Source organism: Triturus cristatus, chromosome 1_1 (assembly GCF_964204655.1).
Source record: "Triturus cristatus chromosome 1_1, aTriCri1.1, whole genome shotgun sequence".
Classification (NCBI taxonomy): domain Eukaryota; kingdom Metazoa; phylum Chordata; class Amphibia; order Caudata; family Salamandridae; genus Triturus; species Triturus cristatus.
In genome coordinates this window covers 850,088,325-850,232,503 of record NC_140579.1, presented here as the reverse complement: position 1 = coordinate 850,232,503, position 144,179 = coordinate 850,088,325, and the positions used below count along the sequence as shown (strand labels likewise).

The window sequence follows — 144,179 nt, the reverse complement described above, 5'->3', positions numbered from 1 at the left end:
GTACCCAACTATTAACCAGAAAATACATTTATTAGGTAGTGTAACACCCCAACCCCTACCCCTTCCCGAAGCTACGCCCCTGGTTATAATAGCCACTATAGGGTAGAGCAGGAGTGTTACTGTTTTTGGATTTTTATAAGCCAGCATTTTCCGACGTGCCCTGGGGGCGAGTGAGGCATCATCAACATTGTGCCAGTCACTGTCTGCCAAGACTAGAGCAGTCCTTAGCTAGAGACTGACTGCTGAGGCTGGGTTCTGCTGCCACAGTTGGACTCAGCATCGAAGTCCCAGAGACACGCGTGGCATAATGACCTGCCCACGCTGCTATAGTCGCCTTACCCGAAGAGCACTCGGAAACAAAGACTGAGTGTAAGAAGGGCTTTGGGCCCTATTTAGGTAGGGCAAACACATTGCACTGCCTAAAAGACCCCACAGGAGCTTGGGATTTACCCCGGCTGTCCGAGTACCACTGCCGCTTCTCCTTGTATTAAAATAATGTCCAAAGCATCTTCTCGCTCTCAGGATTCCATCACTACCTTCTCAGTAAGAGGTCTGTGCTCTCTGACTGCTAGGACACTGTACTAAAGTTGCATTTCAGTTTCAGTCAGTCCAATAAAAGATATCAAAGGCTGTTTTTGTCCCGCCTTCTGGCCTCATATCTCACTTCTTTCTGTCCCTGGTTAGCTGGGAGCCATTTCTCTGTATTCAACAACTGCTCTGAGAATAAATACTTCCTTGTCTGACGTCTGTGCCGCCCCTCCCAGCCTCGTATCCAGACCCTTAGGTCAAGCATCCTTTCCACTGCAAATACACTGTGGATTGTACTGATTCCCTTGAGGAATGTGACTGTCTGTATATCACCCTCCTATCTGAGTTTTTGTATATTTTTCAGCCATCCCGCCTCATAGGGATTCTGGGTACCCTTCTCTGCTCTAAACTGAATCTAAGCATCTTGGTAGTTATGGAGCTGTGCCATTATGTGCTCCCGCTGTCACTCACTGCGTGTAAGTTTCACTCTTTGAAGCACAGTCTTACTCATTGAGTTTAGTCTTGACCCTTTGAGCACAGTTTATTCACTCACTAGGTTTTGAGTTTTGTGGACCCTCAAGTCCGAAGCGCAGTCACACTGATTGGCTGTGAGTCTCATATCTCAAAGCTCAGTCACACTCATTAGGTTCAAATCCCATATATTTGAGCTCTGTCACTCGGTGTACATCTCATACCTAGAAGCACTTGACCACTGTAGCACAATTTTCACTAAGTGAGTGTATGCCTCATGCTTCAGAGCACAGTATTAACCACTGGATGTTTGTCTCAGACCTGAGGTTGCAACCACACTATAAGTGTTGAAGTGAGATAGATAGCTAACATTTAAACAACACTGACCAGTTATAGTTTACTGAGCTAACTATAAATTGTGCCCCTGCCATGCACACTCACATATAACACTTCACCATGCACAATGAGGGGTTGGCCACAGGGCTTGGCCTTTGGGCCAACCTCACACGGCCATCTAAGTACCCACTGCTCACGGCCTTCGTGCACAGCAGGGGTTTGCATGCAGGGCCTGGCATGCACCACACCTCCCCGCAAACAGCCAACAGGCCAGTCCTGCATCCAACCCCCGAACAGATGGCCAACATCCCACTGTACATAACTGCACTCAACCCCATGTCAAGGCATCCGCCCCACAGGCACCCAACTCCCATTTTGTTTTTATTTTCTTTGTTTAAAAAAAACTGTTTTTCTGTACTGTGGCACTCCCATTGTGCCGGGTCACAAGCTTCACTTCTATGGTGCCACAGTATTATGCAAACTTCCCTAGGTGAAGCTTGCACGGTACCATGAAGGTGCAGCTTGCGCGCAGCTCCCGTTGGAGCACAGTGGTACCTCACAGGAAGTCTCTGCTGGGTCCTGCAGGAGTGCTGAAGTACCGATGTCACCATTTTAGTTTTTAATTAATTCTGGTACCCAGGGGGCAGGTGGGGATCCCTATGGATCAGACCTCTGCCCACAAGGGCTAGGGTGTCAAGTTATTCCTGCCCTGCCCCCTTATACCGTATTAAAAAAAAACACACACACACACATTTCTAGGACATGGGGACCAAATACTGTGAAAAGATTTTTTTCTGGGTTCCAGCCGGCCATCCAATCAGATCACTCAGTACTGTGGGACCATACCCGTTGTGCAGTACCGAATTGGGCGGCGGGAGAAAAAAACTTTCAGTCAATCAGACGACCCTATTTTTGAGGACTGCTGCTGGACCAACTGTCCAGATATACCTATTTTAACTCCTTCATTATCACGCTGAGCAACTCTCTAAATGCAAACAGTTGGTCCTGCAGGAATCTCGAAGGACTGCAAATAAAAAACAAAGTTTTCTCATTTGCCAAGAGGTCTTTTTTTCCCCGTCGGCTGTCGTACTCACAGGAGCTAACGCTGTGATTGACTGGCTGGCTGCAACAAAAATGTTGCGGCCACTATTACAGGACTCAAGGACTTGGTTACATACAAAAAGGTATAAGGGGACAGAGTAGAGGTACCCTGGCCCCCTAGACCGTGTGGGGGGTGGGGTCCTAGAAGGATTCACACACCGGTCTTTTTTTTTTTTTTAGGGTGCTGCATTCTTGCTGGAGTCCTACAGGAGCCAGCACAGTCCCCGTGTACTACTGCGGGAGGGGAAACTACCTTTACATCGCAGTCATTAGACCGCGATGCCTTCACAACGCGGTTGTTACAACGACCACATTGTTACAACGCAATGCCATCACCACGGAAGTCATTACATCGACTTGCAGTAGATGGCGCTCTAACATAAGGAATAGTATAATTTACTATTCCAACACCTTCTCTACTGTTGCGTAGGCTGGAGTTGGAATAGTAAATTATACATTCCTAATGTTACGGCACCATCTACTGCAAGTTGATGTAATGACTTGCGTAGTAATGGCATCGCGCTGTAACAACGCGGTCGTTGTAACGACCGCGCTGTTACCTACCGCGTAGTAAAAGCACGTATTATAACGTGCTATATTCCTGCGGAAGTTCCCCAAGTGCACAAAAGATGTGGGGAGGGAGTCTGTGGGTGGTTTTCTTCTGCTGGAGGCTTGACCGCCGCAGGGCAATCCTCTGCTGCGCACAGTCAAAGGCCTTGCGTGGCAGTGGATTTGGTCACACACATTTTCTAATAAGATATTACTTTAAGTTAAAAAAAAAAACATAAATTCACTGGAAAAAACATAGGCTAAAGTAGAGTTAACATGAGGATGGTAGTAAGATTTTATCCTATATTAAAAAAACCTTTTGGCCTGTGGAGGCGAGGTGCTGGCTGCCCACAGGGTGTTGGCCACTTATGTATCATTCTAAGATATTATTTTGAGTTAAAAACCATAGAAATGCACTGAAAAGAACAAAGGATAAAGTGTAGTGGGACTTATATCAGTTACATATAACTGAAGATGTCAGTGTTTTTTTTTAAGCTGTAGTAATTTTTGGGTGAATTTTCAAGGTTGATATAACGTAATTTAAAATCTTACTACCTTCCTCACGTATAACTCCACTTTCTTGTTTAATGTTTTCAGTGAAAAAAAAAAAAATATATATATATATATATATACAGTTTATTTGTTAGCTTTCTTATATGCGTGTGTGTTTATACACAAACGCACACATAAATTAAATGGGTTAGCCTTCTTATTGAATGTTTTTCAGTGGTTTCAAAGGTCCTATTTCTCAGAAAGAGTTTTTACTGTCAATTATTTCTTGTAATTCACAGCTGAATTCATTTTCAGGATATTTATCTTCCCTAAACAAATGAAAAAAGGTGAATGTAGCATTCATTAAGTGCTGATAAACACTTTCACAATGACAGTAATGCTCCTAGATCATTTATCAGCATACCTGATAAGCTCACCTTGGAAGCCCTTTCTTGAAACAAGTATCTACCAATGAATCCTGCCCAGTAAATTCATAGAAACATTGCAAATTTAGAACCATTACCCACATTTCGCTTTATTTTCTTTTTTATGTCTTGTTAAACCTACTATATAGAATTAATGTACTACAAATGAAAAGCTTATTTCAGAATGCATGTTTTGACTTGCAGTGTGCTTTGCATATACAATTTGACAATAATATCCCACATTGTTGCATAAAATAAAAAAATTTGGGACAAATTTTTTTATTGAAAAGAAATCAACATAAAACAATACAAATAAAATAAATGCAGTGAAGAGCAGTCGTCAAGATGTTCAATAACAAGCAACATAAAATTACAGTTAAAGACATATCAGCACAATGGGTCAGTAACACAATCAGACGAATCATGGTCCCATTTATCTATTAAAACCTTACAGCGTCTCATTATCAACCACAAATGGGGGAGTGTCGCTAAAGGGGGTGCAAAGTAAACCTCTGCTCTCGTTCCAGGGGCCCCATATTTTCGTCCATTTGCCCGGGCATTCCCTGCTTTTATAAACCACCCTCTCCGCCTGCATACACCAATCCATGTCGTACTCCCAGTCAGTATATCTAGGCACAACTCTTCCCTTCCATGTTCTGGCGTTATTGCATTTTGCCACCATGCAGCTCGGTTCTGGACAAATCGGTAGCCTCCCAGATGTTCAATGGACAAAGCCGAGGGTAAACCTCAATAGGTTTATGACATATCTGGGACATGGTGGGCACAATTCTATCCTAGTACCACTGAAGGACAGGACATTCCCACCACTGGTGTAAAAAGGTACCAGTGGAACCACAGCCACGGGGGCAGACTGGGGAGCCAAGAAGCCCCATCTTCACAAGGGCTGAACTAGTGTAGTAGGCTCTGTGGAGTATTTTAAGCTGTATAAGATAGAAACTGGAACGGATAGCCCCTCCCGGGGTGAGGCTAGGGCCTCCTTCCAATCCTTTTCGGTCATGTCCCCTACATCATCAACCCATTTTGTACATATTTTATCATGAGTCTCAGGTGAATTAATGAGGATTTTACGATAGGTCAGTTAGATAGCTTTTTCTGAGACGTAATTGCTAAGGCCGGATTCTTGCCTACCTGGTTACCTTCAAGAATCCTCACAAGTCGCCAGGATCTTTTTATCTGCCAAATAGCGTAGAGGGGATAAACACAATTATCAAAATATATCCATCACAATTCGACTTCATTTGGAAAGGACCACTGACTCTGAATCTAAAATTTGTAAGATTTTATTACAATCAAAAACATCTGAACATACAAGCACCTCAATACAAGGTGCAAAAGGTAAATAGGCACTAATACAAAAGCGAGCCTACGCAAAATTCTCATTCGGCTTAACACAAAGAGAATTACCGACTTCAAAATCATCAAAAAGGCAATTGTTAGACCAATATCTAAATTGGGAATCATTAGTCAAGGAAGGAAAAACGTTATTCTGTCCCTACACTAACTCTAAGGTGACATCCCTACTTAGCATTCCCATCCCAGGCAAGAGAATCAAAAAAAAGGTGTCAGAAGTGAAGACTCCCTTAAGAAGTACATTCACTTAGTCAGAGCTCGTTCTAAGATGCTCCTTCTAGCTTCCCACCCAAGTCTCATCTGCTCAACCCACGGGGCACTGTCCCTAATACAAAACCCCTACATCGTAGAACACGCCCTCGGCACACATCTTCGGCCAGGTCTTCCTTCGGTAGTTTTCCATCAAAGTTGTCTGTCGTCCAACGTCCGTTAGCTTGACCTTGGGTCCCAGGCACCTTGCACAGCAAAAGTAACTATCTCACATTCCAATGCACTCCCCTGTTGGCTTCTCACAGCATCCTAACTCCTAAAACAAAGATCTATTCTCACTAACGAGCTAAATGTCCTTGCGCCTGCAACAGAAACATTGGAACAAAAAGAACACTTCACGTTCTAAGATTTTACATTTCCCTGTAACCCAAAGCCTTTACCAAGGGAATCATTTTTGGCCTACAACATTAGCTAACATAAGGAATGAACAGGCCTTCTCTTTTGACGTATATGTGATCAGGCCTTTACAAAAATTAAACACACTATTAAACCACACTCTAAGCATTAGTTCATTATTTTCATATGCGTGAATAAGCAACCTACACGTAGAACTTTAACATGGCACACGTTTAGCCTAATACATTGCATTGTACAAAAACAAATGATTATTCGTTTTATTGAATACATTCACGATAACTTGCAATGCTGATCCTCACAAAACATTATTACATTTCTAATCACCTCTAGGTTAAACGATTACATCAGTACATTTCTATGGCACTTCTAAACATACATTGATTAATATGTGGGTGCTGGCTAACGGTGAATATGATGCACCCCTACAAATTTCAGAATCTTATGGTGCTCTATCATAATCATCCAGAAGCCTGTCCTCCAAAGGCGAGGAGTCAGGTGGGTCAGAACCCTTGGGAATTGCTTTATATAATGCACTTCTTGCCTGAAGATATCTAAAGGTTTCCCCCTCGTGCAGTTGGTACTGTGTCTGCAGTTCACCGAACGGGACAACCCCGCCCTTCGCCCACAGGTCCCCAACCTTAGAGAGACCAATCAGGTCCCATTTATCAAACAAGACCTGCCCAACAAAGTAGATAGAGTGAACAAGCTTTCATCAATAACCCTTACACATTCAAGTTTACTTTGTTTTGAATTATCATGGTTGGCAAAACTTTTTGTGCCGTACACAGATAGGGTCTGATAAAATCCCGGGATCAGCAGGCCGACGAGAAATATAAACCCGTGGCAATCTGACGACCAAGAAAAGAGTGTACAAGCACACCCGGACGTAGCTTGCACCCATTTACAAGAGAGGTTTAGGTATGCTCAAGACGAGCAACCGCATGGTGCAGACAAAAAGTTCATTGGTCTGAACTAGAAGTGCAGTGTGGCCAGTCGACCCTAGCCCTGATGAAATTGCCGCAAAGTGTTCAAGGCAATGAAACATGTTGGTTTTAAGTGAGCAAACGCACAGCATAAAATAAACAATCATACAGCTAGTGTTGTTTTGCTCGGTTTTAACGTGGATAGACGAGGGTTCTGATCAGACCCCGTCTCGCCTATTTGGGTTGACATTATTATTAATTTCGAACACAGATACACAAATTAGAATTTAATTTTCACACGTAGCACTATATGATGGTATTGTTAAGAGGTTTCGGATTTGATTTTCTTTCTTTTTGGATGGCAGTCGCTAATGATGAGAACGTGAGGTAGCAGGCGAGTACCTGTCTGCGTATCCTCCATGGTGTTAATTCCGTGAGGCACCGCCATCCTTCCCTCACCTTTTTCTATCACTGCTGTTTCTGAGCGGACACCATACGCACATGGTCTCTCTCTTCCTCTTTCCTCTTTACACTTTTAGGAAGTGGGACAACAAGGAAGGCACTTTACACACACAGACACGATTAAGATTTTTTCAAAAAACTGAGTGACATCAGACCCTATCTGTGTACGGCACAAAAAGTTTTGCCGACCATGATAATTCAAAACAAAGTAAACTTGAATGTGTAAGGGTTATTGATGAAAGCTTGTTCACTCTATCTACTTTGTTGGGCAGGTCTTGTTTTGTGATTAGCTTTTGAGTGGGGGGCGACCTGCCTTTCTACCCCCTTAGCTCCGTATTGTTGATGCCCATTTATCAAACCCCAACTGCCTTGAGATCATACCTAATTGACAGGACTCTAGCAGTGGAGTAACCCGTGTGATCTTGCCCTTCCAGCCCAAAGCAGCAGTTGCTGCGTGCCAGATGGAAACCGTGGTAGAAGTCGGGGTATATTTAGGTGTGTATCCTGTCCCTCTGTAAAGTGCCCTCAAGTAGTTGCCTGCAACCATATTTTGCCTGTCCTTTTTATATGGTGGGTCTGTAATAGGTCGGTGCGTCCAATGATTAAGGACCACCAGCTGGGAGGCCCAGTAGTATGCTCCAATGGCTGGCAAAGCGATACCCCCGTAATACCAGCTTTTCATGAGCTTGGCGAGAGCGATTCGGGGCGTGCCGTTGTTCCAAAGCAGAGTGCGTACCTCGGAGTCAACTGACTGAAAGTATTGAGGTAGGACTAAATATGGCGTATTCTGAAAGGCGTAGAGGAAACGGGGAAGTGCCATCATTTTATAAAGAGCAGCTCTACCTAGTAGCGTAAGAGGCAATGTTTTCCAGTACTGCACGTCAGCTCGGAGACGATGTAAAGGAGGTAAGAAATTTCATTGGTAGAAGACCCCCGCATCTCTTGTGATATAAAAATGCCAAGATATTGGAAACCGTCTGTGACTATGTTGGCGTGGCAACCCGTGGGAAGAATCGGGGGTTCCCCACTTAAAATGTAGACCAATGATTTAACCCAGTTGATGGTGTAACCGGAGTATTTTTGGACGAGGGCAAAAATATGTAATATCCTGTGGATCGAAGATCGGGATCTGGCCAAATAGAGGAGGTTGTCGTCGGCAGAGAGGGAGATTCTATCTGACCACTCTGGCGACCAATTAAGTCCCAGAATAAGGGGATCACCCCTAATCCATAGAGCCAGAGTCTCCAGAGCCAAAGCAAACAGTGGTGACAGGGGACAACCCTGCCTCCTACCCTTTCCCAACTGGAAGAGTGCCGACCTGCCATCGTTAACCGTAATCCAGGTAAGGGGTTTTGAATAACGTAGATGCACCCAGGATAAAAACCAACCACCAAATCCGTATCTCTCGAGTGAGGCAAACAAGAAGGGCCATTCTATCATATCGAAAGCCATCTTGGCGCCTAAGGACATAATCACTGAATCCTCTTGTATGGTAGAGGCCCTGCCCAGTATTTATTTTATTTATTTATATATTTGTAGAGCGCATGGATACACCGCCGGTGTGTCCCCGTACTAGTAGCTGAAAGAAAATAGCGGACAGTAGGGCAGAGCGTCGATCCAAGATCGGTATACTAAACTAGGTCTTTCATAGGAGGTCTATGGAGACAATTAACTAATTGGTGGGAAAAAGCCATGTCTTCAGCTTTCTCCGGAAGGTCTTTTCACTGGGCTCTGTTCTTATTTCAACAGGAAGAGTATTCCAGTGTTTGGCTGCCAGGAATCTAAAGGAGCGACCGCCCATCCTCGTCTTTTTGATTCTGGGAATCCTTACTAACGCTTTGCCTTCAGATCTCAGGTTCCTGCTAGGTGTGTAGGTAGCTATTATAGTTTGAAGGTATCGTAGTCCTTTATTTGCCAGAATACGATGGCGTTGGCACATTGTCTTGAACAGTATTCTCTTTTCGACTGGTAGCCAGTGCAGTCTGGCTAAGGCTTTAGATATGGACGTTCTTTTTGGTAGATTTAGCACTAGGCGGGCTGCTGCATTTTGTATTGAAAAAAAAAAGAAAAGGAAAAAAAATCCAATTGGTCGCACACTGCTCGTCCTACCAGCGTGTTACCCCAAAGCATTGTGGTCCATGAAGTAAGCATCAGCGAGTGCGCCTCTGCCAGAGTCTTAAGCAAAAATCAATGTCGCGTTGGCCATCCCTGGACACGTGTTTCGAGGTTGTTACCTCTCATCAGCAGGGAATAGGCATGTGTGTCAGGTTGCTGCGTAGGCTTAAAATGTTCTCAGGTCCGGTACCACTCGTGGCACGCAGGTGCGTAACCATGAGCTCGTCAGCCCCACCGGCTCAAGGGAGCCTGAATATAAACAAAAATCCAATTGGTCACACACTGCTCGTCCTAGTTAGTTAAAAGTTAGTTAGTTAGTTAGTTAAAAAGTACTTGGTAGAGCGCACTGTGACCAAGCGGCTTCCTGGTGCTAGAGTAGAGGACGGAGGAGCATAGAAGTCTGCCGATAAGAAAATCAGTAGGAGTACGCTTGGGAAAACAGGAAGGTCTTAAGGGCCTTGCGGAAGTGTAAGTAATCTGGAGTAGATCTAATGGACAGTGGAAGACTGTTCCAAAAGCGGGGGCTAATACAGAGAATCTAGTCCCGCCGGTCTTAGATCTGCGGAAGCGAGGGACAGTGAGAAGAGCCTGATTGGAGGAGCGGAGGGCACGACTGGGAGTGTAGGAGTTAATGAGAGAGTTAATGAAAGCCGGAGCAGTGCGGGCACGGGCCATGAAAGCCAGACATCCCAGCTTGAAAAGGGATCTCTGGCAAATGGGGAGCCAGTGAAGGGACTTCAGGACAGGGGTGATGTGATGGGACTTGGGAAGGTGATAAATAAGTCGGGCGGCCTGATTCTGAATAGACTGAAGACGGCGTAGTTCGTAGGCCGGAATGCCCGCATAGAGGCTATTCCCGTAATCGAGACGGGAGAGAATCATTGCCATAATAATAAGTTTGAGAGTATCGGGGGGAAAAAAACGGGACACTTTCCGAAAAATCCGGAGGGAAAGAAAACAAGAGGAAACAACTGAGCTAATCTGGGCATGCATGGAGAGGTCCCGACTGACTTTAATGCCCAGGGTCTTTGCAGAGGCCGCTGATACTGGCGAGGGGCCGAAGGTGGGAGGCCAAAAGGCGGCAGACCAAGGGGAAATGGTGGGGCCAGTCAGGACTAACTCCGTCTTGTCCAGATTAAGTTTAAGTTGGTTGGTGTTCATCCACTCGGAGATGAAAACTAGGGTAGAGTGGAATTTAGGCAGGGAGTCCAAGGGAGAGGAAAGATCAAAGACCAACTGGAGATCATCCGCATAATTATATACGGGACCCCCATGTCAAGAAGAGAAAGAATAAGGGGATAAATGTAAAGATTAAAAAGAAGAGGGGATAGGGAGGAACCCTGGGGGACCCCGCATGAAACCAAGCGGGTGGGGGCAGAAAAGCCGGAAAGATGGACCGCCTGAGTCCGTTCTTTAAGAAAGGAGGCGAGCCAAGAGAGGGCAGTGCCCCGAACGCCCGCCGCGTTGACACGGCAAAGAAGGATGGAGTGATCGACCGTGTCAAACGCAGCGGACAAGTCAAGGAGCACCAAGGCTTGGGGAAGGTTGGAATCGGCTTTACTCTTTAGCTCATCTAGGACGGACAGGACCACTGACTCAGTAGAGTGGGCCGGGCGGAATCCCACTTGGTGGGAGGCCAAACGATGGTTCTCCTCAATGAAAGTGGAGAGACAAGAAGTGATGTGACTCTCCAAGATCTTCCCTAGGTATGGAAGAAGCGAAATGGGTTGTAAGTTAGACAGAAGGGAGGGGTCTAACCCGGGTTTCTTTAAAATGGGGAAAACTATGGCCGATTTGAAAAATTTCAGGACTAGGCCTGAAGAAATAGAGGCATTGAGGAGGGAGAGGGGAGGGTCAGGGCAGTGAATGAAGAGCTCTCTCAGAATGCGAGCTGGAACGCAGTCAGCTGGAGAGCCTGACTTCACTTTCTGGAGTAGAGCAAGAAAGGAATCCAAAGAGATAGGGGAGAACTGGTCAAGAGAGGAAGAGGGCGGAGAAAAGACAGGGGGAAGAGATGGCGAAGAAGCTGAAGGGATGTTGGATTTAATCTTCGCAATCTTCTCTATAAAGAAGTCATTCAGGGATGAACAGAGAGCTTGGGGCGGGATGAGATTAGGGTTGGCCCTGTCAGAAGCAACTAAATTGCGAACTATAGAGAAAATCTCTTTAGGCCTATTGGCGGATGATGTGATTTTATCCGAAAAGTAGATGGTTTTGGCTGAAAGAATAGCCTTCTTGTAGTTAGCTAAGAGAGACTTGTATTTAGCTCGCAAGAGGGGACAGTAGTTGCGCCTCCAGAGGCGTTCGGAACGCCTAAGGTCCAATTTAAGAGTTTTCAGCTTGTCCGTGAACCACTTTTGAGCATCACGGGGCGACAAGCCTTGACTTTTCTGAGAGGGGCAACCAGGTCACAAGAGGAGGACAGCCAATGATTCACGGCGTCAACTTGAAGATCAAGGGGGAGGTTAGAGAGATCAGGAGGAGAGGAGGTGAGGGAAGCACGGAGAGAATTAAAATCCACCCGGTTCCAATTACGAGCAGAAATATTCTTGGGTAGGAGGGGTTTCTCTGGTACGCCGAGCTCAATGGAGAAGGAGATCAGAGAATGATCGGACCATGTGCATGGGAGAATGGTAGGGGAAAGAATAGTGCGGCTGGCTGACCATATTTGATCTAAAATATGACCATGAACGTGGGTAGGGGAGTGAACATGAGGAAGGAAGTTAAGGCACTGAAGAGTGGCCGAGAAATTCTTAGAGAACTGGTCTTCTCTGGGATCGCCCGGCCAATAATTAAAGTCGCCCAAGAGGAGCACAGACGAATTATTGACCACAAGCGTGGCCAGGAGTTCCTGCAAAGCAGGGACAAAGGAGGGCATGTTCTGAGGGGGGCGATACACAAGAACTATTGTAAGGGGAACCAAAAGATTAACTGAACGGGCAACTAAGAAATCAACGCCAAGCATGGGAGGATGAGGAAGAGGCTGAAACTGAAAACTGGAGTGGGTGATCATAGCCACACCCCCACCGGTTTTACCATCAGGGCGGTCCGCCCGAAGGGCGTAGTAAGAGTCGGGGAGGGTGGATAAAAGATCGGGGAGGGAGTGGGCTGAGAACCAAGTCTCTGTAAGGAACAGAAAATCAGGGGCTTCAGTGTCCAGTAGATTGAAAAGCTCAAGCTGATGCCTGCCTGCTGATCGAGTGTTTAGAAGGTAGGCAGTAGCCACAGTGGGTGGAGGAGGGGGAGGTGGGGCAGGGGGAGAAGGAGCATATAGCAAGGGGGCAAGAGAAGCAGAACCAGACGAAGGGGGCGAAGGGGCAGAGATGCCCAGAGCGGCTATATGCTGAAGCAGGGGAGGGGCGATGGACTGGATCGAATTAAAGGACAGCAGTTGAGCTGGGGTGTAGACAGGAGCAGGGTGCGTGGCCCCTGGTCCCGGCCGGTCGCGGACGGGCGCAGACGGGCTTGCCCTAGGCGCGCCCGCTGCGCTCGTGAGAACATTTTAAGCCTACGCAGCAACCCCACACACATACCTACTCCCTGCTGACGAGAGGCAACTACCTCGATACACGTGTCCAGGGATGGCTAACGCGACACTCATTTTCACTTTAAACTTTGGCATAGGCGTACTCACTGACGCTACTTCATGGACCACAATGCTTTGGGGTAGCACGCTGGTAGGACGAGCAGAGTGCGGCCAATCGGACTTTTGTTTATATTCAGGCTCCCTTGAGCCGGTGGGGCTGACGAGCCCATGGCTACGCACCTGCGTGCCTTGAGTGGTACTTTACCTGAGAATACTTTTTATGGCAGCCTACGCAGCAACCCCACACACATAGCTACTCCCTGCTGGCGAGAGGCAACTACCTCGAAACACGTGTCCAGGGATGGCTAACGCGACACTCATTTTCACTTTAAACATTGGCATAGGCGTACTCGCCGACGCTACTTCATGGACCACAATGCTTTGGGGTAACACGCTGGTAGGGCGAGCAGAGTGCGGCCAATCGGACTTTTACATTTTGTATTGATTGCAGTTCCATGATTCTTTTTTTTAGATGGGCCTAAGTATAGGACATTGCCGTAGTCAATCTGAGAGGTGACCACGGCATGTATTATAGTTTTCCTGGCATTGGCAGGTAATAGGTCGAGGAATTTCTTCAGGATTTTTAGTGTCCCAACACATTTACCTGTGACTTTCCTAATCTGACTCTCAAATGTCAGATTGGAATCAAGCCAGACTCCTAGGTTTTTTACTTCTGTCTTGGGAGTTGGAAGTTGGCTGAGAGTCTCTGGCCACCATGCTGATGACCAGATGGATGGCGTTTTCCCCACTATCATTACCTCCGTTTTTCTGCTGTTCAATTGCAGGCAATGATTTGACATCCACGCTGTAACATCCTCTATGCATTGGGAGAAACGGTAGGCGGTAATTCCTGGGTTTTGGGACAATGTGATGATAAGCTGCTTGTCGTAAGCATAGGATGCAATAGATACCTTATGACCTTCCACGATGGTGGCCAGTGGACCCATGTATAAATTAAACAATGTGGGGCTTAAGATTGATCCCTGGGGCACTCCCTGGAGCAGGGGAAAGCTTTTGGAAGTATGCGCGTCTTGTGTGACCTTGAAACCTTGCGACAACAGGAAGGACATCATCCATCGCAGCGCCATGCCCCTAATTCCACTTGTTTCTAGTCTTTGGAGGAGGAGGCCATGGGATACGGTGTCAAACGCCGTGCTGAGGTCCAGCAAGATCAGAGCAGCTGTGTGGGCTTCATCCGCTTGCTGTCTTAGGGTTTTCGTAGCCTGGAGGAGGGCTGTCTCCGTAGAATGAGCAGCTCGAAAACCTGATTGTGAGGGGTGCAATAGATTATTTATGTCGAAATGATTGGTCAGCTGTATATTCACAGCTTTTTCTGCTATTTTTTGCGGAAAAAAGGGAGCCGTGAGATGGGGTGCAGGTTCTCAAGTACTGAGTGGTCAATATGCAGTTTTTTCCTTAAAGGGCAGACCATTGCTTGTTTCCATTCATAGGGAACTTCTCCCGATTGGAAGGAGTGGGTGATTAGTTCAGATATTATGGGTAAAATACATTCCACTCCCTGCATCAACAGTTCTGGGCGAGCTGGGTCCTTCGTGAATCCAGATCTTATTCCATTCGCTAGCATTCTCAACTCATCTAATTCAGGCATAGTAAATTCTTCCAATGTTTCTTCCTTAAATATCGTGGCCATAGCGCAGTCGCTACTTCTGCCCAGTTCTGCTTCCGTAGGGAAGGTGTCATAGATCTTAGGTACTTTTTCTGGAAAAAGTCTGTGATTTTATTGCATGACTCCTCCGAGGAGATATGCGGTTTGGTTAAATTATCAGCTGACTGTCGGAATTTTAGAATGGTAAACATTTCTTTGGAAGAGTTTCTAGCCTTTTCTATATTTTCGGTATAAAACGCGCTGCAAACTTCTTTAATTAATGTGTGATAGCACTTAAGTTCTGTTTTGTACTCCTCCTTGCTTTTGGTGCAGTAGTTTTTACGCCATCTGCGTTTTAACTGTTTGCATTCTTATTTTGCTTTCCTTAATGTCTCCCCGAAAAGGCGACGGAGATTAACGCAGTGTTCCTAGCAGGCATAAAGCCGTACTGGTCTGGGTGTATCAGCTTGTGGAGATATGGCGAGAGGCGGAGGGCCAAAATTTTGGCTATTATTTTAACATCCGGATCAAGAAGAAAAATAGTTCTGTAGGAACAGCATTGCTCCAGGGGTTTCCCCTTTTTGTGTATGAAGGCAATATTTGCTAATCTCTGCGTTTCAGGCAGAATTCCCCGAGCAGCACTCTCGTCATACATTAGTACGAGAAACAGAGCAAACACTGAGGAGACAGTTTTGTAAAGTTCAATTGGGAGTCCACTCGGGCCCATGGCTTTTTCAGATTGTAGTGCGCCGATCTAATTAGATACCTCATCAGGAGTCAAGGCGTGTAGGAAGGTGGATATCTGACTATGGTTACCCCCAAATTTTTGCCTAGTGTCTAGCTGGTTTTTCGACTTAGTTGGCCTGAGATCCTGCCATTCAGGCTCTCAGGCTATCTGCTCTCTCTGTAAAATGGACTCCATGTACCCTAGGTACATACCCAATTGGTTGGATCACCCTGTCAGCCCCTGTACCAGTGTACACTAGGTACCCAGGGCATTGGCGTATCCAAGGCCTGCCAGGGGCTGAAGCATGTATTATGCCACCCCAGGCTTGGCCTAACAATCTGACACAACTGGCTGATCACTCAGCTGGGGTAAGTTGGTGTAATCACCTCTTACTTAGGTGTAGTATACCTATACCTAAACTTAAATGGGACACCTGGTAACCTATAAGTCACTCCTATGGCAGGCCTTAACAATCCTGAAGGCAGAGTGCTTGGTTCCATGTGAGATGGTGCTCTGGCATGAGCTGAGCCTGTCTGCAGTGGTCGGAACAACTTCCTTCTACTGTTTCCAGATATCGTCATACCATATACTCTTAAGTGCATTATGAACCTCGCGGTTAAATGCTATCTTTGGTTTGGCTTTATCAAAACATGTCGAGTAAGGTGTCATACGAATTGGAATACTAACCCCTCGCCAATTCTGGCGACGGGGTTAGCATTCCACCCTTCTAGAGGGACACGACATGTACAGTACCTGAAACCCGGGTAAAATCAGACATAGCCTCAGCTCCACAAAATGGATGCTGCCACCACAGACACAAGTCTGCCCTCCTGCTGCTGGGAGTCCTTCCAGCTTGGGAGGTGTGGACAAAGGGTTTCCTGCCAGGGGAGGTGCATGCACCACCCCAGACAGGATTTTGTGTATTGGTCAGGTAGGGCTTGAAAGAAACCAGACATGCCTGTGGCTCACAAGGAGCCTCGGGGCATATGCCAGTTCAAACCGGTCCTGGGGCACACCAGTCCCGGGCCTGGGGCGAGCTGGACAAAGGATTGGGGGTGTAACCACCCCCCTTCCTGGTCCCACCCATAGGGAGGGACCTAGCAGGTAGTCCGGCCCCTAGAATCCGAATAAAGGTAGGAGCTGTGTCCTAAGACTTCAGACATCCTGGAATCAACTTGAAACTAAGAAGAAGACGGGAACTTCGACATTCTGCTGCACAGAAGACTGAAGACAATCTCCCCTGTGGTCAGGGAGTGACCACCTTGCTAACGCAAGCACCATCCAGCGAATCAACGTCTGCTTTGCCGCCGCCTCCCGCCGGAGCCCGAGCCCAGAGACTGACAAGACCTGGACCTCCAGACCTCTCACCGCCCGATCCACAGTCCCTGCAAAGAGGAGACCCGTGGAGGCACCGAGACACGTGGAGCCAGCCATCTTGAAACGACCACGACAAGCTGACCAGTGCAACAACCGAGGCTCCCTCCAAGTTGTGCTTTGGGTCCTGAGAAGCCCAACCCTCGAGCAGCATCTGCACCAAAGGTGAGCCCTCCAGCATCTCCACGATCTGCGTGGGGCCCTTCTGCATTTTGCCACTCGACGCGCCTAACCGGTTGCTGGCCCGCTGGCTAGTGGCCATCTTGGCGACGAAATCTACGACAAACACCGCTGGTCTGGTTGCTCCAGACTGGCCCTCGCTCCCCTCCAAAGGAGCAATCCCTCTGACCTTGCTGGGCAGAACCAACAGCTGATTTCCGAATCCTTCTACAATTGCTTTTGCCAAGGCTTGTTTGCTTCAATCAAGTCGCCGACACCGCCGACAGCGAGAGCCTGCGTGGGACAGCTCGTGAGCCGACTCCTGGACGTCGTCGACCTTCAGGGACCACGTGGCTGCGGAGACAAGCTACCCCTCATCACCTGTTTGCACCCGACATCGCCTGGTACCCACCTGGTGCCACGCTGGTCACTGGCTAGTGACTGTGAACACTGTCCCCTCTGCTTACAGGTCTTCAACATCTCCGATCCACTCTTGGATCCACTGCATCTCTTCCCGACCGACCGCCTGCAGCATCTTTGTCCCAGGCTCAACGGAACAGATAGAAGAAACCCGACGCACTTTGAGGCCTATGCACCCGCTTCCTGTGGGTGAGGTAAAGCTGGTACTCCGGTGCCCATGTGTAGTAATACATCTCTAGTGCCTGTGTTCCAAATCTTAAGTTCCTAGGTCATCCGGAAGATTCCTTTTGCAGTAACTTTGTACTTTTTACGCACCCATTGAAACCTATGGGAGCACGCGTGTGACTATTTGCTCTGCACACGCCACCCGTGGACCTCCTGGTCACTAACTGACGTTAGCTCCTTGTAGGCCCAGCGATTCTAGAGGCCCTAGGCCTTTTCCCTTTTCTGTTCGTGGTACTTATACCACTATTTTAGTATATGGTTTGAGTGGCCACCAGGGCCTATCCATATAACGTGCAACTTCTGTGTATTCTGTGATAATCTTGCTTGACGATTTGTGCTCCTGTGCTCATAAAGAGACTAGGGGTTACTTTGAGAAATAAATACATATATATTTTGAATATATATCTGTGTGGTGTCCTTTCATTGGTATAAAAGGGGATTACTATTGGTAAAACAGCTTGCTTAACACGCTTCACGAGTTTAGCCTCAAAGACTGCTTAGCCTACGCTACCACTAGGGCGGCTAGTCCGAAAAGGTTGACTTACAACCACACCATAAGGGTTGCTTGGCATGGTACAAGGTGGTCACTAGAACTAGTGAACAGCATATACCAGGCCAACTTCTCACATTGGTGAGCAGCGGTTGGATTTGAGCTTGCTGTGTTTTACCATTGTAATCTCTTGGTTACCAATTGAAAGATCACATAGGTACCTGTAGGTACATATAAAACAAGATTAGATATACATAAGTTCTACTGAACTTAGTTGTTGTAGAGCAAAGGGAGTAGCACACCCTGACTACAACTACTAGATAGGTTTAGTAGGTAAACCCAAGTGTAGGTAGATTGCAACACATCCACCCACACTTAAGAGCAATGGCCGGGGCAGAGGGGTCCACTGTACCCATCTCTGTTGAGAGTGACCCCCAGAGGGCACCATCCAGCTTTGCTACCCTTAATCAGAATGAGCTCAGGCATTTGGCAACTCTTAGAGGCCTTAAACAGCCCAAGAACCCAAACTCTGCTGAGCTCAGAGAGCTCTTACAGAATGATGAGAATCAGAGAGCACTCAAGAAAGCTTCCCAGTTAGCCCCCTTAGGGACAGGAACAGGAGGCCCCCCTTCTGAAGATGCCACAGAGGTACCCCCTTTCAATAGTCACCCCTTAGATGGGATGCCTACCACAGAGGAAGAAAGTGATGGGGATACAGATGTGAGTGGGGATGAAGGGAGAACTAGCCCAGTGCCAAGTGTTATACTTGGCCCAGCTAAACTAAGGCTATTGGGGACTGACAGTGGGTTCACCCCATTGGATCTCCCCAGTGGACTTAACACAGGGCTTGGAAGGCAAAGGAATCGCTCAGGTGACTCCAATGCTTCCCATGGCTCTAGAGGCTCTCAAGGTCACTCCAGAAGGAGACTGACCACCCCTCAGAGGAGGGAACATGAGGCCAGAATGCAGGAAGCCCAGCTGAGGATCAGGAAGCAGGAGCTAGAAGTAGCCCTGATGGAAGAAAAACTGAGCAAGGCTAGGCAGCATAGAGAGAGTGGGTCTATACCCACTGGTGGCAGCAATGTCCCTAGGGACAAAGATAGGGTCTTTGACAATAGGAACCTGTCCAAGATTGTGCCCCCCTACAAAAGTGGGGATGACATCCACAAATGGATGACTGCTCTTGAGAGAGCCTGCAAAGTGCAGCAGGTTCCTGAAGACCAGTGGGCAGCAACCTTATGGCTCTCCTTTGAGGGGAGAGGCAGAGATAGACTCCTCACTGTTAGAGAAGAGGATGTCAGAAATTACAGAGTCCTGAAGAGTGTCCTAGTTGATGGGTTAGGCTTAACCACTGAACAGTACAGGTTAATGTTCAGAGACACCCAGAAGACACAGACTCAGGACTGGTCTGAATATGTGGAATGTGCCACTAAGGCTTTGGAGGGTTGGTTGCTGGGAAGTAAGGTGTCTGATTATACAGGATTGTACAATTTGATGATGAGAGAGCAGATTTTAAGTAATTGTCAAAACCAGCTTCTCCATCAACACCTGGTAGACTCAGATTTGACCTCTCCCCAAGAATTGGGAAAGAGGGCAGATAAATGGGTCAGGACCAGGATCAGGCCTAAAAACCAGGGTGGTGACCAAAAGAAAGATACCACCAAGCCTCAAGAGAAGGGTGGGGATAAAGAAAAAGAGAAACCTTCCTCAGGGCCCCAAAACTCCACACAGGGTGGTGGGTCCCAAGCTCCCTCCTCTACCACAGCTAAAAAGCCCTACTGCCATGAGTGTAAAACTCCTGGGCATTGGAAAACTGACAGCGGTTGCCCAAGGGCTAAAAACAAAACTGTTCCTCCAATTACTCCTGTCACACCACCTATTACTGTCAGCAGTAATCCCCCAGGTGGTGGGAGTGCCCCCAGAAATCTGGGTGGGTTTACTTGGGGAACACAGGGGGACCCTGGCTTAGCCAATTCCCCTACAGCAACCACTCTTGTCTGTGATGGTGGCATGGGGTTTGCCAACTTCACTGCCTGTCCCAACACTTTGGGTAGGTACAGACAGGAGCCCTACATCAATGGTACAAAAGCTGAGGTCTACAGAGACACTGGGGCTAGCATCACAATGGTGGCCCATTGGCTAGTTCCCTCTGAGCAGCTTTTGCCCGGTTTCTCCTACCAGGTGACTAACATTGATGGCAAACAGAACAGTCATCCCATGGCAGAGGTATGTCTCAGCTGGGGAGGGGTCACTGGCCCTAAAAGGGTAGCAGTGTCCCCAACCTTGCCTGTAGACTGCTTACTGGGGAATGACTTAGAACTCTCAGCTTGGGCTGGAGTTGAACAAGACACCCATTCTAAAATGGTAGGCCTTTCACAAAAGGGTAGGGGGGTTGTGCCATTCACAACCCCTGTCCAAATAGATTTCCTCCCTGAAAAGGTTGGAAGGGCAGTGGTAGCCACAGCCCAGGCACAGACAGACTTCCCTGTAGGGACTGGCAGAGCTGTGACAGTCACAGCTCAAACACAAACTGAGTGCCCCCCTGAAAAGGTTGGCAAGGCTGTAATGGTCTCAGCCTATACTCAGACTGACATAGGTGTAGTGAAGCCTGAAACAATGGATCACTCCACACAAACTGAGAGTAGTGGGGAGGAAGAAAAGTCTCCCTCTCCCCAGACATTAGGAAAAGGTCAGCCTCCTCAGGGATCTGACCTCACCCCTTGTGAAGGAACTGCCCCAGAGGTAGCCAGGCCTGGCCTGGCAGAGCCTCTGATGTCAGGGGCCCCTTCCAAGGTGGGATCCAGTCTGGTGCAGGTAGCCTGCCTCTCTCTACCCTGCCTCAGTCAGCCCAGGGCTGCAGAGGTCAGGGAGGCCAGTGGACCCCCAGAGGGCCCCTGTCCACAAGAACCCCCCCATCAAAAGAATGAGGATTGCCTGGCTAGTAGCCCTAGTCAGGTGATGGGTAAAAACATTCCTGAGGGATCTCCTTTACAGGTAGTTAGGGACCTCCCCCAGGGGGATTCTGTTGGGCACAGGCAAACATGGGACCTTAGGGCCCCAAACCTGACCTGTCCCTCCAGTAAGCCCACAAAAGGGACCCAGCCTCCAGCTTTAGGTAGCCAGAGGCTGACCCTGAGAGCACAGTGCAACTCAGTTAAAGAAAGAAAGGCATCCATGGTGGAGGATGATTGGAGGAAGCTGAGGCCTCACTTTGAGGACACTCACTTCAGTACTCCATCTCAACACCAGCCTTTTACTTTGCCAAGACACACCACAGGTAGAGATTCCCTATGGTGGAGACCCTCTGATACCCTTAGGGTGAGGGATTGCTTAGTGGACCATGAGACAGGGGGTAACCATGCCAGTGCTGGTTCCTCCTTATATGGCCACTTGGGCAATATAGGCTTACCTGGTCAAGGTCAGCCTTATCTCCCTTCGTTTGGGGGGGGGTTGTGTAGGAAGGTGGATATCTGACTATGGTTACCCCCAAATTTTTGCCTAGTGTCTAGCTGGTTTTTCGACTTAGTTGGCCTGAGATCCTGCCATTCAGGCTCTCAGGCTATCTGCTCTCTCTGTAAAATGGACTCCATGTACCCTAGGTACATACCCAATTGGTTGGATCACCCTGTCAGCCCCTGTACCAGTGTACACTAGGTACCCAGGGCATTGGCGTATCCAAGGCCTGCCAGGGGCTGAAGCATGTATTATGCCACCCCAGGCTTGGCCTAACAATCTGACACAACTGGCTGATCACTCAGCTGGGGTAAGTTGGTGTAATCACCTCTTACTTAGGTGTAGTATACCTATACCTAAACTTAAATGGGACACCTGGTAACCTATAAGTCACTCCTATGGCAGGCCTTAACAATCCTGAAGGCAGAGTGCTTGGTTCCATGTGAGATGGTGCTCTGGCATGAGCTGAGCCTGTCTGCAGTGGTCGGAACAACTTCCTTCTACTGTTTCCAGATATCGTCATACCATATACTCTTAAGTGCATTATGAACCTCGCGGTTAAATGCTATCTTTGGTTTGGCTTTATCAAAACATGTCGAGTAAGGTGTCATACGAATTGGAATACTAACCCCTCGCCAATTCTGGCGACGGGGTTAGCATTCCACCCTTCTAGAGGGACACGACATGTACAGTACCTGAAACCCGGGTAAAATCAGACATAGCCTCAGCTCCACAAAATGGATGCTGCCACCACAGACACAAGTCTGCCCTCCTGCTGCTGGGAGTCCTTCCAGCTTGGGAGGTGTGGACAAAGGGTTTCCTGCCAGGGGAGGTGCATGCACCACCCCAGACAGGATTTTGTGTATTGGTCAGGTAGGGCTTGAAAGAAACCAGACATGCCTGTGGCTCACAAGGAGCCTCGGGGCATATGCCAGTTCAAACCGGTCCTGGGGCACACCAGTCCCGGGCCTGGGGCGAGCTGGACAAAGGATTGGGGGTGTAACCACCCCCCTTCCTGGTCCCACCCATAGGGAGGGACCTAGCAGGTAGTCCGGCCCCTAGAATCCGAATAAAGGTAGGAGCTGTGTCCTAAGACTTCAGACATCCTGGAATCAACTTGAAACTAAGAAGAAGACGGGAACTTCGACATTCTGCTGCACAGAAGACTGAAGACAATCTCCCCTGTGGTCAGGGAGTGACCACCTTGCTAACGCAAGCACCATCCAGCGAATCAACGTCTGCTTTGCCGCCGCCTCCCGCCGGAGCCCGAGCCCAGAGACTGACAAGACCTGGACCTCCAGACCTCTCACCGCCCGATCCACAGTCCCTGCAAAGAGGAGACCCGTGGAGGCACCGAGACACGTGGAGCCAGCCATCTTGAAACGACCACAACAAGCTGACCAGTGCAACAACCGAGGCTCCCTCCAAGTTGTGCTTTGGGTCCTGAGAAGCCCAACCCTCGAGCAGCATCTGCACCAAAGGTGAGCCCTCCAGCATCTCCACGATCTGCGTGGGGCCCTTCTGCATTTTGCCACTCGACGCGCCTAACCGGTTGCTGGCCCGCTGGCTAGTGGCCATCTTGGCGACGAAATCTACGACAAACACCGCTGGTCTGGTTGCTCCAGACTGGCCCTCGCTCCCCTCCAAAGGAGCAATCCCTCTGACCTTGCTGGGCAGAACCAACAGCTGATTTCCGAATCCTTCTACAATTGCTTTTGCCAAGGCTTGTTTGCTTCAATCAAGTCGCCGACACCGCCGACAGCGAGAGCCTGCGTGGGACAGCTCGTGAGCCGACTCCTGGACGTCGTCGACCTTCAGGGACCACGTGGCTGCGGAGACAAGCTACCCCTCATCACCTGTTTGCACCCGACATCGCCTGGTACCCACCTGGTGCCACGCTGGTCACTGGCTAGTGACTGTGAACACTGTCCCCTCTGCTTACAGGTCTTCAACATCTCCGATCCACTCTTGGATCCACTGCATCTCTTCCCGACCGACCGCCTGCAGCATCTTTGTCCCAGGCTCAACGGAACAGATAGAAGAAACCCGACGCACTTTGAGGCCTATGCACCCGCTTCCTGTGGGTGAGGTAAAGCTGGTACTCCGGTGCCCATGTGTAGTAATACATCTCTAGTGCCTGTGTTCCAAATCTTAAGTTCCTAGGTCATCCGGAAGATTCCTTTTGCAGTAACTTTGTACTTTTTACGCACCCATTGAAACCTATGGGAGCACGCGTGTGACTATTTGCTCTGCACACGCCACCCGTGGACCTCCTGGTCACTAACTGACGTTAGCTCCTTGTAGGCCCAGCGATTCTAGAGGCCCTAGGCCTTTTCCCTTTTCTGTTCGTGGTACTTATACCACTATTTTAGTATATGGTTTGAGTGGCCACCAGGGCCTATCCATATAACGTGCAACTTCTGTGTATTCTGTGATAATCTTGCTTGACGATTTGTGCTCCTGTGCTCATAAAGAGACTAGGGGTTACTTTGAGAAATAAATACATATATATTTTGAATATATATCTGTGTGGTGTCCTTTCATTGGTATAAAAGGGGATTACTATTGGTAAAACAGCTTGCTTAACACGCTTCACGAGTTTAGCCTCAAAGACTGCTTAGCCTACGCTACCACTAGGGCGGCTAGTCCGAAAAGGTTGACTTACAACCACACCATAAGGGTTGCTTGGCATGGTACAAGGTGGTCACTAGAACTAGTGAACAGCATATACCAGGCCAACTTCTCACAAGGCGACATTAAGCTCTGTTACTTCCTGGAGATCCAACACTGGCAGCGGCAGAGTGGAGAGTAATTCGGTTACCGCTTGCTGGGTGGATGCGGACGAGGGGACATAAACACCCTCAAAATGGTTAGCGAATGCCTCCGCTATCCTGACTCTATCATGTTGCCTCACTCTGTTCGGATCTACAATTTCAGCCACCCACCTATTGGCTAACTCTCGCCTATCAAGCCATGCCAACAGCTTACTGGCTTTGTCACCAATGTCATATACACGGTGTTGAGTGGCCTGGTATTGGCTGTATCTTCTGTGATGTCTCTATATTCTTTTTGTTTCACAGCTAGTTTATGTGAGGCGTCTGATGATGCAGATGCCACCAATTCATTTTCGAGAAGGGCCACCTCCCTCTCTATTTCTTCCAGCTGTTTGCGTTTTTCTTTCTTGTGGCCTGCTACTGCCGCCACCCCACAACCCCTGATCAGTCTTATATGCCTCCCATAGCGTTACATTTGATTCAACAGAGCCATCATTTTCCTCTAAATAGTTTTTGGTGGCCTCCATCAGCTTGCCCTGTATTGCTGGTATGTGAAGGTACCAAGGGTTGAGAACCATTTTGTGGCAAGTGTGGGGTAGCACGCCACCATAATGAGTCATAATGGGAGAGTGGTCGGAGATACCCCTGGGAAGGAAGGAGATCTTGCCGAACATGGGAAGTTGGATGGCTTTGCAGAAGAGATAATCTATAAGGTACATACTCCCATGAACCCCGGAGTGGAAGGTGTACTGTCTGGTGATAGGGTAGTGTAATCGCCAAACATCTATCAGTCCCGTGACCCCCAGAAAATGTGCCAATAGCTTCCCCGTAGGTTCCCCATCGTCTAGGTGGCAAGCGGTCAAGCTCGCCGTTCAAGACAGCATTACAGTCTCCCCCCATCAATATATCTCCCTCGGGCAGGCCCACCATATGTGCACCTAGGTCAAAGTAGCGGAATGTAGTTTGGGGGGTAAATATAAGGAGGTCACGTTGAGGGACCTACCCTCCCATTGTCCAGAGACCGTGACAAAGCGACCAAGAGGGTCGAGAGTGATTTTATGGACCTGAAAGTGGAGGGAGCTATGTGCCAGGATGCCCACCCCCCTGGATCCCCGAGCGTAACCCGCATGAGCTATCAGTTTATAACCATCTGTTAGGTGCACAATAGGAGGTACCTTGGATATGTGTTTCTTGAAGTAGTACTAGGTCAGGGGCGTGACGTTTTAGATATTGTAATACTATTCCCCTCTTAATTCGATCTCCCAGTCCATTCACATTCCACAAGAGTAAATTTGAGGCGACCCTATGATGGAGTTGTATTACGGTCGACACTCATCTATACATTTGACTAGGGGCCCTACTTCCCACAGGGGCAGTGGAGCAACAATGAATATCAATACGACCCTTTACTTCACGACACAAATGTGATTACATTACAATTTCGACCATGGAAAACTTTTTTAAATCCACTTTTAGCGACCCAGGTGACTTTAAAAGCGACATCAGCTATCGGACTGCACAAAAAAACACAATAAAAAACTACAGTTAACCCCAATAAAACTCCCTGGAGCCCTCCCCCACCCTGCCTCCCTGCTACGCGAACTTAGAACTGCCCACCCCCCAATTTTGCAGAGCGCCTGTGTATCAAAGACAAGTAAACTGTATAAAGGAAAACGCTACACAGCCAAAACTACCCCAGATTGTGTCCTATATCCCCCATAAAAGCAGTTATGCGTGCCCAAGATATCGCACATTAGTCCTCCTGTGCTATGATTGGGGTGATACATACCCATTCCTTAGTATTCGATCCTACCCCAAGTGATGACCAACCATGGCTGGACCAAAACCGCAATAACCGTTGGTTGCGACCTCCGAATATTAAATGCACAGAAAGAGTAGAAGTTAAAACAAACTTTTTCGCCGCTCATAGTTCATAAAACAAATTTTTGTTAGAAAACACACATTTCTCAAAACATTGACAGACATATCTCAGGAAAACCATGAATAAAAACAGATGAAGCTCAAGCAATCTAAATCTAAAGTGTACTAAAGGTAATAAGTCATTTAATCTAAAAATGCATCAAAAATAACGTTTAATATGTTCCTATATTGCCACCTCTGGTTTTAAGGGACATTTATAAACCACTCGACCTTCACCCGTTTGCTTTTTAAATGTCACTAGAACCCCCTGATGGCAATACAGGTGACAGCGGAGCACACTCTACACACAGCACTCAATCTCACCCATTGGGTTTGTGTGTGTCACACCATGTCAGCATAATCACTGGATTTAAGTCTCACACAACGCATCACAATCTCATTCTCTAGGCAGTTTTGATGATCCCATTGGTGTAAGTTGAGTCTCATTGCTAGGAATCGTAATTTTCAATTAGGAAATTAACTTTTGGTTTATAAAATGCAAATCTTGCTACTGTGGCCCGAGTAGTGTTGTCTCAGAATAGTTAATGCAGTCTGAGTGAGATAGCAGAGAGGTGTTCTTACAACCTGAATGAGATGCAGAGGGTGGCTTTTCCAGCCGTGATGAGACCGCCCTTGGCTGTTCTTCTAGCCTGACTGAGCTGACGCAGGGTGGCTTTTCAAGCCTCAGTGAGGTGACCCAGAGTAGCTCCTCCAGCTTATGTGAGACAGCCCCCGCTCGTTCTTCAAGCTTGAGTGGGATGGACCAGAGTTGTTCTTGTATCCTGAGGGAGATGGCCCTGAACTGTTCCTAAAACCTTTGTCAGATATCCAGCTGTGGCACTTTAAACCTTACTGAGATTGTACATAGTTGTTCACCAAGCTTAAGTGAAAAGGTCCACTGTTTTCACCCGCACAGAAAGTGATCGACCACAGTGGCTCTCATAACCTCACAGAGATGCATGTCCCGAGATTCCATACTCAGCCTCATTGAGGTGTACCAGAGTTGTTTACTCTGCCTGAGTGTGAGGACCCAGGGTTGTTCTTCCAACCTCATTTTGAAGGCAGAGAGTGGGTCTCCCAACCTTAATGTGATGGCCTAGGATTCTTCACCCAGTCTGATTGAGATTACTCTGGTTGTCTGTTTTAACCTGAGCGAATTTTCCCCAGGGTGTTCTTCAGCCTCAGCGAGATGGCTCATCCTTGTTATAGTATGACAGATGTTGTACAAGGGTGTCAGTTTCCATAACAGGAATGGGAAACAAAAAGGGCCCTTGCTAAAGTGCTCAAACCAGCCCCACTGTTTCTCTTTCTCTCCTTAACCCTTGCTGTGCCTACTGCAGTAAACCCCAGGAAGCTGGAGAGAGTGTTAGAGGCAGCCTTGGGCCTTCAATCACCAACCTCTAGCCCCTCTAACCTCCCCACTGTACAAATGCCCAATCAGATAAATGAAAGACACACAATTGATGGACGGAATGCAGAACAAATCAAAACATTCTCCCCCAGTCAAGAGATCTGGGTTAAATCAATCATTCTTTTGCTCACCATTCCACCCCAGTCTAGACCTGGCCATATGCAAATCAGATAAATGGTCAGTCCAGCCCTTTTGTTTTTTTAGCATGAGTGAAGATTCACTTGTTTCCACCTAGATGAATGAGTTGTTTTTCCAGCCCAAGTGAAATGGTTCAGCCTTGTTCTTCAAGTCTTCATAAACTAGACCCTATGGGATCCATGTCTAGCCTTAGGCATACTCTGGAAATCTTGTTCGACAATGAGTGAAGTGAGCTCCAAAGATGCCCATCTGACAGAGTGTGGTAGTCTGAAGAAATCGCTTTACACTTTGAGTGAAAGTGTTGGGTGTTTCTCCTTGGTGTCTAAGGTAGGAGAACTCCAGAGATCTCCGTCCTGCACTAGTTAGGTGAACTCCAGAGATCTCTTTCTAGCCTCAATAAGGTGGGCTCCAATGATCTAACTCCAGATTAAGGGGCTCATTACGATGGCGGTCAAATGAGCATTCAACCGCCATCGCTGCGGGCAGGGGACTGCCCGACAAGACTTCAGCAGTCACACCGCCCAATTAAAAAGTGCCCGCCTGGAAAGGTGCTCAATAACTCTGCGGCTTGTGCTGCAGCCCTGGAAAAGGGGCGCTGCACAATCTGCTGTGTTATTGAGTACTTTGTGCACATTCATGCACCGTGTGCAAGGCATTATGTGGTGCCTAGCACATGGTGAATGAATGTGCTTGGGGGCACTGCATGTGAGCCCCACGGCCACATTACAGTGGCCCACGGTGGACGGGGCCGTGCTCTGGGCCCCCAAAGTCCCTTTTCAGCTACCTTTTGATGGTGGTGGGACTGCCATGAAAAGGCAGTTGGAAAGGGACATCGTAATCCTGACAGCAGTCCATAAGCAGGCACCACCTCAATTTAGGATCACGATTCCGACCATCGCCCCGTTGGGATCAGTAGATCCTGTCGAAGGCGGCGGTCTGTCCCTCGACAGTCAAGGGTCCGACCGCCTGCATCGTAATGTGGCAGTCGGCCCGAAGGGCTGTCTGTTGGTGGGACCCCCCACCTGTTGCCTGTCAGTGGCGATCCACCGACATCGTAATGATGTCCTAAGTCAGTTGTGCGTCCAAGAGAGCCCAACCTAAGCGAGGTTGGCTGGATGGGATGCCCTTGAAACTTTAATGTGTTTTTTAAGAGAGTGGTGGATTAAGGGATGTCTTGCCCTGTGTGAAGTGGGTCCGAGAGACCTCCTTAATGGCACTGCCCTCACTCAAGCAGAAAGCAGATTCAATATGTTGAATACAGGGGCGTAACCCAGGCCCCCGCAGCCCCTGCATTGCGGGGGGCCCCCGCGCTCCAGGGGCCCCCTCACTTACTTCATCATGATGATGAATTGAATCGTGCGCGATGCGCACGGTGGTACTGTTATAAATTAAATGGTGCGGTGCACAAGGCATGCATGCCTGGGCCCCCGCTGGGCCTCAGAAGCTAATCGCTCATGGTGCGTGCGCAGAGGCTTGCCTCGGTCTGCATGAATTAAACAACTGCTGCTGCACACGCGCCCCCTGTAGCCTTGCTGCATAGCATTTACAATGTGCAGCACGGCATTAAAAAAATGTAAAAGAAAAGAAAATCTATCACTTGACCCACCATCATTTTGTAGGCGCACAGAGGCAAAAAGCATGAGCTGGCCTACAAAATGATGCCAACGCTTTAATATTTTCATTTTGTTTGCTGATACAGGATAAACAAAATGAAAAAGTAAACTGGCCTGACGCTGTTAACAAATGGTGCGTGCCGCGGCCCCGGTCGGGACCCCTGAGGCTCTTAATGGTGCGCAGCCCCACCCCGGCCGGGGCCTTCTGGAAGGCAGTAAATGCCCCTTTCTTGCAGTGTACCCAGCTCCCAAAGATTGATCTAGCCATACCTGCTGAAACCTGGGTCAGACACTTTGGCACATTATATGATATATTAGACCCTAAAGAACTAGCGGGTGTATTGGAAAGTCATCTCAATCCCCAGCCAGAGTCAAATACTTCTAGTCTTTTTCCTCTGGACATCTTTTTTGAATGCGAAGAGGTACTTGTGGCACTGAAGGAAAGCCCTTCTGGGAAGGCTCCCGGCCCGGACTGCGTACCAATAGATGTATTTAAATCACAGCCGTGTGAGAAGTTGGCCTGATGTATGATGTCACTAGTTCTAGTGTACACCTTATATCAGTCCAAACAACCCTTATGGTGATTGGTTGTAAAGTCAACCTTATAGACCAGCTATCCTAGTGGTAGCATGGACAAGAGCAGTCTTAGGCTAAACTCTGAATGGCATGTGAAGCCAGCTGTGATACCATATATAATCCCTTGAATACCAAATGAAAGGACACCACAACAGATATATATATAAAATAAAGTGTATTTAATCTAGTCAAACCCTCAGCACTCTTTATGAGATTAGAGGTAAGTACAACACAGTCCTATTTAAGCATACATTAAGTCACACAGGTAAGTAATACAGTTAGGCCCTAGGGGCCACGCAAACCATATACTAAAGAAGTGGTATAAGGACCACTGTCACGGAAATAGGATAGGCCTAGGCCTAGGGAATCGCTGGGGCTACACTACACTACCAACAGTTAGGAAGTGGGAGGCCCACGGGATTCAGGTGCAGAGTGGAAACACTCACGCGTAATGCGTAAAAGTCGATGGAATTACTAGCAGTTAGAAATTAACAGTTTAAGGACACTTCTGAAGCAGCTAGAGAGTCGAGACTCGGAAACTAGACCCTAGGATAGTCACTACCCTTGTGAGCACCGAAGTACCCAAGTTACCTAGCCCACGGGCTGCGGGTGCATAGGTGTGAACTTGCGTCGGGTTTCGTCGTGGACTTCCATGGATGCCTGAAGGAAAGTTGCTGACAGGCAGTCAGTGAGGAGTGTCCGGTGGATCCCAAGGCTGGGATCAAGAAGAGAGGATACCTGCAAGAGAAGGGACAGAGTCAAGGTCACTAGCCAGTGACCACGTGGAAGGCGATGTCGTGAAGATTGCAGGTGAAAGGTGAAGCTTGTCGCTGCAGCCACGGGTACCAGGAGGCGTCGAGGACGACCAGGACCAGGAGGCGAGCTGTCCCACGAAGGCTCTTGCTGTCGGCGGCGTCGAAGTCGAACTAGGACTCACCAAGCCTTGGCAAGCGGAACCCATGAAGAACGGAGGACTTGCTTCTGGTGCAGACCAGGAAGGTCTGGGGTGCTTCTCTTTTGCAAAGAAGCGGGAGCCAGTCTGGAGGAGCCAAACCAGCACTGAAGATTTCAAGGTGTGTCGTCGCAAAGGCCGCTAGCCAACGGGCAAGCAACCGGACAGACGCGGCAAGCAGGAAAATGCAGAAGGGCCCCACGCAGGACTCGTGGAGTGTGGGGGGGCTGATCTTCGGTGCAGATGGTGCTTGGGGTTGGGGCTTCTCAATCCCCGGTGCACAACTTCGAGGGTGCCTCAGAAGCTGCGCTGGAAGATACTCGCCACTTTTCCCAGGTAGCCGGTCCCACGTCTCTCGTCGCCTCCACGGATCTCAGCTCGGCTGTGGATGTGGATCAGGGTCGGAGAAGTCTGGAAGTCAAGGCTCTGGTCAGGCTCTGCAGTCGGTCCCTCGTAGAACTTCAGCAAAGCAAAGGGTAGTCTCTTGATGGTGCCTGTTTGCACAGGGTAGCCACTCCTTGGCCACAAGGGAGATTCTTCAGTCTTCTTCTTTCGTCGAATGTCGAAGGTCCAGAGTTTCTGTTCAAGTTGCAGGTTCAGGATAATCTAATCTCCTTGGGCCCAGCTACCACTCTTATACTAATCTGGGGGGCTGGGTTACCTGCTAGGTCACGCCTTATGGGTGTGACCTGGGAGGGGGGTGGTTACACCCCCTTCCCTTTGTCCAGTTTCGCGCCAGGACTGGGGCTGGAGTGCCCCAGCACCGGTTTGAACTGGACTATGCATGGGACACCTTGTGTGCCCCAGGCATGTCTCATTCCTTTCAGCCCTCCCTGCCCCAATACACTAAAGTCTGTCTGGGGAGGTGCTAGCACCTCCCCAAGCAGGAAACCTATTGTCCAAGCCTCCCTTGCCGGGATCACTCCCAGCAGCAGGAGGTCAGACTTGTGTCTGTGGCAGCAGCATCCATTTTGTGATGCTGAGGCTTTGGTTAGAGTTAAACAGCAAAGTAGGATTTTAACATGTCTCTCCCTCTAGAAGGGGGGAATAATATCCTCATCACCAGAAATGGAATGGGGCTATTATTCCAAAGTGTTAGACACCTTACACGACATGTTTTGATAAAGCCAAACCATAGTTACCATAACCGTTTAAGATTATAAGGCACTTTAAGAGTATATGGTAGGCTATATCATAGGTAAATGATTCATGAAAAGAACCTGAAGCACACCCTTATTGACTTTATCCATAATTTCATCACGATTTTCATCAAAGTTAGCGTGCAGCACTCCTGTTCGCCCCGTCCCAAAACGGCGCCAATATGTAATGAATCCATGTTGTGGCACGCTGTGTGCGTGTCATGAAGGAGTTGCACAGCCATATGCACACAAGTGAACAGTATTCACAAACACTCCATAATTTTGCCAAGTTCTTCTACTTTATTCAAAACGTCATCGCTTTTTAGCCATCACGTCAAAGGTGAAAAGTTTCTAAATTTTTATGCGTCTTTATGCTCTGGGATTGCCCATCCGGGCCTATTCGCAGGCAAGTGCAGAAACTTCATGATTCACCAGACTCGTAATCTACCCAATGCATTTCGGTCCTCACGACCTTCTTCGGGGGTATCTATGATGTTTAAAAATATATATTAATATATTTGTTACAACTAACAATACGTTACAAATTGGTTTTTCAATACTAACATTTAACCCTTGCTATCTTAAACCCACATCAAAAAATCCCACAAAACATTTCACCCTAGTTCCTCCATGAAATGCTAACAAAAAACATATTGTGCTAAAGGCTTTCACACACGATGTTCACTACCCCAACCTTCAAATAAAAGTTCACCATCAAAACTTCCCCAGTTCACATCGCGTATAACTCAATGCGTCCTCCTGGTAAATATCACGCTAGAAATCCTTTCAAATCTAAATGATAATAAACTACCTTTTCCCAAGCCATAATCGCAACACAAGCTAATCCCTTACGTACCTGCTATTAACACGTTGGTTTCAAAAACGCATAGCCTCCTTGTCTCTCTCCAGCAAGCCTTCTAAACGTATCCCTCCCGACCTAACTATTTGAACTAAACTTGCACTTGAAGGTTGGGGTAGTGAACATCGTGTGTGAAAGCCTTTAGCACAATATGTTTTTTGTTAGCATTTCATGGGGGAACTAGGGTGAAATGTTTTGTGGGATTTTTTGATGTGGGTTTAAGATAGCAGGGGTTAAATGTTAGTATTGAAAAACCAATTTGTAACGTATTGTTAGTTGTAACAAATATATTAATATATATTTTTAAACATCATAGATACCCCCGAAGAAGGTCGTGAGGACCGAAATGCATTGGGTAGATTACGAGTCTGGTGAATCATGAAGTTTCTGCACTTGCCTGCGAATAGGCCCGGATGGGCAATCCCAGAGCATAAAGACGCATGAAATTTAGAAACTTTTCACCTTTGACGTGATGGCTAAAAAGCGATGACATTTTGAATAAAGTAGAAGAACTTGGCAAAATTATGGAGTGTTTGTGAATACTGTTCACTTGTGTGCATATGGCTGTGCAACTCCTTCATGACACGCACACAGCGTGCCGCAACATAGATTCAGGCTATATCATAGAACAGCTATAAGGACATGGTTCCGAAAGCTGCAGACAGGCTCAGCTCATGCTAGAACACCATCTCACATGTTACCAAGCACTCTGCCTCCAGGATTGTTAAGGCCTGCCATAGGAGTGGCTGATAGGTACACATGTGTCTAGATTAAGGGTAGATATAGGTATACTATATCTAAGCAGGGGGTGATTACACGACCTGGCCCCACCTGAGTGATCAGCCAGTTGTGTCTGATTGGAAGGCCAGACCAGGGGTGGCATAATACATGCTGCAGCCCCTGGGAGGCCTAGGGTACACCTATGCCCTGGGTACCTAGGGTACACTGTACAGGGTCCAATAAGGTGATCCTTACCAATTGGGAATGTACCTAGGGTACATGGAGTCCATTTTAAAGAGAGAGCAGGCAGCCTGAGATCCTGAATGGCAGGATCTCAGGCCAACTAAGTCGAAAAACCAGCTAGACACTAGGCAAAAAGTTGGGGGTAACCATAATCAGATATCCACCTTCCAACAAGCCGGACCTGTGGGCCCCTTTGCTCACCAACGCCCTAAATTCCCTGAATGTCACGGGCATCATTCCTACCTGGCCTGAGGCGGTCGTAGTGCCGATTTTTAAAAAAGGCGACAGGAATAATCCCTCCAACAACCGCCCAATTTCGCTGCTCGACTGCCTGATGAAAGTCGCAGGGAGAATCATCTTAAATAGAATCCAGGACTGGATAAATGAGCGAAATATAATTTCCAACCTACAATATGGCTTTAGATGGGTAAAGGCACTATTGAACAAGGCTTGAACTTGGCCCTTATAATTGCCAAATACACCCAGGCAAAAAAGGGAAATCTCTTTGTGACTTTCGTAGATCTCAGCTCTGCATTCGACTGCGTTGATCATGAGCTGCTCTGGGAATCTCTTGCAGAGATTGGCCTAGAGCCCCCTATCCTCTCATTTATCAAAGAACTTTACAGGGGAGCTTCAGCCCGCGTTAGTTATGGCAGATGTGGAGAATGTTCTGACAAGTTTTATATTAGGAGAGGTGTAAGACAGGGATGTATATTAGCCCCCTTACTTTTTACACTCTATATAAACTCTGTTGGTCACCATCTCAATAGAACTTACCACGACTACCCCACTATAAACGGGAAACCAATACCGATACTTCTTTACGCGGACGACGCAGCAATAATGTCACAGACTCGTATGGGGCTACAAAGGGCAGTAGGAGAATTCACCGACTTTATGTCACAAAGAGGATTAACTGTCAACGCCTCCAAAACCTTCACCATGTCCTGTGGCTTGGGGATCGGAAAGAAACAATGCTCCATTCTTTTAAACGGTAGAAAGTTGGAAAGCACTGATAGGTTCCCATATCTGGGCATTATCTTCGATAAGAGGGGCTCCTGGCGGGCTGCTGCCCAAGCTAGGGGAATCGCGTTCTCTAAAGCTATAGGTGCGTTGACTAACTTCTCAAAAAAGTTAGGGGGACGTCCGATTAACCCCTTATTACAGATCTGTAAGGCCAAATGCACTTCGACTGGCACTTATGGATCTGGGATTTGGGGAATTGAGCCCGTTGACCATATACAACGCTCTGAGAACTCTTTTTTACGCTACCTCTTGGCTGTCCCACGTGGTACATCTACATTCGTGGTACATAATGAACTCGGTCTTACACATATCACGGACACCATAAATTCTTCCCCCATTATCCTTTGGCATAAAGTCTGGACCAACCAAGAGACCAACCTAAACAGGGAAATCATTACAGACTGCCTTAGGCTGAATAAGGCTGACAACATCAAGTGGCTGAAATACGTAAGAAACCTGTCATCTGACCTAGGGCATCCTGAATTTTTTTCAGATCCTTCAACTCTGAATAAAATCCCTAGAGTTACACTAAAACGACTAGTCTTAAGCCATCTGACTAGCCGACGCTGGTTATCTGAAAAACATAAGAGCACGGTAGTTGACCACCAACATTCTACCATAACACAAGGGACCCAGCAGTATCTCCTGTTAATACCATCTCCTTTTACCCGTGTGCTCGTAACTCGTTTTCGTACTGATACTTTCTTCAGACTACTAACATTCCCCAATCAAAATTGTTGGTCCAGAGATCTGGAGAAATGCCATTGCGATGGTCTGTCAACACAATCTAACATCCACTGCATTTTGTTTTGTAGGTTTTACCAAATGCCGAGGGTAACCTATTAGAAACCCTTACTTAAATCATGGGGACTACAATCGTGTAGGGCGGCCTATTACAAATTAAAAACATTGGACAATCCCCCAGCCATCGCTGTTGTTTCCTCTTATTTAAAAGTGCTCGTGAGAGTGAGGGCTTCAATGCAACCTTAGATGATTTAAGATCCAACGTTTGTTGTGTACTTCTTACTTAAATGACAGCATGATGGCTGTTAAATCACTGTAATTATGTCTACTGTACTCTTTCGAATATGTTTTTAATGTTTTTACGTGCCACAGCAGCATTTTATAATTCTATTTTATTTCTTTTTAATATATGTGTACTTTTGTGATATTGTTTTTACATATCGAATAAAGTTTATAATTGAAATTAATTGAAATTGAGATCACTGGGGCGCTGACGGCGGTCGGAAGAAGGCCCACTTGTGCTTGATGGAGAGGGTGGCATAGCGCTAAGAGGCGGACCTCTCGGCTGGGCAAGGAGAGCGAGGGCGGAGGACCTACTGCCTGGTACCCAGCTGGTGAAGATTATCGGGACTGAGACTGTCCCGGGGGCACGGGCTGAAGGCGCAGGACTGACTTAGGGCTGAAAGTGTCTGCACTCCAATACTTGGATATCCCTTTGAGCATCTAGTGAAGAGGTGAACCAGGAACTAACTGTTTTGGATATCTGTGGCTGGAATCCTCCCGCTGCAGGTAGAAAAGCTATCCCAGAGAACTGAGGTGCGGAAGTGGTGAGAACCCGCGCACTGGCTGCCTGAAGGCTTAGGTTTGCGACGCCCGCCCTTATTGGCGTGTGCGGTCCTACTCCAGGTACATAAAGGGCGGCTAGCATACTAGGCGCCCAGATGGTGAAGACGGACGCCCGCCAGTCGCGGCTCACTTTCGATGCCAGGAAATCCACGAAGCCACCTCAAGTGGAACTAGATGGAGGGACGGAGTCGGCGACGTTGTCCACGTCATCGGAGCACTTGCCCGGAGAGGGTCTGAATGCGCTTTTGCTGGAAATGCGGCGGGGGGTTCACGGACATAGGGGGCAAAATGGACTCCATGGCGGTACGTATGGATGCCATAGCCCACACCCTGGAAGGTCATGATGCGCGCCTGAAAGAGGCTGAGCAACGTATTTCCACCATTGAAGACACAGCGGAACGTGTGCAGCAGACAACGGCACAGTTAGACAAATTGCTTAAGGTCATTGCGGCCAAGAATGAGGACATAAAAGCGCGCAGTCGCAGGAATAATATACGCGTCCTAAGCATTCCGGAGAGTACCAACATGGGAAGAATGGAGGAGTATATCGAGGCTCTTCTGAAGGCTGTGGTAGGCGCGGAGTTACTCTCTTCCCCACTTCATAGTTGAGCGAGCCCACCGCTCTTTAGGGCAGAGACCCCCTCCTGGAGGAACGCCTAGACCCATAATCGCGCGCCTATTGAATTACAGAGATAGAGCTGTTGCGCTGCGGATTGCCAGGGAACAAAAGAACTTAACATATGAGGGAGTGCCCTTCACGATGTTCCCGGACTTCACCCTCCACATGTAGGAAGAACGTCGCAAATTCCTGCCGGTGAAACAAAAACTGCGGCAAGCTGGGATAGACTATGCCCTCTTATACCCGGTCCGTCTTCGTGTTACGCATCAGGGGAGACAAACGTTCTACACCAGGCCGCAACAGGTAGAGGAGTTCCTGAAGAAGTTGCGACGGCAGCCAAAATCAGCGGAGCAGCATGAAGAGAGGGGACGGTCCCCTTCCCAGGCGGCGGAATGAAGGAGACGGTTGGATTAGAGGCTGGAAGGGCAATAGCCCTGGGAGATGTTGTGGGCTCGAGCCCAGGCTCATCGAAGGATCCAGAAATGGACACCACGACAATTGCACGAGGGACATGATTTAAATGCAGACAATGGTCTATTGAACGACATTAATAACACACGTACACAGACAGCCACCTCGGGTGCTGCCCAGGAACTTGAGAGACAGGAGGGCGGTGCTGGACAGCCTCGAGGAAGTCGTGAGTCACCTAAGGTGTTACCCCATCGGGGAACACCCTTCTTTGTTACATTTTGGTTGCTGCCTGTTGTCCCTATCTGTACTTGTTCCACACGGTGAATCACCGGTGGGGACTGATCTTTGGATGGTACGGGCGGGACAAATGGGCACTGGGGGGGGGGGGGGGGGGAATGTATACTTCTGGCACGGTTGGGGTGCTTCAGTGGGAGGGGGAAGGGAAGGGGTGGGTTCTTCATGTTGTTACCACAGTATGGCAGTGGGCAGGCATGTGCAGCAAAAGAGATTACCGAAGACATAATTGTTCTGGAGCAGAATATTACCAAAACATGATTCGGCTGAGATTGTTGAGTGCTGATGATACAGGGGGCTAAGGGCGCATTGAGCGTGGTGACTTGGAATATTGGAGGGCTAGGAGATACTCGAAAACAAAGGAAAGTGATAGCGTACCTGGATAGGCACCAAATAAACATGGTGATGTTGCAAGAAACGCACGTGGACCCTAGGCTTGGAAGCAGATTTGCGAGTAAATGGGCAGGAATTAGACTGTTCTCGTCCTACTGATCGTATGCTCGAGGAGTAGCGATACTGTTCAAAAAACAGGTTCGCTTTGAACAGATAGGAATAGCAACAGACTCGCAAGGTCGCTACATCATTGTATGGGGAAGGCTGGGAAAAGACACTATTACATTCGCAAACTGTTATGGCCCCAACTCGGATAGCCCATCATTCTTCCTTGACCTATGGAGTAGGATATTGACCATAGGTTCCACACACATTATATGGGGGGGGATTTTAATGCAGTCCTTCAACCTTCTCTGGACAGATCGCACCCAGCACAGCATCATTATACTAAGGCGCAGGAGGCATTACAAGGTATTGTAGAGGAAAGCGGACTAATAGATAGTTGGCGACATCTACAGCCACAAGGAAGGGAAGGAACCCGTTACACCTCATACAAAGGGACATGGGCAAGGATAGATTACTGTCTGATATCAAGAGGACTAGGGACGGCTGTGCGCAGTGCGGCACACCTGGCTTAGAACCTTCTCTGACCATTGTCCGGTGAAGGTGGAGCTGGCCATGCCAGGCCATGACATGCCAAGGCTGAGCTGGCGTCTGCAGCCCACGGCCTTACTAGATGCGGTCTTTCAGGCTGAACTGGGGGATGAAATTAACGATTTCTTTCGGAGGAACAAAGGGTCGGTCGATAATGTGGAAATGATATGGGAAGCCTTCAAGGTGACCATCAGAGGGTTTTGTCTCTCCAAAAGTTTTGGCGTACTGCGAGACTTGCAGCGAAGACTGCAAAGGCTTGAGCACGAGCTAAGGGACCTAGAAAGACAGATGGAGGGCGAGGAGGCGGGACACTTGCAAAACACCTTCCGTACGAAGCTCACGGAATATGAGGAGGCGGCACAACGAGAAGCAAAACACAAGGGGCGTTACTGGGTAGCTCGTAAATATGGAGAGGGAGAAAGGCCAGGGAGGGCACTGGCGGAGATAACACGACGTCCAAGATTTAACTCGCACATACTGGAGATACAGGTTCCAGGAGAACAGCCCAAACGTGACTCCTCAGATATTCTAAACACTTTCTGTAATCATTACAAGGAACTTTATACATCCCGGAGACAGGGGCCGCTGGACTTAGACGAGTTCTTGGGAGAGGTAGCGCTAGGATGGCTCAGTGACACGCAGCGGGAGTTTCTGTGTCTCCCGTTCGAATTTGACGAGATAAAGGAAGCAATAATGCAGCTACAAAATGGTAAGGCACCAGGTTCGGATGGGCTGCCGGCCGAATTTTATAAAAACTACATAGAGATTATGGCACCAGTGTTAAAAGAGGTCTATGAAGAATCTCTGGAGGTGGGGGTGTTGCCTCGGTCAATGAGAGAGGCTATAGTTACTTCCTTGTTAAAACCAGGGAAACCTCCAGAGCAGTGCGACTCATATGGATCACTGTCGCTGATGAATTGCGACACTAAGATATTGGCCAAAGTCTTGGCGAATCGGTTGTCCCTGCTTATGGATAAATTGATACTACCGGACCAGTCCGGATTTGTGCCGGGTAGAGCGACATCTCATAATTTGCGGACCCTGTTCTCACTGATACAGACAGTGGCCCCGGAGTTCCCACTAGCCGCAGTGTTCCTGGACGCCACAAAGGCGTTTGACTCCGTGGAATGGGATTACCTATTTGGAGTATTGCGGAGGATGGGCTTTCCCAATCTGTATTTATCCTGGCTTCAGTTACTATACTGCCAGCCCTCGGCCAGAATATTGATTAATGGACACTTGTCTCAACAGCTCTCAATATCTAGGGGGACCCGTTAGGGATGCCCGCTGTCCCTGCTACTATTTGCCATTGCGGTGGAGTCGTTGGCCTCTAGGTTGTGGCAGGTGCACCGAGATAAAGCGTTTCGTTGTTGTCTTCGGCAGATATTGATCTCCTTATATGCGGATGACATCACATTATATATACGGGATCCCCAGGATAACATAAATCCTTTACAACGAGAATTCATACGATTCGGTCTGCTGTCTGGAGTAGGTATTAATTGGGGGAAATCTCAGGTGCTTCCACTTATGGAGGCGGTCACTCAGTTTCCCCTTGAATTCCCGTTGGAGTGGTGTCATGCTGAACTAAAGTACCTGGGGGTCTGGATAACCAGGGATAGGGAGGAGACCATAAGGGCGAACTATGGTACTGCGATGGACCGCTTAAGCACTAGTGTGACGCGATGGATCTCCTTGCCCCTCTCGTTGATAATACTCCCACAGTTCCTTTATTTATTTCTTAACATACCCTACTACCCAGGGAAACCCTTTTTTCAACGACTGTGCTCCGAACTCACTAGGCTACTTTGGGGGGGGGGGGGGGGAAAGGTGCGGTTGCGATGGACTGTACTGACTAGGCCATATGACCAAGGAGGGCTCAATATCCCAGACGTTGAGGTGTGTTTTCTAAGTGCTCAGGCACACTACGCTTATTATTGGGTGTATCCCAGTGCTTAATTTGTAAACGAAAAGGTGCCGGTGCTCAAAACTTTGCTCAGATGCCCGAGGCAAGTGCAGTTAAATGTCGGCGCGCGGCATTCCCCATGGGAGGTTGCTGATACCTAATATGAAATTACTGTTTGGAACGGTCCAGACACAGACTAAGTGACTATGCTCTATGTAGGCACAAAGGTGCCTACTTCTTCAAAAAGATGTTGAGTGCATGTGCAAGAGATGATGTGCAATCCCAACTTCTGTGCTGCCTGCCCCTATGTAAAATGTTTACGGCCGCCACTGTGGTGTCACATAAACAAAGCTCATGTTTACTCTGACCGCTTATCTGTGAGAGGAGTCTGGGAGAACCTATTCCTGGCCCTACACACTGACTCTACAGTACTATGACGTAGGAGCCTCTTCTCATCTGGACCAAAAGTCCCCTTCCTCGATGCACAGAACTTCAGATATCCATTTAATGAGACTGGCTTTCATCCAGTGTTGCTTTTACAGCCAACTACACTGAGCATGCAGAGATTTGCAGGCCTATTTCAATAAAAGGAATATATGAACTACAACTCCCTGCATGCTTAGTGCTGTTGGCTGACAAATAAGGACCGACTTGCTGGCACCCTCACAACATGCGGCTAGGTGTCAGTTAGGTGCGAACACTTTTACAGCCCTCTGGTCTATTTAATTGAAAAATGTATATTCATTTCATGTGATCACTCCACTTCATACCTGCCCGCCTTTTAAATAGAGGCGAAATGAGGACTGGGTAAAAAACATAAACGCACAAATACACCCAACTTTTGTCTCTAGGTTTATAAATTTACACTGTGACTGAAGTTGCTAGTCAAACATGGATCTGGGAAATTTAACAGAATGGCTCAGAACCGAAACACCTTACTTGCTCGTTAGCCCCCAAAACAGGACTCAATGTACGTTCTGTATATGGTTACGATATACCTCTAGGTCGCTGTATTGTAACTCACCAGTCTTGCGCTTTATGAAAAACAGCTCGTTTTAGGGTTAGTCTACCCAGTTGATTTAATCCATCTGAACCTGGAGTACAACATATCTAATCCAGGTTCAGTAGCCCTGTTGGTGCTATTATAAAATCAGGACTACGAGTTCCAGAATGCAGTGGGAAAATAAATAGCATTGACTGGATGAGTTACTCACACCAGGGCTTGTGACACGTGCGAGCTCTGCATATGCCAGCTGAAAAACCCACCCATATCCCGTGAAGTTAATCCTACCCTGGGTTATCGAAGACCAAGTTTGGTTCGACCACATTTTGCATTGACCCAAGCTGAATCTGCCGGTGCAAGAGTTGAACGCTGTTTAGTGCAGACATCTTCCTTAACATTTCCAACTCTGGTCTCTTTACAGAGGTCACAAGTGATGGGCGGGGAGGGGTTTGCAAAATGTCCCTGTAGTGTAGGGTCTGCTATAACCTCCTTCGATGAATTAGTTTGTGTTTGTTTGTTGAGTGTTCCCGTTACATGATGCGGTTGTATAAACTAGCATTCATTCCTTTGATCTTGCAAAAGCCCTCTGCCTTCGAATCTTTGCTATCTTTATGGCGATGTGTTTTCACAGTAAATCAATTAACAATACATCATTGATTAAACGTTCCTGATTTTCCTCCCTCCTTTCCTTGCTAACCAGGGCATGACAGGCATTCCCTTCAGGTGGAAACTGCATGCTGCCTTTGCGGCCACCGGTGTCAACCTTAATGCAAACTTCACTTAAAATATGCAGGGAGGCCAGGAGCATTGTTAGACCATTTTCGGATGGCATCTCCTTACTAAACTTAAAAATGGCAATACGCTGTCTACACTTTACAGAATTAATGCTGTAATGTATTTGCTGCTATTTTCACATACCTAATAATGCAGATGTCCCGCTCTCCCATTAGACAGTCAATCCATTCAATCACGACCTGCAGGCTGGGGCTGCACCCTGGCTCCAATCCACAAAGACACACTGTCTGCATGCAGCTCTAAAGTAGTAGGTATTTGGCTGCACATAGAGGAGTACAATCCTGCTGCTCGAGGCAACAGTGTTGACAGAGCAATGCAGACCATGCCGAGTTGCAAAAAAAAACGATCTGCACCCGTTACTTCTCCCACGTGCGCCAACTGCCAAATACACTGTGGGCCCCTCCTCCAGCCTCTGCTCTTTCAAGCAAAAGCGTTCCAGGCCAGCATGGGGTGGGGGAGGGATTCACATGTTTATTTCAAATCAACCCAGCCTCTCTTGTGCTGTGTGCCCCGCCCCAGGCCAGAGGACTTAACAGACCTCAGGAAACAAAATACCGCGCCCACCATCCTGATGATAAAACGTGACTGCCTTGTGCCTCCGGGGGAGTAAGTCTCACCGAGTTCACACATGGGCAGCTGCATTGGACACTTGCTTTCACGGTGCTTAAAAAACACAAGTTTCAGGCTACATACAGCCTGAACTAGCACGTGGATTTTTCTTTTGTTCACTGTTATTAGGCGAATCTCTTAACAGCAGTCGCCCCATGTAGACCCGGCCCTGAGAAATAAGTGCCGGTGCTTAGCACCGGAAAGCACCGGCACAAATTAAGCACTGGTGTATCCCCCCCGATATATGGCGCAGGTTGCGGTGGAAGATTGGCTCGCAGAACCAATACCGCTCAATGGTCTCATACATGGGGCAGTACGTTCCCGAGGGGAGCAGGCCACAACAATAACGGGCACGGTAGACGTGTGGCGTCAGATAGTGAAGCACTTGAATGCTCCCTTTCTTTATTCCTCTAGGCTACCCCTCACCTATCATCCTAGCCTCTCTCTCTTACAGGAAAAGGGATTCCGCAATCTCTGTAGAAGAGCCCAGATCAACACATGGGGGGATCTTTTTCATGCAGGGCAACTGCGTACACTAGATCACTTCATGCAGGGAGTGCGGCCACGCCACTGGATGTATTCCTTTATGTGCGATTGCGACAGGGAATGTGGGCGCTTCTCCCGGATTTTCCACGAGAGCCAGAATGCCTAGGGCCTCTACACCGGATGTTGGGGTCCAAGGATGGCAAACACTTAGTATGTAGATTATACCACGCAATACACGAACATGGGGAGCAAATTGTTGGCTCGGCTAGGCAGCATTGGGGGGAGGATGTGGGTCAGGACATCACAGATGAGCAGTGGAGCTACTGCTGTCTCCAAACGGCGCGGATTTTATCCAGTTGCCGGTTGAGAGTGATACATTACAAATACCTGCATAGACTGTATTACACACCAGTGAAAAAGTTCAGATTTCAGTTGACGGACAACGATTGTTGTACCAGGTGTGGACAGCCGGGGCGGGATTCTTACACCTAGCCTGGGACTGTGCGGCGGTGCAGGAATTCTGGGAGAAGGTGTTTACAGCACTGGAGACAATGGTGGATATTCGCATACCCAGAGACCCACTGCTTGCACTATTAAGCTATACAAAACAGCTGCCTGCCAAATGCAGGAAATTTGTGGCATTGTCCCTCCTACTGGCAAAACGCAGGGTGGCATGTCGATGGGGACGGGCACCAAAATTTAATGAATGGGTGGCATACTAGCTGTACTGTCAAGAGCAAACCACCACGTACGCTGAACTATTGCCATCTGCCTCTAAGCCCAAAGACATCTGGGGACCATTGCATGGATATCTACTGGCTCAGGATCCTACGAACACACCTACCCCATAAGTGGCATTACCTTCGTGAGGGTCGAGTGGGGTATTATTTTGGTCTCTGGTTGGTGGGTGATAACAAGAACGCTATGTCTATATATTCGAGACTCTGATGTATCCAATGATGTTAATGCTGCCGGTACACTTTAAGATGACTGACCATGATAATAGCTGATGTATGTAGAAAAGGGAAATGGTACATACAAGCATGATTCTGATTGCCATGCCGCTATAACACTGCTATGTTATACTTTGCCTAAAATTTATAAATAAAGTTTTTAAAAAAAACAAACATATACACATTTATAAGCACGGACTGTAAAACTTTGAGAAATTAGTACACTGAGTACTCGAAAAACCATGTTTTTTAAACATGAATTAATTATTTCAACTTAAAATACATTGGCAAAGCCAATAGGTCGGGTTATAATTGAAAGTGAATGGATACTTCAGTCAATGGAGTCCCTAATCCACCCGTCCACAGTGGCGTAGGAAGGGGGGTGCGGTGGGTGAGGGCCGCCTCGGGTGTTTAAACAGATATTTTTGCCATTTTGTCAAGCTGGGGGTGACAAGAAATTTCTCACACCGGGTACCACCTGACCTTGCTACGCCACTGTCCGTCCATACACTCATTCACTCGTCTCCATGCTCATGCATCAATTTGTCCACTAATTGACTCTTTCTTGTGATCTTGGTTCATATGCATAACAACATTTTTTGACTCTCACCTGATCACCTTCATTGAAGATCTTGGGAGGGATTTAGCGAGCCTTTCTGACAGTTGTAATAAGGAGACATTGATAGTTTGGCCGGGGGATTTCAACACGAGGTTGTGTGGGAACAGGGGTCCCTCTGCCTGCGGTATGGAGACACCAGATGGGGAGGACTTCCAGCACACCCCCTTTGGAGAGGCGCTGAATAGAGCGATGACCACCAGCTCTTTACTATTACTAAAGACTATAAGGCACTGGGAGACCCTTTACCCGCTACGTATAAGGGGGTAAAGGTGCTCGAAAGGTGAGATGGATTTTATTATGGTACCCCGTGATCTAACTAATTTGACTACAATGTACCTGCCTTCTGTGTCAGAGATCACAACCCCCTATTTGTATTACTGGACCTTCATTTGTTGGGGGCATTAGGGAAGCAGGAGAGTTTGGCCCCCTTTCACTCACGCAATAAGGGTGTGAGGGTAAAATGGGAAAGGGTGGATAGGGATGCTTTCTTTGCGAAAACTAGTGATGGAGAATAGGGAAGCTATATCAGCACTCACCCTGGAGGAGGAGGCCCTCAGAGATTATCTCTAATGCTTTTAGGACCTTATGTATCTCCATAGATAAGGGGTTAAGGCAGAATAAAGCTCCTAAAAGATGGTCACCTATTGGCTGATTTAATCATGTCTGCACTTCGGACCATAGGAGACTGAAACTAGCCCTCTCCTCCAAGCCACAAACTAAAAGGTGATGTGCTGTGCACGAGGAGAAGCTATACATCTACCCTGGAGGCTAGGATGTCAGAGTAGTTAGGAGCAGATGCATGGGGGTCTTGGAAAAAGCTTCTCACACAAAGGATTCTTCATTAATCTGTAAGGTCGTTAATGGGCATTTTTCTCAGGGTTTGAAATGTCCTCATTGGACATGCTCAGTGGCGTAACATAAGCCCCCGCACGCCGGGCGGTGTGGGGGGGAGGGTGCCCTGAGCTCCAGGGGGCCCCCCTCAGCAAAAGTGCTAGATGGTGGGCCAGGGTCGGGGGGCCTCCTCCATGTACTTTGCAGGGGGGCCCCCTCAAGTTTCGTTACACCACTGGTTGAACAGGGTGGTGTAGGTATGGGCAGCACGTTGCTGTGGGAACACCTGTAAGGTTGTGGATGGCCTAACCACGCTGGATGCTGCTGCTCCAGTATCCTGTTCACTGCTTCACGGCACCATCCCCGGGGCCTCCAACACACACACACACTAGAAAATCACCTATAGGTGTGTGAGTGAATGAATGACTAAAGGAAATAATTAATTTGACACCGCGGTTAAAGCTTTGCACCTGTCAGCTCCTGGAAACGAAGGGCTTGTGAGTGTCACTTGGACCCGTGTGCGCTTTGAACGGCTCGGTGTAGCCGTGCCCTCACGTACAGCTCGCGTTTTATGACTGGAGGGAGGAATAAAAGGCCTGTCCGGTCCTGATTCCTGTCAAGTCCTCTTTCCAGAATTAACGATTCGCCATGGCTCTTTCCAGACTCCTTCGGAGCACCAGGCGCCCCCGTAGCATCAGGTCATGCGCAGCGGAGACACAACAGGGCCTTCCTTGGTGCCCACGGCCCCACCCATGCTGGCCACCGCATGAATCTCCCCTTCCCTTAACTATATTTATGGGAAATAGAACATGCACAAAGAGCTTATCCGCGCCTCCCCATGCGGCCGGTGAGCCTAGGACAGAGGCGAGAGCTCAAAGCAAGTGGGTTTTAGGCCTGGTGGCAAGTAATGGGCCCTTTCTCTTGCTATGGTATGGCTTAGGGTGACCAGATTTTTAGAATACAAAACCTGGACACGGGCACTGAAATAGAAATAGTACTAAATGTCCTATTACGTCTTAGGGCTTCATATATATATATATATCAGTGATCGAAGTGGGGGAAAAAAGTAGGGGAACTGTGGGCAGAGACTCAGGGGGCAGGAATAAGCAGAGGATTGGATTAGTGGGCGGAGTCGGAGGTGTGGCTAGAAATAGCAAAACATACCAATTTTTGAACGTTTGGCATTTCACTAACCATTTACAGCTTATAACGTTATTTAATTCAAAGAATCAAACATGTTTATTTGAGGTTTAAAATATAAGTTGTTTATATTTAATTAATTTACAATGTGGGACATGTTTCCAATCACAGAATTTTCCAAATACGCTTATAAGTGGAATCATAAGCCATTTGTCTCCGAGCCATGCAGTTTCTTTCATCGGCACTTCTCCTCCCTTTTTCTAACCATTTCTGAACATAAAATTCAGGTTTAAATTCTATGACAGGTGGCCCCACGATATTTATGAACATTATAGAAGAGAGACGATTGATTGATATTCTGTTCCACAGTGGTGTGAGCACATCATTCATTACACTAAAGCCCCGTTCACATTCAGCAGTTGAGGTACAAAAGGTGTTTATAATGTGCACTTATGGTTTCAGGCTTTCAGGGATGCAATTTTTATTTTGTTTGTACTCTCTGAAACCAAGGATGTACTGCCTAGTACCAAATACATGCAACCTGCTACAAAGGTTTTGTAATTCTCCCTCACCGTATAAGATGTCTACTGGATCTGGCCAATAAACTGGTTGTAGGAGTTTCATTCTATGTACTAACTCTTTGTATTCTATTTCATCATTGTTTGTGGTTGTGCATCTAGAAACATTTGAAGCATTAGACATTGTCATCCTTTTTCGCAGGTTATTTGCTAAGCTCCCAAGGAACTGTGCCTTATTGATGCTAACACAACCTTTGTTCTGTTACAGTCCTACACCAGCAAACTGCATCCGTTCAGCAGCATCTAATGCAGTTGTAGCAAACAAAGGGCCCGGGTGAATCAGCCATTGATTCAAACACTAAAATCTGCCTCTGTATTGAACGATCGGCCTCGGGTATGGTCATATCACGCCGCTGCAGCCTTCTGGATAGGTCACCCAATTCTGTGAGAGCATCATATAAAATGCCCATATTTTCAACATACACCAGGGAGGTTAATAAACCGTTAAAACCAGCATATTTCCTCTGCTTAATGTCACTCCTCGTTGAGTGTTCGGAAGATTCCATGAAATGTTTACTAAGTGCTTTGTAGTTATTCCAAACAGCTCTCACAGATCTTTCACTTGAGGACACCCAACGTACATCTAGCACCTTTCCAATTGCCAGAAGTCTTACTTCTACCTCCAGAGCACATTCCTCAAGCTCTCTCTGATTTTTCGGAGAGGCATGGTAGGTGGTATATAGTTTATCAAAAAAAACTTTGAGTTGATTAATGCCTGCGACTTCTTTACAAACATCACCCACAGCAAGCTCCAGCTTGTGGTTAGCACAGTGCCATACACTCAATTGTGGATATTTCAATTTCAGAAGAGTTGCCACACCGGATTTCCTACCTATCATATTGGAAGCACCATCTGTTACAAGCTGAACCAAATGACTTTTTAAATACTCATCAGTATGCATGCAAGTAAGGTATCTAAGATTATATCTGCTGCTGTGCTTGGCAACTCAACAAGGTCTAAGAAAAAGGTCAGTGGCTCATTGTGTTTATCAACACATGCTCTTACACAGATAATTAGTGTGGTCAATTTACTAACTGTGGTAGATTCATCTATCATGAGGCTTATTTTTGATTCATTCTGCAAGATACAATCAATCAGCCTTGACCTCATTGTAGCAGCAATATGGCCTATTATGTCAGCGCAGCTGTGATCCGAATGCAAGACTCTGCCCAAGTCTGCACCATTCATCTTTTGAAAATCAATATCTAACGGCATATCAGAAAAAGGGCGCTCATGTTTGCCTATTTTGTATTGCAGTTCTGAATACACGGCATGTCTCTTCATGTACTATCATTTGCATTTTCAAATTGTACTGTGGAATACTTTCACGGGCCCTCTGTTCTAAAATAGCTAGTGCCTTAAGATGACAGGAGCTATTCTTATGACGAAATATTTTTTTCCGCAGATAAATGAACTGCTTGTCTTTAGAAGGGCCATATGGGATGACCAAGCAATCTACCCATTCCATGGAAAAATGCACACCTTGACTTGTTTTTGTTTTAAGATTTACCTTCCTGCACACTTTACATCCAAGCTTGCCTTTGGAAAATAAGAGCCATGGATACTCTGTACGGTTGATTTCAAGTTGTTCCGAAGTCCAGCAGGCTGGGTGATCAATTTGATCCACACTCTCCACCACATTTCCTTGGAGGAGTATGTCACTGTCGTTAGTGCCACAGCCATCTAACAATACTTCGTCTTCAGAATCGACTCTTCTCCTCTTCTTGGGCATCCTGCCACTTTCACTTGTTTGCCTTTCAAAACCCTGATTTGCATTTGCCATTGGTCCTTCCGAACTGGAGCCTGGGGACTTGTGTGTTTCGCGAGATGTGGCTGGAGCATTTTTCTTCTGCAGCCACTGAAGCATCTGCATAAATAATTATGTTAATACATACATTTTAAAATAAGCACTGTACCATAACTCATGATTTATTTTAAATGCTGGCTGTCGGTACGAATTGGGATTTTCCACAAGACAATTTAAGAAAGAGTCCATGTCATTTTTTAATCCCACGGTAAACACTATATTGAATATTAGCCGTTTGACAATGAAAACTAAGGTGTAAATTAAAATGTGTCAGCCCACACTTAAGGCATTTACTTGAAAAATATTTGTACATGCATTTATGCAATGAAATAATGGGGGAATGAAATGCTACATTGTTTGTATCAATGAGCAGGTCCCAATAAATGTGAGGGAATAGATTGGATAGTCTCAGAACCTGGCTGAGGCTCTTTACCTCTTTAAAACTTGACATTGAATTGAAGAAAGTCGAATACTGCGAAGCTTCTGGGTAAGTAGCAATTTATGTGGCAGGCGGAAGAGATTTAGGAAGCACCCCTACTTCCGAGATTCTGTGACAACTGTGCTTTGCGGCCTATGCAGTGACACTGATTTGCCTCCGATCTAGCAGTAAACCTGATCCCTCTATAGCCTTGCAGTGCCGTGGTTTGATGATGACCTATCTTTCTGGTTTGAGAACAGAAACACCCTCCTTCGGTTTCTGGTGAGTGTCTGCAACAGCACGATCTGAGAAATCTTTCAAATAAAGAAGGGAATGTTAAAAGTTAGCATGAATTTGCTAGAAAATAATGATCATTTTGCAGTGGTATCTACAGAATGGGAACTGCTCAATTTTAAATTGTTCCATAACTAAGTTCAGGGAAAAAAAAACTGCTAGACACCAGTAAATCCTGGTTTAAAGACCACTGTTCTAACTATTGAGCTCTGCTGCCCATTCCTGCACCTTCTCATAAAGTTGGGCCTTCTTGAATGGACCAAGTCAACCCCCTAGATGTCTTACTGCAGTACACATCTTATAGTAGCTGGTAAACAAGACATGGAACATAATTAGTTGATAAGTTCTGGCATAATGCTTTTTAGTTATCTGAGGCAGTGTGTGCATAATAGTTAAATTTTATTAACAATTGTACCTCACTGTCAATGTTTTCTGTACTGGGAGCACTGTTGACTACGTCATTCAGTGACACTCGAGCACTGCAAAGTTGTAGTCCTATGTTTTTTTTATGTGCTTCACGCAGCATGCACGAGGCCAGCATTAGATGTTCAAACATGAATGGTAAAATATCCTAGTTTGCAGATGTTTTCCACATAATTATAGCTCTGCCGTATTTTTCCACATGATACATCTCCCGCATAATCTGATGGTTTTAACAAAATTAATTGTAGCTCAAACGGATCAAAAATTACTAAACAACGTGAATTGTGTTGCTGTGAAGTGGAAGGCCATGTGCAAAGGTTGACCGGTCACATTTCCCACCGCTGCATTTGCATGTTACACTGGAATTAAAGAGGCGAAAGCTTTCCAGAGACTGTTAGTATGTGTAAAAATGTCAAAATAATAATGTATCAGAACATTTACTACATAACACTGCAGTCTTTTTTGCTGCATCATTTAGTCAACACTGCAACATAATGTTGTCCTCCATTGCTGCATAATTGCAGTGCCCCCAAAGCAGGCAACACATGCTAAAAGGGCTTGTGTATGAAGCAGAGAGACAATGAAGTTTGTGAGCTTAGGGACATATTTATGAGAATGGTGGCGCAGGGCAGCACAGCAAGTTACTTTGCTGCGCTACCCTGTAACACAGGGAAAGGGCAAGAATGCACGGTATTTATCCAATATGGTGCATTCCTGTCTTTTCCCCCTGCACTGGCGCCATTTCGACAGCCTAGCTTCAACGCAGGCACACTTGCCCCATGGTGCAAGGGGGCCTCCTTTGCATGCAGGATTGTTTTTGTGCAGGAAGGGGCACCTACCTGTACAAAAAACATCTTGAGAGGCTTTTTCATCTTTTTATGTGGGCTGCAGAATAAAGCACAGTTTGAAAGAGGAAAAAACAAGGAGAAATAAATATATTTCTCCTAGTTATGCCTCCTCTGGAGCAGCGCAAGATTTTGCCGCATTCCCAGAAGTCCTTGTAAATCTATTAATGTGTTAAAAACCGTGGGAGTTGTGTGGGAGACTTTTATTATTGCAGGAAAACTACTGCGGTTACAAGGAACTCTGCAGTGATTTCTGCGTTTTTACGAGTGAGTCATTATGCTGCACAGTTCTGCTGGTTTTGTTACAGGGGGCCGATTTCGCAGCATTGTTGCAAAACCAGTCCCCAGTTACAAAACCAGTCTCCCATGCAACACCTACCGCAACACCTTCCGTGCACACAGTAAGGCAATGCAGCAGTTTGTGCTGCGTTGCAGTACTCCATTTCTATGAGGCCGTTCAAAGACATGCAAAGTGGTTTTACGTGGCTTTTAAAATATGACTTCGGGCTTTGCATTGTGCATGTACCACATTGCAAGGTGCAAGCATGACGCAAGGCCCTTGAAAACATGCTCCTTAGTCTGGTGTGCATGCAAATCCTGCATTGCAAATCCCTGGTGAGTTGCATTAGTACTACTGGAACAAGGCCTATGAAGGCACCAATGCGTGAGGTGGACTGGCCTCAATGGTCCTGTGACCTCCGTGACAAAGCCACTGCTGCTCTAGGGTGTGCTGCTTTGTAGACCTGCCCGCAAGACTGGTGGTGAACTTCGGTATGGATTGTGGTGGACAGGGCTTCAAGTTTACCCAACACAGGCCACCGGTAGGGTTCACCTGCTGGTGCTAAGAGACCAGGGCTTCTAAGGTCTAGTGGGGCCTTCTAAGTTCTATCATGGGTGCTCCCTCAGGAGTGGTCTGATGGACAAGGCATGAAGGCTGAACCAGGTTCCCCAGATCCAAATTCGGTAGCTCTGGCCATAATGCCACATCCTATCCCCACCGAACACCCTTCTGCCCCGCTGAGTGAAACTCGCACTGTCTTCGGCTACAACCCAATTCTGCCCCATTATAAGCACCTGGATGTGACTCATTTCAAATTATGCAGTGCCTGAAAAAAAGTAACAACATTCTGGAAAGAACAAACACTCATAGGGAATGCAGGATTATGTAAAGCATGCAAAATATAAGCAGGAACGACATGTTACTTCGTTCAGAAATCAATGAGTATTTTTTGTCTCAAACATTGAGGACATGAATATAGGGCTCCTCCTGTACACATGTGTTAAGCAGGGCTCAGAGACAAAGGAACTCTTCAAGAGAATCTGATCTGACTCACGGAAACCCACAAGGGCTCCTTCTTATCCACAAATTGTGCACTCTTGATTGTCAGCGCCAGGATGCCTGTTAGGTGATAGTGCGCTTTACAAGTGAGATAAATAAATAAATAATTCTTATTCATGTCAGCCAGCTATCTGCTCAAACATAGTATAGCACATATGTATTCAAGTGTCCTGCAAAGAAGAATGAGTGCGAGTAAGTAAATGTGTGTGTGAATGAGTGAGTGCCTGAATGTAACTGAGCATGAGTGAAAGAGTGTATGTCGATGAAAGTGAGAGAAAGTGAGTGAGAATGAGTCACGTAGAGTAAGTGAAACTGTAAGTTACAATGAGGTAATCAGAGTAGGAAAAAGTGGTGAGACTGAGTGAGAGTGAGAATGTGATACCGAATGTTGAAGAGTGAGTGCAAGTGAGCAATTTTGAGTAAAAGGGAAAGTGAATGAGAATGAATAATGGGGGTAGTGAGCCTGAGTGAGATAACATGTGAGCAAGCAGGACAAAACACAGGCCTTGGCAAAGTGGAGGTAAATATTTACTTATGGGAGGAACATATTGTGCATCTTGAAAAGAAATGTGGTCAACTCCTGGGGAGCATCAGGCTATGTTGTCTTGGCACAGTAATGGCTTTTGAGAGAATTTGTGTAAAAATGGGGTTTTGAAAATAAAATGCAGAATTTGACCCTATAGTTTTTTTTTCAAAATTATCTTGGGTGTAGCAACACCCAGACTGGAAATCCTCCTAAAAAAAAAGGCACCCTTACTCGCTTTGTACGCTCTTGTTCAGCTCTAGCATTACGCTACACTACTCTCACGCATCACCAGCCATGGTGAGAAAGGGTATTGTGCAAAACCGACACAGTTAAATAGTTTATACATTTTACTGTTCCATTGGCATAAGACTCAGGAAAAGAAAACCTGTCACAGTTCTTTATTGATCCTTCACTTTAAAGTAGATCCGAGAAACTACTAATCTCTCATTACCGGACTACTGATAATATATCTTTTGAGCTCTCGCTACCGGCTTTCTGACTTTAGCTGCTTTTGGGACAGTGAGCCCGGTACCCATGTCTGAGCATACCCGGCGCACTTGGGGAGCAACATTTACGAAGGGCTGTCCATTTTGCAGCAACACAAGTCACATTTTTTGTAACTTTTGATCCGTTTGAGCTACAAACAATTTGTAAGTTAAAATTGTCAGATTATGTAGCAGATGTGTTATGTGTCAAATATGCCAGGATCATAATTATTCAGAAAACATTTGCAAACTAGGATATTTTGCTCTTCATGTTTGAACTGGCCCTGTGGAAAATAGGAGAAGTGCTGATGACAGAAACTCCATGGCTCGGAGACAAATGGCTTGTGTTTCCACTTTTAAGCATATTGGGGACATTCTGTGATTGGAAACATATCGGACTTTGGAAATGTATTTTAATGTGAATAATTCATATTAAACCTTAAATAATCACATGTTGCCTTCCCATTTTAGACATGATGAATAGAAAGGGTGTGTGCTGATCTCTTCTGTGCTTTAAGTGCAGACCACCCTCATTACAGAGCAGAACCTTTGCACCAGGAGTCCCCTTTGTATTCTGGGAACAAATACAAATGTATGTTTCCAGTTGATTGCTCCACATTGAAAGGACGAAAGACTGCACTGCCACCCATGGCTCAGCCCGGGTGTCGGTTACGCACAAAAACAAACTGTAAGGTGAGATGAAAGGTCCATGGTAAGGGATGGGGCAAGGTAGGGCAGAAACACTGAGAGACATTAAAGCTTACATCTATATTTGTCAAAGGATCAATTTGTCTAATTTAATTTAATCATCGTGTATTGGTTATGAACGTTTTGTCACCTATGCATCTTCTACTACAGCACAGATGTTCAAAAGAGCCAGAAGGTCTGTGTTCGCTCAACAATCTTACAATAATATTTTGTGGATCTATGTGTTGGACGCTATAACAGAAAATATAATGATGAAAACAGGTAGGACAACGGACATCAAATAAGTAGCGAATAACATGATACCAGGTTCAACGTTGGTTTAATAAGTCCCTTTCTTGACCATAGTAGCTCAAATGTTTATTTAACAAAATGCTGGCACGTAGCGTAGTTTCTAGCAATTTTAGCCTCATAGGTATTGTTTCACAATAGTGTATTTAATGTTAGATCACGGCTTCACCAGAGGGACGACTAGGTTTATCACATTTATGGTTTAAAAAGCAGACTTTGTGAACATGTCATGTTAAATATCGGAAGTTAAAAATATATCAGATTTCACACGTTAATTCAGACTAGTTAATGATGTATTTAGCTGTACAGTTAAAGATATATTTTTCTTTACCAAGTGTATGTTAGGAAACGTTACACAGCCAATTAACCACGTTTCTAGACAGAGATTTCCTTAAAGAACTGAAGCTTTGGCCACTTCAAACCACTGTAACGTCGTAAGCCATCATACTTGTTCAGGGTGTAGTCTTCAGGAGTTACAGCTTCTTAGCACAGGGACCCATGCTTGCCTTTAATATGAGACTATTAATGCAACCTGTTAACCTAAAATCCCCCAACTCGAAAATGCGCTTATTCTTGTCATGACATGAAAAGAAATTCTAGTCCATCTTTGAAACATCCCATTAAAATGTGTTTTCGATATTTTGCAGCCTAGAGCTGAAGGTAACGTAATTAGTGCTGGCATCGGGTTTCTAGATGCTTCAATCGGGAGGCGGGAGACTAGCCTTCAAATCGGTAGTCTCCCGCCTGAATCGGGAGGGTTGTCATGTCTGCTACACATAAAAAAAAATAACATAAAAAACAGCAGATAAGACATTCGACATTTTCGGGTTAAAAAATGCACCAGGTATTTTACTTTCCCAACTTACTTTGTTTGTGGAGTTCAACTTCAGAGACAGTCCAGGCTCCTCTTGCAGGCCCTGGTACAGAGAAAAGAGCAGAGCTGTAAAGGAGGGGCCGGGGACCTCTGGGCAGGTACGGAGAACAATTTCCAGGAGAGGCTAGTGGGGCTGGGACAGCTTTTCAGTTCTGGCTGGCTGGAGAGCAGATTCACAGTCACAAAGTCCTCAGTGAAGCCCTTTTCTTCTTTCCCAGGTGGCATCCGTCAGTCTGCGTGAGCGGGGAAGGGGGGGTGGGGGACACCAAAGTATCCTGATGTGACCATTGTATTGGTCACAGTGGGGGCAGGCAGGTAGCGTCCTCACTGAATGAGGTGTGAATCACGGGCTCAGGGCAGCCGTTTTCACGCTATGCTAGACTGATGGCCGCTTTCAGTGTCACTTTGCAGGCCTCTAGACACAGAGGGGAAAGGGAGGAGGTCGGGCGCGCTGCAGAGGCCTTCGTCGATGTGCACGGTTGACCACACAGGCTGGATAATAAAGGTGTCATTTTAAAATAGGGCAGTCCCGGTACGCTTTTTTAAAATCAAGAAGTAGGGGAACGGACTAACATAATTTTTAAAAGTAGGGGCACGCCGTGCCCTTACGTTCCCCCCCCACTTCTAACACTGATATATATCTATATCTATATATATATATATATATTATACTTCAAAATGCCCTTGAGCTTCGAGAGCGCACTCGACAACCGCCTCCCATCGGGTTTAGACATGCACTTGTGCCAGCAATCCTGGGATGATTTCTTTGCCCGACGCGTTTCAAGGTACATTACCCCTTAATCATGGGCTTGGAACAAACCGTGCACAAATGTTCTCCCTTTCAAGCGTGATTTTATTGGCTCATTACCCTCAGTGGGCTGTGCTTAGTGCTTTGAGCATGCTGGGACTCGTAGTTCTCGGGAGAAATTCGTACCTTCCCCGCAGTGGGTTCGTGCACTCTTTGTGAATTAAAATCCATTCTTTAGCCTCCTGTAGGCTCCGGACATTGGCACAAGATCTTTTGATGCTGGCAGATTGCGCTGAAAGACGGGTTGAATATAGTTTCAATCCTCAGCCTCTGAACATTAGTAGATGGTGCTGCTCTCCACGGCGCGGGCCGCCGTGATATTCATTATACTTCAAAATGCCCTTGAGCTTCGAGAGCGCACTCGACAACCGCCTCCCATCGGGTTTAGACATGCACTTGTGCCAGCAATCCTGGGATGATTTCTTCGCCCGACGCGTTTCAAGGTACATTACCCCTTAATCATGGGCTTGGAACAAACAGTGCACAAATGTTCTCCCTTTCAAGCGTGATTTTATTGGCTCATTACCCTCAGTGGGCTGTGCTTAGTGCTTTGAGCATGCTGGGACTCGTAGTTCTCGGGAGAAATTCGTACCTTCCCTGCAGTGGGTTCGTGCACTCTTTGTGAATTAAAATCCATTCTTTAGCCTCCTGTAGGCTCCGGACATTGGCACAAGATCTTTTGATGCTGGCAGATTGCGCTGAAAGACGGGTTGAATATAGTTTCAATCCTCAGCCTCTGAACATTAGTAGATGGTGCTGCTCTCCACGGCACGGGCCGCCGTGATATTCATTATACTTCAAAATGCCCTTGAGCTTCGAGAGCGCACTCGACAACCGCCTCCCATCGGGTTTAGACATGCACTTGTGCCAGCAATCCTGGGATGATTTCTTCGCCCGACGCGTTTCAAGGTACATTACCCCTTAATCATGGGCTTGGAACAAACAGTGCACAAATGTTCTCCCTTTCAAGCGTGATTTTATTGGCTCATTACCCTCAGTGGGCTGTGCTTAGTGCTTTGAGCATGCTGGGATTCGTAGTTCTCGGGAGAAATTCGTACCTTCCCCGCAGTGGGTTCGTGCACTCTTTGTGAATTAAAATCCATTCTTTAGCCTCCTGTAGGCTCCGGACATTGGCACAAGATCTTTTGATGCTGGCAGATTGCGCTGAAAGACGGGTTGAATATAGTTTCAATCCTCAGCCTCTGAACATTAGTAGATGGTGCTGCTCTCCACGGCGCGGGCCGCCGTGATATTCATTATGCTTCAAAATGCCCTTGAGCTTCGAGAGCGCGGGTTTAGACATGCACTTGTGCCAGCAATCCTGGGATGATTTCTTCGCCCGACGCGTTTCAAGGTACATTACCCCTTAATCATGGGCTTGGAACAAACAGTGCACAAATGTTCTCCCTTTCAAGCGTGATTGTTCCAAGCCCATGATTAAGGGGTAATGTACCTTGAAACGCGTCGGGCGAAGAAATCATCCCAGGATTGCTGGCACAAGTGCATGTCTAAACCCGATGGGAGGCGGTTGTCGAGTGCGCTCTCGAAGCTCAAGGGCATTTTGAAGTATAATGAATATCACGGCGGCCCGCGCCGTGGAGAGCAGCACCATCTACTAATGTTCAGAGGCTGAGGATTGAAACTATATTCAACCCGTCTTTCAGCGCAATCTGCCAGCATCAAAAGATCTTGTGCCAATGTCCGGAGCCTACAGGAGGCTAAAGAATGGATTTTAATTCACAAAGAGTGCACGAACCCACTGCGGGGAAGGTACGAATTTCTCCCGAGAACTACGAGTCCCAGCATGCTCAAAGCACTAAGCACAGCCCACTGAGGGTAATGAGCCAATAAAATCACGCTTGAAAGGGAGAACATTTGTGCACTGTTTGTTCCAAGCCCATGATTAAGGGGTAATGTACCTTGAAACGCGTCGGGCGAAGAAATCATCCCAGGATTGCTGGCACAAGTGCATGTCTAAACCCGATGGGAGGCGGTTGTCGAGTGCGCTCTCGAAGCTCAAGGGCATTTTGAAGTATAATGAATATCACGGCGGCCCGCGCCGTGGAGAGCAGCACCATCTACTAATGTTCAGAGGCTGAGGATTGAAACTATATTCAACCCGTCTTTCAGCGCAATCTGCCAGCATCAAAAGATCTTGTGCCAATGTCCGGAGCCTACAGGAGGCTAAAGAATGGATTTTAATTCACAAAGAGTGCACAAACCCACTGCGGGGAAGGTACGAATTTCTCCCGAGAACTACGAGTCCCAGCATGCTCAAAGCACTAAGCACAGCCCACTGAGGGTAATGAGCCAATAAAATCACGCTTGAAAGGGAGAACATTTGTGCACTGTTTGTTCCAAGCCCATGATTAAGGGGTAATGTACCTTGAAACGCGTCGGGCGAAGAAATCATCCCAGGATTGCTGGCACAAGTGCATGTCTAAACCCGATGGGAGGCGGTTGTCGAGTGCGCACTCGAAGCTCAAGGGCATTTTGAAGTATAATTTATATATATATATATATATATATATTTGTGTTCTACCGCCCGGTCTGGGAAGAGCACCAGGGTCCCGCTGCTGCTGGGCCTGGCCTTGCCCTAAGGCCTCTGCAGCCCCCATTCACACCTCATTAAATCCTGCTGTGCTGCTTGAATGAGGCGAAGCAGCACAGCAGGAGAGTTTAAAGAATTTAACTTCTGTCCCCGTTTCTAAGAGCCTGTGGAAATGTGAGCCTGCACAACACTGTGATTAACATGCAGGTTCACCCGACCCTACCTTAAAAACCAGGACATAACCCTGGCACTACCAAACACGCATTTGCAATGTAATAGGTCTTGCATTATTAAAGTTTGAGCTATTGGCATTGCTAAAAAAATGCAACACCAATAGCTCAAACTTCAGTAAAGAGAGACCTATTGCATTGCAAATGCTTTTGAGACTGTTGCCTTGTCTTGCGGAGAGGGTGAGGGAGAGAGAGGAAGCATGAGAGGGAGGGGGAAAGAGAGAGAGAGAGAGGAAGCATGAGAGGGAGGGGGAGAGAGAAAGGAAGAGGGATAGAGGGCAAGAAGTAGGGAGAGGAAGAGGGGAGTGAGAGGGAGAGAGAACGAGGGAGGCGGACAAAGAGAAGTTGGGAGGAGGGAGAGTGAGAGCGGAAGAGGGGAGAGACAGGGAGGGAGGGGGAAGGAAGAGCATGAAAAAAGAGAAACAGCGAGAGACTTTCACTTAAAAAGAAAATCACAAACAGTTCACTGGCCGCAAGCTCAGAAAAGAAGCAAAGGACTATTTGGACAGCTTCAGAATGCACATGATGAGGGCAGTGAGTGGAACATCCATTTGTGTGCACTGTAAGAAGCTGGCAATGATGGCATGGTGAGCTGGCACTGGTGGTCAGGATCGCACGAATCTGGGGCACACCCGAACCCCAAGAGCTCAAGCCTGCAGGCGATCTGAAGCTTTACTGAAACTTTCAGCTATTGGAATTGCTAATAATAATGCAACGCCAAGAGCTAAAACTTTAAGTAATGCGAGACACTTTTCTGGCTGGGACGTGTTACTAGAAAACATCAGCGCAAATGTATCAGCTCCAGGTTAATGTTAATTAACAGAATGTCCTTTGGCACCAAAACACTTGTCTTCCTTACAGCACTTGACATTTCACTCAGCATGTATGAGATTAATTAAGGTGACTACCATGAACACATTACTTGCTACCATCTTTGTAATAGATGTACTGCAGAACTTGAGCTTTCAATTGCAAAAAAGCGTGCCGCTAAGTTATGATCTTTGTTTTTAGACTCTAAAACATCCACTGTTTTCAATGTTTCAATGCACACAAACATCACGCAGCTGCCATAGCCTCACAGTTCTAGTCGACAAGGATGAAGGGCCCAGTGCACGAGACACGTACGTCAGTACTTGTTAATAGATCACAGCAGCCCGCTGCTGCTCCTCTCAGTAGGGCCCACAGCGCGTGAGAGGCCGTCCTTCGGAAAATGCTATCCGAGCTATGCTTGCGTCGCAGCAGGAGTTTCGCGAGACAGTCCTTCAAGTGCTCATCGCAGGCGTGAGCGGCTCACAGGCCCACTACCTCCCGCTTCTGACGCTACTTGAGCGGCACTGATTGCGACACCGCAATCTAAAAATAACTCCAGAGCTCCCAGAGAGAAGCCCGCAGTCGAGCGTGTGTGTAAATACAGCGGCTCGGGAGGGGGCCAGGGCAGGCGGAAGCCAATCATGGCTGCTGCTCCCATCTCTCGCTGCAGCAGCGAGGAAGTGGGTGCACTGAAGAAATACAGACAATAAAACACAAGGGGTTGTAAAAGAAACATTAGAAACCCAGCGCAGACAGTGGACTGAGGAGTGTGGATGTAGTTAAGAACATCTGAACGGATAAAATGGAGACTAGGGACAGAGATAAAAAAAAAATGACAGATTAAAAAAAAAGCGATTGCGAAAGTGAAAACATGGAAGCCTGCGAGTGGTGCGCGCGCGCCACAAAAGCCATGTGGTTTCAATTATCCCGCCCGTGTCTGGGCACGATAATTGGAAACACATGTCAGCAATGCGCGTAATAAACACGAATAGGCCATGGGCGGAGCAATGCGCCCGCCTTTGGCCTATTGCGTGCTGTCTTAGTAACAAACACGCACGCCAAGGCCAATAGCAGGACAGAAAAGTAAAAACACACACACGAGCGTGTAAGAGTCCAGGCTCCGTTTCGGAACCCCAGACAAAAGGACTCTCGCTGCGCGAGCAGTGCAGCTCACTGCAACGCTAGGCGCGAGACCTAAAAACCGAGACATTTGTACAATTTGAAGAAAAGTGTCCGGACACCGGGACACTTCTCCAAAAACGGGGACCGTCCGGGGAAATCCGGGACGTCTGGTCACCCTACCCTGGCTCTGTTGTCGTGCAGGTGGTGCATGGGCACCACCAGTAGCCCCTGGCTGCCGGTAGCCCAAGGACACCACTGGTGTCTTATTTCTCTTGCTGGTGGAACGAAGCAGCCCCAGTGCTTCTTGACTTTGCGGATGGAAAAAGAAAAACAAGATGGCTTCTCTGTCCTGCAGTTGGCACAAGGGCAGCAACGGAGGCTCATTATTTCTGCAGGTGGCACAAATGCACCAGCAACGCCTCCTTTGTCTTGCAAGTCGAGAAAGGGTACCCCGGATAATGTCTTTGACACACGCACTGAACGTGACCCCTTGACGAATTATTTCTCCTTTCTCCTGCAAATGGCACAAGTGAATCATCAATGGCTTTATTATCCTCTAGGTGGTGCAAGAGTACCGCCAAAGCACTTTGACTTTATAGGTGGCACAATGGCATCACCAATGGTTCATTGGTTTTGTAGGTGACACACATGCATCCCCAATTAGTCCTAGACTTTGCAGGTGGCACATCGACACCATCAGTGCCTCCTTGCAGGTGGCACAGGGGCATGCATAACGGATGTCTTCTCCAATCTGCAGGGGGCGAGAGGGCATCTTCACTAACTCCTCTACCTGGCACGGGGTACAAAGGTACTGTCCAAATTCCTTTGCCCTGCAGGTGAAAAAAGGTCACTGTTGATGGCTCAGTAGGTATGATTGTGGCACAAGGGCATTGCCACTGTTTTCTACTCTCAGCAGGGGCTACGAAGGGCCTCGGCAATAACCCGTTCATGACCTCGTAGCCTCTCCTGCTTGTCAGTAAAGCCAAGTCTCCATAGATGGTCGATCACAAGTGCAGCACCGAGGACTTCATATGCGACACAAAGGCATGCATCGGAGATGCGCTGCCCTCACCAAAAGTGCTGTGATCACCTCACGGAGGTTCTTCGGTGCCACAGGTGGCATATTATAGCCCCGGTGACTCTCCCGTCCTAAACAGTGCTTTAAATGGGCTGGTACTCACCGTTACTGAGTACCGGCACTTTTTCATTTTCTCCCCTTGAGTACCGACACTTTTCCTAGAACAAAGAGAGTACAGGTACTCATTGGACCTGAATTCAACCCAGGCAGCGCTTCCTTTATCCCTCCACTGATACCTCTGCAGCACCTTTAACAAGCACTGTACGGAATTAATCACGGGAGCTCTTGTCGCCAGGAACCAGCGTGAGCTGCTTTGGAAGTTTGGAAGTCATCAGAGCGGGGGTGGGGTGGGGGGGGGGCTGAAGAGTGGTTATCTTATCCATTGTTCTTTTCACAGTGGGGCTCAGAGGGGGCTGTAAAATCAAATGGGTGGCGGTGGGACGCACTGTTCAGGATTGAATATTCCAGCAGCGTTTCATTTAAAAGTGGGTTTATGGTTGTGGGAGTGATGTTCAGTGAGTGTTATCTAAAAGCGGGCCATTAAGCGCACCTGAGGACAGGCGCCAGCAGGCCTGCCCGTCTCGGCCTCAGACTCCTCCCGGGTGCCGGCCTCGCTGGCCTGCCCTGGGTGCATGATCCACCGTTCTTCAGCTCCTATTAAGCAAGTGTTTCACTGGCTACCATTACAACTTGATCTTTATTTCCAGAGTCCCTCTTCATTCTAAAACTCTATCTTGTTGTGAAATGTGTTCTTTCTGTGAAGTATAATAATGCCTCATATGAGTAACAGTAACTCCTTCCAGAATGAGTACACTCACGTAGAGGGACGACGAGGCACGGCTTTCAAAATTACGAAACGTGTTTCTTTATATCGGCTAAGTGCCAAGTGTTTGTGTAGGTAAGGTTGAGAAAACAAGTAGGTGCTGGAGGAAGGCACTGAACTCTGGCTGCTGTTCTGTTTCAGAATGAGTCACAGGAATGAACACAGCTCACTCGGAAGAACACACTCTTCGGATACCCTTCAATTTTACTAACATTTTTTTTAAAACAAATGTTCATGAAATGCTCGATTTCACTGTTGCACAAATAAAACACACACTCCACAAATAGACACGCACCGTAGGCAAACACAGTAGTGATGCACACAACACAGTAACGGATATATGCACACAAACCATAATGCACAGACACTAATGAGTACATACTGCACAGATGTACATGCACCAAAGATTCATGCCCAAGCACGCACACGCAAACATTTACGAAAACCACAAGCACGGACACCCAGCACACAGATTCCATCGGTAGACACACACACACAACATGCACACATACAATTAAACACATACCAAACACATACGAACTCACAAAAGAAACGATGGAGCTTCTACTGGTCACCTTACAGTATCTTGCTGCGCCTTTCTTCACAGCATAACATTTAATGACGTCACATTTCCTTTATGGTTATCTTGATAAATTACTACCACGTATAGTGTGTGCTGTACAAACTGAGCAAAAGACACACCATTGATGGGCGGAATGCAGAATAAATCAAAACATTACTGTTTTTGTTGCATAGAGCCTTGTGTTACCTGCAGGTCAAAAGTTAAGATCCTTGTAATATAGCTTAGTGAGTTATGACCCTGCAGCAAGGACCTGCCTGCAAACAAGAAGGCATATATTTAGAACCTCGCTGTTATTTCCTCAATCTTTTCTTATTTTAAGGATACTACAAAAGGATACTTTGGGTAGTAATAAACACTTATCAGTAAGTGCCATATATATAGTTATTAGTGAGATAACGAATGGACAGATACATCTGACATTCTAACAATGCATGCATTTTGTGCATACAACCTTGGCAAAGTCAAAAAGCTAACCCCGCCCCTTTTCCCACCTTAGCACCTCCCTAAACTCCGACCTCTGCTCCTTTTGGTGAGTACCTGCACTTATTTTTTTCCATTTAAAGCACTGGTCCTAAATACAGAGTTACTGCATAGGCTGCTCTCCCCTGCTGCAAGACTGACACCATGATGCCTCCTTGATTCTGTTGGTGACACCAGGTCAGCAGCAATGCTGCCTTAGTGCTGCAAGTGGCAGGTGCGCGCCATAGATGCCCACTGCATCGTGGCATTGGATGAGTGCACCAATGGCGGCTTCTTGTTCCCTCGGGTCACATGTATATATTTTTTTTTATTTAGTGCATTTTTATAAAGCGCGGACATTACCCAAAGGTGTCAGAGCGCTGTACAATAGAGCTAGTTACCTTACAAGAGAAAAGTGGTACAGAATATAACATTACACCGACTAAAAATGAGGGGTACACAAACACAAAATCCAACACAGCACACAGGGGTGAGGAATGTACAGGAAAAAATACAAATTTACAACGAAGAGTGAACTTCCAAGAGGGGCCTGAGAATAAAGGGTACACAAACACAAAATCCAACACAGCACGCAGGGGTGAGGGATGCACAGGAAAAAATACACATTTACAATGAAGAGCGAATTTCCAAGGGGGGCCGGACTATGAAAGTATTAGTTCTGAAAGTGTCTTTGGAAGAGAAGAGTTTTGAGTTCAGCTTTGAATATCCGGGTAGAGGAGGTGGGACGGAGCAATGGGGGAAGTGAGTTCCATATTCTCACCGCATTGCGTGAGAAGGATTGCGCCATCGATCTTTCCCTTTTGAAGACGGGGGGCTCAAGGAGAAGCTTTTCTGCATTACGAGAGGATCGAGAGCCTCCGGACAATTTTAATGTATTTGCCAGGTAACGAGGGGAGGACATGTGCAAGGCTTTGTGTGTGATGCAGGCAGTTTTGTAAATAGATCTTGCCTCAATCGGAAGCCATCGAAGAGAGGACAGGATAGGAGTGATGTGGTTGCTTCGTTTAGACCCTGAAATGAAGCGAGCTGCTGAATGGAGGATGGATTTGAGAAGGGAGAGGTGGGATTTGGGTAGGTCCGTCAGAAGAGAATTGCAATAATCCAGTCTTGAGAGAACCAGCGATTGTACCAAGGTTTTTAAGTCATTCTCCGGGAAGAACCGACGGATCCCCCATAGAAGGCGCAACTGGTACAGTGCGTACTTGGCAATAGAGTTGATGTGGGAGATTAAGTTGAGTCTTTTGTCAAGAATGACACCTAGAAATTTAGCGCTGTCGACAATGATGGGTTTGTTGTTGAGCAGGTTCAGCTGATCCATCCACGATTTAACAGGAGGAGGTGAGAGAGAGGTCGAAAGGAGGAGGAATTCACTTTTGGCGGGATTTAGAATGAGTTGGTGAGCTAACATCCAGTTGTGGATGGAGTTGAGAGTAGAGTCGAGTAAAGAGAGATCGTGTGCGGAAGACACCTTGAGGTAGATTTGAGTGTCATTCGTAGAGATTAAACAGGGACACCTTGACCTACAGCCAATGGAGATGAAAGACTGTTCGCTATCTTAATCATTTGGGATCTGTCAGAGAGGAAAGAGGCAAACCATTTAAGCACTGTGCCATCCAATCCCATTCTCTGTTGTAGAGTGTTGAGGAGGGTGCTGTGATTAACAGTGTCAAAGGCTGCAGAGAGGTCAAGAAGAATCAGAAGACAGGATTCCCCGGAGTCGAGTATATGCAACGCATCATCAATCACTTGCAGCAGGGCTGTTTCAGTGCTGCAATTTTGGATGAAGCCAGATTGGAAAACATCGAGGAGATTATTGTCCATAATATGTAGGGAAATTTGTTTCGCAACACATTTTTCAGTGATTTTCGAAAGAAAAGGGAGGTTGGTGGTAGGGCGGAAGTTGTTGAGGTCGGTTGCATCAGCGGAGGTTTTTTTTAGAAGAGGGGTAACCTCTCCTGATTTAAGGGCAACAGGGAGGGAGCCTTGACTGAGGAAGAGATTAACTAGCCCGGTCCAGTAAGAGAGAGTATGGGTGTAGAAATCGATGGCGATGATGCAAGGGATGGGGTCAGAGGAGTGGTTGGATGGTTTGGTTTCAAGGATGCATTTGAGGATGTCATCTTCTGAGATGATGTCAAAGTATTGCCAGGTGACTAAGGATTTCCGCTCCTCAAAGGGGGTGGGGTGGGTGACTTGATCCACCAGTGCTTTGACCTTTTCATCAAAGAAAATGGTGAAGTCGGCTGCTTTCTTTATGGAGTCCTCGGGCTTAGTAGTTAGGGGAGAACAGTTTGAGTTTTTGATGAGGTCAAAGAGTTTTTTGGGTCTGTTTTTGGCTGAGTCAAGGAGGGATTTGAAATGGGATGCTTTTTCATGGAAGATGTGGTTGTTGTATTTGGATCTTTCTGAACGTAGCAGAGAGAGATTGAAGGTAGAAGGAGATTTTCTCCAATGTTTCTCCAGGATTCTAAGGTTTTTCCTTTCATTGTAGAGAGCTTTATTGAACCAAGGTGCTGAGGGGGTGTGTCTTTTCCTTTTGCTTTGGAGTGGAGCGACATTGTCGATTTCAACTGCTAGGACTGAGTGGCACTGAGTGATGAGAGCGTTGACATCCACGTTAGGGTCAAGTCTAGGAAGTGACCGCATAGCAGAGTCACAAAGTGTCAAAATCAATGTTTTTAGTGTTGCGGAACCAGGTAGTAGCTCTTTTAGGTTGGCCGAGAGTTATAACATGCGAAAGATGAAAACGGAAGGGAACGAGGAAGTGGCCAGACCAGTCTACATGGATTGGGGAGCAGTAGTCAGCAGGTCTGCTTTGGATATAACAAGATCCAGAATTGAGTACTTGGAATGAGTGGTTTCAGAGCAATGTTGGAAGAGATCGTTGGCTGAGAGAAAGGTGGCAAGCTTGTTGGCAGCCGAGTCTTCCAAAGAGCCCCAATGGAGATTAAAGTCACCCAGGAAGATCTGTCTGTCACTTTGAGAAAATTGGTCACTGATGAAGTCAGTGAGTTCCTCCACAAAGGAAGAGCAGTTACCGGGTGGGTGTTAGATGGCATGGAATCTAAAAGGTGAGCCATGATGTATTTGAAGTTCTAGGGATAGGCATTCGAATGTACGGAAAAGGGTGGTAGGGAAGGCTTTCATTTGAAGAGAATTCCTGAAGATGATGGCGACACCGCCCCCAATTTTGTCTGATCTGTCATTTCTGAGGATAGAGTAGTCAGTGGGTACCAGAAGATCAAACAAAGTATGAGAGGAGTCATTAAACCAGGTCTCAGTGAGGAAGAACATGTCAAGATTCTGGAGGGTGATAATGTCAGAAATTTCCAATTTGTGTTTGATTGCAGATCTGCAGTTGTGTAGCAAGCAGTGCAGCTCTGACACAACTGTTTTAGTGATGGGGGTGTTAGGGCTGTTAAGGGAGATAGGGATAAGATTCTTGAATGAGGGTGCCCGGTAAGAGGGAGGCTGGTAGGTTCTGGGAGATGAAGGTAGAGGGGGAGTGACACTGGTGGTCTTGTAGCTGGCTAGTAAGTTGGAGATGTCTGTAGAGGACAGACTGTGGTTTGCTTTATTGGGGCGCGGGAGCACGGAACTCCTCGGGGGGTATTAGGGAAGGGGAACATCTTAGCGCTTAAAAATGAGATGGCCGCTACAAGCTGGGAAATGGAAGAGATGAGAGAATCAAGTTTATTTTCTAGAGAGAGGAGAGCTGAGCACGGAGTGTTGGGTGGTTTGATGGAAAAGGGTGGGAGTGTGGAGGGTGAGGGGGGACGGGTGGGGGAACGGTATAAGGGAGGTGGAGCAGAGGGTGATTGAGGAATGGGAGATATGGATGAGCGGGAAATGGGAGGGAGTGAGGAAGGACGGGGCAAGGTGGGGGAGGGGGAAAAGGGAGGAAGTACAGTGGGAAAAGGAGAGAGGGGAGGGGAGGGGAGGGGTGGTGGAATGGGTGGGGAGTTGGGGAGCAAGAGTAGAAGGTGGGGAAGAATGGTGGGCGATAGGAGAGGATGATAAAACAGAGGTGGGAAGAGAAATATTTTTACGGGTGTTAAACAGAGGGGAAGAGTAGAGATCATAAATAGGAGGAGAAGGATGAGGAGTCGGAAGGGGGTCAAATGAAGGCCAAAGGTAAGGGGAGAAGAGAGGAGAAGAGAGGAGAAGAGGGAGGGGAGGACAGGGGGTTAGATGAATGCCAAAGGTACGTGGAGAAGAGAGGAGAGGGTGCTGTACAAGGGGGGGAGGGAGGGGATCCAAGGAAGGCCAGAAGTATGGGGAGAAAAGAGAGGAAGGAGCTGGACAAGTACTGTAAGTTATGAATGGTGATTGAAGGGGGACAGGCAACAGGTGGAGTGAGGGGGAGACGAGGAAGGAATTGTCGAGGAAGGAGACATGGTTAGGAAGCACGGGAAGAGGGAGGAGAGGTTGAAGAGCGAAGGGAGGTGGAAGTGAAGAATTAAGGGGACGAGGGGCGGGGAAGAGCGGAAAGGGATGAGATGACGGGGGGAGGGAAGGGGGAAGGTAAGGAAAGTTGATCGGTAGACCAGGTCGTAAGACAGGTGGAATAATAAGGGGGGAGGTTGGTTGGATTAGCGGGGAGGAGAAAGCGTAGGAGAATCGGGCAGGTGCAGTAGGGAGGAGGAGTGGATGCTGGAGGCAAGGTAGAAGAGCTAGGGGGAGGAACCAATTGGGAAGGGAAGGTAGAAGAGCTAGGGGGAGGAACCAATTGGGAAGGGGGAGGAGTGGGAGGGGAGGGAGCAAACGGAGCGCGGCCTGATCGAGTATCGGGGAGTCAGGGGGGGAGAAAGGGAGATCAGCTCAAAGGAGAATCCGGGGAAATCATAGTTGTAAGGGTTGGATGAAGGGAGTGGAAGAGATGATCAAAGAGGGAAAGACAGGAGTCTGTAGCTTGTATCAAGACAGTACCATTATTGTAAAGTATAATGGTGAGAGAGCCATTAAAGCTAGTGGAGGGGGAAATATTTAGCCGCTGTCCATGCGGGATGGATGAGGAAGAAGAGACGTTGAAGGAATTGAAGAAGCTGGTGGACCAGGAAGGGATATCATAAGTGAAAAAAATTAAGTCATTTTTGAGTTTCCCTAGGCACCCATTACGGAATTGATCAACAAAGAGGGAATCAGGGAACTGTTGAATGGTGTTGTGCTTGAACCGTTTTGCTGCTGCTTTGGTCAGATTGGGTAGGTAAATGACTTTGAAGCAGTTAACTCCCGACTTAATTCGAATGGAAGCCATGATAGGGAGAGGAAGGGCCACCAGGGTAGCGATAGCGCAAAGAATAAGAATAAGAAGAGGAGGGTGCATATTCCTGAAGTCAAGTGAGGATTATCCAATGAGATTGTGGACAGGAGGTGACTAGAAATGCACGGTCAGGGACTCTGGTCTAACTCCCCTCTAAACCATCATACCGGTGGGATAGAAGGTTAGGTAGTGTCCAGTGGCGGAGAGGGATTGGGATCGTAACGGGGCCAAAACCTACCACCCAGGGAATAGGACCTCCAAGTATGCAGGTCAGCATGGGAGTGGGAGTCCCCTAGAGGATCACAGTGCTAGGTAGAGACATTGATCCTGACCTGGATTGAAACTCCGGGCGAAGGCAGCTCTCCGGGCAGGTATATGGCTGCCGTAGTAGCAGGACCAGAGGGGAGGTCATCATGGTTAAGCAGAGACAAAGGCGGTTGTAGGGCAAGTAGAATAGGACCGATAATGAGGAACTCTTGGCCACCCAAGGTGGGCCAGCTGGCCAGAATGAAAGATGTCCAGGACCATCTATCAGCTCCTCCCAAAGTGTGGCATAGAAGAGTATTCTCAGGCCCCACAACGATCGCGTAGCTCGTCCACACCAGGGTCCCCTCCAGGCAGTCAAGCGATCGCACCCAGGCCGCCTCCGATTACTGCAGCAGTCCCCGCTCTCCCAGGGGGCCTGCCAGTGCACAGCCGCCTCGTTACTGTGGTCTCCCAGGAGGAACTTGTGGTCGATACCCCTGGCAGCCCGTACCCGCGGAGCCACAGAGCCCCTCTGCAGATTAGACTCACAACATTGCTAGCGGCTGCGCATGCGTGCATGCATGATCCCAGATCTGGCCCAGACATAGCTGCCACAACCGAGTTCCAGCGCTTTCTCCATACTTTCCAGTACTGTTTGCACCTGTTCGAAATGTTGAGGTCCACCAGTGCTGGCCACTTCTGTGTTTACAGTCCTGGTCACAGTCGGTTTCCAATCACTGTCGAGTCGGAGACCCAGCGTATAACATCCACCATCATTTCAGTCTTCTTGCAATTTTGGATGTCGACTATCAATCAATTACAGCCAACCCCACACAGCTCCTCCGCCAGCACTGTGTCTTCGTTAACGGTCTGCCCTCTCCACACTTGCCGCTCACTCCTGGGTGTCTATTTTCTGGAGTCTCGTGGAGACGCTGACTGAACTCCGGCAATCACTCGGCAGGCGCCATTTTAGAGTCAGGCGCCCGGCCTTGCCGTAGCCTCAGTGTGCCTGCTTCCGACTCTCGTCTCCGCCCCGCAATTATTCCTTCGAAGCCGCTGGTATTCAGGGACTCGCCATGAGCCCTTTAGTCGCCTCTCTGGTCCCCGCCGCTGCGGATGGTTGGCGGTTGTCGGGGCCTGCGCTCGGAGCCTCAATGTTCCGTAGACACGAGAGACGCCATCAGTGGTTCCTTCGCGTACCTGGTGGGAGAGCTGTGGACCAGATGCTTTGCTGATGCTTCTTTGTCTCTGATAGGGGCATAAGGGCATCACTGAGCTCTACACCCCGCAGCTTATGTGTGTCTTAAGTGGCATAAGTGCACGCAGACCCTTTAGCACGAAAAACCTTCTCAACATCCCCAAGAAACTATGCTTGTGTGTCCAAATAAACTGGGGGTATAGCCGGCGTTTTTATGGGTTTGTTCGTGTTTAGGTAATTATTTTAATACAATGGCCTGCCTCTTCTGTCTGACAGGAGCATATGAGCACAACATGCATTTTTCCGGCCACAGGTGACAGGGCCCAGCTAATCCCTCACAGGTGACCCCAGGCAACGAGCCTCCCCACCGGCCCTGCATTCCGCAGGCCCCGGCGTTAACCCTTTACTGTCTGGACTAGTTGGGAAGGGGGCCTAGGGTCCAGGAGTGATTGGCACGGTAGTGACGGAGAAGCTTGCCGTGGGGATGTGTGGATGTGTGGACGGGTGTCCGCTCCACCTTCAGCAGGTGTGGGCAGGCCTGGACAATGCAATACCCTAAAGCTTTATTGGCAGTGGTCAGCCATCAAGTAATTGTTGTTTACAGTGTTTCTTTCGTTTATTGGTGAGTAAAAGCAGGATGGTTCTAGGTCTCCATAATATAGGTTTTATTTATTGTTTAAAGGCATCGTGATCTGAGTGGTGACAGTCCATCTTGAAAATCTCTAGTGAATAATAGCTTGGTTTTAGGACTTCACAGAGGTCTAATTCCATTTCTAAGCACTACAAATAAGTTACTGTTGCCCAATTTAATGATGCTCAGTTTATCGACCTCAGATGGATGGGAGGCTGAACTTGCCTTGCACAGATTTTAACATGTGAAGTGACCTCCGGCGAAAGCTTTTACTGACTGAACTGGCTGAAGCGCCTATTCCCTCTGTCGTGGTTTCTGGTAGTATCGGATGACTGCCCCCAAGACGTGTAGTACAAACCCAGGGAGGGGCGTGGAGATGGGGATGTATACCGCTTTACTACACTTCTCCTCAACTGTGATGGACAGGTCTCTCTTCATGGCCCAGCCCAGAGGTCAAGAGGTACGCTGCTTCCCAGTTTGAGATAAATATAAGATCATGTCTTTTGTTCTTTTTTATGGTGTTCTGTAAAAAGTGAATAAACTAACATAAGTTTGGCTGAGCCTGGGCTCTTTCAAGCAGCACTGCGGCCATCAACACCTGCTTTTATACAAAAGTAGCCACTGCTATAAAGATTATAAGGCTCCTTATTTGAGTTACCTTTCCCATCTAGCAATAAGGCCCTAGTGTGAGAATTTTCATATTAAAATTATTTTTCGGTACAATTCTCCACTTAAAAGTTGGTTTCTTGATTTTTTTTTTCATTTTTTTTTTTTTTTAAATCATAAAGCCATTTTAAGGTGTTTTAACCTGGAAGCTGTTTAAAAAAAAAACGTTTGCCATCTTCATGTGTTCAAAAAATTGTCAATTTTTCACAGCTACCTCACAAAATAAGGGAAGCTGATTGTAGTAGATCAACTTCGCCCATTCCTCTTCTGAAGGGCTCTTCTGAATTGCTGAGTCCAGTTTTGAAAGTTGTCTATGGTAGTGTGTTTGATTATGGTGGTCGCAGCTGTAATAATTTGTCCAATTACTTATCACGTATGGAGTAATAATGCCACTTTATTGACATTGCATCTGGGGGATAGCGTATAGTTTGAAGTATTTTACCCAGTTATGGAGCTCACATCTGATTTCTTATGTCAGTTATGGAGGTGACATCTGGAGTTTTGCATTCAGCCATAGAGATCACATGTAGAATATTGTGCCCTGGTTGTGGAGGTTGCACCTGCATGTTGAATCCATAAGTAGACAACATTGTCTGCTAATAGAGAGAACATCTGGAGTATTGTGTCCACTTATACAGAGCACATCTGGATTATGTGTCCGGGGCCACTGCTCCTAAAAGATAAATAATGCAGATTGAAGACAGATGTGAGGCAAGCCATTAAGGCTGTACAATGCCCCCTCTGATATTTTATGAAGAAAGATGAAAGGACAGGATGGTCAGAGGGTGGACAGGGGGCATGGGGTGGGTACTGGTGGTCATTATTCCCCAGGCCTCATGGTTTTCCAGGGCTTATCACTAATACTGCAAAATATATTTATAGATTTTGGAGCAAGTCTGGTCTGTTTATTAATGATGACACACCCAACACAATTATGCTATTAGATGGTGCCAGACGATTCAGCTGCTGTGTTTTCTCTTTCACTTGATGATTTTTTTCAAATTTAGAAACAGGTGCTTGTGTTTTGGTGGGGCCCCACATGACATTTTTGACCGGACTTTGCAAAAACCTTTGACATGTCTGTGCAAATGCTCCATTTTCTTTGGTCTGGATAAGAGATGTGCTTACCAAAAATCAATGCGTCCTAGCGTAATGTAACTGGTGCTCATGTAAAGTGCTCCAGTACCATTGGGTCGAGTTCGCTCTATATAAAACTGCAAAGAAAAGACAATGGTTTCACATGGGATGGGACATGAGGTATCACACAGTGCAGGAATCCCATCTTGGGGACTGGATATGAGATGGCACAGGGTTGGAGTCACATTATGAGAAGTGGACATGGGGTGGTCCAGGGCAGGAGTAACATCCTACGGAGAGGTCACAGAGACAGTGTAGGAGTCTCACCCTTTGGAGTGGACATGGGGTGACAGTGTATGAACCATGCTTTATAAATCCTTGATTGATTGACATCCTAAGGAGCGGGCATGAGGGGACACCTTGCATGAGTCTCATTCTGTGGCGTGGATATGAGGTAACACTGTGGAAGAGTCACAAACCTATGAGGGATTTGGTCTTTGCTACTGACTGTAATCAAAGTGATCTCATGTAGATTGCCCCAAGTAGAGTGAGCATCAGAAGATTGATGCATGCTTTGTCAAGCAGGCTGTGAACCAAGTGACATGGGGTGGGTAGATTGGACTGCATTTGAACGAGGGTACACTGGACTTCACATGACACTCTGCAGGCCACATCCATGGGTAGCGAATAACTTGATGTGGGCCATGCTGCGCCTGGTAGACTTCATGTGATGTTAGCTTGTCCAACACTCTTGCCTGCATTCCAAGCATTTCTAGGTGGGCCATGTCAAGCAGGCTGCGCACCAAGTGACGTGGTGGGCTATACTATGTTGGCTTGACTTTAGGTGAAATAAGGTAGGTTGGTCTCTGGGTCAGACTCGAGTTGAACTAGGGTGAGCTAAGCTATGTAGGCAGGATGTCAGGTGCTGTGGCACAGGCCACAACCTCTATTCGAACGTTGTGTTCGGAGTATGGTGGAGGAGAAGTGCTAATGAAGAGGTTCGCACTCCGCAGAGCCTCTGGCTCCTGAACTAACATGCCTATTATTGACGGGAGAGAGAAGTTAATCCGAACATAAAAACCCACTTTTGTTAAAGGGACTTTTAGAAGAGTGTAATCTAGGCTTATTGCCCATCAGACACCTCCACTAATTAAACCTGTCAGAGAAAATGGAGGCTAAGAGAAGCCGCTCTCCCTGCGCTGGCAGCGACAGCTCCCACTCTCTGCGTGGCTGCCAGCAGAAACGTCATGTGAAACAGCAAGCACCAAGTTGCATCAAGCGCAAACTCCCTGTGCATACTCTCAACATTTTACAAGCACTATCTGCAAAACGTAATTCTATTCAGGCAGCAATCTATCAGTGGGCACCTATTGTGTGCAAGGAGCAAATTACTTGCATGCAGAAACTTCATGCAAGCAGCACACAATGATAATTAGCATCAATCGACGAGGGATGTCCACTATGGTGGGGGCAACGGGGAACAGGTGGGGGTGGTTATGCGTCCCCAGGCCGGCCTGAGGTGGTGGGCTGGGCCGCTTCTGGATCACCCCTGAAAAGCATAGTCCTTCTGGGGTGAAAAGGAGTTTCTGACCAGCGGTGCGATGGCCCCACCTTTAAAAGGGGCAGCATGGCATCAAGCGGGGCTCATTGTTACTGCTTCACATCGTAGCCACATCACACCCCCGCTGGACCCCCAAGACCCTGAAGCTGCTCCAGGCCTTTCATTTCTGCCCTCTTGGAGCCACATGGGCAGAGTGCTTGTTTCTTTCCCAACCCAGGAGCGTTTTAGGTCGAGCCTGGGCAGCATATGCGCTGCTCTGCGAGGCATGCTGTATTGGAGTATGAACTTGAAGCCCTGCCCACATTTTTAATTGGCTTGCGTCATTGTCCTTAGTAAATGTTGGCTTCTGATTTGTTAATAGGCTTGTTAGTCCCTCCTTAGTACTGCCTTGTTTTCATTTGTAAGCTCCCATGAGGTCTGGCCCTTTTTCTTCTGTTGTTACATGTATGTCTTATTTAGTCTGTAAGCATTATTTTCATTAATGAGTTTCTCCTACTGCAGGCTCAACATGCTTTCCTGCAACATTCCGTGCGCCATGCATGCTTTCACTTTCCATGCAGCCTGGGACAATGGCAGCCGCTTTTTTAAATGAAATAGGTCTCGCTTTACAAGAGTTTGAGCTATTGGCATTGTAAATGACAATGCCTTTTATTTATGTGGCTATTATCAAAACAGATAAATAAAAGGCATTGTCACTTACAATGCAAATGGCTTAAACTCTCGAAATGCGAGACCTATTGCATTGCAAATGCTTGTTAGCTTTTGGTGGTGGCTCTGGAGGGTGCCAGAGAAACCAGCAGCAGTAGGTTGTTTTATGAGTGAAAGAAGGGATGCAGGGGCAGTTGAGGCCCGTTTTCGTAGGTGTTTTTTTGTGAATTTTAGTACACTTGGTGCTTTTAGTGGGCATTTGAGCCTTGTAGTATTCGGGCACTTGTTTTTGTTGTTGGCTACAGGTTGTGGGTTAGTGGGCATTTTAGCCCCACAGTATTTCGCACATTTGTTTAGGTGGACAAAAGCAGCTTTGTTAAAGAAGGCTAAGCAAGGTTTTCTTTACCTGGCATTGTTATTGTGAAGGGGGAGCTCGGTTTTCTGATGAATTTGAGTACATGACCCCTTATAAGGAAAGGGTGTTCTCAGGTACCAACAAGGTTGGGCAAGGCAATTTTTTCAATCAAAATGTTTACTTGTTGGCTGAAAGGTAGCCTGTCTGGTAGAGTGGGTAGTGAGAGAAGTTATTGAGCATAGTAGCGTTATTGCTGATAAGTACCTTTGTCGCAATTTTGGTTATCCACTGATATTGTCTATACTGGCTAATATGCCTGGTGGGGCTAAGAAGAGCAGGTATTGCTGCGCATGATGGATGCAATGGCCGAATTGTTGGTGCTTTTTCGCCCACCAGTCCCCCAAGGGGAGACAAGCACCCGAGCTAGCAGCACCGGCAGAGAGGCCTAGGAGGCTGGGGGTACCTCCAAGAGCGGCATTCCCGCCAATGAAAAAAGCTGGGTAGGACGCAGGCTGTAAGTAGTGAAGGTGGTCATGGTTCAAAGGCTACAATGGTCATTTTCCCAGTGGGCGGGGTAGGTAGGGGAGAAGTGCAGCATGGTTCACCCGCAGTGATAGTACCTACTGTGATTGTACTGAAAATAACAGCATTGTGCAGTGTGTCAATACCTGCATGGCAATTGGGGTGACGCCAGTGACTAGCGCGGGCCGCCTGATCTAGTGACTAACTTAGCTAGTGTGTTGCCATGGTTATCAAAAGTTTAGATGTTATCTTCACCCCTTATGGAGGGGCCGTTAGCAGGGATTGCTGAGAGCGATAATGTTGAAAGGGGCAGGAGGCTGGTGCCCATTTGGACAGTTCTGGTGGGCAGTGTGGACAAGGTCAGCAAAGTGTGGTAGTTGACGCACCCATAGTAGTTACTCAGGTAGCACTAATGCCAGCGGTTGCCGGTACTCATATCACAGACAGTGTGGCTCAGGCTGCATGGGCGGCAGTTGTGGCTCCACCTCCTACTAAGGATTCAATGCCAGCAGGTACGGTAGCACCACTACCGAGCATGTGTTTGGAGGATGTGCTCTCTAAGCATGATCAATTGGGCAGGCGCGTGTCGATGGAAGGGAAGGAGAAGATTTTGATAGGAAGTTATGTCAAGAATATGTGTGCTAATTTCCAATATGCCCGAAAGGGAGGATAGTAAGCAGTGTAAAGAATGCTCTCATTCTAGGGACTGCACATTTGCAATATGAGAAAAAGGTGGAGGAGACATTGATGAACTGAGTCAAAGGTTTCGCAATTTTTCAGGTAAATTATGGGTGAGAGATTCCCTATAATGGAAACTCAACTAGCATGCAACCAGAAAAGAATAGTGTGCACATGACGAGTTTGAGGGGACAGTATGGAGGGAGTATGATAAGGAAGTATGATAAGGAATTTAGAAGGATAAAGGCTATGAGACCCTCTTTGGCATGGGATCAAATAGAAGTGAATACGTGGTTGCACTTCATGAGGGTTGAGGCTGCTCCAGGTCAGCCCTTTCGGGTGGCCTCAGAGGAAAACACCTACAGGGGGAGGAAGGAGAAAGGGTTCATGTTGGGACTTTAACAAAGGGTCATGTTCCAGACCGCCGGGGATGTGCAAGTTTAAGCACTGCTGCTCCTACTGTGGCCTCCCATCGCGCCCAGAGTCCAAGTGTCTTAAAAAGTCAAAAGTCAGGGGCCATAAGAAGCATGAATGAGCTGCCCCTGTTGCTCAAGGCCTCCTCCCCATTTATTTGACAGGCAATAGTGATATGCACAACAACACAGTAGCGGTACAGTCATTGTATGGTTTTAAGAATGGTTTTACAATCCCTGTGGAGGGCTGTGTGGGGGCCCCATTTTCCAAAAATCAGAAGCTACTGCAGCCTAATTATAATGTTACCAGGAGGAAGACCCAGAACGAAAGGAGCCTGGGGAGGGTAGCAGGTCCAGTTGTCTCCAAACCCCCGGAGGATTTTGTGTGTTCCCCTTTGGGGGTGGTTCCGAAAAAAGATCCAGAGGAGTATTGCTTGATCATAATCTGTTGGCACCTAGTGGTCAGATGGTCAATGAGGCGATTGGTTTGGCATTGTGCTCGTCAAATATGCCTGGGACATTCCTGGCAAAGGAAGATATAGAATCTGCATTTAGACTGCTGACAGTACATCTTGACAACTTCCATTTGTTAGCTTTTCAATTTGAGAGTACCCTTTACTGTGACAAATGCATGCCCCTGGGCTGTTTGGTCTCCTGGGCTTACTTTGAAGAGGGTTTAGCTACTTCTTGGAGTGGGTTTTCTCTTCAGGTAGCATAGATTTGGCACCATTTTGTGTACTTCTTTGTTCACCCAATGTTGGCCAGCAGACTGGGTGGAATCAGGGTTGGTGGCAAACATAGGTTTCTTGGAGCTTTATTCCATCCTGGTGGGCCTCACAATCTGGCAAGACCAGTTTTGCAACCAGTCCATGATATTCTAGTCAGGCAACATGACTGTAGTAGAGTGCATTAACCAGCAAGCAGCAAAATGTAAGATGATCTTGAGATTGTTGAAAGAAATCATGCTGCTATGTTTAAGGCTCAATATCAATGTTAAGTCCAAACATGTACCTGGTATTGAACAATGCAGCAGATGATCTGTCTTATTTTAAGATGCAGGCTTTCAAGTACCACCACCTAGGAGCAGTGGAGATCTCTTCACCGTTCCCAGACCAACTCTGGTGTCTTGGTGCCCCAGCCTACCAGACCTCTTGGCTTCCAGTTTAGCGCCCAAGACAAGGCATACCTATGAGGGGGCATTTTGCACGTACAGCAGGTTTAATGGAAAAGATGGTGTCGGGGAATTGTTTTCACCCGAGTCTAATTGCATTTTCTGGATCTTTGAGGAAGGAGGACAGGCCAGTGTCATACTCTAGATGGCACACCTCAGCCATTTCTTTCTTAGCAAAAATGCAGCAGCACCCTCGATGGGACCAAGGTTTTCCTTGTGCAAAGAGCACTGAGCGGCTGGCAGAGACTCCAGGGGATTAAGCAAGAAGCTAGGGGTTCCATAGGCCCACTAAAACTGGGGAGGATCATCTCCAGCATATAGAAATTGTGCAGATCATCTGCCAAAGTCTGCCTTTTCAAAGAAGCTTTCTGCTTGGCATTCTATGGGGCATTGAGGGTAAGGGGACTTGTGGCAAATAGTAAGAAAGACAACCAGGATGGTCTGCAGGTGGGGGATATTGGGTGGCCAAGCAGCTCCCTGGCAGTAACCATCACTCGCTTGACGACTGATCAGATGGGTAGAGGGGAGCAAATTCTGCTGCACTGGGCACAGGCAAATGTGTGCTGGCCCTGGGGGAACTTGGCGGCCTATATGGATCATTGCCCACAAGGGGCTGTTAGCATTCTGTTCATACACGAGGCTGGAATACCCCTCACTAAGATTCAGTTGCCACAGTCCTCAATCTGGCTCTGGCTTCAGCTGTGTTACACCTGCAGAGTACAGCCCTCATTCCTTTAGGATTGGGGCAGATAATAGAGTGGCGGGCATAGGGCTGGGAGGACAATTGGCTCAAAGGATGGGGAGATAGAAATCCAATGGCCATAAGCAGTATGTGAGATTAAACATGTTATGATGATCTAAAACGTAATCCTTTGCTGTTCCTTTTTAGTACTCTTCTGTCAACACAGGTGGAAGACATGTTAAAGATGTGCAGTTGTCCCATAGTTTGTGCTCTCCTGTCAAAGCAAGAGCAAGATGTGTTTAGGAGGTGCTGGTGCTGGGTCACTCTTATGTGAAGCATGCAATGGTATGATATACAGCTGGTGACCACGCAACGTAGCCAGAATGGACGGATTTCGTTTAACCTTCTGTGGACAAGGAGGTCTGAGTTTAGTGGACCTGAGATCTCTGCTGGACGGATTATTGCCATGGAGGCCTCCGCTCCTGGAGGTGGTAATTGTGCATTTAGGAGGCAATAACTTGACTAACCTAGGGCGCAAGGACTTTTTTGAATTAATAGTCTGGGAAGGGTTGGCTCTCAAGGAGGTTCCCTAGGACCAAAACTGCATAGTCTCATATTTTTTTGAGAATTAACTCGAGAGGTGGTAAGTCCGTCAGGGCCTTCAATGAGTCAGCAAAACGTCTAAACAAGAAAGTGGCAAAACTATTGAAAATAGCCAGTTTGTCTTCAGTACCTCATGGTTTCATCAAAGTTGAGCGTTTTTTCTTGCAGGATGGTGTATACTTGTCCAAGGAAGGTTACGCAGTGTTTCTGGAAAATTGGCTGGCGTGGCTTGGCCAACACACTCAACATGAGGGGGCGGCCAGATAGTAGGTGAACTATGCTGGCATGTTGCAGGTGTGGTCATAATTAGCGGGGACTCTTCGGGTCTCCTGCAGCATCCTTTTCCAGCAAAACAATTGGTAAAACATTAGCCTCCCAGGAGCCTCAAAGGGGTGCTGGCAGCAAGTCATAAGGAAGTTGTAGTGGCACGGGGGCTGGAGGCAGTCGCTGACACGCCGTCTTCACCTGTCGCCACCTGTGCAGGCACAATGGGCACAACCTAGCACAGGACCTTTGGGGGACGAAGAAGTTGGGTGCAGAGGGTGCCCAATGTTGGTATCCTAGGGGCAGCCAGGGCCCACTGCCCAAGAGCTCCCTCCCATAAGAAGGCTCCCACTCCGTAGACTGGGGGGTGGAAAAGGAAAAGTCACGGAACCAGTCATGATCTCACTCACAAACTGTTTTTTCTGTTTTGGTTGCACAGGAATTAAGTAGTAAGGATTAGGTGACTCCAATGTATTAGAGGATCTGATATGGATAGGCTTCACTTGCAACAAACATGTAAATAGGAAATGTGGTTTCTGTGCAAAATTAAACAATGACCTGAAAGACCGGGCTTTGATCAGGGTGATTAAACAATGACCTGAAAGACCGGGCTTTGATCAAGCTGAGTGAACAATGACCTGCAAGACCAGCTTTGATCACACTGAGTGAACAATGATTTGTGTACCAAGCCTTGACCAGGTGACCACCTACAAACATCGTCTGGATCTGGTTATCAACTGCAAACACTGGCCTGATTGAACATTGGACTAACAGCAAAAAGAATGCAATGAAAAAGTATAAAAGGCTTGTAAGCTGCGGAGTAAATCAGCAGCCTCCTGGGTTTCGTCTCTGACTAGCTTGGGACTCTGTTCCATAGCCCGGGCTATTTGAATAAATCTGGGTTCCTCCTGCAGACGAAGGCTCCTGTGTCTCCTTTTACTACATATGGAGGGTATGGAAGACTTGGGCGGTTCCCCCGCAGCCGAGACCCAGTAAGTGGGTTATTCCGGTTCTTCAGGGGAGAGCTAGTAGAGCGTTTATCTCTAGAGCGAAGTGATCTTCCAGGCAGATAGTATTTAAGTTTTTCGGCAAGATAACTAGGACCTCTGCCATGTAATGACTTGTGGACTAGATTGCAAATTTTAAACTACTTAATTCTCTGGCGGATGGTAAGCCAGTAAAGCTGCCGTAAGAATGGCCGGGAAGGGGTTCTGGGGGGCAAGTTGAGAGCCAAGGGGGCTGCTATATTTTGAACCACCTGCACTCTGTTCAGCATAGCTTAGTTGGCAGACATGAGCAGGGCATTGCAGTAATCGAGGCTTGTATTAAGGTCCTACAGTTAAGGGAAGATGGTGGGACACTCTGCGGAGGAGGCTCAGTGGGGGAAAGCAGGTACCAGTGGTGGCCAAAACTTGGTCTCTCATAGTTAGGAAGTGGTCCAGTCGGACACCCAGGTTTTTAGCCACAGATTATGGGGTGGGAGCTGAACCCAGCTCTGTGGGCCACCAGTAGGGAGACCACAGGGTTTAGGCTTTACCAAACAGCAGGATTTCAGTTTTGGCTACATTAAGCTGAAGGAAGTTTTGCGTCATCCACCCGGAGATAGCTAACATACCTTCCACAAAGAGAGATTTAGTAGAGATCGTGTCACTGTCAAAAGATAGAGAGAGTTGGGTATCGTCTGCGTAGGAATATGGGGTGAATCCGTGGTCTCTGATGATGTTGGCAAGGGGGGGCGACATATACATTAAATAGAGTAGGGCTGAGACAAGAGCCCTGATGTACCCCCTTTGTGAGCTCCAGAGTGCGAGACTGAAATTGGCCCAAATTGACAGTTTAGGTTCGCTGGTTCAGGAAACTGGTGAGCCATTTGATCACCAGTCCCTGGACACCTATCTCACTCAGTCTATGGAGTGGCACCTGGTGGGCCACGGTATCTTAATACACGGACAAATCCAGAAGTACCAGCAGCACCGCCTTATTGATGTCCAGGGCATGTTCAATGTGATCCGTGACGCCTATGAGGGTGGTTTCAGTAGAGTAGTTGTCTGAAACCGGATTGGGATGGGTCAAGCTTGCTGTGGGATTCTAAATAACCCATGAGCAGAGTATTAATATGTCTTTCCAAGAGTTTACTCATGAGTGGGAGGAGTGAAATGGGACGATAGTTAGTTAGCTCAGTTGAGGGTACATGTGTCTTTTTCCGGATCTGGAGTACTTGTGCCGCCTTCCATCCGCGTGGGAGTTTCCCTTCACTAAGGGAGGCATTTAGTATAGTACAGATAGTAGGGGCTAGTTGCGGGGCTAAAGAAGCAAACAGGTTGGCTGGCAGGATGTCGAGGGGGGAACCCGATTCAACATGAGGTATCTGAAAGACGTGAAGGCTCTCGAGGCAGCCCTCATTCTTTCTCTGAAATGTGGACAGTGGGACGGAGATATCAGGGGGTACATAGTCTTTGTGGAATTGGTCGTAGATTATATTAATTTTTTCCTCGAAATAGTTGGCAATATTATCACATAATGTCTGAGAGGGGGGGATCTGATTAGTGCAGGCTATAGGGTTGGTAAAGGAATTAAGGACTTTGTAGAGTTCTTTAGTGAAATTGCCGGCTTGGTGTAGCTGAGAGGCAATATGATCTTTTCGTGCCTTTTTGATATTCCTTTGGTAAAGTGCAAGAGCTGTTTTATAGATTATTTTCTCTTTCTCTATTTGTGTTTTTCGCCAGGTTTTTTCCAATTTTTTGCAGTCAAATTTTTCTTTCTGTAGTTTGAAGGTTTACCAGACTGCATGTGTCCTACGGGAATTGGTATACTGTTGTTTTAAAGGCGCCAGTGAATCTGTAACTAATTCTACGGCCACATAGAATGTCCTGAGCCTGGTCTCTATATCAACAGGATCAAAATATGTCGGGGTATAAAACCTTTCCCAAAGTATTCCTGTGTAATCTTGCCCCATTGTCATTTAAAATTACGAATGGGAATAGGAGTGTCAGTAGGTATGATGCCATTTATCTGGAAATTGATCAGGGAGTGATCCGACCAGGTCACTTGGCAGGGTGGTTCTGCAAATATACGAGGAAAGTTGGAGAAGATAATGTCCAGTGTGTGACCGGCGGAATCTGTTGGACCAGCATTGATCATTACTAATCCTAAGGAGGCCATGTTGGCGAGAAAGGTAGCGGACTCAGTGTTTTCACTATTTTCAGCATGAATGTTAAAATCCCCTAACACCAAATATTGCTTATAACAAAGGATGTGGGGGCAATACTTTCCATCATTTTAGTAGTAAAATCCTTAAGAGGACTGGGAGGTCGGTATATAAGGGCGCCCTTTCAGCAATTCTGGGGGGTGACTTCAATTTTAAAAATACAGATTTCTATGTCAGGTAGAGTCAATGATAGACACTTTCCCTGTTTCTTTATATATAATGACAATACCGCCACCCACTTTAGTCTCCCTATCTAGTCTGAGTACACAGTAATTTTTGGGAAGGGCTAAAGGAATGGCTGGAGTGGAAGAGGGCTTAAGCCAAGTCTTCGTAAAAAACCCTAACTCAGGGGAATCAGAATTAATTAATTAAAAGGGGCAGCACAGCGTGAAGTGGGCCTCTTTGTTCCCACTTCATATTGGAGCCACATTGCGCCACCGCCGGACTCCCAAGATGTCCGCACTGGATGCTAGCTGAAGCTGCTGATGACGTTTCATTTCTGCCCTCCGGGAGCCACACGTGCAGAGTGCTTGTTTCCCCACCCTCCATCCCCAGGGCAAGGGATGTAGGGAGGTGGTAAACCACTAGGAAGATTTTTAGCAAAAAAGGGGGGTATTATTTTACACTGCCAGGTTATTGATGAGCGCTCTCTTATGAACGTTCTTATCTCAAGCTGAAAATGAATCAGAAACGGTGCAACAGAAGAGGGAAAAAACAACCCCTAAACCCTCTACAAGTGGGCCTGAGCCCGCTATACAAACGTGAAACAAGACTGTGCACACGTTAATTTCACAGTATTTAGGTGAGTTACCAATATGTATCAAACAAGATTCATGCAATATAATTATCGGATAATGAGGGATCGCAGGACGAACAAGTAGATTCAGTTTCCGTTTTTATGGTAAAATTCAGAACAATCCAGCCAGCCAACACGTGTTTCGTCATGGGGTACACACACCCCCCGACTTCTTCAGGGCTGGTAAGAAAACATATACAAGGTATATATCACAGACAAGTATCTGAATATAATGACATACAATGATCTAGTTACAATTCTAACTAGGATGGTGGGAAAACCGACATAAATGAAAGTAACATGGATTTGAGAAAGGTGTCCAGGTGTTCAGGGTGAGAACCCAAAAACCGTATGGAAATATACTATAATTTGATAATTCTTGACCGAAACAGAGAGATAAGAAAATCAATAAGTACGCAACGTCCTTAGTGCGTGAAAATACTATGAAGACCCCTTCACAGTAGGTGCCGCGTGAACGGATGTGTCATCTATCTTTTCACGGTGTTACGAGTGCGAGTCTAGTGTATTCAAACTTCATGATTGAGACTATATTAAACCGGGTGAGCCAAGTGTATGTGGCGTAACTTATTCATAGCCCCACTCAGGGAGAAAATTGTAATAAGCATGCGAGAGGATATCGAAATACCCCTACCTTATCGTAGTATGGCCAATGAATCTGACCTATAAGCAAGCAAAAAATCCGTATACTATCACGATCCATTTCTTAGTTACTGATTAACCATGAACACACACTGAAAAATCCTTAGATACACTTATTCAACCATAAGCGGTGCAGTGAGAACTTCGAGTCCAGGCTTACCTTACACCTGGTGATAATTCCGACCCAGGGGGTCATATATTTCCAAACACAACCTGTGCGATTAAGCGTTGTCCGCATTTGTTACCATCCAAACAAATCTGTGACTAATGGCAGTGTTCCAATTCCGACATTCAGGCTCTGTAAAGAGTGATATAAATCAGTCACTCGCACGCTCCAAAAGAAAGAGGGGGGCTAACATTAAAGAGGAATCTCAGCTCTGTAGTGATTCTTACCCGTAGACGAGTGCGTCTATCCGTAGGTGCTTGGTGTTCTCCGCGTGTATTTGCGTTTCTGTTAGTGCGCATACCCGGAAGTGTTTATATCGGGAAGCCGAGTCAAACACTAGAACGTGTGTGTGTGGATACGTTTAGTGGTGCGCATGCGTTAGATTGAGTTTGTGTATATCTCTAAGTTTATCAAGAAGCGCGAAATCGAAGGAATAGTAAGAGACAATTCTTAAATGGAAACATGACAGAAAATCAATATCTAAAATAAACGGTAAAAAGAATATTATTGTCTTCACTAAATGGATTACATTGGAGAAGCGGTACAAATTACAGCAAAATATCAATAGGTATTGAAGAAATACTTCGTACAAAAGGGCAAACACATCATGGTGCATCTCGGAGAAGAAAGTGAAACACAATATTTATCGATGTATGAAATTAACTGGCAAAAGGTCTGCATTACACATTACTAGCCGTCTAGTATCGTTCTCGGTGTACCCTTGTTCAAATATCAGAATTCAACGTGACATTTGTTCCTAAGCAAAGGTAGTGTGGTGTTGATGTTAGTACATGATGTTACTTTCCTCATTTACTACGGTTTGTGATTCAATGGTGGTCACTACCGTGTATATACTTTGTCGAGACGATCACATGTTCAGGAGCATGCCCCAGAGTCAATAACCCCTCGGATTTCAAAATAGAACCGAACCTATCAGTCTCCTAGGAAATAGTGCATCTCATTGTCACTATTGAGACCTAGGTCGTACGTTCTCAAGCGCATGATCCAAAAGGCTTCTAGTCTCCTTAAATTGAGCTCCCTGTTACCTCCTCTAGGGTTCTGTTTGCAATGATCTATGCCATAGAATTTGAACTTCTTTGTCTGGCCTTGTGTTGGACACTCCCAAATGTGTAATGCCATGGGGTATCTTGAATCTTTCTGTTTTAAGGCTCTTACGTGTTCTGCAATCCTTTCTTTCAGGCATCTTATAGTGCTGCCTACATATTTACCTCCACATGTGCATTCTAGTACATACACTACAAATTTGGTGTTGCAATTAATGTTTATCCTGATCTCATATTCTTTATTTGGGCCTTGAAACGTCCTTTTCTTGTCATCCGCCCATCTACAATTGCCACAACATCCACATTTGAAAAAACCTTTGGATCTTGCGCTAAGCCATGTGTCTGGGAAAGCGTTGTGTGTGTAGCTCGGACTCAGGCGTGCGCGTAGGGTTTTACCCCTTCGATAAGTGATCTGTGGTTTCTTGTTAATGATCTTAGTTAAAGAGGGGTCGTTTGTAAGGATGTGCCAGTGTTTCTGTAGGCTTTTAGATAGGGCCCTACTGTGATCATCATAATTGGTGATCAACCTGACTGATGTATCTGCGGGTTTCTTCTCCTTATCTGTGATCGTTTTTATTCTCTCTGTGTTCCTGATTTTGTTCCCTGCTTTCTGGATCACAGATGTGTTGTATCCCCTTTTGATAAATCTTTTTTCCATGTCCCGTAGGCAATATCGAAAATCTGTATCAATACTACAGTTCCGTCTGGCTCTCGTGTATTCGCCTAGTGGGATGGCATTTATTTGGTGCGGTGGATGTGCACTTTTTGCGTGTAAGATCGCATTACATGCAGTGTCTTTCCTATGTAGTCTGGTGTGCAGTTGATTGTTTTTAATGAATATTTCAATGTCCAAAAATTTGATACCCATGCTGCTTGATTCCTGTGTAAATTTCATATGTGAAGTGTTTAAATTCAGGTATATGCAGAATTCCGTGAGTTTTTCAGGGCTACCTGTCCAAATCATTAGACAATCGTCAATGTAGCGCCCCCAGTATAGAATAGAGTCATGGAATCTGCCTCCTCCTGGTCCCCATATCCAGTCCTCTTCCAATTTACACATGAACAGATTTGCGAAACTGGGGGAAAATTTAGATCCCATCGCCACTCCCTTCTTCTGTTTGTACCATTGGGAATTGAATAAAAATACATTGTTATAGAGAATAATGCGCATCATGTCGATCAGCATCTCTGTGTGTTTCCATTTTGAAGCAGCTCTTTTAAACAGAATATTCTCTATGGATTTTATTCCCAGTTCTAGTTCAATGCTGGTGTACAGAGACACCACGTCCATCGTCACCAGGATCATGCCCTCCTCCCATCTTAAATCTGACAGAATGTTCAATATATGCTTCGTGTCCCTTATATATGAAGGAAGGTTTTTTACCAGTGGTGACAGAAACACGTCTACATATTCAGCCAATCTCTCAGTGGGACCCCCAATTCCTGCTACTATTGGTCTACCCGGAGGGAAAGTGCAATGTTTGTGTACTTTCGGAAGTGTGTAAATGCAAGGGTAGTTGGGTTTAAACACTTTGAGATAATGCATTTCTTCCAGGGTCAGCAGACTGTCATTATACCACTCAGTAAGTTTGTGATTAATCGTTTGTGAGAGTGGACCTATTGGATTGTGGTGTATTGGTTCATAGCATGATGTATCATTGAGTTGTGAAAGTATTTCTGCATTGTAATCCTGCTTGTTCATTATCACTACGTTGCCTCCTTTGTCCGCTTCTCTAATTACAACATCTTTGTTGTTTGCAAGTTCTTTAAGGGCCACTCGTTCCCCTTTGGACAGGTTGTCCGTGTATCTCGATTTCCCTTTGTCCCTTTTGTCTTCAAATTTGTTAAGGTCAGCCAGAACTAATTTATGAAAAGTGTCTATTGAGTTCCCGCTAGTTAGTATGGGTGTCCACTTGGATTTCGATCGAAGCCCACTGGTCAATGTGTAGTCTGTCTGAATGTCAAGCTCTTGTAATAGTGCATCTATTCTTTGGGGTGTTTCCTCTGTGTCTGCTAAAGACAAGAGTAATTGTGTATTTAGCGCGTCTTGGATACTGTAACTGATATTCGAAGAATCAGTAGGAATATGCATAGAGATTTTATTGGGTACAGGGTTCATGTCAAAAAAACTCTTCAATTTCAAATTTCTCGTGAATTTGTATAGATCAACTTTAGTATTACACACATCACCCTCATTAGTAGGGTTGAAACTAAAACCTTTTTTCAACAAGTTAACCATTTCATCATTCAAAGACATAGAAGACAGGTTCATGATCTCAATATCATCTGTCGACCCTACCTTTATTTCTTGTTCTGACCTGACCTCAGTTTGGTGCGGTAATCCTCTTTTTCTCCCTGCCCTCTGACCTCTGCGGGTTTTGCGTTTATGGAATCGCGGATAGGTGGAAGTCTGTTCCCTCTCCTGATTCTCAGTACCTCTCGTAAAAAAGAGGAAGAGGAAGGTGCCCCTGTGTTCTCCAAATCGCTGTCGCTAGTGACTGGTGCATTTAAAGAAGAGGTACTGGAAGAGATTGAACTCATATCCTGTCTTTGATTAGTTTTTTCTGATTCTTTCCCTGTCTGAAAAAGATAATCATATTTTCTAGCGTAGGTATACACTCGTCCTTCCCTGTAATCTATTTCATCCCGTTTCAGTTTTCTCGCTTTCCTTTCTTTAATCTCATTCTGATGTTTCATTAAAATCTCATTAAGTATTACATAATTTTTCTCGGTGGCTTCTTTGAGGTCTAGGGCTAATATCTCTTGTTCTAATGTTTCAATATCTTTTTGGAGTTTTATCAATTTCCTGTCTGTATTTTCAATCAGAATTGTCATGAGTGTTTGGGATTTATCATTTAATGTGTCTTCCCATTTCTTTAGTAGGTCCTCCTCCAGGTCATCGTATGTTGGGAAGATTTGTGATCTTAGACCCCTGGGGACCCTATTGAGACGCATATACTGCTTCAATGTAGCTCCGTCCCACCATTTTGAGTTTTCAGTTTTTTTCAATTTTTCTAATCTCATAAATTTGTCCCGCAGGCCCTCTTTGCGTGTGGGTATATTAAGCCCAGCACTCGCTGCTACTGATTGCCCTTTGGCAAGGTTGTCAAAAAGTTCCTCTGCAATTTTATCTCTATCGCTGTTCATGATGAGTCCTCACGCGGATGCTGCTCCAACCTGCGTATCAATTTGATAATTAGCAAAAAAGGGGGGTATTATTTTACACTGCCAGGTTATTGATGAGCGCTCTCTTATGAACGTTCTTATCTCAAGCTGAAAATGAATCAGAAACGGTGCAACAGAAGAGGGAAAAAACAACCCCTAAACCCTCTACAAGTGGGCCTGAGCCCGCTATACAAACGTGAAACAAGACTGTGCACACGTTAATTTCACAGTATTTAGGTGAGTTACCAATATGTATCAAACAAGATTCATGCAATATAATTATCGGATAATGAGGGATCGCAGGACGAACAAGTAGATTCAGTTTCCGTTTTTATGGTAAAATTCAGAACAATCCAGCCAGCCAACACGTGTTTCGTCATGGGGTACACACACCCCCCGACTTCTTCAGGGCTGGTAAGAAAACATATACAAGGTATATATCACAGACAAGTATCTGAATATAATGACATACAATGATCTAGTTACAATTCTAACTAGGATGGTGGGAAAACCGACATAAATGAAAGTAACATGGATTTGAGAAAGGTGTCCAGGTGTTCAGGGTGAGAACCCAAAAACCGTATGGAAATATACTATAATTTGATAATTCTTGACCGAAACAGAGAGATAAGAAAATCAATAAGTACGCAACGTCCTTAGTGCGTGAAAATACTATGAAGACCCCTTCACAGTAGGTGCCGCGTGAACGGATGTGTCATCTATCTTTTCACGGTGTTACGAGTGCGAGTCTAGTGTATTCAAACTTCATGATTGAGACTATATTAAACCGGGTGAGCCAAGTGTATGTGGCGAAACTTATTCATAGCCCCACTCAGGGAGAAAATTGTAATAAGCATGCGAGAGGATATCGAAATACCCCTACCTTATCGTAGTATGGCCAATGAATCTGACCTATAAGCAAGCAAAAAATCCGTATACTATCACGATCCATTTCTTAGTTACTGATTAACCATGAACACACACTGAAAAATCCTTAGATACACTTATTCAACCATAAGCGGTGCAGTGAGAACTTCGAGTCCAGGCTTACCTTACACCTGGTGATAATTCCGACCCAGGGGGTCATATATTTCCAAACACAACCTGTGCGATTAAGCGTTGTCCGCATTTGTTACCATCCAAACAAATCTGTGACTAATGGCAGTGTTCCAATTCCGACATTCAGGCTCTGTAAAGAGTGATATAAATCAGTCACTCGCACGCTCCAAAAGAAAGAGGGGGGCTAACATTAAAAAGGAATCTCAGCTCTGTAGTGATTCTTACCCGTAGACGAGTGCGTCTATCCGTAGGTGCTTGGTGTTCTCCGCGTGTATTTGCGTTTCTGTTAGTGCGCATACCCGGAAGTGTTTATATCGGGAAGCCGAGTCAAACACTAGAACGTGTGTGTGTGGATACGTTTAGTGGTGCGCATGCGTTAGATTGAGTTTGTGTATATCTCTAAGTTTATCAAGAAGCGCGAAATCGAAGGAATAGTAAGAGACAATTCTTAAATGGAAACATGACAGAAAATCAATATCTAAAATAAACGGTAAAAAGAATATTATTGTCTTCACTAAATGGATTACATTGGAGAAGCGGTACAAATTACAGCAAAATATCAATAGGTATTGAAGAAATACTTCGTACAAAAGGGCAAACACATCATGGTGCATCTCGGAGAAGAAAGTGAAACACAATATTTATCGATGTATGAAATTAACTGGCAAAAGGTCTGCATTACACATTACTAGCCGTCTAGTATCGTTCTCGGTGTACCCTTGTTCAAATATCAGAATTCAACGTGACATTTGTTCCTAAGCAAAGGTAGTGTGGTGTTGATGTTAGTACATGATGTTACTTTCCTCATTTACTACGGTTTGTGATTCAATGGTGGTCACTACCGTGTATATACTTTGTCGAGACGATCACATGTTCAGGAGCATGCCCCAGAGTCAATAACCCCTCGGATTTCAAAATAGAACCGAACCTATCAGTCTCCTAGGAAATAGTGCATCTCATTGTCACTATTGAGACCTAGGTCGTACGTTCTCAAGCGCATGATCCAAAAGGCTTCTAGTCTCCTTAAATTGAGCTCCCTGTTACCTCCTCTAGGGTTCTGTTTGCAATGATCTATACCATAGAATTTGAACTTCTTTGTCTGGCCTTGTGTTGGACACTCCCAAATGTGTAATGCCATTGGGTATCTTGAATCTTTCTGTTTTAAGGCTCTTACGTGTTCTGCAATCCTTTCTTTCAGGCATCTTATAGTGCTGCCTACATATTTACCTCCACATGTGCATTCTAGTACATACACTACAAATTTGGTGTTGCAATTAATGTTTATCCTGATCTCATATTCTTTATTTGGGCCTTGAAACGTCCTTTTCTTGTCATCCGCCCATCTACAATTGCCACAACATCCACATTTGAAAAAACCTTTGGATCTTGCGCTAAGCCATGTGTCTGGGAAAGCGTTGTGTGTGTAGCTCGGACTCAGGCGTGCGCGTAGGGTTTTACCCCTTCGATAAGTGATCTGTGGTTTCTTGTTAATGATCTTAGTTAAAGAGGGGTCGTTTGTAAGGATGTGCCAGTGTTTCTGTAGGCTTTTAGATAGGGCCCTACTGTGATCATCATAATTGGTGATCAACCTGACTGATGTATCTGCGGGTTTCTTCTCCTTATCTGTGATCGTTTTTATTCTCTCTGTGTTCCTGATTTTGTTCCCTGATTTCTGGATCACAGATGTGTTGTATCCCCTTTTGATAAATCTTTTTTCCATGTCCCGTAGGCAATATCGAAAATCTGTATCAATACTACAGTTCCGTCTGGCTCTCGTGTATTCGCCTAGTGGGATGGCATTTATTTGGTGCGGTGGATGTGCACTTTTTGCGTGTAAGATCGCATTACATGCAGTGTCTTTCCTATGTAGTCTGGTGTGCAGTTGATTGTTTTTAATGAATATTTCAATGTCCAAAAATTTGATACCCATGCTGCTTGATTCCTGTGTAAATTTCATATGTGAAGTGTTTAAATTCAGGTATATGCAGAATTCCGTGAGTTTTTCAGGGCTACCTGTCCAAATCATTAGACAATCGTCAATGTAGCGCCCCCAGTATAGAATAGAGTCATGGAATCTGCCTCCTCCTGGTCCCCATATCCAGTCCTCTTCCAATTTACCCATGAACAGATTTGCGAAACTGGGGGAAAATTTAGATCCCATCGCCACTCCCTTCTTCTGTTTGTACCATTGGGAATTGAATAAAAATACATTGTTATAGAGAATAATGCGCATCATGTCGATCAGCATCTCTGTGTGTTTCCATTGTGAAGCAGCTCTTTTAAACAGAATATTCTCTATGGATTTTATTCCCAGTTCTAGTTCAATGCTGGTGTACAGAGACACCACGTCCATCGTCACCAGGATCATGCCCTCCTCCCATCTTAAATCTGACAGAATGTTCAATATATGCTTCGTGTCCCTTATATATGAAGGAAGGTTTTTTACCAGTGGTGACAGAAACACGTCTACATATTCAGCCAATCTCTCAGTGGGACCCCCAATTCCTGCTACTATTGGTCTACCCGGAGGGAAAGTGCAATGTTTGTGTACTTTCGGAAGTGTGTAAATGCAAGGGTAGTTGGGTTTAAACACTTTGAGATAATGCATTTCTTCCAGGGTCAGCAGACTGTCATTATACCACTCAGTAAGTTTGTGATTAATCGTTTGTGAGAGTGGACCTATTGGATTGTGGTGTATTGGTTCATAGCATGATGTATCATTGAGTTGTGGAATTGGGGGTCCCACTGAGAGATTGGCTGAATATGTAGACGTGTTTCTGTCACCACTGGTAAAAAACCTTCCTTCATATATAAGGGACACGAAGCATATATTGAACATTCTGTCAGATTTAAGATGGGAGGAGGGCATGATCCTGGTGACGATGGACGTGGTGTCTCTGTACACCAGCATTGAACTAGAACTGGGAATAAAATCCATAGAGAATATTCTGTTTAAAAGAGCTGCTTCACAATGGAAACACACAGAGATGCTGATCGACATGATGCGCATTATTCTCTATAACAATGTATTTTTATTCAATTCCCAATGGTACAAACAGAAGAAGGGAGTGGCGATGGGATCTAAATTTTCCCCCAGTTTCGCAAATCTGTTCATGGGTAAATTGGAAGAGGACTGGATATGGGGACCAGGAGGAGGCAGATTCCATGACTCTATTCTATACTGGGGGCGCTACATTGACGATTGTCTAATGATTTGGACAGGTAGCCCTGAAAAACTCACGGAATTCTGCATATACCTGAATTTAAACACTTCACATATGAAATTTACACAGGAATCAAGCAGCATGGGTATCAAATTTTTGGACATTGAAATATTCATTAAAAACAATCAACTGCACACCAGACTACATAGGAAAGACACTGCATGTAATGCGATCTTACACGCAAAAAGTGCACATCCACCGCACCAAATAAATGCCATCCCACTAGGCGAATACACGAGAGCCAGACGGAACTGTAGTATTGATACAGATTTTCGATATTGCCTACGGGACATGGAAAAAAGATTTATCAAAAGGGGATACAACACATCTGTGATCCAGAAAGCAGGGAACAAAATCAGGAACACAGAGAGAATAAAAACGATCACAGATAAGGAGAAGAAACCCGCAGATACATCAGTCAGGTTGATCACCAATTATGATGATCACAGTAGGGCCCTATCTAAAAGCCTACAGAAACACTGGCACATCCTTACAAACGACCCCTCTTTAACTAAGATCATTAACAAGAAACCACAGATCACTTATCGAAGGGGTAAAACCCTACGCGCACGCCTGAGTCCGAGCTACACACACAACGCTTTCCCAGACACATGGCTTAGCGCAAGATCCAAAGGTTTTTTCAAATGTGGATGTTGTGGCAATTGTAGATGGGCGGATGACAAGAAAAGGACGTTTCAAGGCCCAAATAAAGAATATGAGATCAGGATAAACATTAATTGCAACACCAAATTTGTAGTGTATGTACTAGAATGCACATGTGGAGGTAAATATGTAGGCAGCACTATAAGATGCCTGAAAGAAAGGATTGCAGAACACGTAAGAGCCTTAAAACAGAAAGATTCAAGATACCCCATGGCATTACACATTTGGGAGTGTCCAACACAAGGCCAGACAAAGAAGTTCAAATTCTATGGTATAGATCATTGCAAACAGAACCCTAGAGGAGGTAACAGGGAGCTCAATTTAAGGAGACTAGAAGCCTTTTGGATCATGCGCTTGAGAACGTACGACCTAGGTCTCAATAGTGACAATGAGATGCACTATTTCCTAGGAGACTGATAGGTTCGGTTCTATTTTGAAATCCGAGGGGTTATTGACTCTGGGGCATGCTCCTGAACATGTGATCGTCTCGACAAAGTATATACACGGTAGTGACCACCATTGAATCACAAACCGTAGTAAATGAGGAAAGTAACATCATGTACTAACATCAACACCACACTACCTTTGCTTAGGAACAAATGTCACGTTGAATTCTGATATTTGAACAAGGGTACACCGAGAACGATACTAGACGGCTAGTAATGTGTAATGCAGACCTTTTGCCAGTTAATTTCATACATCGATAAATATTGTGTTTCACTTTCTTCTCCGAGATGCACCATGATGTGTTTGCCCTTTTGTACGAAGTATTTCTTCAATACCTATTGATATTTTGCTGTAATTTGTACCGCTTCTCCAATGTAATCCATTTAGTGAAGACAATAATATTCTTTTTACCGTTTATTTTAGATATTGATTTTCTGTCATGTTTCCATTTAAGAATTGTCTCTTACTATTCCTTCGATTTCGCGCTTCTTGATAAACTTAGAGATATACACAAACTCAATCTAACGCATGCGCACCACTAAACGTATCCACACACACACGTTCTAGTGTTTGACTCGGCTTCCCGATATAAACACTTCCGGGTATGCGCACTAACAGAAACGCAAATACACGCGGAGAACACCAAGCACCTACGGATAGACGCACTCGTCTACGGGTAAGAATCACTACAAAGCTGAGATTCCTCTTTAATGTTAGCCCCCCTCTTTCTTTTGGAGCGTGCGAGTGACTGATTTATATCACTCTTTACAGAGCCTGAATGTCGGAATTGGAACACTGCCATTAGTCACAGATTTGTTTGGATGGTAACAAATGCGGACAACGCTTAATCGCACAGGTTGTGTTTGGAAATATATGACCCCCTGGGTCGGAATTATCACCAGGTGTAAGGTAAGCCTGGACTCGAAGTTCTCACTGCACCGCTTATGGTTGAATAAGTGTATCTAAGGATTTTTCAGTGTGTGTTCATGGTTAATCAGTAACTAAGAAATGGATCGTGATAGTATACGGATTTTTTGCTTGCTTATAGGTCAGATTCATTGGCCATACTACGATAAGGTAGGGGTATTTCGATATCCTCTCGCATGCTTATTACAATTTTCTCCCTGAGTGGGGCTATGAATAAGTTTCGCCACATACACTTGGCTCACCCGGTTTAATATAGTCTCAATCATGAAGTTTGAATACACTAGACTCGCACTCGTAACACCGTGAAAAGATAGATGACACATCCGTTCACGCGGCACCTACTGTGAAGGGGTCTTCATAGTATTTTCACGCACTAAGGACGTTGCGTACTTATTGATTTTCTTATCTCTCTGTTTCGGTCAAGAATGATCAAATTATAGTATATTTCCATACGGTTTTTGGGTTCTCACCCTGAACACCTGGACACCTTTCTCAAATCCATGTTACTTTCATTTATGTCGGTTTTCCCACCATCCTAGTTAGAATTGTAACTAGATCATTGTATGTCATTATATTCAGATACTTGTCTGTGATATATACCTTGTATATGTTTTCTTACCAGCCCTGAAGAAGTCGGGGGGTGTGTGTACCCCATGACGAAACACGTGTTGGCTGGCTGGATTGTTCTGAATTTTACCATAAAAACGGAAACTGAATCTACTTGTTCGTCCTGCGATCCCTCATTATCCGATAATTATATTGCATGAATCTTGTTTGATACATATTGGTAACTCACCTAAATACTGTGAAATTAACGTGTGCACAGTCTTGTTTCACGTTTGTATAGCGGGCTCAGGCCCACTTGTAGAGGGTTTAGGGGTTGTTTTTTCCCTCTTCTGTTGCACCGTTTCTGATTCATTTTCAGCTTGAGATAAGAACGTTCATAAGAGAGCGCTCATCAATAACCTGGCAGTGTAAAATAATACCCCCCTTTTTTGCTAATTATCAAATTGATACGCAGGTTGGAGCAGCATCCGCGTGAGGACTCATCATGAACAGCGATAGAGATAAAATTGCAGAGGAACTTTTTGACAACCTTGCCAAAGGGCAATCAGTAGCAGCGAGTGCTGGGCTTAATATACCCACACGCAAAGAGGGCCTGCGGGACAAATTTATGAGATTAGAAAAATTGAAAAAAACTGAAAACTCAAAATGGTGGGACGGAGCTACATTGAAGCAGTATATGCGTCTCAAAAGGGTCCCCAGGGGTCTAAGATCACAAATCTTCCCAACATACGATGACCTGGAGGAGGACCTACTAAAGAAATGGGAAGACACATTAAATGATAAATCCCAAACACTCATGACAATTCTGATTGAAAATACAGACAGGAAATTGATAAAACTCCAAAAAGATATTGAAACATTAGAACAAGAGATATTAGCCCTAGACCTCAAAGAAGCCACCGAGAAAAATTATGTAATACTTAATGAGATTTTAATGAAACATCAGAATGAGATTAAAGAAAGGAAAGCGAGAAAACTGAAACGGGATGAAATAGATTACAGGGAAGGACGAGTGTATACCTACGCTAGAAAATATGATTATCTTTTTCAGACAGGGAAAGAATCAGAAAAAACTAATCAAAGACAGGATATGAGTTCAATCTCTTCCAGTACCTCTTCTTTAAATGCACCAGTCACTAGCGACAGCGATTTGGAGAACACAGGGGCACCTTCCTCTTCCTCTTTTTTACGAGAGGTACTGAGAATCAGGAGAGGGAACAGACTTCCACCTATCCGCGATTCCATAAACGCAAAACCCGCAGAGGTCAGAGGGCAGGGAGAAAAAGAGGATTACCGCACCAAACTGAGGTCAGGTCAGAACAAGAAATAAAGGCAGGGTCGACAGATGATATTGAGATCATGAACCTGTCTTCTATGTCTTTGAATGATGAAATGGTTAACTTGTTGAAAAAAGGTTTGAGTTTCAACCCTACTAATGAGGGTGATGTGTGTAATACTAAAGTTGATCTATACAAATTCACGAGAAATTTGAAATTGAAGAGTTTTTTTGACATGAACCCTGTACCCAATAAAATCTCTATGCATATTCCTACTGATTCTTCGAATATCAGTTACAGTATCCAAGACGCGCTAAATACACAATTACTCTTGTCTTTAGCAGACACAGAGGAAACACCCCAAAGAATAGATGCACTATTACAAGAGCTTGACATTCAGACAGACTACACATTGACCAGTGGGCTTCGATCGAAATCCAAGTGGACACCCATACTAACTAGCGGGAACTCAATAGACACTTTTCATAAATTAGTTCTGGCTGACCTTAACAAATTTGAAGACAAAAGGGACAAAGGGAAATCGAGATACACGGACAACCTGTCCAAAGGGGAACGAGTGGCCCTTAAAGAACTTGCAAACAACAAAGATGTTGTAATTAGAGAAGCGGACAAAGGAGGCAACGTAGTGATAATGAACAAGCAGGATTACAATGCAGAAATACTTTCACAACTCAATGATACATCATGCTATGAACCAATACACCACAATCCAATAGGTCCACTCTCACAAACGATTAATCACAAACTTACTGAGTGGTATAATGACAGTCTGCTGACCCTGGAAGAAATGCATTATCTCAAAGTGTTTAAACCCAACTACCCTTGCATTTACACACTTCCGAAAGTACACAAACATTGCACTTTCCCTCCGGGTAGACCAATAGTAGCAGGAATTGGGGGTCCCACTGAGAGATTGGCTGAATATGTAGACGTGTTTCTGTCACCACTGGTAAAAAACCTTCCTTCATATATAAGGGACACGAAGCATATATTGAACATTCTGTCAGATTTAAGATGGGAGGAGGGCATGATCCTGGTGACGATGGACGTGGTGTCTCTGTACACCAGCATTGAACTAGAACTGGGAATAAAATCCATAGAGAATATTCTGTTTAAAAGAGCTGCTTCACAATGGAAACACACAGAGATGCTGATCGACATGATGCGCATTATTCTCTATAACAATGTATTTTTATTCAATTCCCAATGGTACAAACAGAAGAAGGGAGTGGCGATGGGATCTAAATTTTCCCCCAGTTTCGCAAATCTGTTCATGGGTAAATTGGAAGAGGACTGGATATGGGGACCAGGAGGAGGCAGATTCCATGACTCTATTCTATACTGGGGGCGCTACATTGACGATTGTCTAATGATTTGGACAGGTAGCCCTGAAAAACTCACGGAATTCTGCATATACCTGAATTTAAACACTTCACATATGAAATTTACACAGGAATCAAGCAGCATGGGTATCAAATTTTTGGACATTGAAATATTCATTAAAAACAATCAACTGCACACCAGACTACATAGGAAAGACACTGCATGTAATGCGATCTTACACGCAAAAAGTGCACATCCACCGCACCAAATAAATGCCATCCCACTAGGCGAATACACGAGAGCCAGACGGAACTGTAGTATTGATACAGATTTTCGATATTGCCTACGGGACATGGAAAAAAGATTTATCAAAAGGGGATACAACACATCTGTGATCCAGAAAGCAGGGAACAAAATCAGGAACACAGAGAGAATAAAAACGATCACAGATAAGGAGAAGAAACCCGCAGATACATCAGTCAGGTTGATCACCAATTATGATGATCACAGTAGGGCCCTATCTAAAAGCCTACAGAAACACTGGCACATCCTTACAAACGACCCCTCTTTAACTAAGATCATTAACAAGAAACCACAGATCACTTATCGAAGGGGTAAAACCCTACGCGCACGCCTGAGTCCGAGCTACACACACAACGCTTTCCCAGACACATGGCTTAGCGCAAGATCCAAAGGTTTTTTCAAATGTGGATGTTGTGGCAATTGTAGATGGGCGGATGACAAGAAAAGGACGTTTCAAGGCCCAAATAAAGAATATGAGATCAGGATAAACATTAATTGCAACACCAAATTTGTAGTGTATGTACTAGAATGCACATGTGGAGGTAAATATGTAGGCAGCACTATAAGATGCCTGAAAGAAAGGATTGCAGAACACGTAAGAGCCTTAAAACAGAAAGATTCAAGATACCCCATGGCATTACACATTTGGGAGTGTCCAACACAAGGCCAGACAAAGAAGTTCAAATTCTATGGTATAGATCATTGCAAACAGAACCCTAGAGGAGGTAACAGGGAGCTCAATTTAAGGAGACTAGAAGCCTTTTGGATCATGCGCTTGAGAACGTACGACCTAGGTCTCAATAGTGACAATGAGATGCACTATTTCCTAGGAGACTGATAGGTTCGGTTCTATTTTGAAATCCGAGGGGTTATTGACTCTGGGGCATGCTCCTGAACATGTGATCGTCTCGACAAAGTATATACACGGTAGTGACCACCATTGAATCACAAACCGTAGTAAATGAGGAAAGTAACATCATGTACTAACATCAACACCACACTACCTTTGTTTAGGAACAAATGTCACGTTGAATTCTGATATTTGAACAAGGGTACACCGAGAACGATACTAGACGGCTAGTAATGTGTAATGCAGACCTTTTGCCAGTTAATTTCATACATCGATAAATATTGTGTTTCACTTTCTTCTCCGAGATGCACCATGATGTGTTTGCCCTTTTGTACGAAGTATTTCTTCAATACCTATTGATATTTTGCTGTAATTTGTACCGCTTCTCCAATGTAATCCATTTAGTGAAGACAATAATATTCTTTTTACCGTTTATTTTAGATATTGATTTTCTGTCATGTTTCCATTTAAGAATTGTCTCTTACTATTCCTTCGATTTCGCGCTTCTTGATAAACTTAGAGATATACACAAACTCAATCTAACGCATGCGCACCACTAAACGTATCCACACACACACGTTCTAGTGTTTGACTCGGCTTCCCGATATAAACACTTCCGGGTATGCGCACTAACAGAAACGCAAATACACGCGGAGAACACCAAGCACCTACGGATAGACTCACTCGTCTACGGGTAAGAATCACTACAGAGCTGAGATTCCTCTTTAATGTTAGCCCCCCTCTTTCTTTTGGAGCGTGCGAGTGACTGATTTATATCGCTCTTTACAGAGCCTGAATGTCAGAATTGGAACACTGCCATTAGTCACAGATTTGTTTGGATGGTAACAAATGCGGACAACGCTTAATCGCACAGGTTGTGTTTGGAAATATATGACCCCCTGGGTCGGAATTATCACCAGGTGTAAGGTAAGCCTGGACTCGAAGTTCTCACTGCACCGCTTATGGTTGAATAAGTGTATCTAAGGATTTTTCAGTGTGTGTTCATGGTTAATCAGTAACTAAGAAATGGATCGTGATAGTATACGGATTTTTTGCTTGCTTATAGGTCAGATTCATACTACGATAAGGTAGGGGTATTTCGATATCCTCTCGCATGCTTATTACAATTTTCTCCCTGAGTGGGGCTATGAATAAGTTTCGCCACATACACTTGGCTCACCCGGTTTAATATAGTCTCAATCATGAAGTTTGAATACACTAGACTCGCACTCGTAACACCGTGAAAAGATAGATGACACATCCGTTCACGCGGCACCTACTGTGAAGGGGTCTTCATAGTATTTTCACGCACTAAGGACGTTGCGTACTTATTGATTTTCTTATCTCTCTGTTTCGGTCAAGAATTATCAAATTATAGTATATTTCCATACGGTTTTTGGGTTCTCACCCTGAACACCTGGACACCTTTCTCAAATCCATGTTACTTTCATTTATGTCGGTTTTCCCACCATCCTAGTTAGAATTGTAACTAGATCATTGTATGTCATTATATTCAGATACTTGTCTGTGATATATACCTTGTATATGTTTTCTTACCAGCCCTGAAGAAGTCGGGGGGTGTGTGTACCCCATGACGAAACACGTGTTGGCTGGCTGGATTGTTCTGAATTTTACCATAAAAACGGAAACTGAATCTACTTGTTCGTCCTGCGATCCCTCATTATCTGATAATTATATTGCATGAATCTTGTTTGATACATATTGGTAACTCACCTAAATACTGTGAAATTAACGTGTGCACAGTCTTGTTTCACACTAGGAAGATTTAATGGCATTGTAAGTTTCATGTGTACCGTGTTTGACACTTTTCTTTTCAGATGTGTAAGATCAAGATTGTCATTTTGTTGTGGATCGGTTGGAATTTTCATGTCTAACGTTTTTTCTTTCCCAGATTTCCAGGCCAGGAGTGTCATTTTGATGCAGATTTGTTGTATTTTGTATGCGAGGGTGAGGTCATGATTGGCGGGGACTCTTCGGGTCTCCTGCATCATCCTTTTCTAGCAAAACAATGGGTAAAACATCAGCGTCACAGGAACTTTAAAAGGAGGTTAGCAGCAAGTTGTAAGGAAGTTGTGCAGGTGCAGTGGGCGTGACCTAGCACAGGCCCTTTGATGGAAGCAGTTAGGTGCAGGGGGCGCACAAGATAGGTATCCTATGATAGCCGGATCACCTGCACAAGATCTCCTGGAGCGGGAGATGGAAGGTGGGGACCTCCCATGAGGAGGCTCCCACCCTTCGAACTGAGGTGTGGAAAAGGAAGGGTCACGGAGCAAGTCATGATCTCACTCAGAAACTGTTTTTTAGGTCTCGCTGGCGTTGCAGCGCGAAGCGCTGCCGCCAACTACATTGTTGTTGCCGTGTTTACTCCCAAGGGAGACAGACCTGGGCACAAGCCGATTCTGGTCTGGGCACGAGCCGATTCTGCTCTGTGAACACGCTTCACAGTGGAACAGCTTGTGCGCGTTAATTCCAGTTGAGTGCTCGTCTCCGGAAGACGTGCTGCGCATTATTTATAGTTGAGTGCTCCAGCAGCCTGGGGCGCCTGTCGACATGCTGTGCTAATGATTACTGTGGGGTCTCATGCTGTGATAATTCTCACTTTCTGTGTTGTGATCGGGAGCAGGCGTATTACTGGCGCCACCGCCACGCCTTCATTAGTCATAAAAGCTGCATGGCAAGCGATAATTAGGGCGGCATGTTTTAGGACATTTTTAGCAATTACTTTGTTTAATTAGTGCTATTAGTGATATCTTTCGTGCATCCAATGCTCTATTTAAACGTGCAGCACTGAACATTTTCAAAGAAGGCGAATCAGCGACATTCATTGGAGACACAACCTATTTGAAGACGCTTGTTTTACTGGGGTAAGTTCTGTGAACTGTTTAGTTTGTTTACTTTATTATAGTATAAATGGCAGGGTTGGCTAAATTATGCGAGAAAAGGAAAAATATGCAGGAGATGATGGTATGAGTGTGGCAAATGTATAATTATGCGTACACCATATAAAAGCAAGTTGCAAAATGTCCGGTGTTGGGCGGATGGGTTCACTGTGCTGTTGCGTCGCCTGTAGGTGTGGTTATGAGTGCATGTGACTAGCTGGCGACATGTCCTTGTACTGTTACTTGCCTTTGCACTTGTCAGATGCTAGCTGTCTCTGCGCCTGTCAGGTGCTAGCTGTCTCTGCGCCTGTCAGGTGCTAGCTGTCTCTGCGCCTGTCAGATGCTAGCTGTCTCTGCACTTTGAGATGCTCTCTGCTTCTGCATTTGGGAAGGTTTGCTGGAAATTGAGATGTTGGCTGTGCCTACAGTTGTGAGATCCAGGCTTTGCAGCACTTGTGAGGTGCTTTCTAGGTCTGCACCTGCGAGATTGCTGGTTGTCCTTGCACCCGTGAATCTCGGCTTTCAATTGACTTGTGAGAAGAGGGCTGTGTCTGCACCTGTGACATGCTGTGTCTACACCCGTGACTTGCATTCTCTGCACCTGTAACATGCTAGCTGTGCGTGTGACATGTTGACTGTCCCTGTGAGAAGCTGGCGGCTGTGCTGGTGGTATGCTGGTTGTGCATGTGACATGTTGACTGGTTGCCCTTGCACGGTTGATGTACTGCTGATATTAAGACTACACCTACAGTCCTGGCCTGGCTGAGGATTTCTGGGGTGCAGGAGTGGAGTGCGCTGTATGTGTGGTTGGGATACGGTACCGGGCAGGGGTGTGCATGGACTGGTGTGGAATCATGCGTCACCTGACCTATTTCATTTCCAGGGGTCAAAGCCATAAAAGAGGTGGGTTCGAGCTGCGCTGGTGCTGGGGTAGGCCCCTGAGTTCCCACAGACCCACCAAAGATATCATGGACTCTATATATATGTGCAGGAGCATGGAAGCACCTAGGACTGAAGCATCTTCTAGGCACATCCAGTCCCTGCGTCGGTGTGCGCACTGACCTGCCAACATGCGCAGATTTGTGCAAAAACGCCGTGTAATGCTTTAAAGGGTTTCAAACGCATGTTTTCTCTTATTTAAAATATATCACATACTGAGACTATGTTACGGCCATGCAGCTACAGTAACAAATACTTTGATGTGTTAAGATTGACAGGCGAGCAATACGCACAGCCTCAAATTATTTTTTTACACACTCGGCGACCAAATGTCACCCAAAAATGAAATGTGCACTCTGTTGTACCATAACTAAACACGTTAGTAACCTATTCAAAATAAGGAGCAATGACTACGTAAGAAATGCCCAGTTTGAAACAAATTTTCGGTGCTTAATTTGTGCCGGTGCTCAGCACCGGCACTTAATTCAGAGGGCCGGGAGTATAAATTCCTTTGTTTGCGGTCAGAATTTCGGATAACTGTTTAAAATAAAATAAACATACCTGCGAATATAACTGCCTGAGAGAATTCCTGATATGTCTCCACAGACTGGCTCACCGCTTTCACTGACTGGCCCACCACCGCGTTACTGTTCCGGCATTATGAGTGTTTATTTGTATTCTGTGAGTGATGCCATCATGTCTTCGTGTCTCGGCTCTCGTCAATTACTGAATAAACAGAGCAGGGTTTGCGCATCCAATCATCCATGCCCTTGCTTGATGCAGTCTGTCTTCGCCCTCCTATTGGAAGATTTCAGATGAGGGCTGGATCATTGCTAAACGTAGGCAAGGTAGGCTGTGAAACCACAGGCAAATGTAACGTAAAGGCATGTGAGGAAAAAGTAAAAGCGCAAACTTTTATTTCGCTTCGCTGCCTACAACTGCCAGCGACATGTGGTGTTCATGGTTCACAGCACCCCAACTCCTCCTATTAGCATTCTGCTTAGGGCTGTGCCTGCTGGCCTCACACCTTGTACGGCGCCCTATTTATCTAGGCCTAAACAATCTGTAACACATGGAAGAACTGGTTACTCTCTTCGCATATTCTGCGGGCACCATCAATTAAGCGTTAAGCCGCTGCCGCACACTTCAATTGCTGAGCTGGGCAAGGGGAACGAACATTGGGCATCAGGATACCAGGCCTGGACTGATTAATGACCTCACCAGCGCCTGGATGACCTGCTGTGACCCGCCATCCTCGAGGTTTGCATGGAGCGGGAGCAGAGGAGACCATGGTTGGCAATACGTTTCCAGTGTGCCTCACAAATGTGAATATCCCACAGTCCACAGATTCCAGCACTGTTTGAGCAGCAGCAAAGTGTGTGAAAACAGGGCCCGATTCACATACAGACATTACAAGCCATGCAGAGAGCCAATGCCAGGAGGTTAGTAGATTATTTTCCAGTGGTAATCTAACAGCTCAGAGTAGCTCACATCGTCAGATGATTTAGGGGTTGGTCACTTGGTTGGCAGTGATATAGAGCTCTTAAGAGTCCCATATTCATGTGTGCGTGACGCATTTAGTTCAGAATGTACATGTGCATTCCGGTATTTGTATGCCAGTTGATTTCTATCAAGAAAACAGGATTACAAGTTTGTAAATGTGGCACAGTGTAACACACACTCTAAGAGGCTGCTGTTTGCTGTACATGTTGGCATTTGTACTGGGTATGGGTATGTGTAGATATACCAGGATGAGCTCTGTGGAAGTGCCGTAAAGAGTGCCAGTGTATATTCACATAACTAATAGGGACATTTAAATTCTACAGTGAAGTGACAGATTGGGTTATGGGTTAGTACAACCCCAATTGACAAATGTAGTTCCCCTATAGATGTGTCCTGTGCTTGTGTAGTCCTACTAACGTTCTGCATGTATGCACCACAGAAACAGGTGTCTTATCTCCTCCTCACCAGTCAAAGATGTGTCAATCACAAGTAACACTGAAGTCAGAACCAGGTAAATCACTCCGTTAGGCTAATTATTGTTGAGTTTCCGGTACAGTTTAAGTTTTGTGAAACGAAGGTGCAGGGTTTCAAGGCCTCAGTGTACAATGTTTACTCTCCGTGTGATTTCACATGCTCTGCTGATGGAGCCTTTCAGATTGTGCAAACAGCTTTGCCAGTTTTGTCTGTGTTAGTTTTAAAGACCTTCATTAGTTTTGATGTTCATGGCTTGTTTCTCCATGCCAACTGGGTCTCTGGCATTAATGCAAGCACTCTGTAATGAAGTCGATAAGGTACTAGACCACAGTTCACAGTACAGGTATTTGGTTTCTGCTCAGGCATTGTCGTTTTTGGGAGATATTATACCTTTCCCTTGTTCACAGAACTTATGTTTTAATGTATGTTGCTGTTGTCCTATAATTGGACTGCTATAATCCACGTTGTGATTCTAAAGCAGTAGTATTCTTTTGATTTTAGCTGTTTTTGATTTGCCCATATGGGGGATGGACATGACAAATAATGCAATTTGATGGTGCCAGGAATGTACCTGGGTGGACAATTGGAAGAAATGGCAGAAGAAAAACTTTAGAGCACCGGGACTTCTTGTTTTTGTAATACGAATCAGACTACACATTCTTTTGGATATTTGGAGTGGATGGAACCACTCTAGCCCTCAGCTGGTTCTACCTTTATATTGCCTCTCAAAAAGAATAAATGTTTATCACCATAAAGCTTTAAATTACTCCTTCTATCAATGCTTGCTCCCAAGTAGGCTCTAGATTTGCTGATTAATCAATTACAATTTACATTACTTTCAGGTAGTAGGTACGAGTACCCTAAAGAGGAAGCTTTTTAGGTGTCGCCTAGCGAACGCAGCGCATGCGCTGCTTTCGTCTTGACGAGACTTTTGTTGTCGGTTTTACTAGCGAAGGGAGACAAACCAAGTGCACGCATGGACAGGCGATGTGCACGCGCATGGCATCCCCTCTCTGTTTTACAGGCTCTCAGTGCGCGCTTCATTTTTTCAGTTTGGAGACCAGAAATAGAAACAAAGACGGAATTGGGAGAAAGAGGGCACTGACAATTACGTTTCAGAGCGGCGACGTGTTCCTGTGCGAGGGATATGAGTGTGTTCAAGCGGTGAGTAATTTCACCGAATTCCAGTTGTGCAAACATTAAAAACAGAGCTGGATTTGTTGTTAAATAAAGTGCGCATTACCCTCATTCGCTTTTCTGTGCTCAGATCTCAGAAGAGCCCTTTCTCTTCTTTGTTTGCTGATTAACCAGACAGATCCCCCCACCCCCATACACTCCCTTCTATTCCAGAACTTTTAAGCTTCCCAGATCCACTCCTTCTGTACACGTCTTAAGCTTTACGTTTTTGAGTCTTGTAGTTTCCATTTTATAATGAGATCATAGTGGCATTGTTAGGTCTCACATTACTGAATATTAGAGCTGTTGGTGTTGCATTATTATTTGCAACGCTAAAAGCTCTAACTCTAACTGATGCGAGACCGTTGCATTGCAAATGCTTGTTCTGTTTTGTTTGCACAGGAACAAAGTAGTTATGGTTTTGTTACTCCAGTGTATTAGAGGGTATCTTAAGGATAGGCTTCCCTTATGACAAACGTGTGAATAGGAAATGTGGTTACTGTGAAGAATTGTGTTGTTTGAATAAATGTTTTGAGTGTGCAATAAAATACAACCTTAAATCTTTCGATCTCAACTCCAAAAGGTGGTCTCAGGCTAAGTCATTGGTGGGTGCCGGGCAGGTATGGGCATAGTAGTGGGTCTCTTTAATCCTGGGGTCCTCAGTACCTCCCTGGCCATATTTGCTAAAACCATCAATTTCCCAACAGTTCCCAGTTAACTAAACTCTGCAGGTCCCAAACTGCTTAGCAATATCATGCGTCCTGGGCGTACTGAACTGCAGGTGACAAATAAACTGCCTGCAAGGACCAATTTGTTATCAACACTAAATGCAGGGATGCACCAATATGGCAACTTCTTTAAAGCTTTAAAGTCCTTGCAAGCACCGCAACTTTTTTTTTATTGATCCAGTGAGGTGAAACCCAGAGACTTCTATGGCTTGGTCTGTATAGGATTAATAAACAATATAAAGAATTAAAAAAGACCTGTACCAATAGCGATGTACCTACAAGTTCTACACCAGTGTATGAGGAACACGTGTGGTTTTGCTGCAAACAGGAGGTGTTTTATCCAGAAATGGACGCTGCTATTGACTGATACACAGGTGGAAACGGAGAGTTGAGATTCCACACGTCTGCAATGTTTTTTGGGGTCACATGAAGGATGAGTATGACAGCTTCCGGTTTCTTGAACAGGCAGTTGACAGACAATGATGGCAAAAAGGTTTTGAGCAGTTGTGACCAAGGGAGTAGCCAGAAAATTTAAATATCCCCACTTTGAGACACAATCTCTGATATCACCATGCAAGGGAACCCACCCCTCTTCCCTAGAAGAACTCCCTTGTCTCTTCCACCTATCCATTCATCCTTTCACCCATCCATCCACTGATATCCACTATTTCACCTTTATATTCTGTTAACCATTGATGTTTTGTCTATCATTCAATATTTCTTCATTTCATCCACACATCTACTGTGCCATCCATCCACTCTGCCATCCATTCACCTATCATCCACTCTGCCATCCAACCGTCCTTCATCCATCCACTCTGCCATTCATCCATCCATCCACTCTGCTATCCATTCACACATCCTTTTACCCACTCAACAATCCATCCCTACCTTAACTCTGCCATCCTTTCACCTGTCCATCAACATATACATTCCTTGTCTCTGCCATGCTTTCACCCGTCCCCCCACCTGTCTATGCATCCCTTTACTCTGCCACCCATCCATCAATCCATCCATCCACCCATCCACCTATTTATTCTTTCATCCTTTGACCTTGGTCTCTACCTATCCATCTATCCCATTACTCTGCCATCTTTTAACCTGTTTATCTATCCATCCATCCACCCTGCCATGCTTTCACCTGTTCATCCACCTATCCATTCACTAATCCATCCATCCTACATCCATCCATCCATCTCTTATTTTGCCATCCTTTCTCATGTCCATCCACCTATCTAGTCACTCATCCTTTCACCCACTCATCCATGTACCCACTCATTCATCCCCTTGCGCATCCATCCTTCTCTCCTTCCAGCCTTTCTTCTATTCAATATTCATTCCTACTTTCCTTCTCCTATTTACACATCTTATGTTTCTCCCTGCTATAGTGTTATTTATGAATTTTTGTCTGCCGAGCTGCGGACAGAAAAGGCCCATAATGAAATCCACCCCTGCTGTAGATGCTTAAGCAAGGGGTTCACGATGTCCCTGGTTGCGACCCTCCAACATAAACACTGTCCTACGGAGAGAATAAGAGGCATTTTGACTAACATGCCTCTAGAATGGTCGGGCAGAGTCAGTCACTTCTCTTGGCAAAGACTGACTAGCTGTTAACCTTACCAGGCATGCTATTGGCCGCACGAGGCCTTTAGGACTGCCTGTTACTGTTTAGGGCGGCTTTGCAGCATCCATTCACCTGCCTCCTTATTGGTATTACCGCGTATCGGGTTGGATGCTGCCACTGTGTCTACCTGTGGGCTCTCCGTCAGGATGTTCACCTTTGACCTTAATGGACATCAGCGTATGGCCTATCAGAGTGCCAGCCGATAGCCCCGCCTGCTGGGTTTTCATCGTTCTTCTGGGAGCCCTTGCAGTGGCTATGCAAGTGCTGACTTGTAGTCTATCAAAGTCCTGTCCTCTGGTCTCTCAGAGGGCCTGATTCACATGGGTAAACTTCTACCTTTGTGTGCGTTTACTCTTTTTCAGTATTCACAAAACTAGTATTTAATTTTAATAGTACGTTTACTAGGGCGGAGGCTTTGCAGTCGGGGCGGAGAACCCCGCACATAAAAACATAGGACAGGGCAATCTTTTTATGTGCGGAGTTCTTCGCCCCGACTGCGGAGTCTCTGCACTCCTAAACTTATATTAGATTACAGTTTTCTGAATATTGAAACGAAGTAAATTTATGTCTAAGTTTTGCCTTTGTGAATTAGGCTACGCCTGCTTTTGGCCTATTGCCGTGGTGCCATTGTGTCTTCATGTCACCTCTGTGGGTTTATCTCAGGGAAGTTACTTTCTGTGGCTTCTCAGGGAATACGTTTGTGTGTTATAAGTGGGTATGGCCTTTCCTGGATGTCTTTCTTTGGCTTGGCTTGTTCATGTTTCTATGCCTACACGATTTCACTTTATATGCCCGAGGACTCCCCGTGTGTCTACTTAATATATCTCGGATTTTTCTTTGTGGCCTATTGAGTTCCTGTCTCTGTCCTGTCGCGGTGTCTCTCCGGGTGCTTTTCCTTGATCTTCCATGATAAAATTTTCAGGGTGACAATCTGGAACTGGTCAGGATTTGTCTGCCTGTGATCAGTGTGCTTTCCTGTGGTTTTGGTTTATAGAGATGCTTGCCCATGGTCTGTCACTATGAGTGTCCACCTGTAACCCTTCAGGATGGATGTACATTTCTCACTATGTCTGCTCTTAGGGACTCGATTACAAGTTTGACGGTGCGGCGGCGGGACCGCCACACCATCAAACCTGTGTGAGAACCGCCCACCGTATAATTACTTTTTAAATTATTGGCAGGCGAAATAGGGCCCGTAATGGGAACGTCAAAGGAAGTTCCAGCACAGCATGGACTGTGAAGTCCATGCTCTGCTGGAGCTGGGGGTGAGTGCACACAGGGGGGCACATCTTGTGCTCCCCTGTGTGCATCCACATGGAGTGAGGCACAAAGGGGCTCTGTAGGACCTCTTTTTTTTCCTCACAGCCACTGTTTTCATGGAGGAAAGACCTCCATGAAATTTAGTGGCGGTGAGGAAAGTCGTCATATGCTTGGTGAGACCGCGGTGGTCCCGCCAAGCATATTGATGCCTCTTACATCTGCGCCAACTCCAGGGAAATACGGTTTCTTGGTGGAGTCGGTGGTCCCACTGCAGCACGACTGCCAAGGTCGCAATGTGGGAAGACCGCCACTGCCACCCCACCATGAGTCTGGCGGTCTGAGGACTGCCAGACTCGTAATTAGGCACTTAGTCTCTTAGTGTGACTCTGGCCTGTTAAACTGCTTGCCTGCCTGCAGTGTATCAGTGTTCCATAGTCTATCTTCTGATGGAAGCTACTTATGAGGTGTCAGAAGGCCCAGGTGAAATTTTTGTTACATCAGTTTAATATCATATAATTTCTGGCATTTTGCTTTGTACTTCGGTACTTGCAGTCTAGCTGCGACACCAATCACGCCCACCACTCCTCGTAAGGGGCGCCCAGCCGGGACCAGGGGCCAGGACCCATGACCCATTGCCAAAAGGTAAGCTTTCCTACACCTTTGCCAAGTTATTTGCATATTTTCTAAAACACATGCTACTGGACAGTGGACCAATTCACCTGAACAAGGCACCAACCATGAAAGTAATACCAGTACTTCATATACCATTAGGTCAGTCTGTGTGCATACTCCAAAGCGCCCTCTGTCCAAGGGCACCACCCTAAACAACAGGGAAGCAATCACGATAAAACAAAATCAAAGTTGCACCACTTATCCTATTTTTTATGTACAATTCAACATAGTCCATTAGTATTGAAAAGATAAAGTTCCTTCTTTATTGAATCTTTTTTTTTTGTATTACAAGCCACAGCCAACGCGTTTCGTTCTTAGACAGAACTTCTTCAGGGCAATTGTAGACACTCGCTAGAATGTGTCCAGTGACAGTTGTACGTCAAAAGATTTTTTCTCTGAGATGGTACTCACATATCTTCTCTCACTTCCGGTGTTTATGTTCCATTTGTCGTTAAGTATCGAAATGATATTGCTGAACTTATTTCATCACAGCATTAAGGCAATGGTCTTGTATCCATACAGGAATTATATCTGATAGTCCCACGGTAAAAACCAAACATTTATTGATGTTTGGAAATGTAGTATATCCGCAGCCGCGAACAATAATCCCGACTTGGCGCCCGGCGTTCCTGATTCCCGCCCATAGTTATTTGCATATAGACAGAGCCCATATTCTCCCTGCGCCCATTCAATGGCGCCTACAAATACTGTTAACAAATGCCCCCATTGCCCGTTCGAATTAATCCCTTTTCCGATTATCACCAACTCAAACCCGGTACTGACATCGACTTTTAATATGGCTTTCCTGAACTGTCGTTCCCTACCTAAACACACTACAGAACTGCACTTACTGCTGGATGAGCAAGATCTTGATGCCTTGCTGCTCACCGAAACTTAGCTCACTGACTCTTCGGACCCAGCGGTAGTGCAAGCTCTGCCCTCTGGCTATCTTATTCAAAGACTAGTCCGGGAACTGAACAGGGGTGGCGGTTTAGCCATTATTTATAAAGAGAAATTTAACTGCCGCATGTCTGTCAATAACATAACTGACTGTGAAAGCTGTCTATTCTCCATTGGCTTTTCCCCCACGTGTACTTTTACTGGTGTCCTTATATACCGGCCCCCAGGACACAGCGGCCACTTTATTAGGGACCTCCCAGAAAATATTGCTAGATTGTTTTTTGTTTCTTTTGTTGAATATTTTTTATTATTTTTGTTTTTCAATCATCATACCATCCTCATATTTTGCATAGAGTACATGGTTATTAACTGCCCTCTGCCCATTATGTTCAAAGTTGTTATCCTTTCCAAACATAGGATTACATATTGTTATCTAGGCAACAATTTACGGTGTCTCGTGGTACATCTACAATTATTGCATACTAGTATCAGTATCGCTCAACCCTCCCCAACAACATAACTACTACCCCTTCCCTCCCCTACCCCTACCCCCCCTCCAGTGTGCTCCACCTCTGCGTACAATTCCCAATGTGAACTGGTCTATAGGTGTTTGCCTAAAATGTGCCTTCTCTGTGGTATAGCCTCCCTCCCCATGTTATCTGGTACTCTCCCTGTCTACAGCACTTCCAATCCCCGCATTCCCCCCACTGCTCCCAATGGAAAATATTGCTAGATTGGTTAGCTCTTTCTCCAATTTTTCAGTTTTAGGAGATCTTAATCTCCATTTTGATAAGGAATCCGCTACGGATGCTGAAGCCGTTATTGACAGCCTAGGTGCCTTAGTACTTAAGCTCAAAGTCTCTAGCCCCACTCACCAGAAAGGGCACCTTCTCGACCCACTCTTCTCTAATATTAATAATCTGACAGTAGGAAAGCATATTTCCCTACCGTGGTCTGACCATTTTTGGATTCCCTTTGCCTGGACACATCAGGATGGTGTGCAGCCACGGGGAAAGATAAAAAGTTGGAATAGAAACTGGTCCAAACTGGACGTTAACTTTTGGGCATCGACTCTGGAAAAATCTAGACCCATTCTAGGTAATAACCCTGAACTAGCCAATAATAAAGTGATTCGATGGCTGGAAACGTCGTTAGATTCACTAATCCCGAAAAAACTGATGACCAACAAAAAAGATAGTCACTGTTCAGAATGGTACAATCCCAAACTTTGTAAGCGCTTGGAAAGAAGCTGGAGAAAGGACTTCTCGGTAATCGAGAAATCGAAGTGTAGAGAAGCCATCAAAATCTATAAGGCTGAAATTAGGTTGGCACTAGCAGAATATTATGGAAAAAAAATCTTCTCTGCCTCCAACTCCCCTCGGGAAAGTTGTTAAATTGCTAAATCCCTTCTCAAGCCACCTGAGCCTCCTCTTCCTTCGGTTGACCCCTTAGGGCGGTGTAATAAGTTGGCGCATTTCTTTTTTTTTAAAATCGATTACATCTATTCTACCTTCCCTCCTACCTCAGGACTGGTAGGTAACTTCCTCACAGAGAGCTCAGCCAAACCTCCAGTCCCAGGCATTGAGACCATTCCTCCCATGGACCTGGAATCTTTAAAAGCTTATTCTCACCAGTTGAAATCCGGCTCCCCCAGTGTTGTGATAACTCCTGTTTTTATTAATCAGGTTTTTGATTCCATTAGTTCAGTTATCCTGGACCTCATTTACCTTTCACTGTCCACTGGGATCGTTCCATCTCCATGGAAACCGGCCATGGTCAGAGCCCTCTTGAAGAAACCTACCCTGGATCCGGAAATTTTTGCTAATTATCGGCCAATCTCGTTGTTACCAGGGTATGCAAAAATTTGCGAAAGACATGTTAACTTTATTCTCTCCGCCTTTTTGGAGAAGAACGATCGCCTGCACCCCTCTCAAACTGGATTCCGACCACAGCAGGGCACCGAAACTGGCTTGCTAGTAGTGGTTGAGGAATCAAGGAAAATTCTAGATGTCGGTGGGTCCGCAGCCATTGTACTACTCGATCTCAGCGCAGCCTTCGACACAGTCAACCACCAACTTCTGATTGAAAGACTTAGGGAGATTGGGGTTTCAGGAGCCCTTCTTAAATGGCTGGAGTCATTCCTTAGAGATAGGTCTTTTCAAGTCTTTGAGGACAATTTTATCTCGAAAAGAATGCCTGTGCTCTGTGGGGTTCCTCAGGGATCATCCCTGAGCCCCACGCTTTTTAATGTGTACATGCGACCTTTGGCAGAAGTGGTCAAGCCCTTTGGGGGTTAAGATCATCTCATACGCAGATGATACGCAGCTGATTGTGTCCCTTAATCAGATGGATGATAAACAGTACTGCTTGGCCAACTGCCTGGAGAAAGAGTCCGCTTGGATGGATAACTCCTTTCTAAAACCAAACGCTGCAAAAACTGAACTGGTGTTTTTGGGAAAACCCATTAACATCAATCCTTGTGCTTTCTGGCCTAAATGCTTAGGTGCTATGCCAACACCCAAAGAACGCATAAAAAGTCTTGGGGTATGGTTCGATCACAAATTGGAGTTTGAGGAGCAGGCACGTAGGGTAGCTGCTACCTGCTTAGGAATCCTCAAAATAATTAGGAAAATCTTACCCTTGCTTCCTTTTAGTGCAGGGAAATTGCTAGTGCAGGCCCTGATTTTGTCACGGCTTGACTACGCTAATGTGCTCTATCTTGGTTCCCCGTGCGCCACCATTAAAAATCTTCAAATGGTGCAAAACTGTGCTGCACGCGCTCTTATGCAGGCTCCATATCGGGCAGCGGCAAAGCCCTTGCTTATCTCTCTGCACTGGTTGCCAGTGGCAGAGAGAATTCAATTCAAGGCCCTGTGCATTGTTCACAAGGTATTGTCCTCTAGGGCACCTCCGATTCTAAGAACTATCATCACCCCCCTACCTCCCAAAAAGAACATTACGCTCAGAAAAGAAACGTTTCGCAGCAGTCTGGAGAGTTCATCGAGCACGGAGCAGTGGAAGGATGTTCTCCACCATTTCGTCAAAGTTTGAATCAACTTCCAGATCATAATCGGCTCAAGACTAATCACCTCTCCTTTCGTAAACCTCTGAAGACCCTGCTGTTCCCCTGATGCTCCTTTTTGTCGGTAATTGGTTTTGTCGTTAGCGCTGGGAGGCCTTTGGTAGCCATGCACTTTACAAGTACTCATTCATTCATTCACTTCTGTGAAATTCCAGAAATTACACCATTATGTATATTTGCATTATCAAGCACCATGGAAAAATCCTATTGCAGGAGCAGGCAAGCAACCAAAAATGCTGTTGTTAGTGGCGCTTGTGGTTTTTGTGCTTTTTTCCCATCAAAATTGATTTGAGGACATATTTTGCAATAATATATTGACCTAAATGCAGTAATTGCTTTTTATGCAATTTCATGTCAATTTACAGAAATTTTTCATAATTATACAAAAGAAAATTACGCACATTTCTCACACCCCTCCCTGTCAGCATGCTTGCTTGTGTCTAGTTGTGGTCTCTTGGTATACCTACTTCTGGCCTTTGGGCCCTTCCATGCAGCCTGTCAGCTTGAACACATATGGTGACTTTGGGCTTCTATCTATGGAGTCACCCATTATATCTGCCTTGCTGTTAGTTGGCTGGACTGTAAAATCCTAAGATGCCCGTTTGTGACTTATGATTTGCTTATCTATTCTTATAACTCTGGCACTCGTGGTACATGCTATAGCCTCTCACTACGACAGCCTGTGCTCGCTCATAGCCATTAGCTTCTCAGGGTCGCTGCCTGTGGCATTTTAGGATGCCTGCATGTTGCAATAGGCTTGCCTTTATTTGACCTTTTATGGTGCCTTGCTGTTGTTTTTCTAATCATTATTGTATAGTTAATTATAACTATCACAATTGTAATACAAGCGTTATTAATGTAATCATCACTCCAGTTTGGTTCTCAAAAGTAAATATGTACAATTGAAAATATTCAACGTTACAATATACATTCAATAAAATCAGGACTCTTCACACACAGCCGGGCATCAAACAGAAGCTTATACAGAAATAGTTACAGCCTCTTTCTGTATGCCCTACAAAAGACGTGAATTCTCAAACTTTTGTATCTACACAACAGATATACACTTATTCGGCAGGCTTTCTCGGTTATGCCTTAGGCCCTAAAATTGACTGACTCCAAATAAAACAGTGTGCAAATACATCTTCTATAAATTAAAATATTCTGCAAAAAAATGCCTCGAGCTTTACAAAAGTCTAATTGGATATTCTAATACTGCTCCATAGCCAGGATGTATCTGATTTCAGCAATTCTCATAAACATAACAAAGGCTGACAAATGCTGTTCGTTTCTGCAATTAAAACATTTTACTTTGCCTTATTGCATGTTCTCACCCCAAGACAGTTTTAGAAATATTCTACCTTAATCATGTAAAGCCAGAGCAAGGGAACATTTTATAACAATTTGAATAGTACAAAATGAATTTCCCAGAGCTTGTCTGATTTTTTTCATCTCTGGCCTGCTTGCCTAAATCTGTACAGCCCAAACGTATTTCACGGAAAACCATTTCACTACTAAGGGCCTAATTACGAGCAGACTCGCGGGGCATGGCGGTCCATCCACCGCCGCACCGGTGGTTTGACTGCCCTATTACAACTTGGGCGGTCGGACTGCCATGGGAATGCCACCACCGCCAGAGAATTGCCATTCCCTGGCGGTGATGCGGCGGTCTTGAGGCCGCACTATGCCTTGTGGGACTTCCACAGTAAGCATATTGTGAGTTTCCTTTCTGCCACTGTTTTCATGCCGGTTCCACCTCCATGACAACCGTGTTGGAAAGGAAACAATGAGGGTCCCACAGGGTCCCCTGTTGTCCGTGTGCACAGTAGTGCATGCAGGGGGCACAGTATGTGCCCCCTTGTGTGCATGCCCCCAGTTCCTGGACGGCATGGAAATTACAGTCCAAGCCGTGCAGGAACCTTGTGTGGCGTTCCCATTGCAGTGCCTTTTTCAAAGGCACTGCTGCCTTTGAAAGAGGCACCGCCGTGGGACTCGCTGCCAGACCACTTTTAAATCGTAATCTGGTGGGAGGGCGGCAGTGAGTCTCGGCGATGTCGGAGCGTAATCGGGCCCTAGGAGACCAGAGATTTATGCCTCACCTCCTTTTTCTAAAACGATTTTCAGGAGACTATAAAATAGTCCCATTCTCCAACATTTCTGCATTCCAAAATCCTTCAGTGAAAAATTCAGGCTATTTGGTGATAAGGAAGTATCATTGTCAATAATATAGATTTTTTCAGGTGATTAACATCGTTGTTAAGAATATGGTTGCGGTAAATATCGTTCTGAAGAATATCGTATTTTAATTAATTTCCTGTGTTTGAGTTTATGTATTAATTTTATGCTTTAGTATTGTTTGTATCATTTTTATGAATTTCTTTAACATTGTTTGTAATTTTCAGTAATTTAGAATGTTTTATTTAATTATTAAAAGGATTTTATAGGTTTTAGGGGGGTTGTTGGGTTTCTAGGGGGATAGGGTGGAAAGTTAATTAAGTAATATTTAATTAATTATTTGATCATTTTGAAGCAAGCATGTGATTTATATTCATTATGTATAATATGTAATGTTGAATAATTAGACTTATATTTTAGGTGTGGGTTGCTACATTTGTGGGAGGGATTGGGTGGGAAGTAAATTAGGTAATAATTACTTAACAATTAATGTATTATTTATTATTTAAATGATTATTAATGACGTAAAACATGTAATATTCATATATTTTAGTTATAGTTTAGGTGTGGGCTGCTGGGTATGTAGGGGTATAAAGTGGGAAGTTAGTTAAGTTAAAGTTAAGTAACAATTAATTAACAATTAATTAATAATGTATTATAAAATATTTAACTGGTTGTTAATTTTGTGCATTATGTAATTTTGATTCATTTTATTATATTTTATTTGTGGACTGCTAGGTTTGTAAGTCTATATGGTGTGAAGGTAATTAAACAATAATTAAAAATCACAATTATTAAGGTATAATGAAATAATTAATTGATTAATATTCATGTAAAGTGTCTAATAATTATATATTTTTGTCATATTTTAGGAGTGGGTTGCTGGTTTTGTAGGTCTGTAGGGTAGGAAGGTAATTAAGTAATAATTAACTATTAATTGTTAATTATGTATTTTTTATCTATTATATCGATTTTGTTATACTTATTTTCCTTACATTTCAGGTGTGGGCTGCTAAGGTTGTAGGGGTATAGGGTGGAGAGTTAATAATTAAATAATCATTTTTTAAAAATTGAAAATGAATACATTGTTTATGAATTTTGTAGATTGGATAATTGTTTGTTCTTTTACATTATATATATATATATATATATATATTTTATGTCTAGTAATAATGTTTATGTTTAGTGTTTTATATTTTACCAAATTAATAGGGTTATTCAAGTAGTTGTGTTTGAAGTGAAGTAGTTTACCTACTGTTGCACAGACTGGAGTGGGGATAGTAAATTTTACCACTACGAAGTCCAACGCTTTCCCTACTGTTGCACAGACTGGAGTTGGAAAAGTAAATGTAACCCCTCTGAAGTTCAATGCTTTCCCTACCATGGCACAGACTGGAGTGGGAATAGTAAATCTTACCCCTCCGAAGTCCCTACTGTAGTAAATGTAATCCCGCCGATGTTTAACACTTTCCCTACTGTTGCACTGACTGGAGTGGAAATATTAAATTTAACCCATCTGAAGTCCAACGTTTACCCTACAGTTGCACGGTCTGGAGTGGCAATAGTATATTTAACCCTTCCGAAGTCCTACAATTTCTCTACTGTTGCATAAACTGGAGTGGGAATAGTATATCTGTTATTGCCAGATTCCAATACGTTTCCTAATATTGGTTGAATATAAATGTCAAAATATTTGTTTATAATTTTAATTGTACAGTATATGTTCATATTTTCATTTGTTTTTAAATCTCTATAGTATTTCTTTAACAATATATTTTGGAACTGTATTTTTCAATATATATTAAATATATTAAATAAAAAATAAAAATACATATATATATATCCCGACTGGTGAACTCTGGGAACTGTGGTTTGAATCGCAAACTACAGAGGGCGTGCAAATCGACGACCACGGGGTGGAGGGTTCTTAACCAATAAGAGCGAGGCAGGAAACCTAAAGGTGCGGGTGGAATTGTGCCGTGATTACTGAGGCATCTGATGAAGGCGAGGAAGTGCCAAAATGCATTATGTCTGATGCCCACAAAAAAGGCTTTAAAAGGACTCCCCCCGAGTGGCCTCTTACTTCTCTACAAACGGAGTGGTCTGTATGTGGATGTTTTACACGCCTGCCAGCGGCGTGTTGAAGAGGCCCCATTCTCTTTAGTGGCCGGAGCATTGCTGGTTAGCTGCTGCTATTTTTGTTCACCAAGTGATTGGTAGCTCCGGCCCGCCTCGGAGTGCAGACGAAAGGAAAGGGCTGCTGCCAGGAGCAGCTCGGGATTCTACGATGAGCCGGGGATCATGTACTCCGTCTCACAGCCCGCCTGACATCTGTATGTGGGGCTTGAACGTAAAGGGGGACCGAGGAAGACAATGGACATCAATCCAAATTCAGGGCAATCCATCAAAGTCGATCACACCTTTGCCCTGGTTAGTATATGCCCATTCGGGCTAGACATTCTTTTGCCTCCCCAAGCACTGCTCATCCCGATTGGTGAACTCTGGGAACTGTGGTTTGAATCGCAAACTATAGAGGGCGTGCAAATCGACAACCACGGGGTGGAGGGTTCCTAACCAATGAGAGCGAGGCAGGAAACCTAAAGGTGCGGGTGGAATTGTGCCGTGATTACTGAGACATCTGATGAAGGCGAGGAAGTGCCAAAATGCATTATGTCCGATGCCCACAATAAAGGCTTTCAAAAGGATTGCCCCGAGCGGCCTCTTACTTCTCTACAAACGGAGGGGTCTGTATGTGGATATATGTGTGTGTGTGTGTGTGTATATATATATATATATATATATATATATTTTCCATAGGAAATCCGCAACATTCTATTTGGAATAACGTTGCCGCCGATTGACGAATCTTCGCAAAATTTTCCAAACTTTTGACTAGCTCCGGTCCGCTCCTAGCCTGAAAATTTCACGGTGATTCGTCAAGCGGGGGCCGAGAAAAAAGGGGGGTCCCAAAACACTTTTTCCCCATGCATTTTCCCATAGGACCTTTTGATGCAGCTACAGCCCGAACTGCTGAACGGAATTACACCAAATTTGGCAAAGAGGTAGTCCTCAGTTCAGACTCGCGCCTTTTGCTTAAATGGTGTAAATCCGTTCAGTAGTTCCTGAGAGAATCAAAAGTAAAATCATAGATATATCTATGGCCTCGGAGGATCCGTGCACCCAGCGCGCACCCTGCCATGCACGAGCTGTATTCTAATTGGCTGTCAACACTCCAGATCAGGAAGTGTTGGCAGCCATCTTGTGCCTCGGTAGAACCGAGGCACAAGAAACCTATAAAACAAATGCGAAAAACGCAAAAAGGGGGCAGTGTAGAAACACCCTGACCCCCTAGGCCTGCTCAGGGGGTCCCACAAGGACCCCCAGGGCCCAAAAAAGCATAAAAAAAAATAATAAATCGGCAAGATTCGCGCACCCAGCGCGAATTTCGGCAGAAAATTTTAAAAAAAGAGGCGCGGTGCTCCCGCGCTTCTTTGGTAATTGGCCCCCGGGGGGCCAAATCCCGGGGGCAGAATTAAAAAAAGTGTGGGGGGGTCCCAAACCCCCCACACTGCCCCGGGGACCGCCACCCCCCGGGGCTCAAAGATAGTATATGCGGGGGGGCTCACGGCCCCCCCGAGGACCGCCACCCCAGGGGCTTCTTGAAAATGGGTGGGGGGGCTCGCAGCCCCCCCATCCCCGGGGCCCGCCACCCCCGGGGCTAGAAGTAATTTGGGATGGGGGGCTCTCAGGCCCCCCCAGCCCCGGGGACCGCCACCCCCCGGGGCAACTTGTCAATGTGGGAGGGGGGTGCGTGGCCCCCCTCCTGGAGCCTTGAATAAGCCCTGGGGACCGCCACCTCCCAGGGCCGGCTCCTGCAGTGTCCCGGGCTGCCCACCATCGGGACTCTGTAGTTTGCAATGACAGGGCGGGAGCGTCGCGGCTCCCGCCCTGTCATTGCAAATTGTTTTGCTTCATTGAAGCGAGAGCAGGGAAACCTGCTCTCGCTTCAATGAAGCAAGGCTGATTGCTTTTCCACATGGGGAGCAGCATATTCGCTGCTCCCCATGTGGAAAAGCAATGCCGGCTCCTGTAGGATGCGGGGAGCTGGCTGGGACCGTGGGGGGTTTGGGGACCCCCCCACGGCCCCCAACTAATCCAGGCCCCGGGGGATGGGGTCCCCGGGGCCATAAGTGGCCTAGGAGGGGGTCCACGCGGCCCCCCTCCCAGATACATTTGTTTTGATTTTTTAAAACCATGGCCGGCCCCGGGGGGTGTGGTCCCCAGGGCCTTAAAGTGGCCAGAGGAGGGGGGCTACGCAGCCCCCCTCCATAAAAAATTTAAAAAAAGAAAAAAAAAGACCATGCCCCGGGGGATGGGGTCCCTGGGGCAAATTATGGCCTCGGGAGGGGGGCCACGCGGCCCCCTTCCCTTTTTATTTTTTTTTATAAACAAAAATTGGGGGCAGGCCCTGGGGGATGGCATCCCCAGGGCCAAAAAAATGGAAAAAGAAGGGGGACTACATAGCCCCCCTTCTAAAAAAAAAAGAAGAAAAAAAAAAGACCGGGACCAGCCCGCCATGCCCCCTCCTTACACCACTCTGCAAACGCGCCCCCTGGCGCGTTTGCAGAGGGGGAACTAATTCCCCTTGAATACTGGGGGTCCCTGGGGGCCAACTAGCCCACCAGGAACTTCCAGTATGCGCCAGGGGGCTGCGTTGCAGAGAGGTGTAATGAGGCCACGCCCCTTTTTGCACCTCTCTGCAACGCAGCTCCATGGCACTTACTGGAGGTACCTGGTGGCCTAGTTGGCCGCCAGGGGACCTCAGGATTCAAGGGGACTTAATCCCCCAACTTAAAACGGGGCGCGTTTGCACAGTGGTGGAGGTAGGGGGCGGGGCCTGAGGTGATACTGTGCAAACACGCCCTGTGGCGCGTTTTAAGTTGGGGAAATCATCCCTCTATAATCCAGAGGTCCCCTAGGGGCCAACTAGCCTACCAGGTACCTCCAGTAAGCGCCACAGAGCTGCTTTGCAGAGTGTTGTAAAAAGGGGCGTAGCCTCTGAACACCTCTCTGCAATGCAGCTCCCTGGCGCATATTGGAGGTACCTGGTGGGCTAGTTGGCCACCAGGGGACCTCAGGATTCAAGGGGGCTTAATCTCCCAACTTAAAACACGCCACGGGGTGCGTTTGCACAGTGGTGAAGGTAGGGGGCGGGGCCTGAGGTGATATGTGTGCAAACACGCTCTGCGTTGCAGAGTGTTTTAAAAAGGGGCGTGGCCTCTGAACACCTCTCTGCTTCGTAACTCTCTGATGCCAAAAGATGCAACGAACACAGCAGTAGGATCAGAGCAGGTAGCCACAGCTTTATTAATCAAGTGTTTTCTGTGTGGTCTGTTGAATTTAGACATCATTTAGGGCATGGATGGCATTGGATTGAGTTGGGGAAGTGTGTTTTTTTGCGGTGGGCTTTCTGATGTTGTTGGACCTGGCCATGTGGCTGGTGGCCATTTTGAAGCCTAGGCCTGCAAGCTTGTCTGGCCTTGTCTGCCAACAACAGGCCTGCTTTCATCCAGTAGGCCCAGGGGCTGAGCAGGTAGCCACAGCTGTATTAATCAAGTGTTTCTGTGTGGTCTGTTGAATTTAGACATCATTTAGGGCATGGATGGCATTGGATTGAGTTGGCAAGTGTATTTTTTGGGGGTGTGCTTCTGATGTTATTGGGCCTGGCCATGTGGCTGGTGGCCATTTTCAAGCCTAGGCCTGCAAGCTTGCCTGGCCTTGTCTGCCAACAACAGGCCTGCTTTCATCCAGTAGGCTCAGAGGCTGAGCAGGTAGCCACAGCTGTATTAATCAAGTGTTTCTGTGTGGTCTGTTGAATTTAGACATCATTTAGGGCATGGATGGCATTGGATTGAGTTGGAGAAGTGTGTTTTTTTGCGGTGGGCTTTCTGATGTTGTTGGTCCTGGCCATGTGGCTGGTGGCCTTTTTGAAGCCTAGGCCTGCAAGCTTGCCTGGCCTTGTCTGCCAACAACAGGCCTGCTTTCATCCAGTAGGCTCAGAGGCTGAGCAGGTAGCCACAGCTGTATTAATCAAGTTTTTCTGTGTGGTCTGTTGAATTTAGACATCATTTAGGGCATGGATGGCATTGGATTGAGTTGGCAAGTGTGTTTTTTTGGGGTGGGCTTTCTGATGTTGTTGGGCCTGGCCATGTGGCTGGTGGCCATTTTGAAGCCTAGGCCTGCCATCTTGCCTGGCCTTGTCTGCCAATAACAGGTCTGCTTTCATCCAGTAGGCTCAGAGGCTGGGCAGGTAGCCACAGCTGTATTAATCAAGTGTTTCTGTGTGGTCTGTTGAATTTTAGACATCATTTAGGGCATGGATGGCATTGGATTGAGTTGGCAAGTGTGTTTTTTTGGGGTGGGCTTTCTGATGTTGGTTGTCTTAAAGACATGCTTTTGTTGTGTGTGTCTGGTGTGTGTTGGTGTGCAATGCATGCACCCTGCAGACCTTTTTGGGGCCTGTGAATGTTCGTATTTGCATTTTGTTGCATTAAAAAGGCAGAGCAGTGTGCTTTAGCATGCATCCTTTACCTGGCTGTTAGAGGCCTTTTGACAGCTCCTGGTGTTTCCCAGGCCCCCTGCTTGTTTGTGATTTGTGAGTGTCCATGTGGCTGGTGGCCTTTTTTTGTGTTGGGAGTTATTAGTGTCCTGCTTTTGCCATATAGGCCTGCATGGTTTTCCTATTGGCTTACTGCTTCCATCCATCCACCCCGTTTGCCAGCAGCAGCTCCATGGATGATGAGATGCTCAAATAATTTAATGGCAAATAGGGTCCACCCCACTTCCATTACATTTTTATTTTGGTGGTTCTTATTAACTTTCCTATCCTTCCTGAGAGTGTAGTGTGTGACTGTACACAGTAGTATAACATAGACCTTGTTGAAAAAAAGTCATAAATGGCTAGACTATATTTTTTGTTTGCACTAGTACAGGAGTAAGTAACTGAACCACAACAACAAATGCAACATTTCACTGATGTTGTTCTCCTGGCTTATTTGCTTTTAGGTGCACAAAAAGCCAGAGGAGGAGGTGTCATCATCATCACCCGGCTACCCGTTGTACTACCAGCCAGACAAGACAGAAGTCCTGCTGCGCATCACGTCCACGTGTGACCAGAACTTGTTTTGCATCTGCATCCTGCCTGACATCTGAAGAAGATGGCCCCCAAGAAAGGTACCAGGTCCAGTACCAAGAAAGTTGCCGGTGAGAAGAAGGAACAGAAAAAGGAAGTGCCATTAACCACGACTGGTGTGCCGGCCAATGTTTTTTTTTGGCACCAAAAAGGTTACGCCTGCAGCAGCGTTGTCCGGGAACCAAGCTGGGAGCAGCACCTCAGCACCAGCGGTCCAACCCTACCAACCTAGGCCCAAGGCCTTTAGTGTCGCAGAGGTAGCCAGTCTACTAACGAGCAGCGATGTTGAAATGTCATTATCGCAAAGTAGTACACAATCAATGCAGGCGGAAACTCAGCAGATAAGTGTGCAGCCGCAACAAGAACAGCAGCAGCCACAACAAGAACAGCAGCAGCCGCAACAAGAACAGCAGCAGCCGCAACAACAGCCCACCATAGCAGTTGTTGCTCCTGACGTAGGGGCATTTCAGGAAATCGAGCTTCCTGCAGACAAAGTCGAGCAAACCACTGTTTCGGAAGATCTATTGTCTTCCAGACCACCAGCAAGGAAAAGGAGGCTTAGTCCATCATCTTCTTCTTCAAGCCCCGCTTCTGATGATCGTGATGCCACTTGGCATCCACAAGCTCAGCCACAAGACAATGCTTCTGAAAAGGAAGGTCCCAGAAAAACTTAGTTATGGAGGTAGATGTAGAAGAGGGGGGTGATGTTGATGAAGGCGAGCCAGTCATCACGCACATCACTCCCGCCCCAAAGGGATTGGAGACCAACATTCTTACCCTATCCAGAAAGGCTGCTACTGAGCGGGATGTAGCATGGATATCACCAACACAGGTTACACCACCACTACCTCCAGCTGCCATATTTTCCAAGGCCCGGCAGGGACCTACATCCAGCTCAACCATTCTCAGTAGGTAGTGGTAGTAAAAGTCACAGTGTAGCTGCACAGGGTCACATTCCAAGCACACCCTCCAGTTCACCTGGTATTGAAAGTGGCACATCCAGCAGTGCCAGAAAGTTCTCCTCCCCAGTTTAGGACTTCTTTTCTGTTAGCACCAAGGAGGAGAACGCTGCTGCATGCTCAATTTGTCGACAAGGTGTTCGGCGGGGTAAGCTTGGTACAAACTATGGTACCGGAGGCCAAGCAAGTCATCCCGGAATACACCACACTATCGTGTGGGAGAATCACCTACTTCAGTTAATAGAAAGTAGAAAAACTCAACCCATTGAAGTTGGTCAGGAAGAATCAGGGGGCGAAATTATTGTGGTGGAAGGTGAAGAAGAGGGAGGCATTTCTAGCCCTGTCCCCAGTAGTGTAGTGGTACCGCCCACATCCTCCTCAGTAACATCTGAGTGGCACCGCTGTAAGAGCCATACTCAGTCAGGCTGAGACACCAAGGCGACTGAGTACCGCAATGAGACAAACTGTGTCGTTGAGCCTAAGTGGGTTAATGAAAACAACAGCACCACAAAGGAAAGTAATCCAGCCTACCATTGAGAGCATGCTTAGGTTGGAGGGGCAGTTCCAACGCAACCACCCAACGGCACGGTTGTACAATGCGAAGCTGGCTAAAATGTTAGCGCTGGACCTTCTCCCTTTTTCATTTATGGAAAGGGTGGGTTTCCTTGAATTTGTGTCAGCCATCTGCCCTAAATGGAAGGTTCCCAGACGGTCCTATTTCGCAAGAATTGCTGTTCCGGCACTACATCATGATGTGCTGGAATTGGTTGGACAAGCTTTGCAGCAGAGTGCTGTTCACAATATCCACCTGACAACAGACATGTGGACCAGTTGCCAAGCCACAGATTACATGTGCATCACTGCACACTGGGTCTCTTTTGTGGGGGTTAGAGATAAGCTATCTGCACGAAGTGCCGTTGACACAGCTGCGATTTTTAAAGGTACTCGGAAACATGCAACTGTAGCCATGTTCGCCATGGAGAAATCTCATACGGCTGTAAACATTTTGCAAGAGTTTTGCAGCAAGGTTTTTGAATGGCTGCGCCCAAGAGGGCTTAGTATTGGTTTTGTTGCCACAGACAATGGCAGTAATGTACTTAAGGCCATGGATCTTGGTTCCTATTTCAGGGTTCCGTGTTTGGCGCACTGCATAAACATTATAGTTCAAGACCTTCTGAAAAAAGAACCCATAGTCAGCAACTTACTGGCCATCTGCCGAAGAATATACACTCATTTCAGCCATTCTTTTATAGCTCGGAAGCAGCTGAGGATCATTCAACGTGAATATAGGATGCCAGTCAAAGCACTCTTTCAGGAGGTGGCAACACATTGGAACTCAACGTATGACATGCTTGATCGTCTGTTTGAGCAGTACAGGCCAGTCAATGAATATGTCTGGAAAAGAGGGGATGCTGCTGTTAAAGGCATGAACCTTCAGATGGAGCAATGGATCCTAATTAAAGGCCTGACTGAGATGCTTCGTCCTTTTGAGGTCTTCACACGTGAATGTCAATGTCAATGTCAATGTCAAAGATTTTTGTATAGTGCACAAATCACCAAAGGTCGCAGGGCGCTAGCAACCAAGACAGAGAGACCAGGCGGTGGCATGATGTTCAAGTGCCTAAGCTTTTTGAGAAAAAAGCCAGGTTTTCAGCTTCCTACGAAAGAGTAGATGGTCAGTTATGGAAAGTAAATCCAATGGAAGTCTATTCCATAGCAAGGAGGACTGTACAATGGGCCAAGCTATCCCATTATTGCAAATGCTAAAGCATCAGCCTGAAGAAGGTGTCTGAATCATACAAAGGTGTAGAGGACAAAAGGGAAGCCTATGACTTGGTGGAGAGCTTAGCCCATCGCTTTGCTGAAAATACAAGGATAGAAAATAAAATTTTGTCACAAGAATATTACATTTGTGCCACAATTCTGGATCCACGTGCAAAATTTGGACTGAAGACATTCTTTGCTTTTTCAGAGATTGATGTTGCCCGCTATAAAACTTGTATAGCTGAGGCAGCCAGTAAGTTGGAAAACGAAAGGCTTCTAATTAAAAGCCTGCAAGATCAACCCACAAGAAGTACTGCAGCAGGGCATGCAGCATCAAGTGCAACTTCGTCGGCTGAGGGCAGTGCGTTTGGATCACAACACTCACCATCACTAAAGCTTACCAGTAGCACCCCTGAACATTGAGCGGATGGTCCAGGCCTATCTGGACGACCCAACAGAGATGTACATTGATCAAAACCCATTGCAGTATTGGTATAGGAAAAGGTCTGAATGGCCACTGCTCAGCAGGCTGGCGATAAGCTATCTGGCTTGCCCTGTCGCAAGTGTCTCTTCCTAACGTGTTTTCAGTGCTGCAGATTCCATTGTAACAGTGAAAAGGTCCAGTCTCTCGCCCAAAAACGTGGAGAGGTTAACAATGATCAAAATGAATCAGCACTTCATACCACAGAATTACACAATACATGAAGCAATGGAGGAAGATGAGGACAGCGGCTCAGGTGACAAAAGTAGTGTGTCACATGATTACCTACTACTGTCTGAACCCCCAGAGTTTGAGGACGAGCTATACTTCCCTGACAATTAGGCTTGCACTTACTGTCTTCCTCCCTTTTTTTCCCCTTTATTTGTGTGTCTGTCTTTCCGGTTACAAACTTGTGAATCACTACAAATCCATTACCACCGTCTTCTACTCTTCTTATTTAATATACAAGTTTCAGGAGTCTGCAATTTGACAGTATAGTCCTCCGAATCCAGCTCCTCCGCTCCATCATACTGAATCTCCCGCCTAAATCCACTGCCCTCATGAATGATGATTGGATGATGGAAAATAGAATAAAAAATAAAAACTTTTCTAGTCCCGCCAAAAGAATTGGAGCATGAATCAGATGACTACTATAGCTATCCTCCTATCAGAGCAGAGAGAGACTGCCCATTAACTGAAAATGAGACGGAACAGGTAATGATTGACGCCATGCATTGGACGCAGAGTCGCAGACTGAGTGATTTTGTTGTTGTTTGTTGTGCATGAAGTTATGTCATTGTGCACTAATCATCTTTCTACAGTATACACTAAACGTAACTCAAGGTGAATTTTCCTCTTCTTGCAAATAAGAAATTTGTACTTGTCCTGCAGCTTGATACATTGCTTTTAATTGAATACAGGAAGGGTACTCAATCTGCGCACTGAGTGTGATTGACAACAGCACCGTCCATGATGATGATGGCGAAAATGACGCCCCGTTAACTTAAGATGAGAAGGAACAGGTAATGACAATTAATGGCATGCATTGGACACCTGACTCTGAGCGATTGGTGTTTGTGTTTTCGTTGTTTGTTTGTTGTGCACGAAGTGAAGTCAAAGTGTACTAGTAGTCTTACTGTCCACACTAAAGAGTGACTCAAGTCAATAATATTTCTACTCTTGTTGTGTAATAATAAAATTTTACTTCTACTGCAGACCGATGTGAGAAGTTGGCCTGGCATATGCTGGTCACTAGTTATAGTGGCCACCTTGCACCAGTCCAACTTCTCACATTGGTGGGCAGCGTGTGGGATTCCAGCTTGCCATTGTTTTACCAGAAAATCTCTATTTGAATTACTAACTGAAAACCACTAAAGGTACTCAAGGTACATATAAAGTCAAGCTAGTATCAATAAGTTCTACTGAACTTAGAGCTGTTTGTGAAGGGATAAGCACACCCTTGCTACAGCCCAAGCTAGGTTCAGTAGGCCTCAACTAGTGTAGGTAGTACAACACTAGTATGTCTCCCAAGGTGGAGCCAGTGGGTCCACCCCATCTCAGTACAAAGACATAGCCTACACTGACCTGAAGGCCTTACGCTTTGAAAGACAACTGAGGGTGGGCAGGAGTCCCTCCTCACAACACCTGATAGATCTGTTAGTAGCAGATGATCTGAAACTGGCTCTAGGAGCTAGTGGGTCTGCATCAGGGAGTGGGTCAACCATAGTCTCTGGGTCTGATGATGAAAATCAAGATGACCTGGAGTCTGTGATTGAAGGGTCAGACCCAGACAGGTCTGAACAAAACAGAGGAATTCTCCGTAAGAGAGCTGACAAAGTGGGAGATAGGACTAGGTCCCCCTCAAGGGACTCTGACCATTCATACCCCTCTGGAAGAGAATCTGTTCCACAGAGGAACTCACACTTTCCCAGAGAGACCTCCTCTGACAGAAGGTTCAAGATGGTCCAGTATGAGGAAGCTAGGCTTGCCCTCAGAACCAGGCAATTGGCCTTAGATAGGGAAGCCTTCGAGCTCCAAAGAGCTTCTAAGAAGGAGGGGTTAGATACCCCTGGTGGCAGCAGCAGTGTCCCTAGAGGCAGAGATTACATTCCAGACCATAGGAACCTGTCCAAGGTTGTTCCTCCCTACCAGAGTGGGGATGATATCCACAAATGGATAACTGCTATGGAGAGGGCCTGTAGAGTTCAACAGGTCCCCCAGACACAGTGGGCAGCAATCTTGTGGCTCTCCTTTTCAGATAAAGGTAGAGACAAGCTCCTCACTGTTAGAGAAGAGGATGCTAATGATTATGAAGCCCTGAAGAGTGCTTTGATAGATGGGTTTGGCTTAACCACTGAACAGTACAGGTTGAAGTTCAGAGACACCCAGAAAGCACAGACTCAGGATTGGACTGACTTTGTTGATTGTGCAACCAAGGCTCTGGCAGTTGTGAATTTCTCCTGGGGAGGGGTAACTGGCCTCAAAAAGGTAGTAGTCAGTGCAGACCTCCCTGTCGAATGTTTGTTGGGCAATGATCTGGAGACTTCAGCCTGGTCTGAAGTAGAATTATGGCCTCATGCTGAGATGTTGGGCATACCTGCAGAGGTATTTGCTGTGACCAGGTCACAAGCCAAAATGCATGAAGCTGAACTAGCTCTGGATCCTGAAACTATGGACCAGATGCTACCCAAGAGTAGGAGCAGTAGGGTTAAGGCTGGGCCTTCCCCTCTGTCTCAGATCTCAAATTCCCCTCCTGAGGGGGGAGAAGCAGATCCTGAAGAAGGAACTGCCCCAGAGGAACTTGAGCCTGGTCAGGTTGAGTTCTTGGGGGCAGGGGGACCTTCCAGGGAAGATAAGAGCAACAGTGCTGCCCCACTCTTGAACCCCTCAGACAGCAGGCTGCTGCTGAGGCTGCTGGGAGTGCTAGTGGGTCCCATAAGGTTTATTGGGATGAGGGGCTCCTATATTCTGAGGCTAGAGATCCTACCCCTGGAGCCACCAGGAGGTTGGTAATTCCTCAGAAGTTTAGGGGGTTCCTCTTGACCCTAGCACATGACATCCCATTAGCAGGACACTTAGGCCAAAACAAGACCTGGGACAGGCTTGTACCACATTTTCATTGGCCACACATGTCTGAGGACACCAAGGAGTTTTGTCGCTCCTGTGTCACTTGCCAAGCCAGTGGCAAGACAGGTGGCGCAACAAAGACCCCCCTTATACCACTACCTGTGGTGGGGGTTCCCTTTGAAAGGGTAGGGATTGGCATTGTTGGTCCCCTTGACCCACCAACTGCATCTGGGTACAGATTTATACTGGTGGTAGTGGATCATGCCACCAGGTATCCAGAAGCTATACCCCTAAGGACTACCACAGCTCCTGTGGTAGCAAGAGCCCTCATTGGAGTTTTCTCCAGAGTGGGTTTCCCTAAGGAGGTCATCTCTGACAGAGGTTCTAACTTTATGTCAGGATATCTAACTGCAATGTGGAAGAAGTGTGGTGTCAACTACAAATTCACTACTCCCTATCACCCACAATGCAATGGGTTAGTTGAGAGATTCAACAAAACCCTAAAGGGAATGATTAAAGGCCTCCCAGAAAAGCTTAGGCGAAAATGGGACCTTTTACTTCCCTGCCTTCTGTTTGCATACAGGGAGGTAACACAGAAGGGGGTTGGCTACAGCCCTTTTGAACTTCTGTTTGGACACCCTGTTAGAGGACCATTATGTTTGGTGAAGGAGGGATGGGAGTTACCTCTCAAACCTCCCAAACAGGATGTGATGGACTATGTACTTGGTCTCCGCTCCAGGATGGCAGAGTATATGAAGAAGGCCACTAAAAACCTTGAGGCAAGCAAAGAACTACACAAAAAGCTTGGCATGACCAAAAGGCTGTCCTGACTGTTTACTAGCCAGGCCAGAAAGTGTGGGTGTTGGAGCCTGTGGCCCCAGCAGCTCTCCAGGACAAATGGAGTGGCCCCCATACAATTGTTGAGAAAAAGGGAGAGGTCACCTACTTGGTAGATCTTGGCACTCCCAGGAGCCCCCTTAGGGTGCTCCATGTCAACAGACTTAAGGCATATGCGGACAGGGCTGACATGACCTTGCTCATGGCAACTGATGAGGACCAGGAGGAGGAGAGTGACCCTCTCCCTGACCTGCTCTCACAGAACCCTGATGATGGATCAGTTGATGGTGTTGCTTTGGCAAGCAGCCTCACTGAACATCAACAAACTGAATGTGGACAAGTGCTACATCAGTTTAGACATATGTTTAGTCTGACCCCAAGTCAGACATCCTGGTGCACCCATGAGGTGAACGCTGGAGACAGTCTGCCTGTAAAGAGTAAAATCTACAGGCAACCTGACCATGTCAGGGATTGTATCAGGACTGAAGTCCAGAAAATGTTGGAGTTAGGTGTTATTGAGCCCTCAGATAGCCCTTGGGCTAGCCCAGTAGTCCTTGTGCCAAAACCTCACACCCAGGGTGGTAAGAAAGAGATGAGGTTTTGTGTCTCAATGCAGTCACCAGGACTGATGCCTACCCAATACCAAGGGCAGATGAGCTAATAGACACTTTGGCCTCAGCCAAGTATCTCAGTACATTTGACCTTACAGCTGGCTATTGGTAAATCAAGTTAGCTGATGATGCCAAGGCTAAAACAGCATTTTCGACCCCTGGTGGGCACTATCACTTTGTGGTAATGCCCTTTGGTTTGAAGAATGCACCTGCCACATTTCAGAGGTTGGTGAATAAATGCTGACTGGTATGGAAACCTATTGCTCAGCTTATCTTGATGATATTGCTGTCTTTAGTTCCACCTGGCAGGATCACCTGGTCCACCTCAGGAATGTACTGGAGGCCCTGCAGAAAGCAGGCCTCACTATCAAGGCCACTAAGTGCCAGATAGGGCAGAGTCAGGTTGTGTACCTGGGCCACCTTGTCGGTGGAGGCCTGGTTCAACCATTGCAGAGCAAGATCCAGACCATAATGGAATGGGTAGCTCCAACCACCCAGATACAGGTGAGAGCCTTCTTGGGCCTGACTGGGTATTACAGGAGGTTTGTTAAGGGATATGGATCTATAGTGACCCCCCTATATGATCTGACCTCCAAGAAAATGCCAAAAAAGGTTCAGTGGACAGCTAGCTGTCAAAAGGCATTTGATGACCTCAAGCAGGCAATGTGCACTGCCCCCATCTTACAGAGTCCAGATTACAAAAAGAAGTTCATTGTCCAAACAGATGCTTCAGAGCTGGGTGTGGGAGGTGTACCTTCTCAACTTAATGATGAAGGTCAAGACCAGCCAGTAGCTTTCATAAGCAGAAGGCTGACCCCTAGAGAGAAACGTTGGTCAGCTATTGAGAGGGAGGCCTTTGCTGTGGTATGGGCCCTGAAGAAGCTGAGGCCATACTTGTTTGGCACTCACTTCATAGTTCAGACTGACCATAAGCCCCTCCTATGGCTCAAACAGATGAAAGGTGAAAATCCTAAACTGCTCAGGTGGTCCATTTTCCTACAGGGGATGGACTATACAGTGGAACATAGACCTGGGACCCAACATGCCAATGCAGATGGACTCTCAAGGTATTTCCACTTAGAACATGAAGACTCAACTGGTCAAGGTTTGTTTAATGTCCCTGCGTTTGGGGGGTGGGGGGGTGTTGTGTAGGAGAGTAGGATCTGCACTTATGTTGCCCTCACTTTTTTTCTGATGTATACACTGGTTTCTGGCTATAGTCTGGCTGGGTCCCTGCTAATCAGGGCCCCAGTCTCACTGATCTCTCTAAACAACTTGGTGTGCATACTAGATGCACTAGTGATTGGATACTGTGGTACCTTATGAGCCCCTAGTATATGGTACCTTAGGTACCTAGGGCATTGGTACTTCACGGGCCTACCAGGGGCTGCAGCATGTATTATGCCACCCCTGGGAAGCATTCTCAATCTGACACCACAGGCCTGCTACTGCAGCCTGTGTGAGGTAGTGTTAGCACTCCTCACTGAGGTATAGGTTCCTATATCTCACCATACACACACATATACACATATAAACCTATCAGCCACCCCTATTGCAGGCCCTAACAATCCTGAGGGCAGGGTGCTTGGTTTACTATGTGAGGGGGTGCTTCATGAGCAGGACCCCTCTGCAGCTGGCAGAGTCTATTCTCTGCTGCTGTTTGTGGATGCGATTAAACCATATACTCTTAAGTGCATTAAAACCTCGCGGTAAATGCTAACTTTGGAATGACAGCATCAAAACATGTCGTGTTTGGTGTCAACAACCAGTAACTGGTGTGGGAGTATGATCCCACCCTTCTAGAGGGGATGACATGTACCCACTGTACTAAACGGTAGAAATCTCCTAGAGCCCTGGCATCACAAAATGGATGCCACCAGCACAGACACTGGGCTGCCCTCCTGCTGCTGACCGAAACTCGCAGTGGAGGAAGCCCAACAAAAGGTATCCTGTCACAGGGAGGTGTCACCACCTTCCAGACAGGAGTTAGTATATTGGAGCTGGGTGGGTGCACTCCTAGAGTGCTTTGAAGTCCTGCACTGGGGGAGCAGTAGGCTCCTCTGTGCATATGCCAGCTCAAACCAGTTCAGGGGCTACCTGCCCCTGCTCTGGCGCGAAACTGGACAAAGGGAAGTGGGTGTAACCACCCACTACCCTGGCCCTCCTAGAGGAGTGGTCATAGAGCTAGTCCCTCCCCTATCTTCACTATAAGATAGCAAGCATTGCCAATGCAATTCAGATTACCCTGGACGACGCTCTACTAAGAAGAATCCTGGCCCTTCGACGTTCCACTATCTCTGGAAGACTGAAGAATCTCCCTTGGAGTCAAGGAGTGACTCCCCTGCTTGGCAGACACCAATAACTTCAATTGACAGTTGCAAACTTCACCGCTCCCGCCGGAGTCCGAAGTCCCTGCAGCCCCAGAAGTGGATTTCCTGACCTCTCGACAGCCATTTTGAGTCCCCAGCGAAGCTGTGGCATCTGGACCCCACGAGTGACGAGGAACAGCATTACCTGGGAACCGTGCACTGATTTAGAGTGCAAACCCTAAACAACGTTATACGAACTTGTGCTTTGGACCATTTGTGGCCCAAGTCCCTAGCAGGTCTTGTCTAAAAAATCAGCGGCCTACCCCATCCCGAGTGACCGTGGGCTCCTGTGAAACTTTTCCTGTGCAGGCGTCTTCGCGGTTACTTGCCCGTTGGCTAGTGACTCCCCCGAAGACTTTCTAACCAACTTCAAGGGCTCTCCTGGTTGCTCCGGGCCTGCCCTCACTTACCCTCGCTGGGTAAGTCCATCAGACCATGCTGGTCTGCATCACCGACTATCTTCAGTCCACATGAGACTTGCAGTTGCCAAGGCTTGTTGGCTCCAATCCGGTTGCCAACACCGTCATCAGCTGCAGACGTTGTGGGACACTCTGAATCCAGCTGCTGGTCATCGTCGATCCCTCCTGGACCTCGTGAGCAAAGAGACAAATCACCATTGACGACCTGAAGCGACGCGACATCTGTGGTCATCCATCTTGCTGGCCACCGGTCACTGGCAAGTGACTTTGAACACTGTCCCCTCAATTTTCAGGTCTTCTTCATCTTCAATCCACCTTCGGATTCCAGCGGACACCTCTTCAGTCGTCTCAAGCAGCAAGTCTTCATTGGTCTCCATTGAAAACAGCATCGCGACTGGACACCAAAAGACACCTATGCACCCGGCTTCCCTGGGTGAGGTAACTCATGCACTCCGGTGCCCAAGTGTGTGTTGGCCCGCGAAATACTTACCTTGTAAGTGGCTTGCTTGTTGACTTCTCCGAAGTGCCCTAAAACTTTAAAATACAAACCGCGACTTGCTCCATTGTAACCTATAGGAAACCCGCGGCTGTGTTTAGACACTGCACGCGTCTCCCGTGGGCTTGTTACTTACCTGCTAACACTGCAGTAGTGAATCCCCAGCGATTCCCAAGGCCCTGGGCTTTGTCATTTTGCAAGTCGACTTTGTTAAACCATTTTCTTAGTATTTGGTCTGGTACGCCCCTAGGGCTCCAGCCATATTTGTGCTTAATTTATTGAGAACTGTTGACATTTGAATGTGTATCTGGGTTCTAATCTCATAAAGAGATTAGTAGAGTGGATCTAGAAATAAATACATATATATTTGATATATATATACCTGTGTGGTGTCCTTTTCATTTGGTAATTCAAGAGATTATAAGGTAAAACAAGCTGCTTTACATTCCTCAGAGACTTAGCCTGAAGGCTGCTCTCCACAGCTACCACTAGGATAGCTTTCTTTAAAAGGTAGTCTTAAACCTATCTACCATAAGAGTCGAACTGGACTGGTGCAAGGTGGCCACTATAACTAGTGACCAGCATATGCTAGGCCAACTTCTGACTTCACAGTCAGTCAGTACAAGTATCGGAGATGATTGATGGAATAATAACAAGTCAGGAGGACGTTTCATGAGTGGCATAAAAGCCTAAAGGTAAACACGTCAACAACAACCACAGCAGACCCAAATGTCTGTGTAGAAGTGGAGTCGAGTGTAGCGGTGGGATGACTGCGGTGCATTAATTTACTAACTTAAATTTTAAAATGCTATGTTTGGAATGGATATGTGCTTTGCCTTTGTCCAACTCTTTAAAAAAAAAAAAAGTACTCTAAACATAGGATGTGTTAAGCAACGTGCCGTCAGGCCTGTCACTGTGGGCCTGCTCTCTCCTGTTGTTGTTGAAGGTCAATGCTGGAAACAGACTAGAGTAGAGATGATGCATACATGCCGCCTTGGAAAGTGTTCTTGTTGCACTACACCATAACTTGTGCATTTGTTTCAACTTTGTTTCTCAATATCCCCTTTGTTTTTCCATCTACAATTACAGGCCGGGCCTTAGCCTATACTTGGGAAAACATTACAATGCACACTTACCTTACCAAGAAAGCAAATTTTTTTTCCAGCCGGGCAGTGGCGAGTGGCGACACCCAAGATTGATGGACGAGAGGACCAAGAGGAATGCCGAGATGTAAATCCAGTCCACATTTTTGACCAGGATAACACAGTAACAGTATCAACTTTCATCTTCTTTTAAATAATTTGATTCATTTTTTGGTCTACAATCTTTACAACAGTTTGTTCTTGTTGTTATTATCATCATTAGGTTTGCTCTCTGTTTATGATTCATCCCTACCAATATTTAAAATTTCTATTTGCTATCTGCAAAAGTATTAAGGCCCGAACAACAGAACATGAAGTGTATGTAATCCGGGTCTCCTTCTCAATCATCATCGTGCATGCATTTCCTTTTTCTCCCTTAACATATGGATATGGTAGTCTTCAAAGATTGTCGTTTGTTTGTCCATGCGTACTGTTTTTCACTGTCAAAACTTTCCCCAAACCCCCTTCCCATCCATTCAACAAACCCTAACCCTCTTCCCCCGGGCGGTGTGACTTATTGTCGAGGTGTGACTAAATTAAATGTACACCAATACTTAATCACACGCTTGCTGGGGCGGATGTGGCGAAAGCGACAGTACTTCAATTTCAAGGCAGAGCGATGATCTTCTGCTTGCCCACCCATGAGTAGTATATTTTAGAGGTGATTTTATTTAACAAAGGAACATATACCTCAGCATTAATTGCCGGCATTGATTGGATTTGTTGTCATTCCTCCTAAACAGCACTAACTGTTACGCTGTAGACCTAGTCAAGTGACTCAACACAACTATAGTTTGTAACTCAGTCTAGTAGGCTTTCCCAACCACCATTATGATTTGTTGTAAAATATTTTAGTATATTATTGTTGCTCAGTAAGTTCTGTACTGTACTTCATTCTACTACTCCTCGAACAGTCTCTCAAAGGCGACTGACTGTCTCATTTTCTTTTTTTGCAAATGCTGCTGCCCTGCCAGTGTCTACTACTACTACTATACTACCACCACCACCCCAATCATGGCATGTTAGAAAAAAGGAACCATCTTCACCATGCAGCCATTGCTGTGCCTAAGTTAAACATCAAGCAAAGGTAAGAGAAGTTTCGGGGAGGCAGAATTAATAATGGACATGTTTTCAATGAAGTCAATTTCACACACCCCTTTGAGTCCAGATAAAGAATGCATAGACTAGAGGAGAGACTGAAAGTACTAGTAGGACAAGTCAATCAGTGAGGGGTGTCGCATCTATCTGTTTGTGTCTTACACAGTCAGCCAATTATTTAAATCAAACACTGGCTATGGGCGGGCCTGCACCAGCAAGAAAACAGTGTGATGTAAAACAGTAACCCCACCTACAAAACATTAACAACATTGCATGTAACGTACAAAAATAGATTTAATTGACCCTAACAAAAATAATCTAAAAACCCACAAAAGCTGACCCACCCCCCTCCCTAACCCCAACCAATGTCCGTAAGAAAGTCCAGAAAATAGTCCAAAAACCCAGCGCCCAATTCCCACCCACCCAAACAAGAATTAAAAAAGGGGCTGAAGACAGGGACTAAGGTGTGGGGAGGGATTGCAGGAGGACACGCATCTGCTCCTCTAGACGGGCGACGCGGCGTCTGAGGGCGCGGCAGTTGCAGCCACAGTGGGAGGGGGCACCAGAGATGGTATTGCGGTGGCGGCGGGCAGCCGCCAGACGGTGGCGCCATACTGCTGGAGAGCGGTGGCTGGGGCCCGGATCACTGGAGGAGGCTTGAAGTGCTGCTGCAGTCTCCTCCTCCTCCTCTGCCAAGACCACCAGCCGCCGGTATTCACGCTGGATTGCCTCCAGCTTCTGGCGCCGTGCCTTGGCGGCCAACTCCTTCCGATTGACTTTGGAAGGAGTAGCTATGTATCAAAAAAGAAAAAAACAAGACAATTGTAAAATATACTCTTAGAAAAACAGTAAGACAAGTTAATTATACACATAGTGGCATGGTAGCACTATAAAGCACAGTACATAACATGTTAAATATCGCCCGTCCTTCTTCCTTCCACACGTCTTTCACTTTTTAGTTGAACAGTGCACCAGGTGCTCTTCTCCATAAAACTTTCAATGCGGAGTTGAAATCAGATAGATGAGTCCATTGGTTACTCAATACTCCCGCCCCTATGTCAATTAAAGGGTGTCTAGTCTAGTTCACTCTTCAAACGTTCACAACAATTCTTACTTACTTAGGACATCGGATGGCGGGCAGACTTTGTCTGCCCGCCATCCTCACGCTAAAAAGGGTGGGGGTCCCGTGGGGACAATTAGGATCCGCCCGCCACAGTGGCAGGCGCATCCTGATTTTTTACATTCTGGTGGGCGGTGCCGAAAGCAATGCTAAAAATACATGTTGTGCTTTTCCAAGCACAACGTGACAGGCCCCGCGCGGAGCCTGCCACGTTTTGCTTTGAAAGGCAGGGGGTACCATAGTATAGGTACCCTCCATGGGGGCCCCCAAGCATACTCCGCATGCCTTTCCGTGGCGGCCGGCAATGCCGCCACGTACAGGCATTCCAAAATGCAGATTATATGGCTGGCGGTGTGTTCAGACACCGCCACCATATTGAACCCTTTTCCGCCCGGTCGACATGTGGTGGGTCTGACTCTTTTCTACAGGGATGGCGGGAGGTTTGCCCCTGTGGGGTCGCCGGTGACTACCGCCGGCCCGGCGGGGGCAATCCGCCCGCCATCTTAAAGGGGCCCTAAGTCTCAACAGTACAGTATACATACAGTACACCCTTGCAGTGAGTGTAGTGTCAACAATAGTTAAGGATTATGAATCCAATTTACCACTGTCTGCCACTGGTGCTGGCACTCCCCCTACCGCTCCATCGTCGGTATCGGCAACTGCCGCATCCTCTCCCTCCGCTTCACCTTCGCTGGCCCCGGCAATGGTGGTCGGTAGTGCGCCTAGAAAACATTACACATTTATTAGGCGTCATATACACCTCCCCCTATTGGTCAGTAGCAAGATTGAAAAATGAGTTCATAGTATATAACATACATCACTAGTACAAATCAGGTAGTAGTAGAGTAGACACTAATAGTTATATATGGTCCGCCCTAGGGTCATTCTAGCCTTTGCTTAGTTAGCCCGAGCCATGCAACCATTTTACCTTTGTGTCTTTTATTTTTGCACATATGACGTTACCTTGCAGCTTATTGTATAAGACACCTTTGAGCCCACATGACCTGCCTCACACTGCTACTGTCTACGCGCTGCGTACAAGCGGTCAAAAAAAACATTAACAAGCCACTTTTTTATGATGTACTGGTGTACTGTTAGTCCATACTGCTTATCCATAAATGCTACACTTTTTGGCACGGCTGAGAAATGCTTGCAAGTTGCAATATACTAACGCGCACCATTTCATTTTTTGCATTACAGACGGAAGATTCCCTTCTACTAACCAGAGCTTTCCAGAGCTTATGATGCAACAACTACCAGTACTAGGTTCTTCTAAGGTGAGGGGTCCCTTCACTCAGAGATCTTCATTTATAAATTTATATGAACTAAATTCCTAGGGGATGGTGGGGCTGCCTTCCACCACTGTTCAGTTATCATGATTTAATTCCCAACTGTAAGTAAGTGTAACAATGTTTATTGTTTTAATGTTATTGATTTTCCTGTTGGTGCTGCATTATATAATAGAACAATGTACAGAGCTTCTCAATTCAAAATAAACATTTTGAACTTACATAGACTTGGTGGTATTTGGTGTGGACTTACACGAGTGAGCAAATTAAATGAAGGGTGTGCATGTGCATTGCTTCCACGACTGAGAGGTTGGGTGTGTTATGTTCTGGGTTGTCTACTTGTTGGGTATCTTGGGGGGAGGGTTCGGAGACCTAATAGTTATGACAAGACACTACTATAGTCGGGCAGGGGATTGTGGTGGGTTCTGAATTTCTGATTGAGGTGTGTGAGGAAGCTCCAACCTACCATCACCAACATCCTATTTTCTTGTGCAGAGTTCTGTATGTGCAAAATCCCTACAACAGTAGTAGTATGTCCTATAGGCTATCATATCAAAATAGTAATAAATATGGTTGGGCATTTGTTGGTGTGAATTGTCAAAGCCTCAAGATTAACAAAGACTCAAGATCAATAAGACTAGAAGTAGTACAAGAGGACGACCCAAAGGACTGGACTCAATGGCTAGAGCTACTGGTGAATCTGAGTTTTATTTACAACCTTTCAAATAAAGAGTGGCCAACTGGGCAAGCTTAGCTACTACAATACAGACAGACTGATAGTAGTAGTAGTACAGAGAGTCATCATAGCAGAGGCAGGGATAACAAGATTTTTGAAACCGTACAGATCGAAGGATAATTGTTGGTAAAAAATAGCATTGGGAAACTGAAACAATAGTTCGTGAAAAATATGGTGCAGTAAAAGTTATGGAATAAGAAATATCATTAAAAACAAGAAGACTTACTAGGGCCAGCAGAGGAGCCCTCGTTGGTGTCCTCCTGGTGGTGGTGTTCTCCCGCCGACTGCCCACTCCCTGTCTGCCTGCCCCTGGGTGCTGATGAACAGGAAAGATTTAAGAAAGAGACAAACATTGATGGATGATGTCAAACAAATACAATATTTTTAAAGAACGGTCAAAAAACACTTATGTAAACACCAATTGCAATAACTAAATTGACCAATCTCATCTGGTCAACAAGTAGTATCGGGGGATTCGCAGATCGACTACTTAAGTTACTATTTATCAACAGTAATCCAGTCTTCCATTCTGATTCCAGAATACTAAGTTACAACTAAGCCTAAGTACGACGTACCACCCGACCTAGCCCACCTATTCCAGGCGTGCCAATTGTACATTAAGTATGCATTTCCACTTCTTTTAGTCCTCAACAATGCATATGGTCAAATGGAGGACACATGACTAAATTTTTTGTATGCACCAAATTTTGGGTTGATTGATTGATGCTGAAGTTCTGCTAGTGCTAAGCCAATTACCGCCACTCATTGAGCAAACTAGAAAAGGTTCTAATAAAGACTGGCGTACTAGCAGCACGTGACGTAACTGAGGGGGCATCATGCATACCACTAAAAAATTACAAACTCATACAAAGTACCTAAACCTAAGTATCAATCCGCCCCTATTTCTTAGTGACAGGACAAAGTAAGGACTAGAGTCACTGTAGCATTACGTAACTTAATTTCTCTAAAATAAACTCTTACAGAATCACGCTAAGCGAGCGCAAACGCAAAGTTGCAAACAAGTAAGATTAGTAGTAGCGCAGAGGAGCACCTGTGTCATAACAATCACAGAAGACTTTTAAATGTAATTAACCTGGAATGTAAGCAGCAACATTCTAGCTGGTTGGAAGAAAAAAAAGATATTAGCAATATATAACACAGAGCAGAAGAACAGACACAAAGTAGTAATAATTAAATAGTTACTCACCAAGCCCCGGGACCTCCACTCCTAGCAGGTCCAGCAGGTCCTGCTCACGGTCCAGGATGTCAGACCACCGGTGCGTCAACTGCGCCTGGGTGCGCCGGACCCCAGAGCAGCGCAACACGGCCGGGCGCACCTTCCCCCACCGCTGTCGACACTCCCGGAGGCCGTACCCGGACCCAGGCCTGCCACCTGCTGCCAGGGTTGAGGGGAGGTGGCCCTGCACAAAGAAAATGAGTGCAGCCAACTTCACCTTCCCAAATAAGGCCCGTGCCTGCACCCCTTGTGGGCGCCGGCTTCCACAAGGAAGGCGGTCGTGGCTCTGGCTGCGACGAGCCCTACCCTTTGACATGGTTCTGGGGATGAGAGACGGGGCGGGAAAGAAAAGGTAATAAAATTTAAAAAGTAAGTAAAGGAAATAAATAGCAGGCAATAGAAAGAGTGAAAAAGTAGCTAAAAAACTAAAATAAAAGTAGACAAAAACCAAAAATATAGAAGCAGGAAAATAGTTAGAGAAATAATAAATAAAAAAGATTTTAAAAAAGTGGCTTCAAACAAAGGATTGGAAAGATGCAGGGAGGATTGAAAATCAGGCCCCAGAACCATGCAATAGAGTGAAAAACAAGATGTCTGCGCCCATTGCGACCACGTGCGCAAGTTTGCTCAATATTTTCTCCCCGAGCACGCAAAAAGCAACGCGAACAAGTAAAAGCGTTCACGAACAGGAAATACGTACCGCGAACGGGCGCGAGCATGCATTGCGCGACCCAGAACAGGAAGTAAGCATTGCGGGAGGGCGGGACAAGTGAAAACAAGATGGCCGCGCCCGTGAGCAACCGCATGGGTAAGTTGGCGAGCCGCGATCACGCAAAAAAGACCGCGAACAGGCGGGAAAAAACTTCCGCGTCTTCGCGATATTTCCGGCGTGTTTGCAGAGATTTTCAGCATTTTCGCGATAGTTTGAGAAAGTGAATTTCGCAAATTCCACCCACCCCTATAGCAGACCACCATGTCTGTGTTTACTTTTAAATAAAGCAATGTTTTTTTTATGCAGCCTGTCTGCCTTAAAGGAAAACGGGATGCATTTCAAAAAGAAAAATGAAACGTTTCAGTTAAATTTATTAAGAGTATGACAGTGGTCCGTGGGACCACTACCTGCCCTTAAAAAAACGTTTTTGCATACATTCACAAAGGGGAAGGGGAACTTGAAGTTGTTGGTAAAATGTGAATATTTTTCGACCGTATTCCGGTCACAAAATATTGTTACATATCCATACCAGTCGCTATTAGGAAGCGACGCCCCTTCCTAATACTGACTCGCTATCCCATTTTGCGATTTGGAAATGGGTTACTGAATCGCAAAATGGGGTAGGTACGCAGGAAAATGTATTTTGCTGGTCGCTATCGACCCGATTCTATGAATCGGGCCATTTGCGACCGGAAAAAGCCTACATACATGTGGCCCTTAGTCTGCAGTGCTAGAATTAGAAATGCTTTCAGTTTAACATTTTGAATATATCGATACAATGTTTTAGCAGCTGCAAACCAGTTTGTGACTGGTTTGCAAATCACAGATATTTTTAACATTAGACCCTTATTTTCTTCACCAGACATTGATCCAGAGCAAGAGAGAAACAAATGCAAAAGGGGCCAAGAAGGAGGAAGAGAAAGACAGAAAAATAGAAACATAGTGACACAGGGAGAAAGCAGGTATGAAAACGAACCTGCAAGAATGAGATAAAGAGACAGGGACTGTCTAGAGGTGGATTAAAGTGGCATCAGGTGGACTCAAAACTATGCAACTGTAGTATTTGGCACCCCAACCTTCAATAGCACCAGCTGGATGCGTTCAAGCAAAACCTTTGGGTGCCAGTACCTTTTCTTTTACAAATTAAGCACTGCAGAGCACTCCAGAATGACAGCTCTATAAGACAGCAATTCGCTTTTCATCGTGGACCACTTGGTGACCTTTGATCTCAAGGACGCCTGCTTCCACATCGGTGTTCATACAGCCCAACACAGAATCTCAGGTTTGTGGTAAGTGGTAAGTGCTACCCCAAGGGTAGTCACAAAATGTCTGGTAGTAGATGCAGTGAACAATTTGCCACAGTGCTTTGGAGCTGATAACGAGTTTGGAGCAAGG

General features: G+C 46.0%; 1 pseudogene; it reads right to left on the bottom strand.

Moving 5' to 3' along the window:
• Positions 1-47,219: 47,219 nt before the first annotated feature.
• On the bottom strand, positions 47,220-88,269 carry LOC146871179 (E3 SUMO-protein ligase KIAA1586-like; annotated as a pseudogene).
• Between the last annotated feature and the right edge of the window lie 55,910 nt (positions 88,270-144,179).